Here is a 144,179-nt window from a genome sequence, read left to right as displayed (position 1 = left end):
GAGTCCAGGTGAGGAGCCACAGGCTGAGACCTGCCTTTTCCAGCCTGCTCTCCCTGCTATGAAAGTGATAGCAAATGTCTGGAAAATGTTTTGTGTGACTGAGCTCCTCTTTACTGCAGCTTTGAATCCACAGCTATCTGCCTGGAGATACAGAAGCTGAAAGAGTAAATTCTAGCTCCTTTGGAAAAAGGAGATAATTCTGTTCATGACTAAAGTTACTATTCTAACCACTTAACCTGTTCTGTCAGTTTGAAACTTGGGGTGAGGAGGAGTGTATCCTTGGTTGCTGCAAGAGACTGCTAAAAATAGTGATAAACCAAAGTTTTCAGAGGCTGGTGCCATTGATTAGTGTTCCTTACTCCCATACAAGGGGATAAATCAGGTGTTCACCTGAAATAATTTTTAATGCAGTTTGTATTTGAAAAATATAAATTTGCTTTTTCATGGTTTTGCTATTTGTTTAATGGTGACGGAAACTGGAAGGGAATGACTTGTGCATTCTTGCTCCTGATTGCAGAAAAGATTGTAAGACTGCCTCTGCCCCAGGGTCCAAGTTACCCATTGTAACTGGCCTGAATACCCTATTATTCAGAGAGGAAATTTCCAGGTGACTGTAAATACATTTCTTTTTTCTACCTCTTTTTCCCCCCACCCTTTCACCAGGCCTGCTCAATCCTCGCTGGTTGTAGCTTTCATGTTCATGTTAAACATCAACATTACCTAAATTATGTTAGGATGACTCTGGCTTCATAATAGAGCCTTGACCTGTAAAAACAAAAGCAAAACCATAAAAAAGTCTTTTGATTTAAGGTAGCATGTTTCAGGATCTGTTTTTCGTATCTCCAAATAGCTCAGAGTTTGAACTTTTCCATTCTAATGGAAGTGTCCTAAAAGAAGTTGGAACACTACTTGGCTAGATGCTTCGCTTGTCTTCTGGAAAGTTAATTTTTCAAAGTCAGTGTTGGAGCACTGAATCATTATTTGTCTGAAATCATAGCAGAAATATAGGCTTATAGTTTGGAGTGATCATATCGATACATAGTTATGTTAGCTGAGCAGAGTGATAGATACTAGATTAAAATGTCTAGCTAACACAGAAAATGTAGAAATGAATGTGAGTTCTGGATTTAATAATTACATGTATGAACTGTTCTTCAGAAAACAGGTAGCAGGGTTTCTCTTCCAGAACAGCAGATTGAAAAAAAACACTTCAAAAATAGAGAGAGACAACTGAGTGTGATACTGAGGGCAGGGAGAGAGGATAGGGAATGGAGAAGGAGCTTCTGTCACACAGAAAGTTAAGGAGGGCATCTTAACATTTTAATTTTTTTAAGCGCTGCTGATTAATTCATAAACCCCTTTGGAATGACTTTAGAGAATGGACATAGAGGAGGTTGGGACAAGTGGATTTTGAGAATTAAGAAAGTAAGGAAGTGTTGGTTTGTCCTCAGTTGAACAGAGGAGGAAGACAGTATTTGATTAGTGATTAGTGTTCAATTATTGAAGGCTTTGGGAGAAATAAATATTTCTTTCAGAATGTGGTGGGAAGTGAAGGGAAAAGTTTTTAAATTGGCTTAAATTGGCTAAACATGTTTAAATAATAGAGGGGGAAAAGGAAGGGATTACAGTCTCACCCACCTCCTGAGACTGTTTTTAATGAAGTTGGTGAATGTTTTGGGAAGGCATAAAGCACTTGAGGAAACTTTTTGTTAGGTGTTTTTCTTTCTTTCTTTCTTTCTTTAAATGAAAGGTTCTGCCAGTGTTTTTAACTTGGCTTAAATTTGCTCCATCCTCTACAGGGGAAAATATTTATTTTAAAGTTTCCTCTAAACTTAAATTGGCTTCCTAGTCAATTTAAAGACATGTCTGTCTATGTAATACCTTTTAAATCCAGGAAAGCTGAAAACTCCAAGGCTTAGTGAAGGAGGAGACCTTGTTGATCGCACAGGAGAGCAGTATTTCTAGAAGCAGAAAAATTGCTGTTCTGAAAATGTAGCTTGAATTAATCCCTTCCACCTTTGTTTTCCTTTTGCTGTTGTTAATGATTTCCTTTGCTCAGTGCTAAGAGCTGTTGTGCTTGCCTCACTCCACTGATTCTTCCACTGCTCTCTGGGACTAAAAATTACAGTATGTGTCAATTTAAAGACAGAAATAGAGCAGGGGCTCTAATAGAGCTTCTTCACTAAGCTCAAGCTTTGAGATTTATGATCTTTAACTTTAGCACTTAAAGTTATTTCTCTCCAAGGTGGTCATTGCAGCTCTTAGTGTGGGTTGTCCTGCCCACCGATGAGTTTGGGTGCCTGTTATCTCACAGGTTGTGTGGCTCAAGTCTCTGCCCTATGTGTAGCTTATCAGCACAGCTCCCTAGAGACCACACAAAATTGTCTCCATCACCGAAAAGATTCAAGGCTTTAAAGAAGGTTGCTTAGGCAAGAGTTGCAATAATGAACAAAATTACAAAAAGAAAACAATATATTTACTTAGGGAAAGTGTGTCAGTAAGGATCTGGCTTAGTTAGGCTCTGTTGTTAGGGTTGCCTGTTACAGCTACTTGAGTTCTGGATGCTTTGCCTTGTTTGTGAGCTGCACGTGAGGCTGTGGTCTCATCTGTAATCAGCATTTAGCTGGAAACTGCTGAAAAGTCCCAGTACTGCTGCTTCTTCTCCCACCTCACTCCTCAAAACTCAGCTGAGGTATTCCTGTTTAGATCACACTCTTGGCTTTAGGCTGAAACTGCTTTAGTCAGAGTCCTCTGTCATTTGCCGTTTGAAGTATATGCTGTGACAAATATTACTTCAAAGGAGTTTGTACAAAACTTGACCCTTGCAAAGCTCAGAGACTAAAGACTCTCAGAATTTATAAACACCCTGACCATGGGATTGCACCAAACCTCTTCTGGATGCTCCCCCTGGGCCCGTCCTCTTCCTTCCTGCTGAATGCCAATGGTTGACAGGCAAAGAATTTGTTTTTCCTGAAATACACTTGTTTGTCTTCTCTCCATAATATTTGTTGCATGCCTGACTGGACAACTTGCATGCAAATGCCTATTTTTGTACTGTTTCTGTGGGTTGGCAACAAAGTAATTGTGGCTTCCTACTGCAAGCAAAAGCCTGGTGTATGGAAGTGAGTTGTTTATATGGATTCCTGGATTGGAATGCAAGCTTAATTCTTTCAGCTTGAAAATAAATTGTGTTGAGTAAAATTAACTTTGATTTTAAGCGGCACTGAACCCCGTTAAACAATTTTCTAGGGCTTACATTAATAAAAGCAAACTATAGCATAGCTAACTACTGCTAGGGATGCATTTCAGGTTCTTAAAATTCGTGGTTCAAGAGGGGAATGCTCAGCTTATACTTCTGTAATAAACTTCATGTCTGAAGTGCACTGTGTGGTGTACCCTGCTGGGATAGCACAGCCACAGATAACTTGAAGGGATTTGTGTGGGCAGGGAGAAGGCAGATGAAACATTCCAGGTGAGATATAAATTTTTAGGTTTGGGAACCTAACCTACCTTACAGTTTGAGATAAAGAGCTGTGAAAAAGAAGTTATCAGTGATTTTGTTTCATCTAACCTACTGTTAGAGGACCTAGTGGCCTTTAAAAGAAATCCTTAAAGCAATATTTGGTTGAACATTCTTTTTCTGGACTCCCAGGAGGTGTTTGGCAGCAAGGAGCTGCTGACATCAAAAGCAAAACCCCAAAAGGCCCATCTATGTGTGTGAAGTAAGGAAATTGGGAATGAGAGTGGTTTTGTGCTGAACTTCAGCTGGAAGATCTTTCTAAATGCAGTAAAGAAATGGGGCACCTTTATTACTGCCTCCAAAAGTTGTGATGACTTGTGAGACTCCTAGAGTAACATCCAAATGAAGACAGTGCCCTTCCAATAAAACAAATATTACTTCATTAAATGTTTCTTGTGCAAGACCAATGTGAGAACTTATAATCATGCCAGTCACCTCTGAAACAAAGCAAGTAATCTTGGTGTTACAGAGGTTCGTTTCTTAAGGAAGCCCTGAAAAAACTTTTTCCATGAACATGTTGGTATGAATTGGCATTCTGCCTTGCACAGGAAACCACAAATTCTTACTGCGGAAAACTTGTAACTCTTGTAAAACAGTCATTAGTTTTGTGTCTTAAATGTGCAGAATGTTCTAGGTTTTTTTGGGTTTTTTTGTGTGGCCTCTGGAGACCTGCTCTAAGAAATGCTTCTCTTTTGATAAACAGAAGATGCCTTGCTCAGATGTTTCCAGTCACTTGCAGTCCCTGTGCATGCTGCTGGGGCTTGGATGATTCTCAAATGCCTACAAGCCCGAGACCATCTTTATTGCTCAATTATTTTTACCCCCTCAAGTCTGACAGTTGCAGCAAGTGAACATGATCCCTGTATTAAATACAGCAATGTGTCTGATGAGTTGCTTTGTTAGGGTTTCTGAAACTGGTGCACTTGAAATTGCCTTTGGTGGTGGGGCAGAGTCACTCAGTGCACACCCACAGACACACCCTGTGCTCGTGTGCACTCCTTGGCACACTTGTGTGCAATGTCAGCCTGACTTGTACACCTCTGGTATGTGGTGTGTGCTACAGGCTGGGAGCTTCAGTTTCAGGCGACTGGAAAAATTACTTCTGTGACTTCACTGAGCATCCCTCTTTTTCTTTATGCTAGTCTTTTTCAGTCTTGTCCTCTTTATATATTTTTTTTCAAGTCCCTATTCTGGATTTGGCATGCAAGCTGTAATCAAACTGCACAATAAAACCCTTTCTTGACTAAGTTTTACTTAGTTTTTGTTCCTTTCAAATACACTATCAAGAGTAGAACTCAAATTACACAGGCACATTATTTTTTTTATGACAGAAAAAAGGATAATGGGTGGGGATATAGCAAATCACCTAAGCTAGCAGTGATAAAAATGTTTGTTTGTTTTTATTTTTTTTTTACAGTGCAGACTACTTTTTTGAATCAGCTTTATCATATCTTCATCAATGTTTTATAGTTTCTACTATTTTGGAGTGTTAGCTGGGTTCTCAAGTACTGGAACGTTACTGCTGCTATTTAAGGCAGGACATCTGTCATGATGTGTCTAGAGTCTGATTTCCCCAAGCCTGAACAATTCTTGCCTTTATGCTCTACCTATGTATCCCTTGCTCTTTCTGCAACCTAAAAATAACACAGAAGTTAAACAACTCGTTGGAAGTCTGTAATTTCTGAGAGCAGCAACTTGCCAGTAGCTATGTCTTGTGTCATCTGCACAATGCTTTGGCAGAGTTTCAATAATTTGCTAAAATAGGCCAAATTAACTTTTCTTTCTGATCAGGTGTAACTTTCTGTACACAAGGATGTGCACAAAATAAATGCATGTTTCTCACAAACAGTGTTAACCCTGCCTCATACTCACACCAAGGTTTCTGGGACCCAGCCCGAGCAGCATCCTCCTGTCCTGCCCTCAGCTTCCTCCCTTGATTCTGGGAGTCGTGGCTTGCACATTGGCTTCCTTGGGGTTTGGGAATTTTCCCTTCAGTAGCTTCAGTGTTAGTTGCTCTCTCAACTCTGGTTTATGTCCCAACAGCTGTTCAGTTTGCAGGATTTTATTGTAAATAGTTTGTACAGTATTATTACAGTGTTATCAAGTATTCTGTGCACAGGATAATGAGGCAACTCACATTGTAGAACAGCAGACTCTTTTAGAAATGATTCCTCTTCTCCCACTGTAACCCTACTCTGAAAACTTTGTTCTAGGGACAGTTTTAATGAGCTTTGAAACCTGTGTCACAATTTTCAAAACAAACCCTTTATGTCTGTGGCCTTTCAATAATGCCATTTTTGGGGCTGGAATTTTATTACTCTTAACAGCTCTCCTCCCATTTCCCTCTTTCATTCCTGCTCCCAGCTGTATGCATGTGCTGATTATTCTGGGGTGGTTCTAGTCCACTCCTTCAGCTCTGTAAGCTGCTTTATCCCAGGTTTTGGTTGCTGGATCAGTACATCAGTGTCTGCTGTTAGTGAACTAAGGAAGGTCTCAGACCTCCAAGGTGTGTGGGAGCTGGTGCAGTGGGGACAGTGTCAGACTGGACAAAAATATGTTCTCTGCTCAGTTCAGTTTGCCTGGCATGGATCTGTAGATGAACATGAGTTTTCTGATGGCGCCTCTCAGTTCTGATTTGACAAACTAAAAGCTTTCAAATGGAACCCCAAAATAGTGTTTATTTGAAGCTTAAAATGTTGGAATTGTATTGTTTCCCTTTGTGTTTGTAGCTCCTATGCCACACTGTTTTTACATGTTGTTTGTTTAAGTGAAACTTTACACTTCCCAGGGAAAATTGCAGCTGGGAAAGGACTGAAATGATTGCAGTTGCTTGGCTCTGTTGAATTGTAACTGTGTATGACTCTTACTAACCTAAAATTGTAAATGCTTTACTGTTTGGCAGATTGTAAAAATGTTGTGAGACCATCCAGCATATTTTAAAATTACAGTGAGTTATGGCACTTTGGAGTTAGAATGGTCATGGTGACAGCATGTCTCTTTATACTGGTGGAGAACATTAAGGAGAGCGGGGAATAAATACTAAGGAGAATTGAAATAATTGTACATGGAAATGCAAACAATATAGGAAGTTTTGGGAAGCTTTGTTAAACTCAGGCTGAATACTTAAAGGTTTACTGGACAGTAATACATGGTATTGATGGTTTTGGCTTGTGATCACCAGTGAGGGCCTGCTTTTTCACCTAGTTTTGCAACTGGGAATTTACATTGGCACAAGGAAGATAAGTTTCCTATTTGAGTTAGCAGAATACAAGTGTCTGGTTGGAAACATTCCCAGCAATGAGCTGATTCCTAACCTTTTCTGTAAATGCTCAGTAGTGCCACCAATGAATATTTGTCCACAAAATCGTTATGACAACTTGCATAAACTCCAGGATTTTTTAATGTCTCAAAACCACTTTAATGTAGGGTACAAGCTGGTCATTTATAAACACTGGCTTGAAACAAAACAATCAGATTTAACAGAACAGCTTGGTGGATGGTCAGTTCCAGGTGCCCTGGCTTCCCAGGAAATGCCAACTGAGTTTATCAGAACTGTTGCTGCTGCCTGCATGGCAGCTTGGTGAACTCACTGCCAGCCACTGGCCCTGCACACCTTCCTCACAGTACAGGAGTCTTGTGGCTGAAGAGAGCATCTCCCAGACCAAGATCTCTAGATTATTGCTGGGCTTCCTTTGGAAAGGACACCTGAGCTGCCTCTGTGGCCTGCTGCAGGTGTTGAATTGCTCCAGTGTTTTACAGGAGCTGTGCTGCACTATCAGTATATCCTCCAGGATAATTCATATATACATTTTTGACCAAAATAGAAGAAAGCACTATCTTCTTTTACACCATAATAAACCTTTTTCTCATTATAGAGTGTTGAATTGAACTATTTGAGATAAAGGAAAAAACCCCAAACAACAAGCCACCAAACCAAAACAATTTGATTTCTCAAAATATTCATTCTGGCAGTAGATGCACATCCAGCATGTGAAGGAAAGACTCATGACTGTGTTAAGCTCCAGATGTGAGAGGGTGTTCTGCATTATAGGTAAATGAAATTAAAAAAAAAAAATCAGAGCCATCTGGCAGTGAGCAGAGTGCAACTGCTTGACTGCTTTGAACTTCACTTGTACAAACAAACCTCTTCACAGGTTGAGGACTGTCCTGAAAAGATTCTCGTTAGATTTTTTTATTTTTGTTTTTACATTGCTTTCTGGTGAGCTTATCATCTGAAATACTGCATAATTTGGATCTGGGATTTAGATTCAAAGTTACTATATCTCCATAGCAAAGTCCATGTTTTTCAGAGATGTTGCTGTGTTAATTGTTAACAAAGGTGCTCTCACTGCTCAGCTGAGCTGCAGGGTTTGTTAGCTGAGCACTGCTTGCTGCACTCTGTTGTTTAAGTGCTTTTTTTGATGTCTCACAGCACCAACATGTGTAACATGATTGATGTGAGATGGAGGAGCCTTATCCTGAAATGTGCTTCTGGAACTTAGTTGGGACTGTTCAGATTTTGCTCAAAAATACTACTTCATATTTTCTCCAGGGGCTAATTGCACCATCAATTTGATTCATTCTATTTAATTAATATACTTTTGATCTTTGAGCAAAACAGCTGATTTTATTTGGTTGATCACAGCAACCTGAGTATTGTCTTTTATGCTTGGTTTATGGGTTGGGTTTTGTTTTTTTTAATCCTCTTAATATCGTCTGTATTCAGTGCTGTTGTTTAGAACAAGGGTTTATTTGTGTGTGCACCTGCTGAACAAGATTCACTGTTATGTTTCAGGTGTCTTCAGAGTCTTGCTTCATCTTGTCTACTGCCTTTGCTTCGTTTCTGTTTCTTTCTTGTGTGGTACCACCCATTTGCAAGACCTTGGAAATTCAGCTCTCTCTCATGTATAGGCAAGTCTTCTGCCTTGTTCCATAATTGCTCAGTGAAGAGATCTCAGTTGTTGTCAAGGAAGCCTGAGATGCTTTGAGGTGTTGCAGATCAGAAGACCATTGTAGTTCTGTAAGAGTTCCTCTCTTTTCCAGTGTGGTCACTAACAGAACATTTTTGAAAATACACATAGGGGAACAGAAGTGCAGAGGGTGACATGAATCCAACACGTCCCTCATTTTGTTACTTTGCTTGAAAAATAGATTTTATTTTTACCTTTAGGAATTCTTATTAAATTTATTTTTAATGAAATTTGTTCCATTAATAAGGGAGTTGTTTTCAGCCATGCTTTCACAAGATGCTTAAGTCCAGGAGGTAAATCTAAACATGGGGCAATGTCCAGTCTTGAATACATTGTAAAGAGGTGATCTGAATGGACAAGTGCAGGACCTGCTGGTTAAAGATCATGCATTATTAGTCATGTCTTTCTGACTTGTCTGGGGAAACTAAATGTTTAATGTTCTTTCCATTTCTGAATCTTCCTAGAGACTGTGGCTAGCAGTGACTGTTGCCTTTGGTAGGAAATTCAGCTGTTTCTATTTTGGATTTTATGCTCTTCTTTCTATCATTAGTCGATCCTTGGGTATTTGGGAGGTTTCTTTGGTGGGTGTTCCTCCCTAACTTGCTCCAGAGACTTCAGTGCCAGACACCAGCCACATCCAATTGACCCAAGTTATCCCAATAGCTGAGGTAAATTGTTTCCTGTTGGAGTTGGATGTTGTGCTTGTGCATTTTAGGATGAGGCATAATAGCCTGAGTAGGAGAGATGCCTGTGGAAAAAAGAAGAGGAAAACAGGATTCCTAATTATGTGACCTCTCACTAGCTTCAGGGAAAGGGCTGCTGGAAGGCAGGTAAATTTTAAGGGACTACTTTTTTATTATGAGTCTGCACAGCTTACATTCTCATTTAGCACTTCAACCTTTGCCTGACCTCACCAGATCTTCTCCTTCAGCCATATTGGCAGTATCTTTCATTTCTGGCCAAAAAAAAAAGAGAGGCATGCACATTGTAATATGCCTTTTTTTTTTGCACCACTCAATCATTTTGCCAGAGTGGGGAAATAGTATAGTGTGTGTTTGGAAGGAGGGCATGAGTTATGTGAATTATATTATTTCAACAAATTTTGTTTGTAGGTAAAGACCCTAAGAGGGTTTAAAAAACTTCAGCATAACTCTCTTTGAGAGTTTTGAAAGCAGACTAATTTGTTTTTGAGAGCAGACTAATCTGAAGCACTTGATGTTCAAAACTCTATAATTATTATATGTGGAACTGTCCTTTAAAAATACTTCTTTCCCCTTAATTCTTGAACTGCAGAAATGGACACCTGTCTCTGGATTAATGCTGGCAGGTTCAAAACTGTCAGTGGTTTTTGTGATGAACTGGAGCTTCAGAGGTGACTCTGCTGTCAGCTCTTGTCTCTGTCCTTCAATGCAGCAGCTCTGTTCCTCTGTGGTCTCATAGAAAACAGTTGGGATCACTCCATTTCTTGGCATGTAAAAGTTCAGCATCTTTAAAGCAATGAATACTTCATGCTGCTAATGGCTTTGGAGTAACTCCTTTAAGGGGAAACTGAGCAGTTCCTTACTTAAAATGTGCTCCAGATTGTGTTTGTAAATATTCTGAAAATTAATTGATGCATCTGATCTTCAGTATTTCTCATGTATTTCAGGGAGACAGTAAAGTATCAAAATTGATTTGTTTTGGAAAAAGAGAACAGACTGGCTTGAAGGAATGAATCTCTAGACCTCAGTGCTTGGTATTAACACTGAAATTTATGTACTAGGAAGGCCATAGACTTAAATTACAATAAGGAGATAACATGGCAGAAAAATGAGTCAGAGAAAGGAGGTAATGTAAGAAAATCAAATAAAATTTATCTTGTAATAATGAATTATTGAATGTATGGGTTTTTTTGTTGGTTTTTTTTTTTTTTTTTTTTTTTTATTTAACAGGTGGTTAAGAACTTTAATCTGCATAATGGAATGTGTGTTCCAAAGGAAAAAACTGCTCTTGTTATGAAGTCAGAACATGCAAATGTCTCTGAGTCTGAAGAAATGTTTCAAAAATTCATTTTGAGGGCTTGGAAGACAATCTAATATGTGTGTGTGGAAATCTGCTCCACAGTACTATTAGGTTGGCAGGAGACATTGGTTTACATGATAATAAAATATTGCTTTCATGAGTATTGCTACTCAACAAGACTGAGAACGTTATAATTTGGTTTTGCAGCCCTTTCAGAAGATGTCCTACATAATTGATGCCCCTGCCAAAGGAGCTAAGAGAGGCATTGTAATGGAACCATCTCTGATGTCACATTTTAGTTGTTAAGGAGCTATTAAATAATGGAACCTTTAAACCTGAGATCATATTTCATTTTGGCTAAAATTGGCATTTATTTAATTACAGTTGTGCTCCATTTCTAGGAGGTTTATGGGAAAATTTTGGAAGTTACAATTGTTCTTGCTCAGACAAACAGCTGAGCAGGCAACTGACTGCAAGTCTCATTAGACATTCAGGATGTGTTAGCATGGATGACTGTGACTTGAATTAGTGGCAGCTGCTTTACAGGTATAAAAGGAATCTTCTCTTTGCCAGCTGTATCTTAGTCAACTTTGCTGAAGTTATTTCAATGTACAGTCAGGTGTGTGCAGGGATCTGGGTGAAACCTGCTCTGTTTATCACTGGGATACCACTCTCATACTGTCTAGACCATGTAGGAATTGCAGCACTTTTTATAAACTGGATTTGTGGGATGAGCCAGTTCATGCAGCTAGTGCTTGGCTTTAATTCTAGTATATCTAATTGATATGTAGAAGGAATTCAAGCTGCAGATTAAGGAGTGAGTGTGCCTGTGAGGGCTCCAGCAATGCAATTTGCCCTCTGAACCCACGGCTGAAGCTCTAACTCTAGTCTGTGTTTCTGGCCCCTGTTTCTGTCCCGGGGCACTGTCAGGGAGGTTCCCAAGCTGTTCCTTGCACACTGGCCCCTGTCAGAGGTTGCTCTCTCAGGGGGAGTGCAAATAGCACAGCCCCAGTTTGTGACCAAGGCCTGGCTGAGCAGAGCTGGGCAAGTGCAGCTTGGATAACATAAACACGGCCCACTGGGTCTGCCAGCTGGCTGACACATGCAGTGGGTGTTTTACAGCACATATCTCTAAAGTGAAAGGAAGATACTGAAGACAAGAGTTGATTCCTGGATGTGCTGTAAACCCTGAAATTTTAATCTGTTTGTTTGTATTGTGCTGTAAGGGTTGGTCTTTTTAGGGATTTTTGTTCCTGCTCTTTTTTCACCTCTAAGTAGGGAAATTAATTTGAATTTAGATGCATTTCAACAGTGATGCAAATAGTTAATTTTTGCATTTAGCATAGCAACTTACCTGTCTGGCAGCCTTTTAACACTGTGTTTAGCTTTTCAGTGGCTCATTACTAGCCTTAAAAAACACCTCTCTCTTCATTTAAAGTGAAACATGGTTGTCTAATACTCAATTAAAAAAAATAAATAAAATGTACCTGTTGTGTATGTTTCAGAGAAAGCACTTGCCTGCTGCTGGCAGACTGAACACCTGCCCCAGGTTAGGGATTTCCTTGGGGCTGGGGAAAAGTGAGAGGACAGCGCTGGGCAGGGCAGGATGTGCTGCTGTCCCTGCTCTGCTGTCCCTGCTCTGCAGTTTCTCAGGGTGTGGAGCAGGGAGGGCTGTGCCTGCTGGGATGCTTTCCCAGCTGTGTGGTGGAGGAGAGGAGTGCTGGCTGAGCTTGCCAGCAGTGATAAGGCTCCAGGTGGGGATCACAGCAAACATGCTGTGAGAATCAGCTCTCCCAGGAGTTACATGAGGCAAAGATGTTCTTCTGTCACTTGTTCTGCTGGAAGCTTCTTGCTGCTAACAACTAAGTATGCAAATCAAGCTGTGGCTCTTCCAGCCTTCCTGGTGTTCTGACTTATGGTTCTGTTTTCAAAACTGAATTTATCAGCACAGACTATTTCACTCTGAAATGTAAAACCTTACCATAAGTGCTTCTTGTGCTACAATAAACAGACATAACTTTCCTTTACAAGACCTGCACATCATGCTTGCTTTTTCTCCCCACTGTTTATTCACTTCCGTGCCAGCAGCACAGGTATCTCCTGAACAGGTTTATGCAGAACTGGCAAATTGAATGGTAATGTCATTGCTTCCAGTGAATTCCAGCTATTGTATTCTGCATACAGCATTCACAGCTCTATTACTGACTAACCAGTCTGCTCTTGGCTTCAATGAGGTGCCCACAGACCTGCTCTGATCTAAGGCTTTGGTTAGAATTTGAGACAGTTATCTTAAACCAAAAGAACCTAAGTCCATAAATAAACTGTTAAGCAATGTAAACTTTTTAACAGCAGAGACAGTTAGCAAGGAACTTTGCAAACCCCCAGGCCAAGATAATCTTTACCATAATTATGTAGACTACTAAGTGAGAAAAATTCCAGAGCTTTGCTCATGAATAAGACTGGATTATTTATGATGTGATTTCATAAAATAAACAAGGAGACTAAAGGCTCCAGAGGCTACTTAAGGTTTTGCAGAGGGGTAAATGTTAATGCTTAATTGTTTAAAGTATGTGTGAGGTGATACATGGCAAAGTTCTACAAAGTATGCCGTAAGAAATAAACTTACTGTTAGATTTGTGCTGAATTTCTTTACCCATATAGCTATGTTTCCATCAGGTCACTTTAGTAATCCATTCAAAATAGCCTTTAAATGTTCAGTGAGCTTTTTCCTACTTGTTCTGCTAGATAACATATATTGCTAAATACTTTCTCTCTGCTGTATTCTAATTGTGGTAATAAAATGAGCATTGCTGTGACCTTTTTTATTCTGCTTTGGTAGTATTAACACATTTCTGTTCTGATCCCATTTATCCCATCAAATTCTCCCCCTAAGCCAGCTGTGCCAACAGAAGCAGTAGGAAGAATACAACTAGAAAAAAATGTACCCCAGAACATGAGTGTTGGAGGAGAGAGATAGCTGAGGTGCTCAGCCATGGAGGTGATGGACTTCATCCTAATGGCTTGTCCTGCCTGCTCTTTGAGACAGCCAGCCCCAAAGAGCCACAGAGATACAGCCAGCACAGTGGTGATCACAGGAAACTGGAGCTTCCTTCTGGAGGGCCTTAAGAGTGGATTCTGTCTCCTCCATTTTCTGGGAGGGGAGAAACGAGTTCCATCTTTTGGGGATGCCTTATCTAGGGAACAGCCTCAAGACTCTCTTATCTTCTTTTTGTTTGTTTGTTTGTGCTAGGTGTTTGTCCAGCTGAGATAAAGCACTATGCATACTTCTGATACAGGAATTTATACTTCTGATACAGGGATTTGTACTTGTTCAGATAAATCTGTGTAATGCTCCACACCCAGATACAGAAGGAATCACACAAAGAAACAGCAGCAAATGGTGATCTTCTGTGGGAAGTCACCAAGACCAACCCTGGTGACTTTTCCCTTTTACATCCCTTGTACTGGAGCTTCCTGCGAAACAGACCTGTCCTGGAGTCTCTGCATCAGCATGGATCCCTGTGTAAGCTTTATTTTACTTCACCAAGTCTCTGACTCAAAGTCCCTACAGAGCTCAGAAATTTGAGTGATGGAAGCCAAAGGCTTACACCAAAATGGGTGTTCTGTAGAAAAAAAATTCCCTTCCTTAGACAAATAATCTAAAAAATTGCTCCAGTGAGTTAATATGAATCTCAGTGCTTTTTTACCCTTTCGTTATTTGTGCTCACCAGACCCCTGTGAAACTGAAGAGCTCTCTTTATCTTGAATGATGGACTGGGAGCTGGGTTCTGGGGCTGCCTGCCACGTTCTCCCCTCATGTGCCAGCTCCCCCTTGCCCTGCCCTGCCCTCCTGACCCTGCACTGACTCATCTGGGTTTGATACCTACGAGAGCAGTTGAATTATTTTTATGGTTGCTGGTCTGAAATGAGTCAGTGCAGGGTCAAATGTTGTGGGGCAGGGAAGGGAGAGGAGTGGGAATCTGGCAGGCAGCAGCTGGCTGGGATTGCCATGGAGCCACAGACCAGCCCTGGTGACTTTGCCAAGGTCACACAAGCTTCTGTCAGCAGGAAATTGAAACCTCTCTGTGTTATACAGGGTGCTGACCACAGGTCTGTCAAATGCAGTAACGGGCAAGAAGTGGCTTTAGATTTATTCTTCTTGAATTTATTGTTTGTTTGCAAATACTGATGTATGAATTAATAGTTGCTTCCTAGTGTATGGCAAAATCCAAACATACTGAGCTGGTCATAACTAGATTTTCAGGTGTGAGCTGGGTGCATTCCACGAGGAATTCATAATTAACTCGAGCTAGCTTTCCCTTAGAAATGTGATTTTTGTACAGGTAGTGATCTGCACATTTCTGTATAAGGACTAGTGCCCTTTAGTAAAGGTAGATGAGGAGTTAGTGCCTGAAACAAATCATTGCCAATTATTATATTGCCAATTTGGTAAAAAAATCAGTTGGTCACAGTTGCTTGATAACTCACACAATCTGCAGCTGATACTTTATCAGTGGCCTAATACTTTATTTAGAATTTAGAATGGAGCATCTCACCAATCCTGGGCACACAAATTGCTGGATGCACAGCATTTTGAGCTATGTACATTATGAAAGCAGTGCTGAAAGTAGGGGTATGAGGGCTTAGGTCATGTATTCTGGCATCCATTTCTATACTCTATTTTCCTGCTAGAAATCATTTGGGAGGAAAGAAACAAAGAAATTTTCTGAGTGAAGATTTTGGAGCTCTGTGCTCGTTATAAATCTGTCTGTGTCGCTTCTGTCTTTTTAAGGTTTCTTTAGAAAGAGGACTAGCCAAAAAGTATTCTGGATGTGTTTGCATGTAACATATGTGCATTTTCTTTGCACAATACAATACACTTAATTCAATTTGAAGGGCTTTCTTCTAGCTGTGACAAATCTTGTCAACCTACCACTTGACTTAATTTCTATGTCTGGTTATGGTTTATTTATTTGAGTTTTTTTTAACTTCTTGGAATCAAAGAGAACTTGTTGCAGGTGGGTTTCTTGGTTTGATTTTGTTAGGTTTCTCCCATATTATCTTTCTTAAAAAACAAATGTCCAGCAATCTAATATATTGTCTGGTGTTCTTCTAGGAACAAATATATCATATGGATTTTTATGTAGGAGGCTTTTTAGACTTTTAAAGGTTGGGTGTTAGCCACAAGGTTCATGTGACATGACAAATGTGGAACATCTGTGTACTGCTGCACATCGCTGTTCTGAAAGTCATTCCCCTCACCACATGCATTGAATTAAACACAAGAATTCAGAGAAAAAATAGTTGGAAGGACACATTCTGTCAAATACAATGGAAAGGATCTGTTGTGAAGCTGTTGGAGCTCACTCACACAGTTCTCCAGTCACTAATCCAGGGGTCTGGTGTGTTCTGTGCCTCAGCTCTCCCTTCCTTGGAGCTGGGAGAGTGGAATTGTGCTTTCCTAGCTGGTGGTGAACTGTTTTCTGCACAGAAATTAGAGTTGAGCATAAGGCTAAACTTTAAAGGGATTTCTAATAAACTAAAGGGATTTCTCAATGTAGTTTCTTGTCTGAGTGATGTTTGGGCTGCATGTGAGGGAAGTAGGTGGCTGAGTTGGCTTCCTTGTATTGCAAACAAAGTGTGGCCAAATAAAGTGTGCTCAAAGCAGGAGCTCTCATATTAAAACATGAATCTTATCTATAACTCTGCCTGAAGGATCTAATTTGGTGACCAATATCCCTGTGAATCCTGAGTGCTTCTGTTTGTCTCCATGTGAGAGCTGCAGTGAGAGTTCTTGCTCATAAAATAAATGTGATAAAGAAAACAAAAGCAATTCTTGTGGGCAGGGTTTGACCTGGAGCATTGTGGGCCAGAAGCTGGAAGTCCTGGTTCTCCTAGAGTGATTACCAAGCTGCAGGAAGGGTGCTGTGCTTCATTAAAGCCTGTGTACTTTGGGGATATCACCTTGCTCTGACAGAGGGGCTGCCAGTTTTAGAGTGCAGGATAGAGTATATCCAAAAATCCCAGTCAGGACCCAGGTCACAGCTGAAGTTGAGGTGGTACTCAAGTGTTGGTGGTGTAGAAAGCAGATATTAATAGTTGTCTTCTTAGTTACTTGCAGGTATTTCAGATGTGTATGTTGAAACTGTAGATTTGAACACATCATTAAGTAGTGGGGTTTTCAAGGCATTTAAAGCTATCTTTTAGATATTGTTATTACAGATAAGGGTCTATTGAGTTCTGATACTCACAGCTAGAAACCAATATTAACAATGTGATCCTCACTTCCTAGTTTGTCTTCATGGACTCAGGTCTGGGACTGCAAATATAAAGGGCCTCCTCTGGTTGATCTGAATTTAGTTTCAACCATTTGCCTCTGAGATTACTTCTGAATACTTCATTCATACATTATGATGGCTGCTTTCATGCTGGGCTTAACACTTTCTGAATTTAATATTTCTGAGGCTTTTAACATCATGTTCAAAAGATGGTTTACCAGAGCTCCTTCTCTGGAGTGCAGGTGAAAGCTCTTGTTCCAACAGAGCCACATATGCCAGGCATGGGAAAGCTTGCTCATGTTGAAAATATCACTTCACTATCACAAACAGCCTCTGGATGATTCCTTGCTTTTTGAGGAGGTTTGGGAAATGGTCTGAGGTAAAGGAAGCACCTCTGGGATTTGTTGTCCAGAGGCAGGTGCATAGGGAGGGTAGAAATGGCATACAAGTGGCATACATGCCTGAATAGTTTGGGTATCCATTTCAATTGTTCTGTTCTCTTCGAATTGGCTATGCTCTAATTAAGTAGTTCTTGTCATAAAACTAGTTGGGTCATAAAAAAATGCAGATTCTTTAATCTTAAAAATTGTGGGGAAACCATTTTTGTTTAAAACAGTTTTTGAAACTAACTTAAATTTTTTGTTAGTGCTTTTTGTTTGGTGTTGGTAGGTTGTGTTTTTACCTTCTTAAAAAAGCTTAACCCAAACCAAGCATCTTCTCTCTCACCCCAGTGTGCCTGGGCTCAGGGCCATGTCCACAGCCCTCTGTGAGCCCTGTGTCTTCAGGGAGGGAGGACTCATGCAGGTTTCTATGTTGCATTTCCAGCAGCCTCCATGAATTCAGTGCTGGCTGCAGGAAGCACATCTGAGTCAGCCACCCTGTCCAGAGGCACTTGGAGAGTTGTGCAGAATCTGGGGTGGTCTCATTGTGATCTGGCTGATACAGGACTTGCCCAAGCTGAGTGTTTCAACTTTAAATGTTTTTTAATTTAGCTTTGTAAAACTGTAGTTAGGAAACAATTCTGCACATTCAGAGTGCGTAGGTGTTAAATTCAGCTGGGTTCAAAGAAGTTAAATGCAGCTTTGATGTAAATTACTTTATGTAAACACAGCAGGAACTTCACATCCGTTGAACAATTTAAGTTCTGTAGCTTCTTTAACCCATGCTCCAGTTTTCTTAAACAATTGAGAGTATTCCAGGGAGGCCCTTCTGACTTCAGTCTGTTTTATTGCATGGAAATATTCTTCTCAGTGCTGGGGAAAAAAAGATAATTTTTCTAAGCCTTCAAAGAGACTTGTGATGTTTTGAGTCTTTATTACACTAGAGGTCAGTGTATGATGGGAGCTTCTGTGCTGTGGTATAGAGTTTCTTGCAGAATCCTATTTCATCAACTTTGAAACCAGATTCTAAGAGAAACTGTAGCCTGTTACTATGGAAAAAACTTCACATTGAAGTGTCTTGTGACTTTCTTGGCTAAAGGACTTTTTTGAGCTTCCTACTTTTAACTTTCCTTGCCTGGCAAATACAAGGCAAATATCAGTGAGAGTACTTTGATGTGGTATCAGCAGGAATATGCACAGCCAGTGGCTCCAGTGTGCACCTCAAACATTCATCTTTCACTGCAATGCCATGACTTTTTGGTGCATAATGCTGTGTGCCAGGGCATTTACAGGAGTCATCCTTAGCTTGTGCCCTGGGAGAATTGCACATGCATCTGTTATTGTTAGAGTGGGTGTCAGCTTCCTGAGCACTGAGCTGGTCACTTCCAGGTGGGTGGCTTCAACTTTTGGGGGTTGAGGGAAGCACAGTCAAGTGTGATTCTGTCGTGGTGCTTGCAGAGATTCTTTCCTCAGCAGCTCTTCTTCAGTTCTGCAGGTAAGTAATTTCTTTAAACACCTGGAATGTGCAAAAGCAGTTTGTTCCTGCAGACAGCATTGGGCAGGGGCACCAGAGCAGAACTCCAGCAGTGCTGTGTGATGTGAAATGGGAGGGAAATGCCCTGAAGGGAGCCCTGCTGCCTGGGGCAGGCTGCATCACAAATGACAATTGAGGTGAGATGGTGGAAATACCCCACTAGGGTGGATTTGAGCTCTTGGATGTTTTCTGTGAGAACTGACTACAAATAGAAGTGTCTGTATCCTGTTGCTCTTGTGTAGAGTTCTTCTGAAATGCCTCAGAAAAATAAAAGAACATGGGATGTTAAGAGTTTACAGGCTTGCACCAATGTAGGGTGTAAGTGCAGGCACAGAGCGGAATTTTGCTGGTTTTAAGTGATTTTCTGAGTGTTCAAGAGACTTGGACTGATAAACATCTTTGTAGCCTTTCTTTTTGGTGAGTGGGAGTGGAAGGAGACATAGTAAAAGGAAAACCAGCAGTCTGAAAATCTCCTTTGCACTGGCTGCTGCCCAGTATGTTGTGTTACGTGCCTCTGGAGCATAAAGGAGGATAACACCTGAGATAGTGTGGAGGAGCTGCTGGACTCTGGTTTAATTGAACTCTGTGAGGATTCCTGGCTTCAAAGGAAAGATGTTGCACTCTTCTACCTCTTTCCCAAGTTTTTCCAGGCTGCATTTCTTCTTCCTGTAAGAAATGAAAATGTACCAAGGTTTTGCAGAATGGGGCTTTATCAAAACATCTCTGTGGTGTTCGGCTTCATTTGGTTGGGCAAGAGCCTGAAAAGGTGGTGGCTTTGCAAATCTGATATAAGTCATCAAGCAACAAATAAAGCATCCTAAAAATTGCTTTCCTTTTTCCTATTCTTTTCTGCTTGGAGACATGCAGCCTTAATTTGTTTCAGTGGAACTGAAACTCACCGGAGTCTGTCCTGCATGTAGGAGCTCAGGATCTAGGAGGCTTATCTTGGAGAAAAGAAGGTGGTGTAGGTGTCCTGCAACCCACCTAGTGAAGAACCTGATGGATCATTGCAGATCCTTGCAGAGCAGCTATTTGTCTGTTTCACATGGTGTCATTCTTTCTTGGTTCAGCTTTAAGTGTTAAATCAGTCCAAGTGTTGATGCTCTCTGCCCCTAGAAGAATATTTGTCTAGAGAAATGTAAGTTTGATTATTCTCTTGGATCAAAAATGATGGATCTCTGTGGCTAAAGAGAGATGATTAGCCACTAGCCCCTCTTTCTAGTTGATAATAGGAAGTATCCTGATGTTATTTTCATGTCTCTTTCCTTCATGATGTACTGACTAACTCTAGAATCTGTCTGTTGTGTAATAAAGAGCCCATGAAAATGGCAAGAATTAGTATTTGGAGTGTCTTTTCCTGCCTTTGTTCCAAACTCTTAAACTGCAGGGGTTATCAGACGTGCAGTTCAAGTGGCTTGCCAGGAATTTCTCAGATGAACTGCAGAGAGAGCACAAAAAGCTGCAGCCAAGGTCAGTCTTGAAGAGATTAGAATTCAATTGCCAGCCCTCACATTTTGATTTCAATCTCAAATGTTTCCTGATAGGTGCTCTGTATTTGTTAGGTCTTCTGTTTGTGTTGTGTTCCTGCCAAAACTTCTCATGAGACTCCTGACACTATCAAAGATCTGTAGCACACAGTGACACAGGCAAATATATGTATATATAAAAAACCCCAAACCACTCTGTCAGGATATTTCCACTCCCACCAGTTATTCAAGGTTCCTTTAAAGGGTAGACTTCAAAGCTGCAGGCCTTCATAACTGCAGCACCCTAGTCTTGTCTCTTGTTCCAATATACAAATGTAACATTTGCCAAAAAAAGGAGGAATTTGCCAAAAAAAATGAAGGAATTAATACGATGTAGTAGTGGGACAGTGGCAGTGTGCACCAGGTTTAATGTATTCTGTGCATTATAAATGTCCCCTCTTCCCACCACACAATTGCTTCCAGAAAGTCTCTGAAGTACTTGACCAAAATGATAGCTGGATTTCAAATCCTTCCTTTTCTGTTTCTTTTTTTTTGTTTGTTTCTTTTTTTTTTTTTTTTTTAATACTGATACTTAAAGAGGAAGCAGCAGAAGGAACAGTAGAAGTAATCAGGCAACCCTATGGTTAAATAGCAAGAATGAATTTGGAACCAAGGGTTATGTGATGGTGGAAAAACTTTAGTTTATCTTTCTATCAGCTATCCATCGTTAACCATCATTTTCTTCACCTTTCCTACCCCACTGAAGTGCCCACTCATTTACCCTTCTAAAGTGCAGGAGTGCTCATTTGAAGGGATTGTAGGCTGGAAATGCAAAAACAATAGTGTGTGGTTTGCCATATTATTGCAATTTTAAGTGAGTTTCCTCCCTGAAATACAGAGATAAAAGTGGATAGATCTTAAAAACTGTCTTAGTTCACTTGTTGTGAGCAGTTATATAACACTGGGGACAGGTTAGCTGTCTGATTTGCTGCCTTACCTGTCCCTATGCATTCTAAGGTAGTCTGTGTTTGGGGGTCTGCTTGTCTTCCAAAATCAGAATTTTTCCCAACTCAGGCAAAATTTCTGTCTTATCTGTCTTTTCAATGAATTATTTTTGTTTTGACCTCTTCTCTAGATGCTGTTATTAGAGTCTGACATGTTCAGCAGCTGCAGGAAGCAGAGCAGTGACCTGACTGCTCTTGAAAGTTGTTGCTGTAGTCACACAGGATAGCATGACTTCATTTTGTACCTCCTAATAGATTATGGAAAAAAAAAAAGTTGAATAAAGCAGCTGTGAAAGTGAAAACAGTATATTTGGCACCTAAACATATGCAGGTGAGCTGAGCCTGAGCTGAGCAAGAGTAAAAATGTTATTTTACTTAGCTGCTGAAAGAGGTGGGAGACAATAATTTGTGCAACAGCAGAGGCTGCTTCAGGTCCGCACTGGAGAACTCTTCACTCTCTGTGGAAAGAAGCAACTGCATATGGTACAGAATAGAGCAAGAAGCCCAGAGCAGCTGGTTATTTTAAGTTTTCATATGTTCAGGGAATTGGCATCTTTAAGGACAGTGTGGTTCTGAGAAAATTCAGCTCGTTTGAAACAATCTAACTTGAACACTTGATTAACATGAGGATCCACATGGGCTGAATCACCCTGCAAATAGTGTTACAGGCACAGCCAGAGGTGTTTTGTGTTTGCCAAAGAATAAAATAAAACCAGCTGTGGTTCAAGGTGTGTGGATCAGAAATCAGACCTGTGGCAGAGTTGTTTGCAGAACTGCTTGATAGGTCAGGTGCTCTACACTGGGAGAAGTCTTGGATCTGTCTCCTGTTTGCTGTGGTTCTAGAAAGAGAATTGGCTCTTTCAGTTGCATCCAGTGATGTTTAAAATATAGGATTTTGAGGGTAATAGTATTTTGGTAGATGTTCCTGGTTTTGTTATTATCTCCAGTGCTGCTTGACCTTACAGAAAGACTGAATATATAATAATAAAGGCTTCCTGTGACTATATAATAATAAAGGCTTAATATATAATAATAAAGGCTAAGGGGAAGTTCAGTTCTTGCCTATATGAATGGACAAGGTAGCAGAATGCTCCAAGCTGCCTCAGCCCTTGCAGTCGATCAGTTCATCCCCTTTGTGCATCTGCCTACATCTGAAATGTTTGCCATAGCCTGGGGTGCACTGTGGCTCTCACCCATGCTTTGTTGTGTTTGTTTCTTGCAGGAGGGCTGCCTTTGGACTGTGAGATACCTAGACAAGGTGATGCAGTTGTACCTGCAGGGTCAGGCCTGGATGGCTGGGATTTAAGGTAAACCTTTGCTGAAAAATACATACAGATCTGAACCGAGAACTGTGAATTGTTGTTTGTTTGGGGTTTTTTTCCCTTTTTTTTTTCCTTTTGAGGTGTTAGTATCAAACATTTAAAGAAGGATCTGTGTGTGACTTCTAGTGCATATGTACCATAACAAAATGCAGTGATATTATAGTTAAGATTCCAGAGTAGCCCATAGGACCTTCAGAAAAGCTGATTGGTATTTAAAAACCTAGGAGATGCTAATGCTGCCTTGGGAAGAAATGTTATTCAATGAGGAAGTAGCAATAAGAGTTCCTGAGACTTCTGAGAATTCACTGGGAGGCAGCAGGTGGCTAAAGTGGACCTCCTGTTCCAGCCTTTCTATTATTCCTTCTTCCAAATATTGTATAACAGAGTAGCTTCAACTGTTCTAGATCATGTACAATTCCTTCAAATGTAATATTTTAATTAATTACAGATCTGCACTTTCATGTTTTCCTTTCTTCATGTTGCAGACTTTTGATTGAATATTTGCAGTTTATATTTGGTTCAGGATTTTTTCCAGCTCTTAGCTGTGGAAAAGCATTTCCCTATGTGAACACAAACCCAGAACAAAAGGGACCTTTTTGTGTGTGGAAGTAGATGGCAGGTTCTGTCGGTCCCACTAAGGCAGAGCTTGCAGAATTTCTGTAAAGTGTGGGATTAATCTTGCCCTTGGAGAATTGTGTAATTTTGGTTACTGGAGAGATGTGATTTCTTGGATGTGATCAGGAAGGTCTCAGTGGGTTTGAATCAGCAAAATTAGGATGTAGATGATCTCTCTTTTAACATTCCATATAGAGAATTGATGTCTAATTCTGGTCATACTGCCAGAGCTGTCATGCTGTTAGTTCTTTTGCCACAGGTAGCCCAAGTTTTCTCTCAGGGGTATGGAAGGCACCATTTCAGCTGTTGCTCCAGAATTATGCAAGAGCTGTTTTCCTTGCAGCTTGTCATAGCTTCTGAAGTCTGTGAGAACACTGTGGAAAGAGTGGAAGCTTGAATGAAATCATCTTCTGCTGGTTTTAACATCTGACTTAAAAAGCAGGAAAGTGAGGGACTGGGAACAGTGTTTACTCTTGCATGTGCTAGAAAGCCTGAAAAGTTGTAAAGGTCTTGCGGTAGAAAAGCAAAACCTGACCTTGAATGCTGAAGATTTGAGCTTGGAGCATGATCATGTAAAACATGAACTGAATCTTGACAATTCAGGATTAAGGCATATTAATAAAGTTTCCTCCAAAAATGTTAGAGCAAGCAGATCACAGTTATTAGCTGTGTAATTTCTATGCAGAGAATAATTTAATGAAGGTGAGCAGAAGTAGGGTGCTCTTACAAGACTAATGCAGGTACTTAAAATTATGTGAACAATCATGGGAATTTAGTTTTTTAAGGGTAATATGGACTTAATTTCTTTCAACCAAGACTCAAGTCAAGCCTTCAGAGAACTTGCTGAACTTGTTTCTAGGTATATACCATCATAAAATGGTTGTAAGCTTCAGAAGATGATGCTGTTAGACCATGTGAATGAGTATTCTGCTGTATTTTTTAAAAATCAGCAACAAAAAAGAGCTTTCTTTTAGCAGAGAATTTACAGAACTAGGGTTTGTTAACAGTATGCAATTGACACATTTGATGTGACATAGCTGGACCATGTCAGATAACTAAGCCATGAGCTATTTGGAAATGGTCTTCAGGTGAATATGTTCATGTTTTTCCACAGCATCTTGGAATTCTGTGCAGTGTTTACTGTACCTGTTACTGCCTTATAGCATATAATCATTAAGCAATTACATGGACTTCAGATTATCTGACTGAAAAATTATGGGAAAAAATTGGTGATTTCTGGAGGTCATGACCAGATTTCTACTTCATTGCTGGAGCTGCACCTAGGACTGGCCAGTTGACTTTAGAGTCTGGGAAGTGTGCACAGTCAGATGAGTCACTTATACCCTCTTTTCATAACATTATAATAGAAACAGTGTATGGACAGGTATTTGTTTTTTTCATTTATAGTGTGCTAACTTTGCTAGCAGCATACCATATATCATGTGCTAGCTGTATTTCATAGCTTCCACAATGTCAACAGAGCCAAGGCTTCATGTGCAAGTTCATGTGCTGTCTTGCTGGACACTTTAACAGCCCTGCTTATTTGTGAAGAAACACACAGTGTTCCTTCTAATACTGGTGTATTTTTAATTACATAAATTACAGCCAACTCTTGCTAGCTAATATAGCTTGAAAAACTACTCACTTGAAAAGTGAGTGGGTTTATTTCTGCCTTCTAGAATAGAACTGGAACATTGGAGATGCCCAGCTTTTGTAAATCCTGTGTTGTGCAGCAGTGCCCTTCAGGTTAATGTTCTTGCTGGCCTGACTGGAAACTTCATCCTCTCCCTTCTGAAAATAAAAGCAAATAGATGTATTTCTCTTTTTTCCAAGATATCAGTGAGATTGTTCCTCTCTACTGTGGTTTCAGTTTTCATGGTTTTCATTTTCCAAATGCTTTGTAAGCTGAATTATTAATGCTTGCACCATTTTTAAAATAGTGCATGCAGTACCTCACAATCCATTGCTGACCCAGCAGTTAGGGATTTTTTTTTTTTTTCTGTTTTGGAAACAGTTTACTTGAACTTCTGCATTTTACTGTCCAGGACAATGGTACTGGACTTCTTGCAAAAGCTGAGCTTACAGGAAATGTCATCCTGTCAAAAGTGGTTTGTTCTTACACAGCATATGATAATGCTTTTCTTAAAATGTATTTGTTTGGCATAAGTCCTGTAGTGCCTGGTATTCTCTGGCAATGTTAGTCAGTCTCAGTTTACCTGAAGATGGGAATGTAAATGTTGGATTTTCCTGGTGTCTTGTGCAGAGAGTCAAGGTCTTTAATTGTCCTTAAAGCTCTTCCCTCTACCCAACTCTTCCCCTTCTACCTTGTTGGCAAGAATAAGTGTTACACTATTTTCTCCATAAGTTCCTCCCAGTCTCTGGGATTGCATTTCTTGAAAGCATCCTCAAAACTGATTTTTATTGTCATGAATTTTATTTAGACCATTGGAAATTTTTAATGAAGATGTCAGGTGAAAAAGAGTGGAATAGGAAGAGTGCAAAAGTATCTTCCTTACTGTTGCATTTTTCTTCAGGCTAATAATTATTGGTAAGAAAGAAGCTATGCCTATGTCAGTCCCAAAAGTTAACATGTATCTCTCCCAATAGTTAACATGGCCTCTGCATGGCTCTTGCCACATGTCTTTAGCTATTTTTTATGGACAAAACAATGTCCTGACTATTTGAGAACTGTAAATTTTGGATGAAGACATTCAGTTCAGTTCTGTCACTGCACTTCTTTCTGTTGTGTGGCTTTTGAGGAGCAGCCTGTCCACGTGGGTCATTTGTCCCTGATTTCCATTCACTGAAAGATTTCATATTTGTTTCTGGGATCTGGATTTCACTGAAAGATTTCATATTTGTTTCTGGGATCTGGATTACTCACACCTCTTCCCAAAGCTTTTATTGCAGAGATTTTCAACCTTAGGAATGTGTTTGCCCCACAAAGTGTAATGACTCAGGTGTGTTGCTGTAAAGCCCCACTGCAAAGTGAGAGAGGATCAAGAAATCTGAGAAGGGATGATTCAATTGTGCTGCTTTTGCTGATTTCTTTGAATTGTGGATTCTGACTTCATCAGTAGCGTCTACAAACCTCAGTGTTTGTGACTTGCAACTGATACCTTTTCTAAAAACAGAAGGAGGCAGGAGAGACAGAGTACTCTGTTTATTTCAACAACCACAAGCAACACTTCCAAAATACACTTGTGGTTGTATCTCAGAGTTATGAATCTTAGGTTATCTGGTGGTGAGTAATGTGGTGAGACAGGAGCCCAATATGTCCATGCTTTATTTAGAAAAGGTGGCTCTTATCAGAGGCAAGGAGCACCGGTGTTCCCCTCTCTGTGCTTGCTGAGCCCCTAAGGACAGATATCAAATCTGCTGACAGTTTATGGTGCCAAGACACAGCACTTCCCTCTTGGGGTCTGACTGCAAATTCTTAAGGATTTTGCAATATAGAAAGAAACAAATTCCTTTCCCCTTCCAGCTGCTCACCCAAATGCACTTTTTAAGCTGTGCTGTGGTTTGATCAGAGTTAACAATAGAGTTAACAATAACAGAGTTAACAATATCTTGGGTTGTGGTATCTCTTGATCAGATAGATTTTTCTTATTTAAACACTATTATCTCACTAGAGAGGATGCTCCCAAACAGGTTGTAACAGCTTTCCAAATTCTTCAGGCAGAGTCTAGACTGTACCAATTACTACACCTAGAGAATCCTGGAGATGAAGAAAATATCACTTAATTTTCCTCACTGCAGAGTTAAACCTGTAGAGTCTGGGCGTGTGTCTTCAGTAAGACAATAATCTTTTACTGTTCTACCTACTTAAAAATAAAATGGAAGAGCAAATCCTCCCTGGCAAACCAGGAGATACTCAATTTTGGGATTATATACAGTTTGCATTGAAGATAAGCTGGGTTAGGGGGCACAGGCTTTGACACAAAATGTGTGGCTTTATTCCCATGGACAGACAATGCAGCAGAGCTGGGGATTACTGAAGACTGTGGGACTGTCCTCCCTAACTTGCCACCTTCTCCTCAATTCAGAGTGCAGGGAATTGTTCCTCCCCATGGCAATAACATCGCTGTAATTTGTGTCTGATAGTGAAAGAATGAAGGATTTATTCTCCCAGAAAAAAAGTGTTTGTGTTGGGTTTGGTTTTGTTTTTTTAATGTTGGTGGGTGTTTGGTGGACTTTTTAAAACATAAATAAAAAATCCTCTGTGAGTCATTTTAGGCTCTCACAGAAACTTGAATGTGCTAAATGGGTAGGTTCCCCTGGCTGAGCCAATGGGGATGGCCAGGCACAGGCAACACTTTTATCCCACGAAAGGGAGGAGGGGTGAATGAGCCAGAAGATATAAGCTGAAACAAAGCCATGCTGTCCTTCTGAGTCATTCTCATACACTGGATGGGTAAGGCTTCCTGCTTCCTGGGACACACAAGTGGGGTCATGATTCTAACAATGGATGCTGGTAAGTCGCTTTTTATTAAATTTGTCTGGGTTTTTTCCCTGGGAAGTCTCTCCTTCACCTCCCCTCCCCTCCTCCCCCTGCTGAAAAGAAGCTATCTGTAAACTGGGAAGCTGAGTTGTTAAATCAGGGAATGCTGAACCCAGACTTTGCACGCTGTGTGCACTTCAGTGTGTGTTAGTTACCCTGGTGTTATTTCTTGGCTCTTACTCGCTGAAGCACATATCCTCTCCTGCAAAGCCTGAGCTCAGAAACAAAATGTGTCTGTTAATTTGTACTTCACTGGGACAGAACCTGGGGCCTGAGAGGTGCTTGATGTCTCCTTCTCTTTGATGATAGAGGTGATAGTGTCTGGAAGATAGATTCTAGATGTTAGGCTTGTTGTAAAGGGACAGTGATTAACTAATGTATTGTCTGTGGCTTCCTCTGCTCTGTGTTTACAGAAATTCTGTATTGAGGAGGAACAGGCAGAAACTGCTGTGTTTCTGTGGTAGGCAGCTCTGTTTTATGTGCTTGTAGTCAAGGAAGCCTATGTTCTATGGAAAAGCACATGCAGGATTTTTATTTTTTATTTCTTAAATTAAGTACAAACATGAAATCTTCAACATAGTTTCTTGTGTGATATGGAGAATGAATGTAGAGTGGTTTCTATAAAAGAAACAAGCAATCCCTGTCTTGCTTCTAGAGAGGGGGGTGTGTTTCCATGTCATAACTTGCATCCTTCAAATTCCACAGTAATAAAAGACCTTGGATTTTAATGGTTATGGATAGGGCACAAAGCAGCAGTGGCTGTGCTGTGGCAGCATGCTCTCGGCTGCTCTTTCTCCATACCAGCTGCAAGCATGCCTGCTGCATTTTTAAGGGCTCTGTTGAACTTTTGTCAGCAGTTGGTTCAGCTACTTTTTTTTCAGCACAATGCAGAAGTATAATGTGACTACTGTAATATTCTACAAGCTCTACTCAAAATTATAAACTTAGGCAGATCTTGCTGGTCTGTTTTATCTACTTGTAACATGCTGAGTTTACTCCATGCTAATGAAATGCTCATGTATCTGAATTGATTCAGTTGGGCATTTTCTAGGTCCTAAAGAGAAAAATGTCTGTGCCTTTGTATAGCTCTTTGACTTTACTGAGACTTCCAGAAGGTGACCCAGCTGGGTTATTCATGCACAATTTAAAGGAGACAGCAAACCAATTCATTTCACCCACCCACACTTAATTGAAGTCGTTTTGTTATTGTCTTTGTCGGCAGCTAGTGACTCTTTTTGTGTTCAAGGTATGTTACATGCTCTGCAAATCAGTTAAAACCCAGGCCCTTTAACAGAGATGATAAAATTTAACACAAATGTGAAGATTATTAAGATGGTGTATGGCTGACAATTTTCCATTAAGTGGAAGCTGATGATTTTTATATTTTTGCCCCTCCATTAGAGTAGCTTCTAGAGGCCCTTAAAGCAGTTGGCAAAGCAGGAATTGACAATCCTTTTCTACCCTTGCTTGAATAAGAAGGGTGGATGCCTAGATGTAGATGTCCTGCCCAGTATTTTGGGAGGATGCCCTGGCAATGTTCAGAATTTACATGCTTGTGGGAGGTAGAGATACAGACTTTGCCCACAAGACACTTCTTCCCCTTTGAAGTGCCAGGGTTCCTGTACTGCAGTGGAGTAATTGATGTTTTGGGATGTGATGTTTTGGGATGTAATGTTTTGGAAAGACTGGCAGGATGTTAATAATAGATGTCTGAAAAAATACCTTTTATTTGCATATACCTACATGCTTGCATTGTGCACGGTGTTTCTTTGCACCATGAAGATAATACTGCTCACCTATGTTTTGTTGGATCCAAACCTGCTTTTTTTCTCAGAACAATGTCACTGCACTGGTTTCTCAGTAATTACTATGCTCTTGTAGTCCTGGTGGTAATTTTCAGTTATACCAACTTACATGGTTAGTAAACATGTATTTTGGAAGCTTTTAATGCTGCGAGAATTCTTAAATTATAGTTCTCAACTTCTTTGTGGGAAAATGGTTCTAACTACCTGAAAGGAAACATTGTAATTCAAGGATTTATAACAGGGTATCCTAGTACTTCTCAAGTATATTTAGGTTACAGAAAAAATATGCAAGCAATTCAGTGCCTTATGCCTTAATCTGGGATGTGGATAGTGCTCCATAAAGTTTATCTGCTTAGTTTCATCCACCTTTTAAAGCTGTGCTTGCTGCTCTTGGAACTGTTTGTTTATTTCAAATTATGTGTTTGCTTTATAAGCCAGGGCTAATAACTTCTTTTTTATGAGCATCAAATACTTAAGCTGTTTTTTAAGAGAACAGAACTTGTCTTCCTTAAGGTAGTTGTAAGAATGCTTGTGCATCTGTTTCAGAACTTGTTTAATTCAGGGTTTGATTCTGCTGTGTTTGCCTTAGCAGCTTCTGATTTCTGCCAGGAGGAGGACTGAAAATGTTTTGGGCAGGGGGAATAAAAGGGAGAGCTGCAAGACAGGGTTGACAGTATAATTGGATTTGAAGCAGCTACAGCCTGGGACTGTTGCAACAGCTGATTTGATCCTTCTGAGTTTCAAGAGCTATTTATGGTAGATTAGCTGTATCAAAGCTCTACTGTTCCAACCATAAAAGGCTGGTCCTATGTGAAGTTGCCACACTGCATTTGGCTTAGTCCTCAGAGGTTGGAGAGCCTATAGCTTTTTATGTGGATAAATCCAGTGATGGATGGAAATACTAAAGGCAGATCAAGGAATAACACTGTTGAGGACTTCAGATGGCAGCGAACTCTTAAAAGGAGATTTTCACTAATAAATTTTTTGCTCTGATGTTTGGAATCAGCACTTGGATATAGCTCCTGCATATTTACTGCATTTGGTGAACGCATGCTTTTAGGAAAGCGCTGTTCTAAATTTATCTGACTTATCTGAATCATCTTGACTGCACATGTACTTGCCAGCCATGCATGTTGATATTTGGTAACTTTTGTGAAGTCACTTTTCTGTTTTCTAAGTGGGTGAGTGTTAGGTTCTTGGGAAAAGAATCTTAGCTGACGCGAGAAACTTCTTTAAAACAAGAATAATGAAGTACTTGGCCAGAGAGACCTGCAGGCGTTATCAGTAACTATTTTGAGAAGACTTTGACCCCTTTTGCTGCATCTGTACCTTCTTTCTGTCCTCTTTGTGTAAAGACAGACAAGTGGATTTTTTACAGGACTCTGAAGTAAGTAGCACCTCACTCGGGCAGCTTGCACACCGTTGCTCCAGCCAGTTGTTTGTGAATATTCACTGCACTGTCAGGTTCTAGTGCAAGTGGGTTTATTCCAGCCTGTGCATGCCAGTCCTTCACCCTTCCTTAAGGCATTTTGTCTTTTTATTCTCGTGGTTTTGCTTAGAAGATGAGTTCATTCTGCTATGAATGGAAAGTCCTGCTGCTGGTTGGTTTGTGTGATGTGTTTCTCTTTTCTTCTTAGGTTTTATTATGTTAACCTTAGCCACAGTACTACAAATGGCTATAAGAACACTTCTATAATAACAAAACTTTCAGTGGTATTTTTCTCTTGTGTTTAAGAAGTTCTATAAATACATGGGAGTACTGTTGCATTGGATAACTGTGCTCTATTTTGAGACTTGGAGCATTCTGAGGAAGACTTGCTCCAACTTTCCATTCTCTTAATTTTAAACATTACCAGGACACTGCAGGTAGAAGAGGTAGAAGTTGCTGGCACTGCTTCAACTTCTTCTCCTGCAGGAATATGTTTGCTCACAGTTCATTTGTTTCAGAAAGTTTGCAGCATTGTCAGGTTGAAATGTGAGTGGGTTTATTCTAGCCTGTTTAAAGTGGGGGAGCATAAAGGACAGGGGGATTGGAAGGCAAGTTTCCTTGCTTCAGGGGTATTCCAGGTGTTGTATTTTAATCACCAGAAACACAAGAATAATGTCCTTGACAAAAAAAAAAAAAAAAAAAAAAAAAAAAAGAAATAAAATTTCTACTTCTCAATTTCCCTTTCAGGAACTAGCAATTTAAGGCCACCTTCCATTTTATTAGGATTATAAGTATGCATTTCTCTCAAATGGATCCAGAATTTTTATTCTGAATTATATAAGCCTTTGTTTTAGCCTGGAGAATACTAGAAGACAGAACATGTCTGGAGCATTACTATTTTAAAACCACTTTGAGTTTAGTGATAGGAATATTTTATTGGAATAAACTCCCCCATATAGGGAATCTTTCTCCCACTGACTTTGTTAGATATATATTTAAATAATCACCTGTATCTGCATATTTTATAGCAGATTGAATCCTTCTACCTGCAGAAGCAGTGAGGGTTAGGAAGAAACTGCCTGATAAAAATAATCCTTCAGACATCTTAATTTTTGTATTGTATAACAGTTGTGTGCTTCAGTCTGGTACTGAGTTTTAAATGTTTTTACATTGCTTCCATTAAAATGAGTATTTTAAATAAGCATCCTTTTTTATATGATCTGATTTTCTTTTCCTTTCCTAATTGTAATTTTAAAAGCAAGTTGCTGCAAATTGCTCCACCATTTTAAAATGCCTGTTATGTTCCTGCAAACCTGCTAGAAGGTGTCAGTGCCTTAAAGTCTTAAAACAGACCACAGAGACTTCAGATTTGGAAGTTAGACACCCCAGAGTGTGTAGTAGCTCTTAACTTGAATTTAAGACTTGAGTGCACCAAGGGTGGAATGAAGGAAAGAGTTTGATTGATGGAAAGTAACAATATCAGCTTCTCTTTGTGCAGCGAAGGTTTAAACTTGTTAGAGCAGGTAGATTTTCTTCCCTATCTCAATTTAAAAGTTAATTCTGCCTCTCCCATGTTGTTTTGATTGCATTGCTAAATGACATTTTTGGCAAAAAAAAATCCAGTAGGAAGGAGGATTTCAGATTTTCTCTGAGCTTTATTCAGCAGGACTGACATTTCTTCACTAAATTCTTTGTATTTGATACTTTTTACGGGATAAAGGTAGGGGGGACATGAAGCAGTTTTAATCTGTCTCTAACTATGCCATGTTTACTTTTTTGTGCAGAGAAGAAAGATTTCACTGTAACTGTACATGGAGCTCCCCAGAACTGTCTAGTAGAGGAAAATGAAAAAGGTAGTGCACATTGCTCCTTCACAGTGAGTCCAGGTAGGCTCAGAGATGCTGGAGGTGGGCCATTTGTGACCAGGACATTTAGGCAGGTCTCTGGAATCTTTTGCCAGTTTCCTGTTTGGAAAGTGTCTGTCTTACACCATACAACACAGTATGAGCTGAGGTTTCTCTTGTCTCTATGCTGATGAAGTGGTTTGAAAGCTGTATGTAGTTTAGTACATTTGTTTATGCAAAAGCTGACTAAGAATGTGTGGAATTTGTGGTTTGTGGTTATGGGGTTTTTAAATGTAATGTTGTAATTTTATTTTCTTAGAACATGTTTACAAGATCAGGTGTCTGTGAAACCTTTAACATAATGAAGAGAGGAGAAAATTGCACAAACTTATTTAGTTTAAATTGCCATTGTTTGAGTTCATGTTTGCTCCCCAATGTGTTGGCTGTTGTGGATGGAAATTTCACTGTAATTTTCAGGAGGCAAAAGCTGTGGAATAGCCTGCAGGAACAGAGTGGCTGAGATTATTCACTTTGCAGTGGCCTTGCAGTCTACAGAGTGTTTTTCTTGCTGAATGCAAAAGTTTCTGTCTTCTGTTTGTGCATGGAGAAGCCTCCATTTGGCTTCTGCAGGGGAACAGTGAGCTTGCAAAGGAATTAGTGTGCACCATGGTCTCACCTTGTTAATGCCCTGCTTTTGCTCTATTCCCAACTGGACACTTGAGAGTTAATGGACACATTGGAAGGTCGTGATTTTTAATGAGCAAAACACGTCCTACTTGGAGTCTGCCTTAAGCAGATAAGAATGCATTGGGTAACTGGTGGTAAAAACGCTTCTGATGTCACTGATTCACGTGGTGGTGTGTTGAAGGGAGTCTTTCAGTACACAGGGTACAGCAATCATGCACTAACTCTTTGATGATTTATTTGGATTTAGTTGATGGAATGGTCTCTCTTTGCTCTAATGATGCCAGGTTTCGGAGTTAAAAAAAAAAAAAAGTGAAGTCAGTTTTCAAAGACCCAGATTAAAATTATTTGGCTTTCCATGTCTCTCTTCATATGCACAAAAAAATCATCACAAGGAACTTGGACATCAAGCATCATATGTCATAATATTTAAGTCCGTATACATTCTAAAGCAACTTGAGCCTCCATCAGACCATTATGAAGAAAGTGTGCAATTTCCTGACAGAACTGAGCTCTTTGACACCCAAAAATGCCATGCTGTTACCAGTGTCTGTTACAAAGGGACTGCATTCAGGTGTTAGTCCAGAGATTGTGTGCCAAAGTACTGTGAGCAGTAAATGATATTTCTGTGGAGTTAATGACTGCCAAATGTGCTCCTGGTGGCTTATACCTGTAAAGCTCTTGGCAGGCAGCAAAGATGTGCAGGATTTCATTCTTGCTCTGTTCTATTAGCCTTAGATTTAGACAAAATTACTGTCTATTCCCTAAAATGAAACAAAGGTAGCACTGTCTCCCATCAGCTCTCTGAGGAAGGATGAAGGACTGTGGATCACTGTTTCAAAACAGTTGCACCAAATGATCTAGAGAATATGCAAGTCATATGTGCTTCACATGTGACTTTTTCAATCTTGCCCTTTCTAACAAGAAGCCCAGTTAAGCCTCAGAGACAGTTAGAATAACTCTTTAACTCTTAGAAAATAATTGCCTCAACTGTTTATATTAGAGTGAAAAATGGACAGTATGTCAATGTCATTTTCCATTAAGTGGCAACTGGCTCTGAAAATGAGGGGAAATCCTACTGAAAGCAGCATTTCAGGCAGCTGTTGGCATTCCAGCAGTGTCTAGGGTTGGGTAAGGCTCACCCTGCAGCCACAAGTTAGGTCTGGGAGCTGAGACCTGGGCTCACTTGGCTTTGGTGTCAGTCATTGTAACACCTGCCTGCCTTCAGTTCCAATGAAAAAACCTGCCAGATGTTTTAGCACAGGCAACTGGAGCTGAGCAACCAACACAGCTTTTGCTCCAGCAGCACTGTGTTTCACTTTTTTACCTCTTCATTGTGAAGAGAAGCAGTTATTTTTTGTGGTGAGTAAAGCTAACCTTGAATGATATGTTTCTTATTGTAGTCAAATATCCAGAGCATATAATTTATTTGAAAAGCAGGCTCAAGGTTTTAGTGTTGGTAATTCCAAGCAATGTGAAGCTGAGGCAAATAAAGCTTACTGCATGCCCTAGAGTTACTTTTTACTAACCTGTTTCAAACTAAAGAGATGTGCTAGCTCCCTGAGCTGCACTCAGCAAAAGCTGTGTGAGTTGTACACAGCTGTACACTGAAAACACAGCTCAGCCCCCATCCTTTCATTCTGACTGGATTGTAAGGGTTGGCTTGGCAAGTAAGGAAACTTCACATTTGTAGATGAAGGTTGAGTTTTAGAATGGGAAACTTCATTTCATACCTGTAAAATTAACTCAGGTCTTTAAAGGCTGCATTACAGATTTAAAAACCAAATTCTCAGCTTGAAGTTTCCCATATTTCTTTAAATTCCATTCCTTAAACTAAACTTTGAAAAATAGCACAGGATATGTTTTGGTTATAGAGCTCTGCATACTAAAATACTCTGTTTATCAGTGCACAGGTATGTAAAGGTACAATGCTGCAGATGTAATTGTGACAGTTTTGACATTGTCAAAATGCATTGTGAGTTTATATGTGGAATTATTGAAACTGTAGCTCTGCAAAAAAATCAACATTGCATTTTCAGTCAACCAACTGTTCTGAGAATGAACAAAATCATGAGAAGTTTTCTTGTGGTCAATTCTGCTTACGTAGCAATCACCTAGAATTGTGTTTCAACTGACCACAGTGGTTTTGTACCCAAACACTTGTGGAAGAAGCATCTGTTTGCAAAAATTGTTTGCATTTGATGTGTGGACAACTTTTATTTTTTCTTTCCCCTCTTGCTGACATTTCTAGAAAGGATAAGGGTCTTTTGGCTTATTTGGGGCTATAAGAACTAACTGAACTGACCACATATGCTGACAAAGGTGAATTTTATGAAATAACATTAAATCTACCCTTGACATCTGCCATGGATTTTGTAGGAGTGTGGATCAGGCAGGTAGACAGGTGTGTGCACACATCTGTAAAGGGCAAACAGACACAAACATGTTGCTGCCCTGAGCAGCTGAGTGGGGCAGTGGAGGCCAGGCAGGCTCAGAGTTGGTGCCAGCAGGGTTGGAGTGCAGGAATCTACACCAAGCCTTCATCAGGGCTCCTGACTGTTGTGTGCATCTCAAGAGTGACCTGTCCAGATGGAGATCTTGCAGTGGTGGGAATGGCATGTTTAAGATGTAGAAAACCTGGCTAGGTTAAGTTGTTTTCAAAAGTAGCCAAGAAATGGTTGTCTTGGAGTACATCACAGCTCGAAAGCGCAGGTTTGATGATTGCATGCTCATTTACAGCATAGTGTGCCAGATAAGAGATAAGTGTTCAGATCAGAGAACTCTGAGAGGAGCTGAAAGAGCTGTGAAGTTAAAAAAAAGCTCCTGTATATGCAAATGTTTGGCATTTCTTTTCCGATCAGAGGCTGGCAGCCTTTGCTGTTCAGTCATTAGATGAAGTCACAACACTTTATATGTAAGAGCTATGTTTAGGTGGGCAAAGAAAAATGATCCATCCTGGCACTTACTCAGACTGAGTCATAGAGGCCTAGATTTTCTGGTGTTAATCGTGTTTCTGGCTATTTGGACTGTGTATATTTGCTGGCTATAAGGATTTGTAAGTGTTAAGTCAAAGGAGAAAACACAGCATCAACAGTTCTGTCCAACATTTTGTTCTCTGAGTAAGTAATGTGTACCAGACATGTGAGTTAGGATTCATAGGAATTACTAATTGCGGGAAAGAAAACATAAAATCATCCATGAGACTTTGTGTTCTTTGTAGCTGCCCTGCTTTAAACCAGAGAGGCCAAGAGTGGCCTTGCTATTTATTTGCTTGTAGACTGGTGCTTAGGGCTGCCTTGAAGTGGATTGAGGCTTCAGGGGGCTAAGTTTCAAAATGAGATCTCCTCAATTTTTTTAAGGCCAGGGTTACCAATTTTGTTCTTCTGACCACTTTAGGCAGCTGATAGTTTGGATTGGTAGATAGGAACAGTGGAAGTGGCAATCTTGCTTTAAAATACCAATTTAGGAAACCTTCCCACTTGCCTTTCCATTCCCACTTTGCTCTAGAACCACTCTCTCTGATACCATGAGTTGAGTACGTGGCCACACAGATCAGGAATCTGCTCTGTCAGAGGTTTTTTCCACTTCTCTCAAGTCCTCTGGGTTGCTCAGACCTGCTCACCCTGGCTGTGTCAGTGTGGGTGCTCAATTAGCAGCAGAGGAAGATCAGCTTTGAAAAGAGCTGCTTTGTGTGGGAGTGAGCGTGTAGGACAGGTGAGGAGGGAGCTGTGTTGGCTCAGGTTAGATGGCCAGAGATGAGATAAAACCTGGAGTCCCTGTGAGCTCTGTGAGGTTCCTCAGTGCTTTGCTTTCTCCTCATCACGTGGGATGTCAACGTTTAAATGTCTGTGGTGTGAGGTCTGTCATACACTGCTCATGACAGCCTGTTTGCTTGATTTAGAGACTTAAGCAAATGTTGGTAAGACATGTAGGAGAATGTCTTGTGCCAGTGTTGGGCTAGTATTCTTATGCAAAAGAGAACTTCTGCTTTATTTTAAGGCACTGCATTGATTCTTGGACCAAGTCTACTCCTGTGTCTTCTAGGCAGTATTGAAACTGCCCACAATCTGCCTCTGTGTAATGCTTCTGGAACGGTGTCATGAGGACTTCAATTTGAACAGTCTTCTACTTGAAATTATTTAGTTCTGCACCTTTGAGTTGAGATATATGTAAACTCTTTTTTTGAATGACCAAAGCTTATATACTGCCTGTGCTGGCTTGTTTGGATTTAAATAAAAACAGGTATAAGTAAAATTGGGGCATAATCTTGAATTGCAAGTATTAAAGAATTATATTTGATATCACAAGTACTTTAAAGCTTAATTGAAGCCAGCACAGAAGTAGCACATTTGTAGTGAAGTATTAAATGTTTTTGATTGAAATCTAGGGCCCAGTAATTGAGTAGAATTTTATGAGTGACTTCAAGTGCCTGTGAGGGATTGAATGCAGACAATGAAATGTCATGACAGCACAACTCCATGGAAGTCAATTGTCAGGAAAGAAGTGACTCCACACATAATCCTCTCAGCAAATGCTTCAGATAAATCAGTAATTGCTTGGCTCACTCTCTTGTACTTCCTGGTGTCATGGTGGCCTTCCCCAGCAGGCCACTTGCTCCCTGGGCAAGACTTTGGCAAGGCAGAGAGGAGAGAGGCAGCAGTTGAGAGAGATCAAGGATTAGGGACCAGGCATTGAGATGGAAAGGTAGAGGTGTCTTCAAGGGAAGCACTTAAAGAATCAGAATAAGCTGAGTTAGAAGGGTCCTGCAAGGATCATCGAGTCCAACTCCTGGCCCTGCACAGCACCATTCCCAAGAGACACTAGAGGAGCTCTCCCATGGTTTTTTTCTCCTGTCTTGATTGGATAAATGAGCTGGTTTAAACAGGATCTTCAGGCACCTCTACTGGGAGCAGACAGGGTTGATATGCTAGGATAATGGCCTGAGATTTAATCTAAATATTGCATCATGAGATTACACCCCAGGAGGTGTAAATGGCTTCACTTACGTGACCTGTGCCCTGGCAATGCCTCAGCAGGTACCTGAGGGTGTTTTACTCCTTATTCATATCTTTACTCAGTCTGTAAAAAACAGCCTGCTGCTCAACTGCATGGTCTAAAGAATGGTTTGAGTTCAAACGAACTTCAGGCTGATTAACACTTCTGAATTGCTTCTCTCTTGTGACATGCAACAATTACCTGAATTACCATGACATTTTCTGGTGTTTATGTTGCTTCCACAAGCACAGATTTTTGTGTCAAGCACTCTCACTGTTACCTGGGGAGCAAAGCACAAGTGTGTCCCTTGCATGTTGCTAAACTGGGAGGCAAAACCTTCATAGCCATGAAAGCCTGTGGAGCTGAGATGTGCCCTTCTGCCTGCCAAAGGATGCCTCACTGCATCTCCTGCTGTGCAGACATGTGTGGATCTTCCTCCACAGAGGAGTAATTTAGTCAGCTCACTGGAGGTTAAGTGTATTCAGTAGAGTTCAGTAAAAAACAATGCAGTTGGTGGTACTGTTCCCATGGCCATCAAGCTGCACTCCCTGTGGGTGGTCCAGCTAGGCAGACAGGCTCAAAAAGTTTGGAAATATGTACACAATTCAAGACCCTGAAGCTGGCCAACATGGCTGTCTGTCCTACAAGAGTATTGGGTGCCAAAAAAAATTGGGCATTCAGCTTTATCCCGCCCATCATGTTTTTCTTTGTAGCTGAAAGTCTTTCTTAAAACCACCTGCAAAGTGTTGTGGCTGTTCAGCTTTAAGGGCTGACAGCTACCCAAACCTGATTTGATTGCAGGCTTGAGATTCAACTGGCAAGCTACTGAAAATAAATAAATAAAGGGGGTTGGTGGTGCTGTGAGAGTTTTTCAGGCCAGACTCAGTTTGGATTTTTTTCACCTACTTTTGGAGCTCTTAACAAAGCAACAATCAAGCTTTTGGGTCAGATTCTAGAAGTAAATGATTTTAAACTTCTGTTCCTGTTTAAAATAATCATAATATTTAAAAAAAGAACATTATTTTTCTAAGGGAGATCCCATAAAAGTGAAAGGTTCCCCTTCCCCCTGCACCACAAAGGATCTCTCCTGGTTAGGGCAAGCAGGCATCTTGTGACTTGGACAATGGATCTTTGTGTTCTGAAGACATAGCATAAATTATTCCCTCCCCAAAGAAGGCTAGGAAGCTGAAAAACAAGTCCAAATAAGCTGGTTTCTCTGCAGAAGCCAAGCAGAAATGGTGCAATTCAGCCACAGGGATGTGTGCTTGCTGTGCCTGCAGTGGCCAGGGCTGCCTGCAGTGCAGAGCTTTCCCCAGGCTCTGGTGGGAATTCTCAGTTGCCTTCCCAAACACCAAAGGCCAACGCTGTGACCTGGGAGCTACAGGAAGCATCAAGTGATGATGTTCTACAAAGCCATTTTATTTATGGGACTTCTGACTTTCTGGATTGGCCCCTAGGCCATTGTATCAGTCACAATTTTAGCCTTTCCCTTTTTAAAATAGGATCATGATTACATCCTTCAGGACTTCTGACCTTTTTTCTTCACTGTTTCAGTTGCTGATCTCTAATTTCTCCTCCCTTTCCCTTCAGGCATTATATCCTTTTTATTACTTGTTATTCTTTATTAACATTTCTCTTCTCTTTTTTTCCGCTGAATAGTCTAGAGATTCTCTTTGGAGATGCCTTTAAAAATTGCATTTGCCAAATGGTGCTGTTGGAAGTTACTCTTCCAAATTTAGAGCTTCTCATTGTTCTGTAAATAATTCAAGCAGAAACAGAAACCAGAAGCTTGGAATGTTCATTTGTGACAGATCAAACCTCTTACCTTGTTTGTTCTGAAGCAGTGGTGCTGAGGGGAAAATCACATAATTGCATAAATTGTTGTAAGGTAAGGCTTGAAAATAACTTCAGAAAATTCTAACTAAATTTGTTTTGTCAGGAAATGACAAAAGTAGTTCTGAGCTTTGCTGAGCTGCCTCTTTGCTGACAAAGAAGAAATGTAGCTAAAGAATGAGTAGGAGAAATGACACTATTTGGCTTTCTACGTATGCTTTGCAATTTGCATAACTGTTAGGAGGAAGCTTCTGGCTTAATATACACCTGGTTTAAAGCATTAAATGTAGCCTTGAATTTCACATTCCTTACAAGCTGTGCTCTAAATATTTGTTGTGATATTCAGATTCAAAAGAGTTTTTGATCTACCTGCATTGTGAACTTTATTGAGCTCTCCTTTTAGAACTGGAGATGCTTCACATCTGGGGATGGTTGGTTCACATGTCTGTGACATACAGAAATGTCCAGGCCAGTGGCCTAAAACTTCAGCACTGTCACAACTTGGAAAACACAAAAAATTGTCAAACAAATTACAGCCTGTGATACGGAAGAAATGTTTATGCCTCTTGGTAATGGACCAAAGTGTCACAAATTTTATTTAGCTGATGCAGTGTGCCAGTTCCATCTGTGCTGTAGCACTTGCTGAAAGAAGCTAACTATGGGGAATAATTGCTGTACACATCTGATAAACTCTGTGGTTTGGGCAACTGTTCTCTTGCATGGGAGCAGCCTTTGAAGGGCTGGCTGTTGTGTGCTTGGCTTGTAATTGCAGTGGCATGTAGGAGGAGAGAAACAGGAGGAGGTAAGGGAGAAACAATTTTTATAGCCTAGAACTGTGAAGAAGCATCATGTCCACTGGAGGGATAAATGGGCACCCTGAGCAGCAGCACGAGGTGTCTGCTGTGCCACTTAATCTCTATGAATTGACCCAGATGGTTGGATCAACTGCAGCCTTGGTGCACTTTCTGACTTGTAATAAATGTGCTAAGGAAGAAGCAGAAGGAATAGAACCTCTTTCAGCACTGACATGCCATTGGGTTTTCAGAAATCCCTGGAAGTGTAATGCTGGCAAATGAATATTCATAAACCAGGCTATTAAAATTTTAAGAGAACCTTGAGGGGATGATGATGTCAGATTCCAGAGTTAATTATAGAGGGGGTAAAGTTCTTGGCTAACTAGGCTGAACATACTCTCACAATAGTTTTGACACAATACAACAATCAGAGGGAGCCACAGGGTTGGATGTAGGTTCTCAATCTCTTAATATATTCCTTGAACTGAAAGTCTAGCAGTGCAGGGAAGAGGAAGTATTTACATCCAGCTACTGTGGAAATAAAACAGCTTCTAGTGGTTGAGTTGCTGTTTGTCTTTTGAACTTATTTTTGTCACTGAATTGATTTTAGTTTCTGGCTCATTCACTTGTCATAAATTGCCCTGCAGGTTTGGGCTGCTCTGCTGTGGTGGCTCTCTTGAAAATTGCCAATTGTTACATGCAATCTGTAGTGTTCATGAGCCTTATTACAGGGAATACTAATACTTCACTACCTTTAATTACTCAAGGCAGCAATCAGTTGCTACTGCATTTTTTGACAGCATTGATTAAAACTCTAGGAAAAATGCCAATGCCAATCCCTGATATTTATTATGTCACTTGGTTAGAGCATGATGCTAATAGCCATGGCTGTGGTTCATACCCCATGTGGGCCATTCAGAGTTTGGCTTGATGATCCTTGTGCATCATTTGCAACTCAGAATATTCTGTGATTCTTCCTATGGTATTGTAGTAATGCAATGGGCAAAACTACTGAACACAATTATAGCTACCCTGGAATCAGGAGGTTAAAGCTCTGAATTGTGGGATCTTAATGAAATTAATGTTACTGTTCCATTTGTAATAATATTTCCCTTCTTCAATAGAAAGGGTGAAAAGTAAGAACACATTACTGTGTTTCTCAACTCAAAATTTATACCACAGGATACTTTTAATAGCACAATCCACAGAAGGAAGAGGAAGAAAATAGTTCCTGGAATTTTTTTTAGATGTTGTATAAAATTAAAATCTAAAGCAAACTAGTTAATTTGGTTTGGTCAAGAAACACCTGAAATAAACACTGCAAACATTGGTGAAGCAGTTCTTAAATCCAAGCAAAAGGTCTGAAAGCAACTGTGAATCTCAAAACAGGTTAAATTGATTCTGAAAGTGTAGGATAATTTAGAAAATCATTCCAACTTGCTTTGACATAGAAATCTTTCTTCTTAAGAGGCAGCTCTTCAGCAGTCAGTAAGTCTAATAGAGATGCTTTGTGACCACGAATATGAAAAAAGTCTTACATTTTGAAATGCATTTTATCAGAAATTATAGTTCCAAGAACTCTCATCAGTTCTGGGAGTGCAACAGGAAATTGGTAATGTCTAGTGAGATGTGATGCAATCTTGGGAGAAGGTAAAATCATTTCTTAACCTCAGCTTTCAGCAGCCCTTGTTGTAGGGTGACTAAAGAGGCAGCGTCTGCTTTTGGGTGTAAAACACAGACTGCCTTTTGGACAGAGGCCTTCAGAGTGCTCTGAGAGGAAGGTATATTTATCACTTGCCTGGTCCTGCAGTTTGCATGACTAAGTCAGCATGAGATCTTCCACACTGCTCAGTCTTGAGTCCTTTTCCTTCAAGAGGGACTTGTGCCACAGAAACTGGGTCCTGCCCACCTTCTGCCTGCTTAATAAAGACGTTTACACGTTTAACATTTAACAACACGGCCTCTATACATGAGATCAGGTGGAAAAAAATACACATCTGCAAGATGTATTTCATGATGGAAAACAAAGTTCAAGACTGTTGTGGATGAAAGGCTTTTGGATGTCACATGCTGGCAGCCAAAGCTGTGCTGATTGCATCCATGCAGGAGACAGGAAAGTTTCTTGTCACAGAGGAAGAGCTGAACAGATGCCAAACCTTCATCACAAATCTGTTCACTTCAAAGAAAAAGCATGTTAGTTGGAAAGCTGGGGTTTTCCTTAGCAAAATAATATTTCAGTAAGTATTTCCCCTCTTTCTCAAGTCGACCATCCATCTGAGGATGGATATGAGTGGTTCCTATCATAGAAGCCAGATGTCTCTGTGAACACTGCTCTAGAGAGGCTGGAAGTGAGGCTGGCTGGCTGGGTGGTGGTGGTGGTGGTCCACCCAGCTCCAGTGCTGTGGGTAATTTTTCCTCAGTTCAACAGCACTGAGCCAATGCTTCAGGAGTGTAAGGAAAACCACAAGCTAAAGATTGTGCAGAGTGTGAACTTCAACTTCTGGGAAAAAAAGGTTTTTTTTCTGAAGAGGATGAAAGTGCCTTTAAATAGATACCTCCTCTTTCTGTTTTGCTTTCATGCCTTTTTGTATGGCTTCTGTATTTGACCTTGGCAATACTAGGGAGGAAGAAGGTAGGGAAGAAAACCTGAATGGAGCTTGATGGAGTCTCTTTTTTCAAAAGAAAAAAAGAAAAGTTTCTGAAGATGTGTCAGCTTTTCTAGCTGAGATTTTTTCTTGGTGTGAGAGAAAGCAGGGTGGAGAAAGAAAATGCAGATTGTGATCTTTCACTTGAGGTCAGGTTATTTCTTCAAATTCTTGGGGTCTGCTCTTCTCCCTTGGTCTCCTTTACCTCTAAAGCTCCTGAGATCCCTGGGAGACAGGAGTATCAGGAAGATGACTGGCCTCAAGTTATCCTTCCATTTATTTTTGTCTAAGTGGTCAGCGGCTGTGTAAAAATAGTCTCTTCTCTGTCTGTGGGAAGAAGGGGGATGTGATCTCCAGGAGCCATCTTGCAGGTATTGCTGGCAACAGCCAAGTGCCAGCACCAGTGTGGGAGCTGCCCTGAATCCCTGCACTTTGGTACATTGATGGTGTTTTACAGTTGGAGTTTTACACCGAGTCCTTTGTCAGCACTTCAGGCAGCTCCTGTCCATGGCCAGCTCTGCTCTGCCTGTGCCTTGCAGGGCTGTGGCCTCTGCTCCAGAGCTGGTATACACAGCACTGTGCTCCAGCGTCCCAGGAGTGCAGCTGGGTGAGCCTCATCCTTGTGGGATTTGTATGGAGCTCTGCTATGGCCTCTCTCCTTTAATGATTAATAAGCAACTACAAAGAGGTTTTTTGTTTGTTTGCTTTTTCAAACCGTAAACTTCTCCACACTTGTTTTTTTTTTTTTTTTTGTTCAAGGAGCACATGGCTGTATTGATTGTGCAGAGCTGCCTGTCATTTTGCCAAGTTGCTGTTAGCCTGCCTGTGGCCAGGCAGCATCTCTGAGAAAGCCCTGCCTCGCCTGCTCCTGCATTGTTTCCAAATAAAGGCATGTCTGAAACGGGAGTCTAGCCTCCAACTGCCCGACCTTAATAAAGGACTTTTTACCCATGGATTGAAAAGAGGTGATTTTTCTGCATCAAAATACTCCTTCCTCAGCCCCTTCCCTTTCTCAAATTAGGCAAAAAAGTTGCTTTAAAATTTAAATCATGCAAACTGCATGTTTTAAACTCACTCTCTCTGTCAGACAGTTAGGGAACCTAACCAGCAGGCCTGGAGTCACCTCAAACTTACTAAAATGTCCAGTCTATATATTTTGTTATACAAAATATAACATTTCCTTAAACAGAAAAATGCTCATGTTCCTGGCAACCATTTAAAAGTGATCCTTTCCTCATCTATGTGAGGAGTCAGCAAGGTGAATGACTACCTGTAATGCAAGCTATTAGTTTGAGTGACTTTGGTTTTTTCATTATTTCTTATGGCAGCAGTACTCTTTATCATGGTTTAACACAAGTTTGAAGTGGCATAATAGTGTTTAGCTGTGTATGATCTAAGGACATAGCCAACATGAGGTTGTTAGGAAGAGGTAATTTATTAGACCAGCTGGTATAGGGGGAAAAAATGAGCCAAGCTTGCAGGCACACGAGCACTTCATCGGGTCTGAAATAGAAGCAGCAGATTTCAAGGTTAAACAGAAGTTATGAAAAACTACCCTGTTTAATCAGACATGCATTGAACTGCCAAAGAGGAGCTGGCTGGTATGATATTCCTTCAGGGGAGGAGGGAGGGTGGGAAGATGGTTGTTGTACTGTAGAAAGAGATAAGGACTTCACAGCCTGTTAAACAGGGGGAGGCTATAGAACCAGTACCTGATGAGCTCATGACTGTTCTTAATACCTTGGGGATAAGAAATTTTAGTTCTTTGTCCTCTCTTTGTAAGGTTTTGGTTTTGTAGGATTTTTGAGAATCATGATTGCCACATAAGTCATTTGTAGACAAGTAGTTGGTTTTACCTAAAGGAACTTTTATCAGACAAATTTCATTTCATGCATTCTTTGTCAGTTGGTTGTCATCCTTAGCCTACACTGCTAACTTAAGAAGTTACTTAACACCAAGTTCATATTTGTAGAGAGAATGGCTGAAAGAAAAAAACCCCAACAACTAAACCTCTATTGTTTATTGGTTTTTTAAAGCACAAAGTATTTACTTCTAAAATCTGATCTAATCTATTCTAACAAGAAGTCCTGAATGCTAGTGGGCTTTTTAAAAATATATTATTTTACTCAAGCAGAATCCAAATTCAGAGTTGAAATGCTTAAAAAAATAAGTTTCAAGGCTTTATAGAACAACAGATGCTTTATTTGTGCTGCTATCACAGTTGGCAAGGTGCTGTGTCTAAGATTTGAACTAGGTTGTGTTGTCAATGTAGTTTCAGTACAGATCTGATGATGCACTCACTGTCTGTATGTATTGGACTGTACACTGTGGAGAGCAGAGGAGAACTACTTGGTACTCTTTAAAAAAAGCTTTTCAATATTTTTCTGTGCTGATGTATCCTAAATTGATAAATATTATAGGTAAAGCAGTGAGAGATTAAATATGTTCAGGTAGAAGTCACAATCTTCTCTCTTGCTCATCTGACTTCTTAGTTATGTTTAACGGGCTGTCTGTACAAATGGTCTCCAAATTAACCTCTGTGTGCATTTTGAAGTTACAGAATCTGCCTTTATCATGCAAGACTGACTTTTAGTATCAGGTATGATGGTCAAAGCGATTGATGGTGTTGTAGTGGTGTCAGGAGTCCCAGGAACCAGGCTGTTCATTTTTCTGGGTCCCACTGCTGTGTGTTGGGAGGGCAGAGCTGTTTACTCAGCTGGGTCCCATTTATACAGCAGGGCTGGATAGGTAACCCTGGAATTTAACCCAAGCCCTGGGTAGGTGGAGGAGGTCAGAAGAGCTTAATCTAATTCAGATAAATTACTTGCCAGGAAAGGGTATAGCTGTACTAGCATTTGTCTTTCTCTGCCAGAAGACAGCTTCCTCCAACCTGCTGAACCAACAATTTGGAAAATGTTGTCAGGTACTGGGAGCAGTTACACAGCAAGTGGGAGAGACTGCAGCATCTTCCAGGATCCTTGATGTTGCAGGATATGCCATAGCTGTGCCTTGGCTTACTTCAAAGTGGTTTATGGAAACTTTTAAATATTAAAGCATGTTAAGATATCCCTTCCATGGGGTACTAGAGTCACAGAACTCTTTGGTCACATGGCTAGTGTTGGAGCTAAGTTTTTTGTGGTTTGCTCTCAAATTTGTCAAGAATTTACCTGTAATGAGCTGTGAATGCCCTCCAGCACTAATACTGCTCATACTTTAGCAGCATTGCCAGTGCTTTAGTAACCTGTCTTATGAGTCTCGGGGAATGTCCTGGACACCTGCACTGGACACCAGATCACCCTTGGACTCCAGGGGTTGGTGGTACTGAGTGTGGCCTCTCTGCAGCAAGTGCATAGGGAAGGAAATATTAGAAGCTAATACCAATATATTGTTTTAATGCTTGACCAAAAAGTAGTAGCAGTATTAGACTGATATGTGGTGTGGAACAGGTTACAGAAAAGCTGTAATCTGACTGGAACTTAATGGAGTGTGATGGCTCAGTTCTAACAGGGCTTTGTATCTTGGCTGCATGTTGTGTAAGTAGCTTTTATTTGTGGCAGAGGTAATGCTCTATGCAGAGAATGCTCTATGAAGTTGAAATATGCGTATTTATAGGACTCCATCCTGATTAATTAATAATACTTGTGCTTGGAAAGAGAGAGATTTAGCTGGCATAACACTTGATGGGATTAAAAATGGGAAGGGGAAAAAAGTTAATTAAAGCAATTTCAGTCGATAGAAATGGGTTAACTGTAGATTCTTCCAACTCAACTGGAGCCCAAATCTGTTCTGAGATATTTTTTCCAACTCCTATCTCTTTATGAGGGTAACTGAAAGGAAGCAAAAGGCCTGCTGCACTCTCCAAATTTAAAAACTGAATAATTCTGTACAGAGCCCACGTTTGTTTGTTTTTCTCATGATAGAGGATGTTAAAGAGGAGAAAAGAGTCAGTGAGCAGAAGCACTTAAGGCCTGTAGATAAGAAAATAGAAATACGATGTTGGTTTTCTATTTGTGTAGTGAGGGATAAATTTGTTACAATATTTAACAATGTTTGCTATTGGATGTTCCCATTAAGGAATTTTCCACAAAGTAGTGATCCTGGAATACACTCAGTTGTTTGCTTCACTGATTTGAAAAAGAAACATAACTAACAGTATGACTTCCACAGAGAAACAACTTTTGAAACAAAACATGAGAGCAGTCCACACCAAGTGTAGATTTCTGGCATTCCTAGAGCTCATTCACCTTGGCATCCCTCAGTTTACTCCTTTTTGTCCTCCCTGTCTTTCTGGTTTTGGAAGTAATTTTCTGAGATTATTTACCAAGTTACCTGACTTCTGCTGTTTTTTGCATTCTGACTGCAAGACAAAATGACAAGATAGGTGAGTTGTGTGTTTATTCTCACATAAAATGTTCTAATAGTCAATAGATGAAAAAAAAGCTAAAAAAACCCAACCAACAAAACATTTCTTCCTATAAAACCCAGTTTCTATGCACATGTGTTTTATGCACCCACAGACCCTTGAAATACTAGAATCTGGATGCTCACACACTGTACTTCATAATGACTTGCAAGTAATAATGTTATTACTACTTAGCCAAAAAAAAGTTCCCAAAAAAGGAACCAGTTGAGGACTTACATATGCCAAATTGTTTAATAGGATACTTTCACACATATGCACACATACCCTTGAGGGCAGAAAGTGAGAATTTGACTATAAAAATGAAATTATGGTATCCCAATGAAATCCCTATATAGTGCCTTCACTAGAGCAGTGCTCTAGTTTTGTTCAGCCTTCATTAAACAGCATTCTAGTGCTCTGGGTCTCCTTGGATAGGATTTTGTTCTTTTCCTGTATATTGTGAACTAATGCAACTTCTGGACTTAGTCCAGCCTGTGCTGACTTTACATCTAGACTTTGGGTATAAACTGCTGATTGTGGCTTCTCAGGAAACAAAAATAAAGGGCTCAAGAAAATGTTGCAGCTTTTCACAGTGACCTCATGCATGGCCACATGCTGTCAAGGATTTAAAGTTTATTGTGCTGGGTTCTAATGCAGGCATACTTTCCATGGCAGTCTGAAATACTGCTGCAGTTTGACTTATAGCCATTGGCAAACAGTATCTTTACAAGATAGTCTGAATGTCCTAAAATGTAGCCTACACTGAGCCTTTTTTTTTTGTTTGTTTACTTGACTATTTATGCACATGATTTTTTTAAGTCAAAGCAATCTATGTGTATGCTTAGCTGCACTACTAATTGTTAAATCATTTAGAGAAGCTGCTGGATTACTTAACTCTTCTACTGCTGTATTTTTTTCAGGTTTTCCATTAGCACTTACAAGTCAGGCCAGGTAGAGAAAGGCAATGAGGAAAACGAGCATCTTGCTTGGACTTCAACATCCTTTGTGTGGAATGTAGATCTAGAACTTCATAGTAAATATGCCAGTCGTGCTGGTGGGCTGAAGTGAGTTCCCAAATGGCTCCCAGAGGCTCCCTGGTGTAGGAAGGACTGTCTTCATGCCATAAGAATGCCTTTCTGTAGACTCTGTGGGCAGGACTCTGTGCTGACAATGAACTCAGTGCAAGAATTTCATGCGTGTCTCTCCAGTACAAGCTCTGTCAAGGTACTGAGGCTCATGAACAGCTGCCTTTCCTTGCTTGAATCACAAACTGTGGGCCCAGCCTTTATGGAGTGTGTGAGGATGATGGGGCATTTAACAGTGGAGCTTCCTAGGGTCCCTGTACCCAAAATTCCCCAAAGCTTGCAATGTCTCATTTCCCCTGAGAGCTGCAAGGTCCTGGATTTGGAGACAGTGTGGTGTGGTGGCAGAGAGAAGCCTTACTGTAGAGCATAGCCCATTTCCCTGCTGAGGTCCTGGGGACTGAGCATTCTGTAGCATCCCCTGGCACAGGGCTGGGTCCCACCGTGCTAGGAGACATTGCACTGTGCTTGTCTGTGAGCTTGATGATTATACACTGTTCCTCAGCAGGGGTTTTGCCTCACTTTTAGACAAATACCTTGCAAGGCAAGGTATTTTTTCTTTGTCTTGCAAGGCTCTAGTCCAGCACCCTTTCTGTAAGTGGTTGTTGGTGTATTACTGTAACAACCAATGGCCATTCAGACATCAAGGGAGTCCTTTCTTTCCAGCTCTTAATTTGTTCAAGCTGCCTGTCTTTTCTCTTTTTTAAGGGATGTCTCTTTCCATTACACATGCTTAGTGCCTCTCTTGAAACAGTGCAGCATTCCTTTGATGCTATTCATGGGACAAACAAGTTGACTGATGAAGGGAATTTACCTGCAAGAAAAAAATGTCCAAGAGTATCAGCATGTTTACACTGTGACCTTCTGGCTGCTCCACAGTGTGCTGCAGAAGTTAAGCTTTGTACACTGCAGTTGGTTCAGCTCTCACTAAAACAGCTCCTTAGATTCCTGTGATCAGTTCTCTCCTAATAAAATGTGCTAGGTTGGACAGACCTTTACTGAAATCTCCTGGAGAAGCAAAACAAAACCCTTCTCAAAAAGATGGCTGGGTTTGTGCGGGAGGTGAAATGAAGTGAGTTAAGAGGGTTAGTGAGGAGATTGAGTTGAGCCAGGGGAGAAGTGGAAGTACATTTAGAAACACTGAAGAATGAAATGCAGGGGAATTACCCATAAAATGGGGTACAGGAAGAAGTTGGAAGTATACAGAAGGCAGCAGAAATAAAATCAGAAGTGAGGGATTGACAAAGATGAGAGTTGGGAGACTAAAAAGAGTAGAGCTGGGAATGGTGGCTCTAGTTTTGGGAGGAGGAAATTTGGAGCAAATACAGCTGAGTTCCTCCATGTGTCAGTAAAAGCTGGGGTGTGACAGAGCACTTCTCTTCAGCCATCACACAGGCATCAGTATTGCACCAGCCCTGGGGCTGTTCCCTGTCTGCTCTTGAGGTGGCTCTGGGAACCTGGACTGTAACGAACCTCTTGGCTCCCCAAGGAACTGCCCTTGTTCTTTCTTTTGTAGGCTATTTTCTCTACTCACTTAATTTCAACAAAGCCATGATGTTTTACTTTCGAGCTGGAACTGACCATCTGCAGAGCAGGGGAAGAACACTGCCCCATTACCTCACTGAAACCCCATCTGTCTTCTCAGTGAATGTGTGCCTGCAGCACATAGCTGGTGATTACATGGTGGATGTGTTTCCTCTCCTGTGACAGAGAGCTGGGGTGGCAGCTGATTCTTGTAAGGTCACTGGAGGAGGTGGCCTTTTGGGGGACTGAGTGTGGAAAGTATTCTTCAGCCTTGATTTAAGCAGAGGTCTTATGTGAGCTGCTCTTTCAGCATCACTTTTGCTATGCACATACAGATTTTGCTGAAATTGCTTTTCTGGCCTGTTCTTGAAAAGTTCAATGAGAATTTTACTCTCTAGCTCTGCATCAGTCAGGTTTAACTGACTACAGTTACTGTGCTTTGTCCTGAGCAGTGAAAAAGCCAGGTTTCTTCATGTGGGTGACTTCCCTACCACTTCTCTACCACCTTTTGCATTTAAAATATTCAGAATACAGATTTTAAAAAACATTAATTCTACCTTTCCCCCTTTCATTAGGACAGAGGAGGAGATACTGCTGTATTTCCAGAATTCCTTCCTGAAGCCTGCCTTGGAAATCATATTGTCTGTGAGCAAACATGAAAAATGGGAGTGTTAAAATGGAGAAAAGTCAGCTGTAATATTATTTCCCGTTTAAAATTAAAATGGTGAAAGCATAAAAGCATTGGAAAGCCTTTGCTCATGTGCAGTTACACAAACTAAATTAACTGATGACAAATAAGCAATCACCTGTGAGCGTGTCAGAGTGTTCCCTTCCAGATGTGCCCAAGTTTATTGAGATTCTCCTTTTTAACCAAGAGCAGAAGTAGTGTTCCCCTGGTACTTTGCATTTGTCAGTGTGTATTCAGAGAGACTTGAAAGGAATAGATGAACCCATTTCCTCTAGCAAAGCACTTTCCTCTAGCTTTTCTCTCATCCCAGCCTGAAAGTCTGTGAAATGTGACTGATTTTCATAGTTCTGAGCTATCTTGACTTCTTCCTAAAACTCTTAACAGGTCTAATGCTCACACAGCAGTTCTTCTCATTCCTTGTGTGTTGTTTAGTTTCCTCCAGCATTCATTATTGATATTCATAAGAGCATATTGTGCTGCTGATCTAAGCAAATTGGACACAAAGTGAGCTGGCTTATTTTAGGACTTACCTTTGTGTAATCATGTCTGACTGGCCCCTTTTTGAATGTGTGTGCCCCATTTCCTTGTATAAGTGAAACATATTTTGGGTGAGAACAGTCTGAGGTGAAAGTCAGCAATTCTGAGCCAAAATCTCTGTGTGCACCTGGGCACAGCTTCAACCCAAAATGATAATGGCTAAGCTTACAAACTATCAGCTGATTTTAAAAAAAAATTACTGTTTTAAGAGTGAATGGGCCATATATTTTATCTCTTTTAATTATAATAGTGTGAACCTCAGGTTCATAGGAGGAGCAGGACATAACTGTGATAGTTTTGTTACTTCAGTGGGGTGATAATCATAGTTTAGTTTTCCATAATTTAATTTCAGTAGGGTGATAATCATAGTTTAGTTTTTCATAGTTTAGTTTCAGTAGGGTGATAATCATAGCTTAGTTTTTAAAAACTAATAATAGTTTTTACTTTTTAGTTTAGCTTTACTCCCTGTACTCAAGACAATTTTCTAGCAGAATTGTATGATAAATACATCATTATATCTGATAGTACTAGGTAGATATTTGAACCTTAGAAAGTGGTTTTAATTAAGGATGGAAATGCATTGTCTGTACTGACCTGAGGGCAGAAGCCACTGTGTGTGTCCCCTCGCAGGGGTCTCGTGGCAGTGCTGTGGTACCTGTGCTGCTCTCCTCTGCCTGCCCGCTCTAACCACAGAGCTGTCTCCTGGCTTCCCTCACAGTCTGCTGGGAAGATGGGTAGGACAGTATCTAAATGTGGCATCTTGAAGTTGCCTTAGGAGTGGTGTAAAGGAGAAAATAGACTGAATCACAAGGGAAGCAGCAGAAGAAATTTTTAATTTGGCTGGATAGCTATTTTTGTGGAGGGTAAATCATTACTTTTGAAGCCATCTGTCTGAATTGCAGTGAATCTCACCATAACTGATCAAGAGTAATACATAATTAAATAGTAGTGCTCAAATGAGTATCTCTGCCTTGCTTTCATCTCGTTCCCTTGGTTCTGGTGTTTGACAAGTACCTGTCTGCTGCCTCCGAGCTGTGAAGGTGGCTGTTCATACCTACACCGCTGCCCTACTTTCGAGCAATTCATGCAGTGAGAAACCTGATTATTTTTTCAGTCTAGTGGTCCTGCAGTGTGCTGTGGTGGAAACTGTGCCTGCACTCCCTGCAGTTTGATGCTGTGTGGTGAATCCACGGCGTGTCCCCCTCAGCTGTAGCGGCAGCGCCGATGCGCCCCGGCTGCCGCGGCCCTGCCAGCGCGGGGATGGAGCAGAGGAGCGCTGGGAGGCTCCAGCTGCCGCTGGCTCGCAAGGTAAACACTGGGTGACCTCTAAGCCAGCCAGTCAACTCACGCCTGGCCTTATTAGGCAAGCTGCAGAGCCGTGTCTGGGGACGGAACGGGCTGCATGAGCCGCGCAGCCCAGAACGGATCCGGCGCAGACCCCGGGAGATGCGACCCAGAACCGCGGTGCTGACAGCGAGCTGCTGTGCTGGGCCTGCCACTGACACTGCACCCTGCCTGCAGACAGCAACTATTGTGCTAGAGCTGGCTTTAAAAGTGAAATCCTTTTGTGCAAATGTTAGTGGCGGCACTTCTGTTCCTAGCTGACAGCGAGCTGCTGTGCCTGGGCCTGCCACTGACACTGCGCCCTGCCTGCAAATAGCAGGAATTGTGCTAGAGGTGGCTCTAAAAAGTGAAATCCTTCTGTGCAAATGTTAGTGGTTGTAGTTGTGTTCCTAGCACAGTTTTATAACCTTAGGACGGCAGTTCACACTGTCAGTCCATATACTGAAACACTCTGTGGGCCTTTGCTGGAAGTATGTCTTCATTCCTTGCACTGCCTGCTTTCAGAGGAGTACTGGACTAAGAGGAACTATTTATTTTTCTTTTTTTTAATGACTCTGGGACTTGTTTCTCCTCTCTTATTATGCAGTTTTATGCCCTTTATTGGAAAACTTATTTTTACTGGCTAAAACAGTTATCTCCCTCCCAGAAGAAAGGGTACATTGGCACCCACTGTCTGTGTACAGACTGGGACTAAGCTAGGTTGCTTCACACCCACCTCATGAAATCTGACTTTCACATGGAAGAAGCCTTTAAAAAAGTATTTACGTTTTTTCTTTAGTGTAATCTCCATAGATTTAGACAAGCAGATGCTGTGCAAACTTTCCCAGGCAGCTCTGGGAAGGCTCTTTGGATCTAACTTGTGATTAACTTCCTGGCACCCCCCTGAGCACCAAGAATGTTGGTGATTTTTGCAGGAACCTTGGCAGTGAATGAGGGCAATAAAGAGAAAAACTCCATAGCTGCCATGAATTTAAACCTGCTCTCTAGAGAACAGACTCCAGATCTGCAGCATCACTGGGTTAGCTTTTTATCCTCTTAATTTTTGCTTAGCTGTGCTGGTTGCAAATTAAGCCTGGTACATGTGCCTTTTTCATAGTGCAGTGACAGTACTGGCAGTTGACCTGTCCTACCTTGACCATCAGCTCTTGAATAAAGCATACATTTTTCTTTATTTCTTTTAATAAATATTTAATTTTCTGAGAAAGCATTGCAACATGCCATAAACAGGATGGGAGCTGGGGTCAAGTATTTCTTGTCTGCAAGGGTGCTGTCTGCCTGAGGCTTGAAAAATTATATCTCAGGGTAAGTATGCAGGGATAGGATGTGGCCTGTGAAATGTCACATTGCAGTGGTAAACAAAATTGGTGTTTTCCTTAGATGACTACCACAAAGAGCCAAAGAACTTTGTTATAAATTCTTTCTTAGGGTATGCATGCCTCTCTCTGCTCCCTTATTGGGTTTTTACACATGTGCAGAGGTGTTCAAGATCAGGCAGGAGAAAACTCAGTAGTGTGGCAGGGCTTTTTGTGGCACGTACCTGCATGGGGCCACTTGCTGCTCCAGGCAAGGAGACAGCCTCGTACTGCTTGCAGACACTAGAAGTGTCAGAAGATGGGGAAACCCATCCTGGAAACCTTGGCTGCTTGTTTTTGAGGCACACAAGTTTAAGTCTCCCAACAAGAGTTTAAGCCTGGGCCATCTCAGCAGCAAAGCTCTTGTTCACTGCAACAGCAAAGAAGAAGCTGAGGCTTCACAACTCCACTGAAGGATGTCCACAAGCTGTGACTGACCCTGTGCCTTCACAGTCTGAGCTCCAGCTGCTCCACAGAGAGCTGTGCTGTGCAATGCTCTCCAGTGCTGTTTCATTGGGTAAAACACCATGTCTCCTCAAAGTCCTTGAGCTGTTCAATGATTGAGATTGTCTGTATTGCTGGGAGAGGAGTTCCTGCCCTATCCTCCTTTCCAGCCATTTGCTCAGTGCAGAAATGGATGTGTTCACACCTGACATCTTCTGTCTGGGCTTTGGGCCCAGAGACAGATAGGTGTGACTGAATACAGATAATATGCCCCACTGATATATCTGATTACACATGAGAAAAGGGCATCTGGCCTTTGAACTTCCTTGAAGGAGCTTCTCGAGTCTGATCCTACTCCTAAAGAGGAAAACCTTGGACAGCTTTTAATTATGCTGCAGTCTTGTCATGCAGTTTTGTGAACAGTGATATGAGAGGTAGGGATGTTCCCTGTTCTGAAATGTGTTCCAAAGATACCAAAATCCCCTTTTAGGGGTAATTAATTGCTGGTATTAATGAATGGAGTGAAGTGTGAAATAGTAATCTGGAGATGAGGATTTCTAGTGTGGGTACAAAAAATACCTGTTGTTCTTCCTTTTCCCAGAGCACATTTCTAAATAGCCAGTACAAAAAGACCATCCATGTTCTTTCAACACATTTTGTACTACAAACCTCAGTCCCCTTTATAAATCTTTCTAATCAGCTTTTTTCATCTCTTTGCATATGACCTGTTTTAAAGTACACTACACAAGCAATGCACTGCTGAAGTTAAACTGAAGACTTGTCCTAAACACAATCACTGGCCAAACATAAATCATTTCACCAGGATGATTTTTTGGAAAGGATTATATTTGCTTTCCACTGGAGTGATGACACCATGTCAGGAAACTTTATCCTATTTTTAAAGTTCATAAGAATGGCCTCAATTTAAGAAATGAGAAGATCCCACTTCCCCACATACATGGGGTTTGGATGGAGAAGACAAACCTGACTGGCATTGCCAACCCAAAATATGTACTGTGATTGCAAGGTGGGCTGCTGGGATGTGACTTGAGCTTTTATGTGATTGTACTACTGAAATTATCTTCTGGGAGATTCTTGACCTGTCCTTCAGCTTTGGGCTGGCTTCTTGAACAACTTGGCAGAGATTGCTGGAGGCTGGGAGGAAGGGGAAATAAGAAAAGGGAGTGTCTTGCCACATTCCTTTGGAAAGATACATCTACACACCAAAAACTGACAGGGTGGCGTGGGGTGGGCAAGCAGCCTGCAGCCTGGGAGGGGAGGTCAGATGGACTGATGGAAAAGAATGATCTGATTTAGCCCAGTGTTCTGACCTTCATTCCTGCAATCATCCACAGCATCTCAGATCCTGGCACAGCTCACTTTGACTAGCTAATCCAAGGATGCTCACCTTGGCCAGAAGAGCAGTTGAATAAAATTCATGAGCTCCTTTAGATCTCTACCCTTGAAGAGTGGATGAAAACATGACTTCATCATTACATTTATACGAGATCATCATTTATGCATCTCAGTTTTCTGTGTGGCTCAGATTCCTGTTTACCTAACTAGCATATTTGCAGAAAGTTTCATGCACTCACGGTGGGTTTTCTTTCCTCTGCCTTGTTGATTTCTTTAAAATTTTATTTTATTTTTAGCTTTTCTTCAAACAGCTGTCATGGGCTTCTTTGATTTTTTGCTTTTATGATAACTGCAAGTCACAACAAAGTATCTATCTCTCTTTATCACTTCTAAACACTTCTAAATATAAATTAATAAGTGTTCAAAATTCCAGAGGAAAAAAGGCCTGATCTTGGTGGGACCTGGTTCATAACTCCTCAGTGCTTTGGGGCTGGCAGGCCTGGAAGTTGGGAAGTGTTTTTCAAGTCCTTTAAACTCCAGCTTTGATTAGAGCTATTAGTTTTGCCAGACAAAAGGAAGATATTTTCCTTCTCTTCCTGTGGGAAGCTTCAGAACAATATTTAACTGCCAGCTGCTCTTTCATGAGCAGTCTCAGATTTGAAATGTATACATGCTTAACCTCCAGCTCTAAGCCCAGATGACTGCAAACTTAGCTTCCCACTGGGCTGCCCCCCTTTCTGAAGGCTGAACTGTTGTTCTCTCTGTGTTTGCTTATGTTGGAAGCTGCTAATGCTGAAGAATTAATGATGGCAGAGGGGGACAAGAACATTACTACTGATTTGTAACACAGCCTTGATAACATGGTTTGGCTGAGCACACTTGTAGGTCCTGGAGACTGGGTCATTTTTGAAGGGCAAACTGCTCTTCCCCCTTTCTTCATCGAGTATTTCAAGATTAACTTCTTTTCCTCTGGGAAAGATTTGCTCTTAAACCTGCTGTTTTTAAACAAGCAGCAAAATGCTAAATCCAAGACTTCTTTTCTTGATACCCTTGACTCTGCTGACTTACTGGTTTTGCACCCTGGTTTTTTCCACTTCCAAATCTGGTTAAGGGCCAGCACAGAGACTCCTCTTGTGACAGGTGATCCCTTTTTGGTGGAAAGGAGGGACAGAAGTGGTCACTTACCTACAGTTCAGTATTCCAAATGATCTGTGTGAAGTGCATAGCATTGCTGTAATACCCAAAGGCTCCAACAGCTCAGAGTTTTAATACTGGGACCAGTGTTGGCACATACCCCTCATCTTGACTCAACACTGAATGAACTCTGGGATTGCAGATTCTGCACAGCAGCACAATTTCAGTATCAACAGCAGTGCCAGGAATGCTAAATCATAGATCCTCTATCATGCACATAGATCCTGTGCATGGAGCAATGGCTGATGATCACCTTCCAGCCAAACATGAAGAGATGTTGAAGCCAAACTCCAGGTACTTTTGTGAAGAGCTTGATAGAGATTCTTTCTTTAATTGAATATTTTACTTTCCCTCTCTCTGGACCCATGAGGTAGCCCCTGGATTCTTGACCTGCCAGCTGTATAATAGGAAAAGGAGTCCCATTTGCACCAACGCCTATCACAGATATTTCTTCCCAGGTGGTAGCCAGACCAATTGTAGAGACTGGCTTCTTACTGTGTACTGTAGGCAGAATATGAACAGCACAAGCAAGAGCCTGTTTAAAAATTACACAATTGTGAAAGGCATTCCAGAGTTTTCCTGTCTTTCTGCAACTCTCTGTGCTTTCCCTTCTGCACCTCATTCACCAGGACAAAACGTTGAGGATGATGTATAGCAGAGCAATGGGGGAGCCTGACCCTGCCCTCCACAAAAACAACCATACCCCTCCTCCTGTTGTAGGGGGCATTGCCAGATGGGGGGTGACATTTGAGCTGAGCCCACCTCCTTTGTTAGCCAGAAGAGTTGATCCCTTTTACTGATCATAAGAGCTTGTGCCTTTTTCTTTGTTCTGGCACCTCCTGAAAAGCACGCCCAGCAAAAATGAAAGGAAATATTTACTCCCATTGTAGCTGTCAGGCTGGGTCGCTAGGGGAGCAGGAGCTAGCAGAGCTGCTGCAGCAGGAGGAACGATGGCTAGTACTGTCTTTATTGGCAGCCTTGAGCTATTGCATCAGCTCAGCTGTCAGGTCTAACTTCTCCTTCAACCTTGCTAAAGATTGCAGACACAATATTTATCAAATGAGTGATGTTTACCTGAGCTTTATCAGAAACTTCCCTTACTGTGGACCAGATGAGTTACAGGTGGTTAAAAATGCTCCAAGTAATAATACCTCTATTAATGAGATCAGGTAAACAATCTTCAGACAGGCAAGGTTGAGAAAGAAGGTTTTTTTCTGGGGGCAGGGTGTCTCTTGTTGCTATACCAACACATATCCTGGTCCAGAATTTCCCCATGAGCTATTACCAACAGCTCCTTAGTAAGTTCTGCCTCATCTTATTTTTGTGCTTTTAGCACACCTGCACTTATGCCTTGGCCATAAAGCACCAGATTTTCATGTTAATTGCAGGTTTGGACTAGTGCCAACAGCTTGCATTTTTTGTATATATTAGGCTCAAGTACATGGAGGCCTTCACAGCTGGTCAGGAGTGCACAGCAGTGTTGGTTTGTGTTCTGTTGGTAGTGCTGGGAGTGGTTACAATTAAACATGTAATTGGCAAGGTTACAGCAAAGGAAAGAAACATGGTATGTACCATCAAATATTTCTGAACAGAGAGGGTTACTTGATGAGTCAGAGGCTTCAATATTCCTTGTGTTGGGTGACTCTTGTTCCAGGGAGTTCTGGACTGTTGAAAGATCAGCTAAGAAAAGGTGCTTTGATTAGGTTGACTCCAACACGATTTATGTTTTTAAAAATAAATATATTAAAACAAATATCAGGTGCATTGGACAAGATGGAATGCATGTTCTTCTATCCATTGCAATAACTTGTTAGCATGAAGAACAGTGTTTTGATGACCTAGAGAAGCTAAATACAACTTCATGATGAGCCAACAGCCATTAATAGGTTTTTGATAGAGTAGGTTTTTCACTTGTGGTTTTGCAGTTTTTCACAGCATCATTGTTCATATCTTGTCCGTACATTTAAGTTCCCAGCATAGATCAGGGGTCTGTTCTACCAGGCATCACAAAAACAGGTAAGAATAGTCAAGAACTTCAGCCTTGTGTTTCTAGTCTGCCTTTTCATGGTCCTGACAACCCCAGTCCTGTGGAGAGTTTTCTACATATAGAATCATAGAATGGTTTGGAATGGAAGGGATCTTAAAGATCATCTCATTCCAGCCCCCCTGCCAGGGACACTTTTCACCAGCCCAGGTTGCTCAAAGGCCCATCCAGCATGGCCTTCAACACTTCCAGGGATGGGGCAATTCACAGCTTCTCTGGACAACCTGTTCCAGAGGCCTCACCACCCCCACAATAAAGAATTTCTTCCTAATATCCAAACCTACCCCTCTTCAGCTTAAAGCCATTGCACCTTGGCCTATCTACAGGTCCTTGTAAAGCTCCTTTCCTGCTCTCTTGTAGCCACCTGTAGGCACTGCAAGGTGCTCTAAGGTCTCCTTGGAACCTCTTCCATGCTGAACCACCTTATCTCTCTCAGCCTGATACTGATAGCAGCTAAAATCTTTTGGAAGGGAAGAGGTCTGTTGGAGGGAAGCTGATAGAGTTCCCTATTTGTTTGGATGGGGTTAAGTGCATGGACCTGTTTCAATCACATATTTAATGCTTCTTTGTGTCTGTGTTAGACCATCAGGTAGTTCAGTGTGAGCTCCTAAGCCAGGGTTATTGCACCATTGCAAACAAATATTTCCAGACTTTCAAAATTAGCTAAAAGGGTTCCAACTCTTCAATCCAAAATCCATCAAATCTGTTTAATAAAAAAAAAGGTAGCTAGACTGTACTTTAGTGCAATTTTTTACCTTCTGTCTCGAATTAAAATATTTGGAGCTGTGGTGTCTGTTCTTAAATCCCTACCCCCACCAGTAATTTTGCTCATATGTTATCCATAAATCTTGTCTGTTTTAAATGTTCCAACTAATAGTTAGGCAAAACATTTAAGCATAATGCTATGATTGTCAGAGTCCATTTTTTGGCAGCCTGGATACTGTTTTTCTTAAATAAGCACTGCAGTTTATCGTGATTAGAGATATGAAGGAATTATTCCTCTTCTCGACATTTTTTCTGTTGTTGTTGGGGGTTTTTTTGTTTGTTTGATTTCTGAATATGAAGATTCAGGGGTTCTGCATTCGTTTTGCAGGAATATAGTGTGCAATTTGGCTGGATCTTTGAAGTGGTAATATTATAAATCTCCCAATCACCACTGCCCAATCTGTTTTAGCATTCATGTGCCTAATTTCTGTTCGTAATCTGATTACTGGCTTGAGCTGCTCCGGCTTGCAGCCTATTGCTATGCATTTACTGTACTCCCTGGGACGCAGAGCCTGACAGCTCCAGTCCTGTGCTATGAAAAATCTCTACACGGTATTGCTAAGACAGGCCTAAGGGCTGTGCCTGCTTCAGAATTAGCTGCTATTGTAGTTCCTCTTTGCCGAATCCTTTGTTTGTGCAACCATGTTCAGAAATCCTTGGATCTCCAGCTATTTGGGAAATGTTAAATACTCTGAGGAGCAAGGTAAGAGTTCCAAGCAGATAAAAGAAAATGCAGTTTTTGTGTGTTAATCTCTCATATGTATGTCTGCATGTGTAAATGTTGTTTGACTGGCTCTCCTGCAGCTGCATTAGGTACTTTAGCAATCAGTATGCAGTTAGTCACCCAGGCTATTTTGTTATTTCCTAAAGGACACTTTTGAAAGATCCGATTAGATGGATCTTTTAATTAGCTTAGCATGCCACCGACTTAGGGCCTTTAAATATACTGAGTAATGCTGGAAGGTTATAGCTACTTTTTCTTTTTAGATTGTTCATTTTAAATTTCCTGCATATTAAATTATGGATAGTAGTTTTATCGGGTAGTTTGTGCCTAAGGGAGAGGGAACTCGACTGAACAAATGGTTAAACTTGTGAGCAAGTCTGATTTACACTTCAGTAAAGATTCTCTTAATTTTGAATAAAAATATTTTAAATTGCTATAATATGATTATGAACATGTTTAGAATTCTTCAGTGAAAAGCAGAACAAAATGCTGTTGTAAATATTTTTTTTTTCTGTCTATAGAGTACAGTGAGGGTGGGTTTTTTTATCTTTAAATTAACCATTGAATAAGACTCTGCTAAACTGATGTTTCTTTTGTGGGCATATTTATTGTCTTTTGAGGCAGAGTTGTTTACTTTTCCTCCTGTGTTTGTATTTAAGACTTCCATATTGTGGTAAGTAAGTTTTATTGGACTTTAATCCCCCCCACATGGTGTTTAATCTGAACAGGAGGAAATACATAAAATATCAAAACTCTGTAATGGAATTTTATTGTCTGCTAAGTTTTTCTGTGTTTGGGATGTGGGGGAAGATCGGGACTCACCCCTGTGAAACACAGTAGAGTTTTAAGATTATTTTGAGGCATTAAAGATGTGGTGTGTATGAAGGTTGCTGAATGTGTTTAAGGGGTGCAAGAGCCAAAGTGGCTGGTGTGCCCCTCCTAGCAGCCCTTCTCCCTCCCTGCTCCCTGGGAAGCAGTGCAGGCTCCTTTCTTCCCTTCTCATATTCCCTCCCCAGTTTTGGCTGGGCTAGGCAGAATTTCTCTGTGGTCTGCTTGTGGTTTTCATGGTGGACAGCTGTTCCAGTGCCAATAATTCTAGGATGGGTTGCATCCTGTTGGAACAGCTATAAATTTAAGATATGCCTGGTTCTGATTAGCTAAGCTGATACTGAGCTGGGCTTTGGAAGTTAGTGCACAGTCCTCTCAAAGTAATGTAAATCTCGCCTTTTTAGAGGATCCATATGGCTCAGAGTATTCTTTTTAATGCTGTAGTGTAAAATATAATGATTTATATACCATTCACAATGTTTTTCTTATAATATTCTATTTTGATCTAACAAGATGTTTTTGTGTAATCTATGTGCTTTATTCTCCACTTAATGGAAAGAGAAAATGAATGTTAACAAAAACAGGAAAAGTTGCCTATTAAAGTTGAAGACTGCTATTATCAAAGCTGCTTGAAATCTGCACTGACTTGTAGCAGATGCCTAGAAAATGCCTTTTTGCACATTTTTAGCTTCTTTATCAAGTTGTTAAAATCATCTTTTTCTGTTGCTTTTTAGAAGTTTTTTCAATCTTTATACCTGTAGGGGTGGCAGAAGGAAATGGAAGAGGATAAGAAGTTTTGAAATGCTTAGACAAAATGTACCTTCTCTAAATTAAGACCCATATTGTCAGCTATAATAAGTTTCATTAAACCCTTTCTGCAAAAATAAGAGACATTCTACCCAGACTTAAAATACTGTGCATAAGCAAAAAAATATTTTTTTGCAGTTAGGTTTTCCTTGAAATAGTTAAATCTCAGCTCTGAGGTAGGGTAATAGGAGTGTAGCTGCAACTGAATTGTTCTAAAGTCTGGACTGTGTTCTGAAGTCTGGGTCTGGTTTTGAAAAATAAAATGATTGCTGTGTCAGTTACCAACTGTTTATTAATGTAGGATCTCGGGTAGTAGATTTAATACAGATGGAGATGGAAGGCAATTTGTCATTGGGAGTGAGTTGTCAGTAGCTCCATGTGGTTTTGCACAGCAGTCCCAGACCAGGACCTGCTCCCTGGCTGGCAGAGCTCTGGGGTGTCTTGGTTGCATCCTCACTGAATGGAGGGAGAGGAGGTTCCCTCCTTCCACTGGTCATCATTTAGACCCTCTGGTGATGCACTTGATTGCAGAAATTAAAAAGTTTAATCTAGGAGAGGGTGGGGAGATTGCCCATTGCTTGTTATGGTTCACACAGTTTTGGGAACCCAGAGGCTTTGTAATACATGCTTTTTAACATAAGGCTGCAGTTTTGCTCTCAGTGTAAACATGAGTTTCTCTGTGAAATGCATGTTGTAAGGCTATTCAGAAAAAAAAGGGAGCTTCCAAACAGTAGGCAATCTTCAGAAATATTTCTGCCATGGATGGTGTAATACTATTGCAACAGATCCTCAGCTGGACATCTCTTGGCTTCTGCAGTGAATATGCAGCTTTAATAGTATTGCCAGGCTGCAGCCAAAAAGGCTCTTGCTGCTTGCAGCATTTCTCATTTGCAGAGTGCTTCATAAACATGCCCATTGCCCATGTTAGAAGCTGGGAAACAGTGATTTTAAATGACCACCTCAGGCTGTACTGCTAAACCACAAATATTAGGAATAGAACATGGCAGTTCCATAAAATGTTGATGCTTTTGATGTATCTACTGTCTGTACTCATTTTTACAAAGCTTTGGTTTTTCACCATCTTGGACATGCCAGCAGGTGCTCCTTTGCATAGAGAGAAGGCCTCTGCACAGTCTTTTGCAGGGGAAAAAAGGTTATGATTGGAAACTATAACCCAGAGTACCAGAAGTTCCCCATTTATTACAGGATCTTTAAATTGATGTGATTTTTTTTTCTATTTCACAGATTTTGCCAAAGGAAACTCAATCAGATTTAAGCCTTCACGACTGCTCCTAAGGAAGAGAGCGTTAAGGTAAGGTTGAGTTTTTCTAGCCCAGTGAAGATGGCTGGTTGCAGTAACTTTCATTGCTTGAATCTACATTTATCCTTTGTCAGGAAAAGTGATTATTGGTCCTCTCACAGGACCAAGCTTTTGTACAGAGCAGATGCTCTGATCAAGCATTGAAAACACCAACTGCCTCTACAGTAATGTTAAATTTTCTAGCTGACATTACTAAAGGGAAAGTCCCACTGTGCACTGAGCTTCCTGCCATTGCAATGCTCATTTTAATGCCCATTTTTCCTTGCATGGCATGGGCAGAGTACAGACATCCAGTGTGAACTAGCCTGGAACACTTACGTGTCTGTAAATCAGGTGGCTGAAGTGGGTAAATTAATTATACATCCTGCAGGGAGCAGTCTGGGGGGAGAGAAGAAGGGAACACTGCAGAGATGAGTGGGCTGGTGCTGTTGCTTCCATGCAGGGCTGTGGCTGTGGTCTGTGTCCTTAGGGCACACTTGCACAAGGCTGAGTAAGGGGAATACAATTTACAGTTAAGCAAGATGGCAGGTCACATTCCCTCTCTCTTCCCATCCAAGCTGCCTTGGGTGTCCACATTTGTGCTTGCTGGACTCATCCAAATGGCACAGAGAGGAGGTCAGGAGCTGGGGATGGACCCTTGCCCCAGGAACCAGCTGTTCCATTGGCTCAGCTGCACAGGAACCCACCTGCCACAAGTGCACAGGCTCATCTTTGTGAGCTTCTTTTCAGCCAGTGCACACACCTGGAGCACACCTGGTTCCCTGCCATGTTGTTTCTAAGGTCCTGCAGAGGGATGGAGGGAATGGTGTACAAGACACACTGTGCTATGAAAGCAGGAGAGAAGGACATGACCGTAAAATGGACATTTTACAGCAGAGTCCAGGGAAGGAAGTTCTCCTGGAGGCAGAGAAAGAGAAGTGAACAGCAGCACCTGGCTGGCATGGGTACAAGTGGGTTTTGTACTTCAATCATAAAATCTCAGTATATGCCATAGCTTTAATTGGGATGGCAGGTCAGTGTTACCAGTGGCATTTGGATCAAACTTCTGGTTGCTTTTAAGGATGTAACTAGGTTAGTGGGACAGCTATTTAGAAACCATATGCTGCTGCTGCAGCAGCAGATGAAGGTTTCAGCCTGGAATCCCTGATGTACAGCATGCAGCTCACACTTACTCTGGAAGGTGCCAGAACAGTATAACTACTGAGACTGTCAAGTACTCCACTAATCCTGCATTGCACATTGTTTTTAAAGACAAACTATTGAGATTGTGAAATGTTGTTGCCTGTGTTTTAACAGGAATCATCTGAATTCCTGAACAATGGAGAGTATAACGAGTTTGTTGGGGACCTGAGGCCAAGCCACACACAAATCCTGTGTGAAACAAACTGGTGGAACCTCATGCTGTTGATTGCATTTCCTGAATGCAATCATGATCAAAAGCTGTATTTCAAGCAAGAAACAGACAATAAGTTCCCCTTTCAATATCCAGATTTATCAGGGATTCAAGAAAGAATTCTTTCAAATGTCTGGTTAACTTTTTATTTTTTAGAGAAACCCATGTATTCCCTAATTATTTTAATAATAAATGTGCATAGCCTAGCTGTTAAGTGCAAAAATTCATAGTGCTGCTGCTCAGAATCTTACCCTAAATTTACAGCATGACTAGATGTAGTTGTGGCATTTCTAGAAGAGGGTTTTGGATGAGTTTGAAGGTTCAATAGATTTGGCAATCCAAGTCTGACTATCTGAATCTGCTTAAGCAACTGAATTGATGCTGTGACTGCTCCTCCAGCAGAGAAACTAATAAAGCAGGGATAGGTCTGGAAAGATCCCTTTGAGTAAAAAGGGATTTTTTTTTTTTAAGGAATTACTTATGAGTTTGTTTTTTAAAACACTTATAAATAGTGATGAGTAGCCTCCTCTAATTTTTTTAATTTGAAATTGCCTTAACATCATTCCAACTCAATTTAGATTCCTAATGAATGTTCTTATTGAACACTGTGACATGTCCTAAATATGCCTAGTTTCATTTTTAGAACTAATTTGATGTATGTGTCTATAAATACTCAATTGTTTGGCTTGACTCTGTCATCTTCAGAGCCGTGCTGTCTCTGAATCCTCTGTGCATGGGAAAGCAATGTAATAATGCATTGGATTAAAACATTTGGGTTTTCTCATGTGCAAACATTTAAAATAAGCAATTCCACCTGCAGCTTAGCAAGAGAGAGCAAAACAAAAGTGTCTGAAGAGGTAAAACTCCTACATTGTGAACAAAATAGTGTATGATTTTGTTAAAAATTTTGATAATTGTTAATCTTTAAAAAATAGACAGTAATGGTTGACAGTCTGTCCAGAGGGAAGTGGAAAATGGGGGCACAAGGGAAACTGTGAAGGGAACTTCAGAAAGCAGATAACCTGTGATGCTGTCTAGTGCAGTGAGGGTTAAGCTTAGGAAGTTTGTGGCTATTTAAGGAATTTTAATGAAATCTGCCAGAGTGAGCAAAGGCTGCAAGCCACCCTCTGTATAAAGGAGGAGGGAGCTCCCATACAGGAAGAACTGGATGACCTTGAGGAGTAATAGAAAAAGGATGTAATGTAATAATACTAAGTGCACAGTTGTGCATTGGGGGCTGATAAATTTTTCTGTCACTTGCAACTGATGAAAGAAAAGCCTTTGCATATTAGTTTCTCATGCAGGATTGAGCAACCAATACAGTGTATATGTAAAAAAGCAATGTTGTAGATCTCAGCCTTCAGCTAGGTATATAATAATGCTTTCACTATGAAAAAAATCATATTTTCATAAGATACTGCTGAGACCCAAGTCTGGAATCAAGACTACCCAATTCTGGTCACCATATAAAAAAAAGATTACTTAAGACTGGAATAAGTAGAGGACATTGTAACAGATAATCAATGAGACTGAGAGCCTGTCCTGAGAAATCTGAGTACATGGAGATAACCTCTTTTAAGAAAATAAGCAAGGTACCTGACAACACTGGCACAAGAACAAATGGATGGAAACCCAGTGACAGACATTTAAACAGGGTTTAAAGGAGCTCTGCCTTCAAAGTCACTAGAGCTCCCTAGAGGGGAGGAGCAGGGGGAATGTAACTAGTTTACAAGCAATCCAATAATATGGTTGTTTATGGAACCATCAGGCTAGTGCCAGTCCTGATTCCATGATTTTACCCTTGAAAATTCATGTGGGAATTAGGCCTAGTGGTGGGTGTTCACACACATTTCATTTAAACAAGGATTTTGCTGTTCAGTGAATGCTTTTCTGCACAAAGCCCCTTGTTGAGGGAAGCTTAAGGTGCTGCATTGTCATAGGCATTATGAAAGCAAGTGGAGATACTGCTAAATAAAGCCCAGGTATTCAAAATCTGAATGACTTTGAAGCTCATTCAAATGAGCTGGATCCTTCAGCACTTTTGTCCTAAGTAATTAAGTTGATTTGGCAAAATAAATTTCGGCTTGGTTTATAGCCTTAGGCCAATATTATTTGCATTTTTCAAACTCATCCTCAGCTAAAGTCTGCTTTTAAATGGGAACTGGCTATCTCTCCATCCAGTGTTCTCCAGGAGTGTGTCTGTAAGAAAAGAATATATTGTGAGGCTAGTAAGAATTGCAAGTGTTGGCAGTGTGGGGTCAGGCATAGAAAAACATCCAGTTAACTGTCTGAGTCTCTGCCCAGTCTCAGATGACACATGGATCCATCTGCTTGTGGCTGCTGTTTTTTCATTGTGTTTGGATTTTTGTTTAGTTCAATTACCATGTGTTTGCTGTGTAAGGACACACAGTTCTCTCTAATGGACAGCTTATTGCAGCTCTCCATCTTCTTTTTGTTATTTTCTGTAGTGGCTAACATTGCTTTTCTTGGCAGTACCTGAAATAATTTCTCTAAGTGCAGTTGTTGGAGACAATTTGCAGCAGGTGGCATGGTGCCTGGTTGTGACACAGCCCAGTTTCTTCATTGTCATTTCAAGGGTTTTATTCTCCCCTCAATATCTTTAAAAGAGATGTTATTTATAAACAATATATTTATAAATGGGAATACTTATGAAACATATTAGTCAATATATGTTAAAACTCTTTTCAAGGAGAATTATTCCTTAGAAATAGTGAGTACAAAATTCATACCCTTGAAAAAAAAAAGCAGCCATTTAAAATCTGTCCTCAGGAAGGATTTTCCAACAGTAAGACTGTGCAGTTTTTGTAATCAGAATGACATTAAATCATACAGCACACCACTGCTGTGACAAAATGAAGAACCTGGGATCATTGTGAGGATTTATATCTGTTACACCTGTCTACACAGTTTATTAAAGGCTTTAAGACCATTATGAGTTTTCTTATGCCCAGCTGGGATAGTCAGAATGGCTGAATACAATCATTTGTTCTCTATTTTTATTGATTGGAGAAAAAGAATCTTGCTTACAAGGAGGAGCACTTCCTCCAAAAAAGTCACTCTAAACAGTTGGGATCTACTTTAGACCATTATGATACCCACATTTTAAAGTTAAAATTTACGTATTTAATAAACATATTTAAAGAAATATTTTGTTTCATTTAAATTGGCAGTTTTCCTGTTTTGAAAAGACATGGTATAAAATTAAATTATCTGGTACTATTAGAATATTGTAAACTGTGTAAGATCCAGAGAACAGTGCAGTAACAGCAACAGAGTAGTCATGCAGAAGGTTTCTAGGTGGAGTGTACATGCAGTACTGCCTTTGATGACATGTTTTAATATTTATGAAGAACCATTCAATATAGATTATGTTAAATGTACTTGCTTAGCAGAGCATTTTGAAGGCAGTCAGTAGTCTAATGCAAAAATGTGTCACAGTCAGTTCCAAACAAGTTTCAAATTATGTTAGGTTTGGCTTTCTGAGTTTCTTTGGGTTATTTCTTAGCTCATTCTTAGGGAAAATATTTTCTTTGGTATCTCTGTTAGACTATCTTGCAGTAAATTGGTTATGTCTTGGGTTTATTTGATTTGCAGCAGAGGCATCCACAGTTCTGTAAACCAGATGTTGCTTTCAGTTTTCAGAAGGAGTTCTCCCTTGAAGATAAAGAAGAACTTGCGAACAGCACAAAGGATATTGATGCTAATCTCTTAGCAGTACTTCCCAAAGGTAGGTGAGGGAGACATGCTGTGAACACAAGTGGTAATTTAACAGCATGTGAAGTTTCATCTATGCAAGTACAAGGCACAGTTAAAATCACTGAAGCACAGATGTTTTGTAAATGAGTTTTCCCTGTGAAGTGTGCATGAAGGATGAAACAGGGGATGAACCACAATGCTCTGTTATGAGACCTTCCTGCATCCCTGCTGCATAAAGTTCAGCTTTGTTTACCTGTTTCAATAGGCTAGTAGTTGAAATCCAAAACTTCACAGAGTTTATTTTTACAGATAGATTAATCCTGAGTTCAAAAGTATTAACTTGACTTGTTAAGTCACAGCTCTTTCCAGGCCCTTTGGTGGTTGGTGGACTCACTGTGCTTGCATGACCAATTGACTGCACTTGAATTTTTGTCTTGCATGTTAAAAGGCCTGCAGTACATATGGAGTTTAGTTTGGGGGATATTTTATATTTTCCAAATTTCTTAGTGTGAGTAATTTCTAAAGAAAACAGCAGTTCCATCTTTATCATTTGACACAGTTGAGGTAGAGGCAAGAATTAATTCTCTTAAATTATTTAGAGAAAATTATAATGTGCTTGACCCCCAAAGGGTGACATTTAACTAAGGAACTATGTGCAACTGGCACAAAGGTGTTCCTTTCATTCAAGGATGTCATGGACATCAGAACTTGGATTAAAATTATGTGTGTATTTGTTCTGGTGGTATTTACTCTTTTCAAAGTAGCTACAAGGCTAAATGCACTAATTCCAACATGAGGGAACTGGCTTGCTCTTTTAATGTCATTTGTTGCAGAGTTCCTCTGGAAAGGAACACTTCTTCCAGCATAGCATTTAAATGCTATATAAGTGACATGCTTGCTTTTAAATATGATCATTACAGATGTTCAGAAAGGAACATTGTTGGCAGAATGATGGAATAGAGTGATGTGCATTTATGCAATACAGACTTCTGACAGCACCAGAAAGTAATAATCCATAGTCCTTCATTATTCCTTAGCCTTACAGTCATGTGGCCAGCAATTTAACTGAGCCTTCACTTGAGAAACCTTATATGTAAGTTTCTTCACAGTGAACTAATTTCTATTCCAGGATGTTTCTATTTTTCAAAAAAATAGTCTCATAATGAAGGCATCATATTTGGTGTGTACAGGTCTTGAGAATCAGCAGTGGGAGCTTTTGTTTGCATTCCAAGGGGACTACTTAAAGTCCAGGGCTTTTTGAAAATCCAGGTTATTTTCTAGAGCCTAATTGTGATCCAGGTTTGCATATGTTGAGAAATTGAAGGGATATGTTTACTTTTCAACTGATACAGACTGAACTGAGGCCTGCAGTTGGGCATTGAACATGTCAATACATGTTTGCTGGCATAAACAGAAGATACATGCTTTTCCAGTCTAGTTTTAAGACCATCACCTTTCCAGTTGTGGAGAGGAAGAAGTAGGAATGAGGCTGGTAGGCTTTGCTATTCTGTTAAATTTTCCTCAAAATGAAAATGTGTGGTACCTGTGTTGCAATGGTTATTTACCATCTCTGAGAAATTAATCCTCTGGCAGGTAACCTTTTGATCCATGTCTACCCAGACTTCACAAGTGTACATGCTCCCCCTCTATTATGAACTTTTGGAAGACTTAATTGAGTTTTTACAGCTTCTGTGTTGTAAAAAGAAGACTGCTGTCACATGGCTGCAACTTCTGTCAAAAAGGGCTTTCAGTATGTTCATATTCTGCAGCAGGTTTTGGAAAGATTTCTGTGAATATATATTTCTATAAGAAATATTCCACCTTAATTTAAGGAGGTTTTAAAACATAAGATGCCCTCCAAATATACTTTTTTTTTTCATTCTGGATCAACATACAGAACAATACTGTTTTTCCTAAATAAAGGTATTCCAAAGTAAATTTTGTTTGGAAGGACTACAGTTGCCATAATTAAGATGCCTCTTGACAGTTTACCTCAGAGGGTGTCCCACCACAGCATCCTGCTCAACATCCTAAAATAAAGCCTCAAGTTCAGAGCTGTTTCTGAGCTGTGACTGTTCTTCCTCTTGCCCTTAACTGACCAATGGTGCTTACAAATGTGTTGCCATGAAGTAATCTAGATAAGGAGCTTTTACTGTGAAATTAATTATTTTAAGCTTCTTAGTGTTTTCTTGTGTGCTGAATCAGATTTTTGTGCTACTTTTTAGGTAGAAGTGTTGCTGTTCTTTAGCGCTCCCATGGTGTTATTTGTGATGGTCACATGGGAAAACATCCCATGGACAGATGGGAGCTGGCACCAACATACTCAGATTGTAAACTAAATATGAGAAAGTGGTCACCTAAATTTGCAAGGGCCAATCAGTGTCCTTGGGAGTGAAATATCTCCAACTGATTTTTATGTTTTGAAGTAAAATATTTTATTCATCAAAAAGAAACCACTAGGCTAGAAGATTTTCTTCATTTTATCTTCTTTTGGTTTTGCTTTTTTTTTGTGCTTCTTTTTCCCTCCTTACCAAAACAAGAGTATTGCTGGAACTGCTTTCCCCCAAAAGGTTCTGCAGATGTTGTGTCCAACCTTGCTGAAATTACTTCTGTAATCTCAACCTTGGAAAAAGTGTAAGGCAGCATGGAGTAGTCCCATGCTATTTTTGTCCCACGTTGTTTGGGGAGGTGTTGGGAGACATTTTTCATGAGACCTGTGCTCTTTTTAGGTCTGCAAAGTGGTAGTAGAATCTCTGGAACTTCAGCTAGCATGTAGCAAGAGAGTGTTGAGTTAATGCTTTAGGAGTTCTTTGGATGTTCCACATTTCTTGTATATGGACAACCTAGGGTGGGGGGAGAGAAGACTTTCACTAATAAATGAAGCTGTGTTTAGAGATTTACTAAAGCTTGTAAAAGACCTGTTCTCTGATGATGGATTTGGTGACTGTATAAATTGATGACTAGGGGAAAAAAAAAGGATCAGGATGTGGATGGAATGTGATTTTAGTAACTCTGAGTTCCAGAGGCCTTTGACTTGTCTGAAGACAGACAATTACAGGTTTTGTTTTGACAATGTTGTGTGAATATAGCCAACGGATGGAACAGAAAAGACAGAACAGAAAAACTCTAATAGCTGGTGGAACATAATGAAACAGTAGATTTGGGGAGGTGAGAGCAAAGTCTTTATGAGAAATCATTTCCTTTGGTGTGGATCTGAAATGAAGGCTGGTTTCAAATGGCTGATTCCATTGCCAGCACAGCTTGAGTACACAGGGCAACAGTGGAAACTGCTCATGCATTGAGAGAAAAGTCTGTGAAAACACAACATAAAGGCTCATCTTTGCCTTGGGGTTGGTTCAGGATCAGAATGTGTTAATTCTTGATGATCCTGCACATTTTATCTGTAGTTCTACTTTCAGGCTTTTCAGCATGTAAGGTTGATGTGACAGTCAATGTATCTGTGAGGTGTGAGGACTGGTATTGAGTACAGCAAACTTCCTGCATGAGTCAGCTCAGCTGGAACCCTGACCAAGCCATGCGTGTCAAGTTCTTGCAGCAGAGGGAAGGCAGAAAAGGTGCATCTGACCTTAAAAGGGCGGTGTTTCAGTAATATTTATCTTCCAATTATCTAGAGCAATGAGATCTGGTAGCAAGAAAAATAAGCTGATAGGTTTACCTCTGCAGTGGAACAGTGTCAGCTAGACACTCCTGACTCATCAGGTGTTTCTGATGGCAATCTCTGCCAGTTTAGCAGGCATAGACTTTCACTTGCTTTAACTTTTGATCCCTGGGTCAACAGGGTTAGAGCCCCAGATGTGCATTGGCTCAAGAATAGGGGCGCACAGCTTTCAGCACCACGTTTGCCAAGGTCACAATGTGTGGATGTGCATGTCTGTGTGTTAGGCACACCCCACCCCAGTGCACTGCTTCCCTCGACAGCCTGGGCAGTTTCTCTTCCTGGTGGTAAGAAGCCACCCTGCACTTATTTGTGTAGCACTCACTGCTGCAGTGTGGTTTGCACGTGCACAGATGTGGGTATATATAGGGATTACTTCATCTATCGTGCCTCCCCTTGGTTCACTGCAGTTTTGTGGACTGTGGCAGCTGTCTGCTGGCACTTCACACCAGCAAAGGCTTCAGGGGAAGAGAAGGGAAGTATGTAAAATTAAAACTACTAGGGAAAGTTATAGCAAAGTAGCAAGTTATTAACCATGCAAGAGGTACCATGATGGTGCATGGTAATTTTCACTTCAGCAATGAGTCACTGGTGTTCTGGGGATTTGATCAATATAAGGGTGTGGAGGAAAGTAAGGAGGAGGGGACCTCTTCCTTACTGCTTCTATTTAAACATGGTCAGTCCCTGACCTTTGAGTAGGCAGGGCAAGCAGACTTTCCATAATACCTGGTTTTGAAATGGGTTACTAGGGCACTTAAGTTTGACTTTAGCTAATCAAAATACAACTTGTCCAGTATACACTACATCTTGAAAACTGCTAGGATGGACATAGCAGATTTGGGATTAGCCTGGAAGTATGTGGAGAGGAGTACTTGATGGTCACACCTATGTGCCTAATGCACTTCTGACAGCACAACCTTAATAAACTAGGAAAACAAGAGGAAAATGCTCATTTCCTCCCAAAAGCTATTTCAAACCATTGAACTTTATTTGACTGTTCCTTCTTATTCTAAAACATTTTAGCAAGTTTCTGAAACTTATTGTTTTATAAGCTACATAATGTTTTGTTGTCTCAGTTTCAGAATTAAGAAAACTCTTTGAACCAAACAACCGAGATTTATTGGAAATGAAAAGGTAAAGGAAAAAAGTGTTTGGCCCATAAAACAAAACACACAGCTTGTTTTGTTACCTCCTCGTAGAAACTCTGCCCTCCAATCTTCAAGATGCCTGTTTTCACATTTTTCCCATATTTTTCAGAAAGGAAAGAATAGCTAGGCGCTTAGAGGGAATTGAGAATGATACACAGCCTATTCTTCTGCAAAACTGCCCAGGATCAGTCACACACCGTTTGCTAGAGGAAGACACACCAAGATATATGCGAGCAACTGACCCATACAGCCCCCACCTAGGTGAGTGGCACACGGCAGGCCATATTGCAATGCTGAATTACTCCATGTTTGCTACACTATCAGCCTAGAAGCTCTTCTACAGAAGAGCTCTGTCAGGTTGTTTGGGGTTTTTAATTTGCCTTTTAAGTCTCCAATTGTCTTACTTGAAAAAATGTTTATTGCTTTAAAAAAACTATTTGAATTGAGAACTATTACTTATTAAAGAATTATTCCTAATACATATTTCTTAATTGTTTGTGTGTGCTTTTGGAGACAAAAGTGCAAAAATATAATGTGTCTGTGCGGTCACTTTGATTTGTAAGAAAATGGAAAGCTTTTAGTTCAATCAGTTTGAGGGGTGGATGGGGTACCTGGAGTTTTGGGAAGGACTTGTTCATATATGTTGTACTTTTGACAGGAAGATCAAATGAGGAGGAGGAAACTTCAGATTCTTCTGTAGAGAAACACCCCAGATCATCCAGATACCGATCGGAAACCACAGGAAGTAAGAAAGAGCCCTTGTACAGTACAGCAAATATGGATGTCCAGGAACTGGAGTCAAAAGCAGAGAGAATAGCCAGGTACAAGGCAGAGAGGCGACGCCAGCTGGCAGAGAAGTATGGATTAGCCCTTGAGTCTGATTTGGATTCTGACTACTCATCCAGATATATACGGGCAAGGAAAGATCCTGACAGCGTGGAAAGAAAGGGAGTGAAAAGTGAAAGGCAAGATGATGAAAACAAGGACTATGGCAGCCTCTATTTTTCCAGGACTGAGACAAAGTCATCAAAGAGTGCGATTTCTGATTCCAAAGAGTACTCCAGCCGTGAAGATAAAGATGACCTCTCAAATGAAAAGGGTGTTAGAAAAGCAGATGACAGTGCCATTAGACAGGCTTCTGAGCCTTCAGCAACCTTGGATAGCTCTGCCTCCCTTTCCCTTTCTGGACGAGACTCTTCCTGCTATAACGAAGTGCCAATGCCACCAAAGCAAACCCCCCGAGAGTCCCTCTCCTCACCCAAGCGGGCAGCCTCACCCACCCACTTGCAGAATGACCAGCCCTTGCACAGTAACAGCAGACAAAGGTAGGTATGATTTCTATTTTTTTTTTTTTTTTTTGCTGTAGATTCCTTTATCTTACTCAGCTTCTGCATCAGTGTCTACAGTATTAGTGAGAGTGTATTTATTACCCTTGAAGAATATATTTAGTTGCTTTGGATGTCTCAGGATGGATTAGTTTGGTTTATTTATCACAGTGTGTGTCTGATACAAGGAAGTGGCTATGTATTTCTCTAATTAGCTATGTCCTTGGTTTCACTTTATATTTATAGAATTTTTGCTGAAATTAGGCCCTTTGTGGGGAGGACACAAACTAGAAATTGAAGGAGTTATGGTTCTAAATCTCCTTGGGTTTTGTTTTTTGGTACCTATTAGAGCAAGTCTTTAACTTTCTTTCTTCTATACGTTGCAATTGTTGGCTGGGAGCTTCTAAGTAGAGGCAAGCTGCTTCTCAGTGAAGATTTGACTATCTTTATGATGGCTTCTGCCAAAACAAAACAGTTTGCAAACTTAAAAACTGAAGAGTGTCTTGGGTCAGTTGAAATAATAGTTGATTTGCTTTCCTGATGTGAAAGTGTAAAAGTCTTTTGTACTGTGGTAGACAATTTTTTAGATAATATCAGGCATATATATGTGTGAAGGGGCAGAGGGGAGAGTTAAAATTCTATGCTGAATTGCTGTAGACTTGACAAATATACTATGGTAATAGGGTAACCAGATTCTTCCAGAAGGAAAAAAAAAATAGTTTCCACTAATTTTACATTACAATTTCTCAGTGTAGTATAGAAATACTGTCAGATTCTTATGCTGACTGAAAATAATGTGTGACTAAGAATTTTTTTAAAGTATGATTTTCTCTAAGTGTGAGTCTTTAATTTCTTGCTGGGCGGATAGATAGAAAATAATAACTGTAAAACCTTAACTTAAAATGTTGCAACTAAAAATTATGTAAATGAGAACTTAATTTTATACATATGTGCACGCTGAACAGTGTTGACTACTTTTAAGAAACTGAGGTATCTGGTATAAACTCAACCATTTATGCTTTCCATACAGCACAAGAGCTTTTCAGTTCCCAGTTGTGAGAAATCAGGAAAAAAAAGGAAAGACACCAACATGGATTATTAAAGAAGTGAATGCACAGTAGTGAGCAGTGACAGGTGTTTTGGGAAGAGTATAGGGACATTGCCCAGTTGTGTAGAGATGAGGTTAGGAGGGGCAAGGTGAAGCTGGAACTGAATTTGGCAAAGAATGCAAAGCATAGCAAGGACTTCTACAGGTATGTTAGCTGGATATGGAAGGTCAAAGCAAAACTGGTAACAGAGGATGAGGAGAAGGCTCAGCTAGTTTTTTGCCTCAGCCTTCAATAGCAACCTCACTTTCCACACCTCATGAGTGGGTGGACAGCAGGGTGGTGACTGGGGAGGCAAAGTCCCTTCCATTTTAAGAATAAAATCATGTTCCTGACTGTCTGAGGAAACTGAACAAAAATAAGGCTACAGGACCCAATTAGATTTATCCTGGAGTCTTGAGGGAACTGGCTGATATATCTCCATGATATCTGAGCAGTCAGGTGAAGTCCCAAGTGACTGGAAAAAGGGAAACATTGCACCCATCTCTAAAAAGGGTAGAAAGGAGGATACTGGAAACTGCTGCCCTGTCAGCCTCACCTCTCTGCCTGAGAAGATCATGGAACAGATCCAGTCAGAGGCTATGCTAAGGGACATGGAGGACAGGGAGGTGATTTGAGACAGCCAGCACAGCTTCTTCGAGGCAAGTCCTGCCTGACCCATCTAGTGGCCTTCTGTGGCTGAGTGACTACATAAAGGGACAAGGGAAAGGCTACAGATGTCTCTGCCTGTGCTCCTGCAAGAGCACACAGTCCCCCACAGCATCCTTCGCTCTAAATTGAAGAGCTATGGACAGATTGTTCAGTAGATGAGGAATTGTTTGGACAGCTGCATCCAGAGTAGTGGTCAGCAGCTCAGAGTCCTGATGGACATCAGTGACAAGTGGTGTCCCTTAAGGGTCTCAGTGGGGACCAGGGATATTTAATGTCTCCCTCAATGACATAAGGGAGTTGACTGCACCTTCAGCAGTTTTGCAGATGACACCAAGACAAGTGGTGTGGTTGACACTCCTGAAATATGGGATAATCACCCAGAGGGATATGGACAAGCTTGAGAAGTGGGCTCATCAGAGTCCCATGAGGGCTTTGCTAAGGCCAAGTGCAAAGTCCTGCACCTGGGCTGGGGCAAGCCCCAGTAGTACCAGAACAGTCTGGGGTTGAACAGATTGAGAGCAGCTCTGCCAAGAACTTTGGGGAACTGGTGGATGAGGGGCTGGACATGAGCTGGCAATGTGCACCTGCAGCCCAGAAAGATAAATGGGTCCTGGGCCACATCAAAAGGATCGTGGTCAGCAGGTTGAGAGAGGTGATTCTGCCCCTTTACTCCACTCTCATGAGATTCCCCCTGGAATACTGTATCTGTAATCCTCAGCACAGGAAAGACATGGGAGTGTTGGAGCAAGTCCAGAAGAGAGCCACAACAATAATCAGAGCAATGGGGTACCTTTCCTGTGAGGAAAGGCTGAGACAGTTGGGGTTGTTCAGCTTGGAAAAGAAAAGGCTCCAGGGAGATCTGATTTCAGCCCTTCAGTGCTGCAGGAGGTGATTGTAAGATTGGGACAGACTTTTTGACAGGGGCATTCCTCTTTTCTGATAGGACAAGGAGGAATGGTTTTGCACTAAAAGAGGGGTAGATTGATGCTAGATATAAGGAAAACATTTTCTTACAAAAAGGCTGGTAAAACACTGGCACAGGTTGTTCAGAGAGAAGGTAGATGCCTCATCCCTGGAAGCATTCAGAGTGATGTTGAATGGGACTCTGAGCAACCTCATCTAGTTGAAGTGTCCCTGCTCATTGCAGAGAGATTGGACTAAATAACCTTTAAAGGTCCCATCCAACTCAAACTATTCTGTGAGTAATAATATAATACAAATTGCTGACTGCATTATCTCTAATTTCAGATTTTTTTCTGGATGAGGCTTGAGTAGTATTTGCATAAAACAAATTTCCCCTAATTGCTGTCTAACTTGTGAAGGAAACTATCTACACCCGCCAAGATGTGGTGTAGTACTTAAAGCAGCCAAGAGCTTAAATATGGGATTTGGTCTCTTGTTTGGATATACATGTAGGCAGTAGCTGGTATTTTAAAGCCATATTGCCAAGAGCCCATTATTTAATACCCCTGACACTTTCAGTGCCAGTGTGTACTCCCTGGTATAATATTCAGAGATGTGAGAATAACCTCTCTGAAACTCTTGTCCCTGATTCTGAGTGGTAAAAAAATCATTGTGTCCATGCAGTCCATTTAAAGTTGCTCTGCGGTGGTCCCTATAAAGCTATTTGCACAAGAGAAAAAAAAGGCTAATTCCAGTTTTTCAGGTGACTGCTGTTCTGAAGTCAGTTCCACATTATATACAGGCCATAAAATCGGTTTTGTTAAATTTAAATTTCCCGAGTTTAAATTGGAAAATAAATGCAGCTCACTTTGGAATATATATGAAAAGCTTTTGTGACTTCAGTACTAAGATTTAATAATTAATCCAGTTACCCATCACTGAGGAGGTATCATTTGACATTGCCTGCATTTGGCTCCTGAAATGGCTGATTAAATTCAAAACGTTCTTCTGATTGCAGTCTTCAAAGGATGAATGATCAAGTACAAATAATTACTGCTTGGGCCGTGCCCACTATAAAATTGTGCCAAAGTACACATTAAAAGAGAAGGAAGTTCCTGTGCTTCAAAACAATTCCAGGTAGTTGCTTCTAGTCAGCTTCTGTGGAAAGGTTTTGCCTCCTCTTTGGTCAGTTCTGTTAAGGATTCAAAAACATTTGGAACAAACAGAAGGTGTTTCAACAGTTGGTGTTTGCTGTTCTAAGATAGATTTGGATTTAATGACAACAGTAGGTGAGTTCTCAAATTTAAACTTACTTGCATCAAATACACTGTTATCTCCAGAACAGTTGTTTTAACCTTTTGATTTAACCTTTTTCAACTATTTTTCATAAACGAGTAACTAAGAAAAATTGAAGTATATGACCTGGATCTTAATTTGGGGGTGTTATCCCAAATGGCTCTTCTCCAATGGAAAAGTTCTTTCATAAGCAATGGAAAGCATCCTGGATGCTTGTCACCTCTGGGAAGTGAGTTTGTAAACATTAATGTGCAGGACAGGCTGTGCCTGCAAGGTTAAAAGTACTTGATGTGTTCTACTGTTGCTGGGGGATTGTAGGTGAAGGTGAGCTTTAGGAAAGGTTTTGAGAAACTTTATGTAGGAAGCAAACAGCCTTTCTTACACTGCTGCAGGGCTTTTAAAAGCTCTTCTTTCTTTTTATGCTTTCAACTCCAAAATGTGAACAGAATAAAGTCAAGGCAAGATTAAATTAGGAGTCACTTTTTTCCTTAAGTTTTTCCTGTGCCAAGTCACCCAGTGACACAGTGTCTTTGGTTTGTGCTAACCAGGTGGGCATTTCTGAAGCTCTGTGATACAGGGTTACAAGAGGACAGAGGGGTTCCAGATGCTCCTGAGAATTTCTTTGGAAATATGATGCAGCATTATGAATTTTCCACTTCACTAAATTCATACTGCTCCTTTGTTTTGGTTGCAGCAATCTCTACCACTTTAAATCACAAATTAAAGGAATTATTTTTCTAGCTTTTACAGATGTCCTTACACAAACTGACCCACAGTGGAAAATGCAAAAATAAGGTTGTGTAGTTGCTTTCACTTCTCAATTTTTGGACAATGTGCACAAAGTTACCTCTGCAGAATCTTTACCACTTAGCATACTTTGTATATGTTTGTGGGATTATATAATAATTTCTTTCCCAGTTTATTACCTTTGAATTGGATTAGTGTACATTGCTTTTGTTTTCTAGAACTGTCCTCTGCAACTGAGTAATCAAAAAAAAAAAAAAAAAGCAGTGGGGAAGGGAGACTGGGAGAAATAATGGGAGCATGTATTGAGGTCTCAGAAATTACCTGAAGTTCTGTTTTCTGTAGTAGTGCAGGGAAAGCAAAACCTGAATGGTTTCTTCAGAAAGATTCGGAAGGGGACACACCTTCACTTATCAGCTGGCCCTCCAGGTATCATATCTGTGTGGCTAACAATCAGACTGCAAACTCCCCGTCTTTCCTTTTACTATCTACATTTAACACTTGCCCTTAATTTTCCTTTAACAGCAGCAAGTAAGAAAGTGGAGGTTTTTGTGAATAAAAAGCTTGTGAAACTTTTCTGAAGCATCTGCTTTTATTCTAACTTAGAACCAATTGGTATTTTGATGAAGAAGTACAAATTCCCCAAGCTTCTTCCACAGCTACAACCATTCTGGCTTCCACTAGATTTTATAACTTCTTATTTTATGTCATTTTGTGCTCTGCAAACCAGCATATTTTTATACTGTACACCCTTCCATCTTAGCATTCCCTACAAGTAACTCCTTGAATTCCAAAGGAGATGGTACAAGAGAAGTAAAAAAAAAAAATTACATGGAAAAGTAAAACAAAATCTTGATCAAAGCTACAGGCAGCTGCTTTCTCCTGGTTTGGTAACATTTACAGTAAGCCCACCATGAAAATCATTGCAGGAAGACTGTTTTTCATGTTCCTGGTTAAAGTAATACCTATAACCTAGTACTAACATTGGTGTGGATGTTCTGGAGAATGCTTGGTACATGTAGTTCAAAGCATACTTCTTCAGATTTAACACACTTTATGTGCTTAAGTAACTCTGCCTGACAAGTGCATCAATCTTCAGAGGTAAGAAGCACCAAAATATTAGAAAGAGTGGTGTTTCAAATAACTTTGGATATCCTGAATTATTCTCTTAAATAACTTGCTTTTTTTCCCCCCTAAACCTTACTTTTTTTCTTTTTTCTTAATTATGTAAACTCCAAAAAGTCTGTTGGTAGCAAACCTGGAATTGCACATACTTTGAGCTGGATTACTTACATTCAAACTGTAGTTTCCTAGTTTGACTCTCTCTTTTTCCTTGAAACTAAAATTATTTTTTCATACCCATTTGGGAGGGGAGGGAGTACCGGGCTTTCATTTTTAATACTGTGTGTGTTATCTGCAGACACTCACCCTGTGAGGTGTCTGAGCCTTGGTGAGGTTGTGAAAGTGCTGCAGAGCTTTACCTGCAGCAGCAGCCCCAGAGCAAAGGCAGCCCCTGGCTGTACATGCTTGTCTCCCACTGTGCTGCTATATTCCATTTAGAAATGTTAAATAAAACTCTGGTTTGCATGGATGTTGCACAAGTCCAGAGGTGTTTCTAGAAAACACACTGAAGTAAGGTAACTTTTGGGAACAAGTGTTTTTGTTGCAAGTTTTGCATGTTAGAATGTAATGAAACATTTTAAAACAGAATACCTGTTTCAGTTTTTAAATGTTTTTTTTCCCTGCAAGCTCTCTGAAAAACAACAGCCATGCCATAGTTCTGCATTTGGGTTTAGGACTTGCCCTTTCAATGTTTTTATTCACTTACTGAAACAGGTTACACTACATATGATTTTTCAGATATCTTAAATGATATACAAAAACACAAGTAAACCAGTCTCTGGCAAAATATCTGAAGGGCTAGGTGGAGATAACATTTTTTTTCACCTCTTTCCCCAATGCAACAATGTCTTGGTGTGATGTAAGCTTCCCAGTGTTTAGACATCTTCAAACATCTGACTGCATACACAGCTGCCAGTAGAATTTGCAATTTCAGGCTGAACCCAACACTCTGAAAATATAAAAAGCAGTTTTGATCATCTTGTTTGTTTGAGACTATGGGTATGTGCTGTTTGGCAAACACACTTGTGATCTCATGAGAACATGCTGTATGTTCCCAGAGCTTGCACAGTTACCTTCTCAGGAGTCATGCATGTCCATGGCCCCTGAATCACTTGACTGTTTTTGAGCAGTGTTACTGCTAAGACCTGGGGGAAGGAAGGGGTTGCATCATAAGATTGCTTAATTTTAATACATTGGTTTTTATTTTACTACAATGTTGCTGTCTGTACCCACCGTAGGTGTCTGTGTTCCTTTCCAGATTGGGTATTGCTGTTCACAGCTTTAATCCTTTTTCTTTCTTAAAGAGTAAAAGTTAGAGAGAAATTGGTGAAAGAGGAAAGTGCTCGTGGAAGCCCTGAACTTGCCACAGACACAGTATCTCAGAGAAAATCCCATCCAGTGCCAGCCCACTACATGCCTCTCCAGACAGAAACGTCTGCCTTTGATAGGGCTCTAAATCAGCCCGTCAGTTCCGTCCGCCAGCCGATCCATGGCTATATCCAGCCTGCTGGCATTGCTCACACAGCTCAGCTGATGGCAGCAGAAGAACCAGCAAACAGCCCTGCTGGCAGCCTCCTCCCCACAGACACAAAGCCCTCAGCAGCCCCTGCCTCGGAGAGTGAAAAGAAGGAAGCACCTGGTTACAGAGCAAAACCTGCTGGAGAAGATTCCTTGGAAGGGGAACAGGCCTCCAACGGCAGAAGGCCCATTCTGCCATCTGAGATTCGCAAGCAAGGGAAGAACCACGAAGGCCTCTTTGGCGGAGGAGAATTGGAGACCCCTGTGGGGAGCTCCTCCTTTGCAAGCAAGCCGAAAGTTAACTCAGAAGTTCAGAGGGAGTTGGAATGCAATAAGAGGCAGGCCCCAGAGCAGCAGTTTAAGACCCCTGAGAACGTAGAAAGGAGTGAAGCTGTCATGTACATACAGAGCGGATCTGTACTGCAGCCTGACAAGGCACAGGCTCCTGTTTGGAAAGTGTCAACAAAGCATAAGGTCCTGACTCGCTCCATGTCTGACTATACTGTGACTACTAAGCTAGAACCTTTTAAAAGCAAGGAGAGCATGGAAGCAAATCCACCAAATGGTGAGATTGGCATGGTTGACACAAAAGTCTCTGTTGCCCAGCTCCGTAATGTCTTTCTGGAGTCTGCTAATGCCAACAAGAAAACGGAACTGTAGGTGACATTTCACTCGTATTTTCGTGTGAAACTTGCACGTCCTTGGCAAAATTACACCCACTCAACAGCAGTTGTTGTTCGGCACTTAAAGCACACAGCTTAGCTCTCACCAGAGTGTACTGGAGGCTGAGATGATTTGATCCTTGCTTTTGTGCTTCTGCTTGCTAGTGCGAGTTGTGATGTGGGGTAGCTGGAATGTGTTCGTCTGCATGGACCCGGAGGAGCATGCAGAGTGGTCTCTGGGGACTTGTTGAGATGCTTACATCTATGTTTTACTTCTCTCTCCTATTTTCTTTCCTATGCGCTCTCTGTGGTGCGATTTGAAAGTGAGTCTCGGTTTGAGATGTCGGCAGCAGGTAGTACTGTGTCTGCCAATGGGGACCGTGGGCCACGGAAGGCAAGGCGCTATTTTACACCTGGTGAAAATAGAAAGACTTCTGAGAGGTTTAAAACTCAACCTATAACATCAGCAGAACGAAAGGAGACAGATAGGTAGGCATGTACGTAGCTCTGTGTAGCATTCTGGCGCAGGTGGATATTAGCAAGGTTGGGACAAGATTTGTCCATATATTAAAATAAATGTTTTCAGGGTTATTGTTTGTCATTAAAAACAATTTATTGTAGCTTCTTACAGAATGAAATCCAAACCCCTCCCCCAATAAAACCAATTTGTTGCAAATTCCTCCCATTTGAAATAGTGAACAGTGAATCATCATTAAGTACTGTAGCTGTTTGGTTCGAATGTTAAATGCTTTTGGTTTCATATAAAGGGTTTCCTTTCCATCTAGTCTGCTCTATCATTTACTCTCTTTGTAAACCACCTAAGGTACCTTTTTATGTTAAAAAGCTGGTCGCAAATCATAGACTTTTATTTTCTGCAAGGTGAACTAGAAATAATTTTCCTTGACTGTATTTAAGTTTGGCTGCAATTGCTAGCATTTATGCTTTATTAAAGGATGTTCCCAAGTGAACACTGATGAAACTTGAAAAACAGATAAATTCTCTTGCTACTTCAGATTGAATTTGAAATTCATTTTTGGTGTCTTGTTTCCAGCTAACTTTTTTCTGTTTGACAATTTTTCACTAGGTCAATCTTGTATGCAGAAATACCAACTGCTGACGGTATGTTGCTGTACTGTTTTCCAAGGAAGAAATGGGCTTTGATGTGTTTTATTTTGTTTTAACTAAAGAACTGTTTGATAATGGAAACAAAATCCACTTGAAAATATCTTTACCTATGATATATAGTTGAAATACCCCTTTTCCTAGGGCCATATATACTACAGACTCGATTTCAATCTCATTTTCAGTCCAAAAGTCTGTCTGTGGATACCAAACTTCAAATGGGAGTCAAGCAGAGAATGGCTTGAAACTTTTCTATATAATTGAGGTTGGATTTTATCCTAATTTAGACAATAAATAAGCTAGTTGTTGGGAAAAAAAATTAGTCATTGGTCAGTTTTAATCACTGGTCTAGGACTTACAATTTAAAGAAAGCCTGTAGTATATTGTGAAACTGATGTTGCTAATTTGTTTTTTGGCCAAGGAAGTTGCAAAATGCAGGTTATTAAATTACAGAATTCAGTCTGCCATCTTGCTCTCTTTCCCTCTTGTCACCCTTGGCAAGTCTGGCACAATTTAAGTAGGTAATCTCATGAGTAGCTATATTTAGATTTAATGCCTTATGCTATTTGAAAGCTGATATTCCTTGCAGCTCTGAGATGCTGGCTGTTGGATCTGGAGGATGCTGATTTCAGCTCCTGAGGATACCAATTTAGCCTCTGAGAAATGTGGACACAAGGTGGTAATCAGAATGGCCAGCTAGTAAAAGATAGATGTTCAGTTCTCTTTGCTCACCCTTAAGGCAGTCTTTATTTTCTTAGTCCATGTGTTCTCATAGACTGATGCAATAAGTTTGGTTATTCATCAAATGTTGTTTATATAGTTTGAAAGGACATGAACTATCCTAAAGACAAGTCTTTTGTTTGCAAATCGTATCAGACTTCATGTCAGACTGTACTGCTCATTTGATGCAATACATGTAAAAACAGGTGAAGTTTACACAGCTGTATTCACAATAAGTTTTTTGTTAAATGTGAGAAACAGCCAGCTTATTTGCTGGTTTGTAATTGTTCATATTAAGAAAATATTACTCTTAATATGAGATTGATTCATTATGTTCAGCCTCCTTTTTTTCCTCTTTGTTTAGATGAAGAAAAATTGGATGACCGAGCTAAACTAAGTGTAGCTGCAAAGAGACTCCTTTTTAGAGTGAGTATTGCATTAAATTAAACACTTCAAATAGAACGTGCTGAAGGTGCCCAAAGTGCATTAGAATGAAGTATAATGCAGTTAACTAAGTTCAAGCTACATAACTTTTGTTTTTTACTTCATTCCCTACCTACACAGATCTCTTGCCTGCTTTAAAAGTGTTATTTAGAGAGAAGCGTGGAGTTAGTTTTAACTCCATGGTGCATACTGTGCAGTTACATCTTGCTTCTAATTCAGAGGTGGGCATTTGGGAACTTCACTGCTGTGCATGCAAGAAAGCTAAGAATAAAGTACTGTTTCAGAACTTTTCTTCCATGGTTTTAATTATGACATATGTCCTGCTAGGAAATGGAAAAATCATTTGAAATGAAGAATATTCCCAAGCCACCTGTCAGAAGCTCGGCGGTGGAGAGGAGGCTGCGGCGCTTGCAGGACAGGTCCCACACCCAGCCCATCACCAGCGAGGAGGTGGTCATTGCAGCCACGTAAGTCTGCTCTGGGCTCTGCCCCTGGCTCCTGCTTTCAAACCTGGCAATAAGCTCCGTATCTGTGGTGCTTATAACTTTGTAGCAAGGAAAATATTTATTGCTAAGGGCCTCGAGAGCCACAGGGGAAACTATATTGAAATTCCTTTTGAAATGTAGAGGGACTAGTAAAGCATATCTTGTATGAACTGTAATTTGGCAGGAAGTTTAGGAACCTGTGGATTAGGCAAACGAGATTAATCATAGCATTGTTTCATAACCCAAATGAATAAGATAGTTTGTGCTGAGGGAAGTCTGCACAGTTTCTTATGGAATGTATATGTATTGGGGAAAACTTTTTACACCCCGAAATCTCAAAGGTACTTTTTGGAAATGCTTTTCTTGCACTGTACTAGTATATCATGACATTTTCCTGAAAAAGGGAAAATCTTTTTGGGGGGGAAGTTAAACAATGGTGAATTGAATGGATGTTCACCTAATGGTCAGATGTTAACTTACTTTATGGGTTAAGAGTAACTTCAAGGGACAGTCTGCTCCTCTAGGTCTTTAGTTCTTTCAAGGTACTTGGAATTACTTTGCAAATGTCACAGCAGATAACTCAGTTAATTAAAAATGATTGCTGTGTGGTTTTTTTCTGTTTTGTTTTGGTTTGGTCTTTTCTGTAGTTAACACTTAATGTATTGCTTTTCTTAATGCTTTTTTCTTCTCTCTCCCTGTGAATTTTCCCTCCTTGGCAATTCTTTAAAGTGAAACTAGCCCTGCTTCACGTTCTGTGAATACCCACACAGTAGTGACAAGAGTACCTAGTCCCACTGTAGTTAAGAGCACTGTACAACCTACCAGGTACTGGGGGGGTAAACATGCATGTTACATGGAGCACAAGATTCCTCAATAGCAGATGCATCTTTAAAGTCTTGAATGCCTTTTCAATGTGTCAAGTGAATACTTGTCTCAAGAATATTTAAAACATTCGTCAACCTCATTTATGTTTGCATGATAAAGCAATGCAGCTTTTTTTTGTCAAGAGTCTGTTTTCAGGACCCTTCTAACCACACTTAACCTGCTGTAGAAGCTTATTCTTCTGAAAGAAAGAAATTAATTTGCATGTGAGCAAACATAGCAGAACCCTCTTCGCTCTTGTAATTTTTTGTATGGTAATATCATCCTAAGATGAAAATAGCACAGCTGAGTGCTTGATTTCACAAGCAGTACATGTCCTTTGTCTGTCTCTACATGTATTTTTTTAGCTTGCAAAATTAAAGGAAATATAAGAAATTGCACCACCTATAGGTAAAGTTGCAGAATACTGTTCTGAATGAGAGAATTTTAGCAGAGACCATGACAGAAAAAAAAATAATTAGAGAATACTACTAATTCCATAAATGTGAAAGAAGTTGAACAATAAAATCTTTTATAGTAAAGGTGAATAAAATACATTATTGTAGAGACAAATGCAGTTACAGCTTTTATGAATCGATATGTCTGCCTTCAGCATTGGTCAATTTTCAAAATCAATGGACTGTGTTTCAAAACCAATTTTTCTTGTTGATTTATCCCACATAATTCAAAATGAAAGACAGTCTGAAATCTGTTGCATTTCAGATTAGAAGAGTCATTGCAAATTTTTCTAACTTAAAAGCAGCATAAACTTGGAGTTTAAGTCTGTCTTTTAAATGTTTTTATCATATATGGTCCACAAATTGCTTTCAATAAAATTGAACTTTATATAAATTGCACTGTAGGACCTTAAAGGCATCTTAAATGTCTTTCCATAGCTCTGTGCTCTGTATAAAGAGATTGTCTGGAAAATCTCTCTTCGATCTTGAGTTCCCTTGTAAAAAATGTTGTGTCCTAATCAAATAAATTCATGAATGAAAATGTAACTTTTTTTTAAATCTTCAGCTTTTGAATTAGAATTCATCATGCCAATGTTGAACCACTGCATACCCACTTAGGCTGCTACATTACATTGGCTATTGTGCTTCACGTGCAGATCTTCTGCTTCTATCAGGTTGAGATTTTAAAACTGCCCAATGGCTTCTTCAAAACTAATTTCCTGTTCTGCTTCTTCAGCTTGCAGGCATCAGCACACCAAAAAATTTTAGCTAAAGAGGAGATAAGAGCAGCCAAAGAGGCGATGGGGCAAGATCAGTCTGAGGAACCAGATTCTTCCACCTTAAGCTTGGCAGAAAAGATGGCTTTGTTTAACAAACTGTCTCAGCCAGTGTCCAGGGCCATCTCCACGAGGAATCGGGGAGATCTGAGGCACAGGAGGATGAATGCTCGTTACCAGACTCAGCCAGTCACCCTTGGAGAGGTTGAGCAGGTAAGTGCCATCACAGCTCCTTTGCATTTCTTTTTATTGGAGAAAACAGCTTCAGTGTAAGATCCCACAAAGGCTGGCCTTTCCTTTGCTATGAATACACACAGAGGAAAAAGTTTGTCAGGAAGCTGCCTTCTGACACTGAACATTCCCTGAAGTGTTCAAATTTTTTTGTATGATTTTCTTCTTTTTCTAAGTAATTTGAGAGTATATCGACTTCCTGCCTAGTGCAAGCTGTACCTTTCACAGTGTGTGTCACTTCCACTAGAGTATTACATGTTGTCTAAAAGTAAATTCTTGATCAAAGGTGTAAAAAACTGAGACACACATCATTTTGCTTTGGTTGTATTTTCAGGGCATTTTGGAGCTTTGTCATGTGCATTTTTCAGGCTCTTTCCTGAAAGCACAATATATTTCTGTTATTAGTAAGGACGTAGTAATTTTCTTCTGGGAGGAGGCACTGATTTTTATCTGTATTTTTTTCCCTAAAAGCAGAATACTTTTGAAATTCAGGAAGTCAAAGAGAAATTATTTAATGTGCAGTGAAATTTGGCTTCCTGTTCTGGAATACTTCATCTAATTGGAACTGCAAAGGAATGCCTTTTTAGTAAAGCCTCAGCATAAGGTGGCCCAGAAATGGTCTTTTAGATCTCTTCACAATAGCAGAAACAGCAGTCCCTTTGCACTACAGCTTTGAAAGAAATCACTTTAACAGTCAAGCACAACTCCTGTGCATGTCATATTTCTATGTATTTGGATAAATCTGTGTTAGAAAGTTCCTGCCCTTTTCTTTCTATATGCTTCATTCATGATTATACATTTTCCATATTTTATAATAACAGGATAGTGAGAAAGCAGGATTTCTCTAAACATATTGGTGCAAGGCTTTACAGATTATAATTGTACTTTATGCCTACTTTACTTGCATATGAAGTAATAATAAATGCTTGACAGATTTATTTAAGCAAGGTTTCCAGACCTTACATAGTCCTTTTTCCATTCACTCTCCACGTGCCAATCACTGTCACAGCATGGCCTCTTTTATGGTTGTGTCACCAACTTGTTTGGGGGCAGCATGGTGGTGAATGGAGCAGGGCTGAAGCAGATGGGGAAGAAGTGACAGCCACACCACTTTGTCAGCCTTACAGAGCAAACAGGCTTTTCAAGAGAGGAAAATCAGAGGAAGCATGTTGTGTCATCTTTCTGAACCTAGCAAATGAAATGAGAGTTGACTCTGAAGCAAGCTCAATGGGAGTGTGTTTGCAAAATGACTTTCTACGGTGAACTGTTCATTGGAGTGTTGGGGGGTTTTGAGATGCAGATATGGTTTTTCTAGAAAGAAGCAAAAGAGAGCTCTCAAAATAGATAACTAGAGGTTATATTCCCAAAATGCATATTTGAAAATTAAAATATCTTGTAATTAAAACTGAATTCACTTTTCTGATCTCCTCTAAATTTCTAATTCTGATAGATGCAATGGAAAAAAAATAAACTGGTAACTATTTTCTTAATCTTGTTTGAAATCTTTGAGCTAACATAGTCTTTGCTCTGCTTCCCAGTTTTCTTAGTGAAGACTGTTTTGTGTGTTTTATGGAATCTGCATGCACTTTTAAGGTTCTGAGCTGATCTCTTCCTACTGGTGTGATCTTGTCTGTCCTTTTGCACACTGTTCACTAACTCTGCAGTTTAAGAAAACAACAAAAAAAACCCCTCTCCAGATGTGTATGAGGCATGTTTGTCACTCTCTTTCATAGCTTTCACAGCTTCTCCTTTGGAGAAGATAAAGCTCTGCATGTCAGAAAAAAAAATGCATCTTAACGGCATCTAGGAAAATTTTACAAAATTATTATGTTAGAAGAGTAGAAAAGATAGTTGTTCCACTGTGGGGGCTGGCAGAATAAGTTTGGAAGTGTTTTTAATGTGCTTCTTAGGCTCAAATATTTTGCCAATGACAGCCAATGTTTACATTTGCAAAAGTCCTGCATGAAGGTGATTTATGTGGAGGGAGCATCAGGAATGTCTGCCCTGGGTTAGGACAGCACGGAACAGTCTCTCCCTGGCACTCAGTGGTCACCAGAGCTGGGAGCTGCAGGGCTGTGCCAAAGCTAATGAGTCCTGCTGAGATGCAGAGGTGATTAGCCTGGGCACATGGCATGTCAGCTGGCATCTGGAGCCTGAGCTAATTCCTTCCTGCACTGCTGCAGGTCCTGAGCCCTGACACAATGTCAGGTTGCATGTTCCACACACACCCCTTGTTGCTAAAGATGTTGCTGCTCACATGCAGTTGTTTTTACCTTGAGTGGAATAACCCATCTGCAGACAAATTACAGGGGCATTGTTGCTTTCCTTACCTGTTCTAGTCTGTACTGATAGAGTACAATCTTTACATGAGAACATACCTTGGATGAACTGATGTGATAAGGCTGCTTTTCGGAACTGATAATTTCAGAGCTTGTAAGTCCTATTTGGCTTTTTTGGATTTTTTTTTTGTTTGTTTTTTTTCCCTTCATAGGTCCAGAGTGAAAGTGGAAAGCTCGCTCCCCTGTCACCTGCAGTTGCAACATCGATTTCAGCCATGGCCTCTGCCCTGGCTCCCTTGCTTGGGGACCTGCACGGGAAGCTGAGCCCTGATGGCAGAGGGAGCGCTGGCACCAGGTTCCACCCTGCAGCAGAAAACTTGGACTCTTCAGGAAAACACACACACAAGTCAGAGCAGTGGCAGCCCTCCATGGAAGCCCTAGAAAGCAAAAAAGCATCAAAGAAACATGAAGAAGAAAGAAAGAGGTTTCTAGCCCATGAAGCTAATGAAATTAAAAAGTACAGCTCCTTTGAGGATGAAACCACACATCCTGTTCCTGAAAAAGCAGGAGACCACCATAAAGACACAGCATACAGCTTCCTGAGGAAGGGCAGCTTGGAACTGTTTGGTTCACAAGCACTTTTTCAGCCCCTGGAACAGAAGGAAATCGATACTGGCATGCAAGGTAAATGGGAAGACAAAAAAGGCCAGTCCTTTGAAGAAAAGGTGGATTTGGAAAGTGTTCTGAAAAGCAAGACTTGGCAAAGAGGTGTGGTAATTGCTTGCTGTTGGTATGGTCTCATTCAGCAAATGGTGTTTCAAGCTTTATCAAGACTGGTTATGTTTCCTTTTTTAACACTGATTAGAAGTACAGAAGTATCTGTGAAAAGTTTTATAAATAGACGGCTTTTTTTATTATTCTTTCTATTTTCCAGTCTTAAAAGATGGCTCAGTTTTATTCAGATTTATTTACTTTGAAAGAAGTGGTACTATATGCTGAAGCTAAGATTTATTCTTTCTGGTTTTGCCCTTTCTCCTGCCCTCCAAAATTCAGAACAAACTAAACTTGCTGTTTTGAGTCAAATATCTGCCCTTAATTTTTGCCTTACTGTGCATATAGAGTTATGAATTACCTACATAACTGCATACATAAGTAGGAGTGGATAATTTTCAGATAATTAATTTTGCAAAACTAGTATTATTTTCTCTTTGATGTGGTGATGAAATACAAACCAGGAAATTCTCAGAGCAATTACATTTCTATAAGCACAGCATAATTTAAACTTAAAAAATAAACTTGCCTATCTTTAAATAAAGTACTTAGGAAATAAACTGTGGATTTGGTCATTTCATAAGTCCTTCTATTCTGCTGAATTTAGAAGGATGTTCTGTTCCATTTCTGTTTTATTTTGATGAGTGACAACATCACACCACCCTGTAGCACTAAAAGCATTTTTGTGTTCATCCTGTGAAGTTAATATATTTTGAATTTAATGGTCTTCACACAGGCATAGAGAGGAAGGTACAGTTCTGCCTGTATTCCTCTAAAGCAGTATCCACCCCGTCCAATTAGCCTTTGGTGACTGCAGGGGACATGGAGACTGGGATATAATAGGAGCAGCCATATATCAGAGGGGTGTTGTGCTTATAACATTTCAAAAAGAAAAATGAAGATCAATTATATTTCTTTAAGGATAACTGTAATAGTGCATTTATCTTTTTTCATGGCAGTTTTTTCCTGTGGTTTAATTGCTGCTTGAAAAAACAAACCCAAAAGATCCCCCAACACCCTCCTAGAAAATAATACCTCTATTAAGCTATTAAATGTCCTAGTATGCTACTCAAGCATTAAACTGCTTTACCAAATAGTTAATTTTCTTGTTTAACTTTTGTCTGCTTCTCTTCCCCTGCTCTTTGTTCCCTGTCACTTTCATCTGTTCCTTTTCCTGTTGGTGTGATGAGGGGAGCAGCAGTTTGTGCCTCACCCATGTGAAGTTCAGAATTGTGTAATGAACATGATGTTCTGTGGCTTACTTGTGAGCATCAGTCACAAATGGCAGCAAGTAATGCACAATTAATCTCTATGCTCTAGCTCAGCCAGAAGTTTCTCCCTGTTAGAATACTATGTGATGTGAATGTTTAAAATACAGATTTGCTTCTTCAGTGTTAGCAATGTAAAGTGTCTTTGAGAATAAAACTAATTCAGCACTTCTCTTTTGAATGGGCAGACCACGCTGAGCCTTCTTCTGAACTCACCAGCACATCAGCCATGAGGACAGTTTCACAAACAGCAGCTGCAGCATCCTGTAGACTGCAGGAGCTCTCTGAACAATTGGAAGGCAAATTTTATAAGAATTCCTGTGAGATGTTTTCCATGGGAGAGAGCAAAGCACAAACAGCTGAGGATGTCCTCGATAATGCCAGCAAAACTATGTCAATTAAGGAAAGGTACTTTAATTTCTCTATCTTTTTTTAATGATCCCTATAAATACAGTTATTATATTGATGATGGTATAAAAAGAAGAAAGCTAAGTAGTGATTACTAGGCTTTATTATTACTAACAGCAGAAACATGCAGCTAATCTGCCTGACATGCTTATAAAGCAGATGATGGTGAATGAGAATTACCATTCAAGAGAACATAATAACCTGAAAGAGCTACCTGAATAATCAATGAATATTTCAGAAAATTAAAGTTGGAAAATATACATGTTCTGATTACACTTATATACTCAATATACTTCTCCAGGTTCTGCTTTCAGTTATACAACAGGTATAATGTGATTCTGGTTTATTTTAATAACCATTTCTTCTTGGTCTACAGGATAAGGTGACTAGAGGGAGTCACAGATAGACTCTGATATTGCCCCACTAGTTCAGAAGTACCTGGTTGCCATTTTGACTTCTTTGTATTTACTGTAGGTATTTTAAAAGGATAGTAAGTTGGACAGGTTTATAGGAGTACTAGAAATACTTTTTCCAACACAAGATCATTCTGATCTGAAGCAAAATGTTAAGTTCTGCACTTGTGCAGAGAGTGGGAGTCCAGGATTGAAGTGCCAATAGCTGCTGTAGTACTTGTAAAAGTTTTCCTAACTTAGTTAAAACTTTGAGAGTATAAACTCAGTCCCAAACTGGTAGCAGTCCAGTGAGTGAATTATGATTATGATTATTTGGCCTGTTTTTGCTTCAGTTTTTCTGCATGAAAGCAGAACCAATAAGTTAAAATAACTGCCTGATTAAACTTTCACTGTGTAAATGTATTTCCTCACTCAATGAGGGGAGTGTGATATTAGGCATTCTGAACCTTTTTTTTTTCTTTTAAACATAATTCCAAAGTTTGCTTCTAAAATTCATGTGTTTCTAGGAGGTATGAGTCATTCTCACTTACAAGCATCCCCACTCCCTGTCAACCCCTTTACACAAGGGGATGCAGGGACAGCTACAGCAACTGTGCACTCTTCGTGCCCTTTCTGAAGGCTGTATTACCTTTTTCAGTTTATTCTTGTTTTGTTTAAAGCAACTTTCATCCCCCTTCCCCATCCCCTCCTGTAAATATGTCAGTTGTCTTGGCAGATGAGGTTTAAGACAAATAACTTCTGGTTCATAGGTGGTAAATGATCTACCATCCCTGATCCTGGTGGAGAGAAAGAGGTTGGAGGGAAGATCCAAGTTTTAGTAGTTGTTTCAGTCCTAACTTCAATGCCTCAGCTGAGTTGGTATCTTGAGGAACTGAAGCCTATCAGTCACACAATCAGGAACCACTTTTGTTAGGACTCCAAGACTGTGTACTCAGTCCCAGAGCTGGCAAAAGGAAATACCTGCTGTCTTGTCAGGAATTTGTATACCCTGATTCCACAAATATCTGTAAATGACTGAGCTCATATCCAAATGTTTCAGCCTTCCAAAATACCACAGTAGTCTACTTCTTGTCCCAGAATTAAAAGACTACAACCACTAAGTTTCTTTTGCCTGGCTGCAGTTCATGCCAAGTATTCATAAACATCAAAGAACATTTCTGCTAAAGATTGACTATTACACTTAGATTTCTTTTTCCTTTTACATTTACTAACTTCATCTTCCCATCCAGTGGATTTTTCTGGCTGTGTCAGACATTCTTTCACCTTATGGAAGAACAACTTTTCCACACATGAAATAGTATTTGGGCAAGATGCATGAATGCTGGTCTGGATAAAAGTGATTTTCCACAAAGATTTGCTTCACTGAACTAATACTATCCTTGGAGAGTGAATGTATGGCTGGCATTTTTAGAATTGCCTATATTACATAGAAGAATGAAAATCACAACTTTTTAAGGAGGAAAGACACCTATACTCTCTTCTCCTGTCTCTGTGCATTTATTGAGACCAAAGGCCATCCTGTCAGCTCCACTGTAGAAGTCAGCTGCATGCCATGATCACCATTTTAAAAAGCTACATCTGAGTCATTTCTGGTGAACCTCTTACCATCATTCTCACTTGCTCAGGAAAAATCTAGCCTAAACTTAGTTTTCAATCTTTTTTGATCTATGGATACCTCAGCAATACTTTCTTACATAGTCTGGTTCCCACTATACTGAATTTATGCACTCTTTTTACAGTCAACTTCCTTTCTGTAGTTATATATCTCATATTGCTCTCCAGGATTTATGATTTATCCAAAAAGAACTGGTCAAGTGCAGCCAAGGGAGAACATGTAAAAACCAAGCCTGTGTCCAGTTTATTCTAGCTCAAGGAGACAACTAGCAACTAAGATACTAAAATATTGCCACAGAAGAAAGATGTGTCATTTTGGACATTTTTTGCCAGGATTTTTGCCAAGGCCTTTAATGCCACTCTCTTTGTTTAGGCAAAAACATTGTTCAGATCTCATTTCTGTTTTCCTTCAGTATTCACTATCCAGCATTCTGCCTTCAGCTCTGAAAGCTTTTGCTTTGAGGCCACCCTGACACCTCTGGGATGAGGATCATTCTGTCTTGATGTCACATAGTCTGTCTCAGTAGCAGGTGAAAGAAGGATGCAGAGCAAGCTGTCAAAGATAGGCAGACACACTAAAAGCTTTTTCTTTCAAGAAAAGAGTAGAACTTACTTTCGTCATATTGGAAAAGGAACTTTTGGAGGCAAAAGTAGTGTGTCTACACTGTGAAAGTGACTAATGAATGTTTATTCATTATTTATAAAAAGTGGAAAACTAGAGCTATTCAATTTAACTAGTAAGCAGCAGGCCTTAAACAAATCTAAGGGTTAGACCTAATAGTTGCCTTATTCTCTAAGACTTTCCAAAGAATCAGCTGCTCTGTACTGATGAGCTTGTGGGCTTACTTTTAGGAACCAGTTCAGTAGTTCTTGCATCTTTATTCATCCAAAAGGGTGTCCTCCATTCAGCTGTTGCTGAGTCAGGGCACTCTGACTTTACTGCCACTTCCATTGTTCAAAAGAAATGCATGGCTTTGGGTTTTACACAGCAGTGAAGGTTTTATTGGCATACAGAGCATACACTTGTTTCTTTTAAGTGGTGATTTCATTGCTCAAAACAGGCAAATGTGTGTTCTCACTTGTAGGAGTCAGTTGTTTCATTACATATACCAGTGAAGCATGGAGGGCTGCTATGAAACCATCCTTATGACAGAGAAGAAAACAAAATCTCCAAAGACACAGAAGTATTCTTAGAATTACAGATTTTTCTCTCCCTGATCAACCAGGCTGCTTGGGTCAAAGGTCTAGAGCAAATACCCTGCAGTAATGTTAGCTTAAAAAAACCCAAAACCCAAGAAATAAAAAAACCCACTTTTTTTTCCCCCTGCCTGCTATGCTGAGTAGCTGTAAACATTTTTAGAAACAAACCCAGCTTAGACCAAAGCTGACCAATATGCCTTCTAGCTTCAGTTATCACAGATCATTTCTAAGCAAAACTGACTTGAGAGAACATAGCTACTGAAGATAACTCATTGCATGGTGGCAATTCAGTCCCATCTTGGTCTCCTCCACAGTTTTACACATGCATGGATGCACTCCAGAAGATTAGTTCTGGGCAGTGAAATCTTGTGTCCTTTCTGCAAACAATGACCATGACCTCAGCTCCTTATTGTGAGTCCTTCTCACCCCTACTCATCCCGTGCTGTGAGGTATGAAGCAACCAGGCACTGTGAAGCCTGCCAGCACTGCCTGCCTGGGCAAGAAGAGAGGAAATAACTGCTTTCTTGAATACTAACATTCTTACTGCCATTGTATTCTGTTAGATTTACTGTTTTCTGCATTCTTAGTTTTTCTCAAGTGACTGCCTTAGGCCCAATTGATCATCCCCAAATGGGTCAGTAGCATGGCTGCACCCCCTGGATTTTTGCAGGCGGCAGCTGCCTGAAACTTGGCCTCTGGCTTCTAGACCTCCTTGGTTCTACCCTTTCCTTCTCCTCAGAGTTTCCAGACAAGATCTGCTGTGAGGATAACAGTAATCACATCTCTGAAAAAGAATTTCCATATCTTGTGGTCGGAATAGGTTTAAATACTCAACCTGTTCAAACATTGATAGGGTTAAGGGTTTTGTATAATTCCTACTGAAATGCTATAGATTTGAGAAAGGTATGTCATAAGACTTAATTAAACTAAAAAATTATTTAGTAGATCAATGTAACTGTTTGCAAAAGTGCTGCAGATACACATTTTATGGATTACTGATTACTAAGAATGATTTCTGAAGGGTAGAAAACTCATATAAATGTCAATTTCTGAGGAAGGTAAACTGAAGATCATCATGCCTGTATAGACCTCGTGTTCCTGACTGACTTGCCCTGTCCCCAAAAGTAGTCACCTCAGGGTTTGTAGGGACAAATATAATTCTAGCTAACTAATCTACATGTTGTCCCCACTGCAGCCAGTCGGCACTTTGTACTACATTCAGAATTTTGCTCAAGATTAGGAACTGTGAAAAGATCCCATTTACTGAGATTAATGGTAATCCACATTTTAAATGTTAGACCTCCTTTAAACAAGTTGAATGTTGCTGGTAGATTTCACAGCTGCAGGGTAGTTAGCACCAGGTTATTAGTGCATTGGTGCTGCTGATTAGTGCATTGGTCACAGCAATGTTGGGCTAAGCAAGGGAATACAAAGTGATCCCAGGGAGTCTGATAAGTAACCTCAGCCCCTGGAGCTGGAGTGAAAGCAGGAACTGCAGAGTTATCTTTTGATGTGCCTGATGAGACCTAATTGGTGTGTGCCTGCTGAACAGACCTCTTTCTTCTTGGGCTTTAAAGAAAATAATTTTAAGAGTATTTTTTAATGAGTACAATTAAGACCAAAGGTAAGATACATATTCTTAACTTTGGACATCTACAGGATAAGTATCCATAGTCAAACTACTCACTTGCTGTGCCTTAGTGACAGAGTGGAGGGGAAAAAGCAGTTATTAATCTGACCTTTTTATACACCTACTTTAGGAGGATCTGTGTGGTACCTTGGTCTCCCTTGACTGTATTGGCAATTTCCACTGATGATACAAATTAACTGGAGTGTCTGTCTCAGGTCTGGATGTCTGTGTTTTGACAGATGATTGCCACTCAACATGTACAGTATAAGGCTTGGTGTTTGTTTGTGAGCTTTGTATATGTGTATGAAATGTGAATAACTTAGCTAATGCTACAAAACCTAATTTCAGATTATCTTGAATGCAGCATTAGTGAAACAATGAGGTTACCTTTTGAGGATAATGAGAAGGACTGTTTAAAGCTGCCTCTTGGCATGCTTTTCCTTGTAGGTTGGCACTGCTGAAGAAGAGTGGTGAAGAAGATTGGAAGAGCAGGCTCAGCAAAAAGCAGGAGTATGCAAAGGTGGCCGTCGCTGATCGCAGTGCGCAGATGCAAGAAGTTGAGCAGCTGTTGAAGAAGGTAACTCTGTCCCTATTTGGGAAAAACATCTTGCTTGAAATGCTTTTGCTTTTTGAAGATGCATCCAAGTAGACAGGCATGCCTAATATTAGCTGCTAGCTCCTGCTGCTCCTCTTGTTGTCAGGCTTGTTTAAAAACCAATTCTCCCAACATGAGGGATTATTTAATGAGGAGGTCTCCACTGTCCTGGGATGTGTAATAGTGCTCACAGTGTCTTCACATCAGAAGATAATGAACTAGGAAGTGGGTCTGTAAGGCTTCTGCAGCACGTACAGGTATAATGATTTAAGCCCTTTCTCGTGCCCCTCTTCCCTCTCCCTCTTCCACGCCCCCACACTGAAATTGCCTTTATACTTAGTTCTGATGTTTTCTTATGTATGGGTGAGTTTGTAAAAATGTCACATTCCTAACACTGTGTTATCTCTGTGCATAAACTGGGTTTTTAATCAGTTATTTTGGATCCTAGGGCTACTGAGGTAATGCAGGAACAAGAGCATTCATGAGCCATTTGGCTTTTGGTTATCTTGCATGATCTTTGCAGTTTGTGAAGAGCCAGAAGTGGCAGGACCAAGATTTTATCTGTCTTACAACAGGTAGTGAATAAAGAGGGAGATGGGTAGAAAGGTGTGGAGGAAAGGGAGATCCACATTGTTAGTACACTCTGATTATGTCTATACATGAGTAAATTAGGTTGCCCAGCAAGAGCAGATCTTTTATATATATGTATGTATATATTATTACCTCAATACAGTAATGGTCGCTGGATGTGCTACCTGTGCCATATTTTTTTTTTTGGTCCAGTGAAATTTTTGTTTCAGACTAAATTTAGCTTGGTCCTGTGTCCTGACTGCCTTTAGCAACAGTAGTGCTACATGGGGATCTTGGAGTGCACTTCAGGGCTTGGGTTCATGCAAAAGTCTGTGCAGTCTGCAGTGTGAACCAAAGTGCAGAAAGTGAGGGTGACTGAGAGATTTGCTTCAAAATGGACTGTCCCCTGGCTCAAAGTACAGGACCAATGGAGACTTGTTTCCCTTCTCAGTCAGATGAAATAGGCCATCTCAAAAGCCTTTAATTTCTATAGGAGTACTTCACAGAGGACAGGTGAAAATAAAATTTATGTTGCAAAATTTGCTAGTGGGGATGGTAATATTTGGATCCAATTATTTAGTTGTTTACTTCTACTAAATATATAGGTAAACAGTAACAAAAAGTCTCCTGCTCCATCAGTGCATTACAAGTAAGGACACAATTTATCATTATTGAGGATTAATCTGTGCCTGAACATGTGAGTCATCAGTCATGTTAACTGGACAGAAAAGAATAAAGCTGATTTTTGCAGTTTGGTTTATGGGGTTTGTTTTGGTTTTGCCCTGTGGACTTGTTCAAAAATCCAGCTGCTACTTTGAAAGGCGTCCTAAAGCAAAAATAGTTCCAGGGAGGAAAGCAAAATTGTGGTCACATTTTTAACAGGCTAGTCTCCAAAATGACAACTGTTGAGATCAGATAACAAATGTACTCTAGCTAAAGACAGTGGGGTTGAGAAAAAGCTTTAAACAGCTGCCAAGATTTAGGCAGAGACAAACCCTTTGTTCTCTCTCCTCACCCCTCAGCACCCATACCCTCCCTGCTGCGTTACCATGTGCAGCAAGCACAGTCGGGCTTTTAAAGCGAGTAAGGGAGCATGAAGTGCTGGAGGGATACAAGCTTTGAAGTGACAGTGCCAACAGGGGATGTTTCTGTGACACTGGGTCACCCACTCTGATAGTTCATGTTAGCTCTTGGCTATTTAGAGCCTGAGTCAAAGGATTTTCATGTCTGCCTATGGATGAAAACTTGGGTGTGTAAGATCCACAATCCCATGAACTATAGTGATGTTTGGGATGCTGATTCTCATGTGATACATGGGAAATATGTAAACTCTTACTGAGGGTACTCTACTTACAAGACACCATGTTAGCTCCCTTTAAAATCTAGAAGTATTGATTTTGATAAGCAGTCAGTGTGATGGCTGTGATCCTTTGAGGACCATGAAGCACTGTGCTATTGAAGAACTTCTGTAGAACTTTGAGACTCTGCTGTACTTGAGAATCTTAAGTGTTTTCTGTTGCTGGATTACAGTAAAAATGCAGGAATTGTAGTGATTACTGAATTTTGAGCTAATTAGATAATTTCCACACATGGCAGTCATCAACATCATGGCAGTCACCAACACCATGGCATCAACAGCAAGGGTGTGTAAACTTCTGTCATGCCCTGCTGCTTCAAAACAATGCCTGATATTTTTAGTTGCAGTATGGTGCTCCTATTAATGTAGGGTTTTTTTTGGTGTGTCTGTGTGTGTCTCTCTTTTAAAAGGTTACCTAAATTATTCTGGAGATTTGATTATTGAAGCATAGCTGCAGAAATTAGAAGTAAATAGAGTACATTTAGATTTCATATAAACAAAAAAAGTGAAAAGATTCATACTCTTAACAAAATAACTACATTAAATAATGCTGTTTGATCACTTCTAGTCAAAATGCTTCTTCGTGGTGTCTACATGGTGAAATATTTATCCAAATGTGTTACAGTCATTTGTGTGTAGACTAAACTGTAGAAAAACACCATAAAATTCATGGAAAAGCTGACAGAGCAACCTCAAACAGGAAAGAAAAAAAGAGAGACTAAGGAATTAACACAAGCAGATACAGATGAGGGGGGAAGCTGAGATTTACTTGGAGGTCCAGCATCTGTTTTGATGATTGCTGCACACAGGAGGAAAAATTTTTGGAAGCTGTGAGACTTCTTAGATTATTTATATATATGGTAAAACATATTTGGACAATTCAAAGAATAGCTCTAACATCAGGGGAACTGTCTTGCTGGATGAATGTCTTACTGGAAAAAAAATCTCTTTTATTTAGGAAAAATATTTTGGATTTAGTACTTTGTTTTCATCATCTTAGGCTCGATGGAACACTTGCAGTTTGTTGGATTTCTTCATGAGCAGAAAAATTAATTAATTTCAAAATCTTTCCATAAAATCAAAATAGGAAGATTTACTGGAATAAAAATTTCTGGTTTATAGTGAACCATTTTTAACAGAGTCCCTGATTAATGTGATTACCAGCTGCATTGCAGTTGCATTAAAGCAGTGACTGACATTTGAAACACTTAATTCTTACATTATGTTTAAATTGCAGCTCAGCACTGGTGTTAAAGGCTAGGGCTGAGCAGTCATTTCAAAATTACTCAGAGATGAAGTGTGTAAAAATCTTAGAGAGGGTAAGCCCTTGAAAAGTGACTTTTAGACACTAAAATATTAGTTTTTTGCTGTGGTAAGAGTTTTATCCAGTTCATATATGTCATCCACCAAGCGCTTGTATCACATTCTCATCAAAGCTGAAACTCATTATTAGGCTGCATTTTGAGCCACTCTAATAAGCTGCATTTATCCATCCACTGTGCCATGTCCCCCATTTGCTTTAACCTACAGAAAGGGAGAAGAATTAAAGCTGATAAAGCCATGTCTAATCAGCTTTGGGTAAGCCCAGCTCTGGGGCAGGGTTTATTTGTAGGCTGTGTATGGAATGGTGAACTCACCTTCACTGAGTACCCTGGGCTTAGCAAATCCTTCCAGATGGCTTTTGAGTCTCCCAGTTTCAGCAAGCATTCTTTCCTTTCATCCAGAGAATAGATGATTTGCTGTTTAGCAGGGTCTGATTAAACTTGCAGCAGAGTTATTCACATTGTGGTTGACATGGTTCATCAATTTAATGGTGCATGAAAACAGAGACATATTAAAATTATCAGCATACAAAAAGTGTGTCTTCCAGCTGTGCTGTTTTGTTCTGTGTTGGGTTGTAGTGATATTGTTACTAACTTGGATAATTCCTGCATGAAATGGCTTTGGTAAACATGCTGTTGTATTATGACAGCATTTTTGATCTCTGCTTTCCAACAGTGAAAACATTTCTAGAAGATCAAAAGATTTAGTAAGAAATAAGGGAAAGAGGAGTTACTTCTCCCCCATTTCCATTTCTGGTAGTCCAGTTCTTTTCTAATTCTTTTGCTCTGCTTCTGTCCTTGTCATAGGAACCTGTATATGCTTCTACTTACTCTCCTGTTATACCTGCTCTCCATAAATTTCATCCTTTTCTACCTATTAATCAGGTGAGCAAAAGTCTGCACAATTTAAATGCTCAACAGTTTCAAGTAAGGACATTTTACCTGTGTTTTTTAACATACAAAATTAATAATCCTCTTAAATGATTAACCAGCTCAGTAAATGTAGCTTTAAAGGAACATAATGTTATGCCACTATCCTGTGTACTCTTCCTCAATATACAGTGTGCTGCTATTTCTCTTATGGTTGCTTTTCTGAAAGTTCTGTATCTGTTTTAGACTGTATTGGTGAGAAAGTAAAGGAAGAAAACATTATTGAATTCATTATAATACTGAAAACTTGTAAGTTGCTAAAAAAGGTGTATGAAAGGAGTAGTATGGAACTAGACAGCATTATTGTAGAATTTTGCTGTGTACCCTGATCTCCCTGTAAGTAATGTGCATGTCCAGTGTGAGACATAACATCATCTAACTTACTGACTGTAAAAGAACTGCTTTTGTTGAGACGTGACTTTCCCATAGTGCTTTTCCTCAGTCCCTGTGTAAAGGATTTTTGCCTTGCATGTCCTGCTTCTATTCTCTGACTATCCCATCTTCCTGCTTCTCTCTTTCTTCCTTTAAGGTCTGTAGTACTAGTTTGAAAGAATCAAGCTCTCTGATTTCTGATGACCGTCATCCTTGGAGATGGAAGGTGAAATGCTGTATAAAATTTCTATTTCATTTTTGGAGGGAGGAGTGAGACAGAAAATTACACTCAGATTGATGATGCACATTCCTAATTTGTGTTTGCCTGGGAACAGAGTTCTGCTGCTGCTCCAGTAAATATTAGAGAAGCTTCATGGGAAATGTTCCTCAACGTCATGTCTGCACCTCTGCAATTCCATCACAGACAATTTGAAGAATTAATAGATAATGAGAAATATAAACTTCCTGCACTCAGAGCAATATAACAAAGTTCTCTGAGCAGTAGAGTACTAGACCTTGATCTGTGCAAACCATTCCTGGTTCACATGATCAGAGGTAAAAAATGCAAAGGCAGAAGTGGGCAAAGAAACAAGCTGCAAAAAAACACAAGAAAACATTTTGGAATGTTTTCTTGAAAGAAAACAAAGAGGGCTCACTGGAAGCTCTCAATAGATTTACATAAATCAAATTCTGCTATATTATACTTCCTTCTCCCTTGCCTCCCAGCTCACACCTGTGGTTCCTGTGTTACAGGGAATCCATTGGGTTCTTCATTCCCACAGTTTGTGCTGCAGCAGGGAGCTTTCTGACCAGCCTGGGTAATGGCAGTGAGTTCAAGGAGCAGATACTGCTGGGCTGGGATGAGGAATACAGAAGGCTGGATGAATACAGAGGCTACTGGATATATTACAAACATTTAGGCGACTGATATTTACCATTTCCACATTCACTTTTATAGCTGGTTTTGAATATGATCTTTTACTGTGAGTTTTTTTAATTAAAATTAAATTTTAGACTATTCTGAAATTTGTTCGTGCTACCTCTTTCCTATAAGCTGTGGATTTAATATAGCTTATTTACTTCGGTTGTGACAGAGTTCACCAGCTTTATGTATCTAGAAGAGAACAATATATTCTAACTTAATAATAACCCTCCAGTAATGACAGGAGGCCTTTTAATGAGCTGTTCATTCCATCTGTCTTAAAAGGATAACAGCAAAAATAGTCAAAAAGAGTCTTCTTTCCATTGATTTTGGTGAGCTACATCCTTCTCTCTTAGCAAGCTGCTTCCTTCTAGCACTGTGTCAAGGTACATGCAGATTTGTTTGGGGTTTTTTTCTGACACAATCACTTTGTTATTTGCACCAAACATGAGTTGAGTGTGTTCTGTTTTCCTCAAAGCATTTCTGAACAGAAAGGCATATTTTTGCATGGAGTTTTCCCTCCATGTTGTCTTACATGAAGGCCCTTATAAAGTTGCAGAGCAAAAGAACACAGAGACTTTTTACCATACTTGTACAAGTGTTGGATTCTCCTTATGCTTTTTGTTTTAGGAGCTTACACTAGAGAAGTTACTTGTATTAAAAAAAAAAAAAAAAAAAAAAAGATACTTTTTGAATTCTTCTTTTATGTAATTTATAGTATTTGTTTTAATAGAACCCCCTTTTGAAAAACAGATTTTTTTTGTGTTCATTCTTCGCTTGGATTCCCCCAGGTAGTGGCGGTCTTGATCTTCTACATAGAAAAACATGAATTATCTTATTTCTTGTATTAAAAAACAACCAACAAAAACAACAAAACCAAACAGCAGCATGCTAACAGACCACTCTTTCTCAGTTCTTGTCACCTAAAGGGGACCTTGCTTGGACTGCAAAATTGTAGGAGCATTGCCTAGAAGTGGCCCTTTCCTTAGCATAAACAGGGGAGTGCTTGCCATACCCTCAAGAAATGTGCTAGAAAAGACCAATATCATCATCCAACCTAGCCAAGCTGTGGGAGAAAGTAATCCCTGTTTCTAACTGTTCTTGCATTGAGTTTGTAAATCCCTCCCAGCCTAAAAACAGGATCTTTTAGAAAAACACACAGTCTTAATTCTAAACTGTCAGCCTACAGAAAATTCTTGGCAATATTAAGTAATTCTTCATATGTTATTATTCTTGCTGTGTTAAATGTAACTCTTAACCCTTTCTTCAGTGAAAATACATACTTACCTGATATAATCTAATGTTAATTAAAAAAAATATTTTAAACCTTTCAAAATTGTCAGCACCCTGGGTAGAAGCATGGAGTCTGGAAATGGATGAGATATTCCAGTACAGATTATCTGTTCCAAACAACTTTCCATGAGAGTTTTTGTTTCTCTTCTTTTTCTGTCTTCCTAATTGGCTGGGTTGGGCTTTTTTTTAAATAACATTTCTCTTAAAAGCCTGGTTTACCAGACTTTTCTGATATCCTTTTTTTTTCAACCATCTACTTGATTATCTCTTATTTATCTTCATCATTCTCCTCTATGTTGGTGTCATCATGAGGGTCTTCTCAGGGGATGAGACTGCATCCTTTGTTTTCCATGTTCATGAAAACATTTTTATCAAATTTGGGATGAATCAGATCACTGCATGGCTCTTTCTTCTTTGGTCAGTTAACCAGTTTACAGCCTGTAAGCTGCTCTGGTATTTTTATATTGCTCAGAAAAACCTACCCCAGAATGTCATCTGTGATTAACTCAAATATATTAAAGAAATCACAGATAACAGCGTTAATACATTTAATCACACTTGAGCTCATCAAACTTACCCTTTTGATTAAACCTGTTTTCCATAATGCCATGTGGAATGGCATTAATTACATGCTGGTGATTTGATTCTTCATTGATTGTCTTTGCAGCAGCCTTGCCATGGGTGTCTGGAACAGCCAACAGCTTGTGTGACCTGTTCCTACATGCTTTAGTTTTACTTCTAAATATGGTCCACATCTGAGCTTTTATCCTAATTATTTTCCCATTTTCAAAGGCTTTTGTTTGAAATTAGCTCTTGTATTTTGGGGTATCTCCTTTTCCAGTTTTTTTGTCTAAGGTATCACATGAACACATCCATCTGTTTTACACAATAAATTAGAATGTTTCATTGAAAGTAACTACTTTAAGTGAAAAAATTGCATTGGATCTGTTTTATTCCTAAGTTTTTATATGTTATTTTTATTTATTCTTGATATATTAATTTTTGATTTGACTTTTTTACAGTTGCAAATTTGAGGTTCTTCTTTCATATCATAATTTGAGTTTTTAAACTTAGAAATAAAATTTGGACTTAGAATCTTCTTGAGTTTTAGCTTTCTTAACATATGTTCTCCCAATTAGAATGGGCTTTGACCAGTTAATTCCTCTACAAATGCTCCATGTGGCAGTTCTGAAAGCTTTCCAAACTTTTCCCAACTAGCAGGTGGATTTTTTCTGACATTTCTTTTGACAGTTGCATTGGCTCATATTAGCCTTCTAGCTATATAAAATTATTATTTATTTAATCATGGCATATACTTCTGGTTTTCAGCAGAACTGTTAAGGGAAGTTAAGTTGATGGGAAATTTCTTGGTGTCTATTTAGTTTATAATTTTTTTGTTTATTTGTTCATTAATAGATTAATGTAGGAGTCCTCATGCATTAGGAAGAGATCTAGTGTGGAATTTCTCCAAATTGTGTAACATATGTAGACAGTCTGATTTTTTCTTTTGATTAGGAGCTCCAAAGATGTTTTGCCCAATGGAACAGCTTGAATTCTTCCATTCAAAAAAAAGAAAAAAAAAGTCTGCTTCTCCTGTCTGACAGCTGTTTTCTTTTATCCTTTGACACAGCTCCAGGATGACTGACAATCTTTCTGGCAATTCATGTGTGTAGTGATTAACACACATACTTTCTAGGTCTGCATCTTCAGAATTTTCAGTAGCTCTGTAGACTCTGAAGCTCCTGGTATTTGCTGGAGATAAAATCCAAAATTAAGACTCCTGTAAGGTTAAAAACCCAAATCCACATTATTTTACTCCTTTCTGCCTCTCCCTAACTTCCCTCATATCATCATGGAAGTCAGCATCCTTTTCAAGTTTAAAATATTTGGTTTGTGTATTAAATTTTACTTGTGGCTTCATTAGGTGTTTATTAATTTCCTGCCCAGGTCTCCTTTAATATGTTGTTGTGGTATTTTCTACCAACTCTTCATCCCAGAGGTGGCTGTGCTGACAATGGGTGGAGACTGGAAGAAATGAAAGAAACTTCAGTGTTTTTCTTTAAAGCATTCAAAGGCTTTGACAGATGAGGAAATGATACTGAATAGATTGCATGTTGTTATTTCTATTGAACATTTTGGAGTTCTAGGGAAAAATCAGAGTATTTAATCTTGATTATCATGGCTTGCAGTCCTGTTGTCTGGCTGTCCAGCTCTTTTTCCTGATAAATGGAGAGGAAGTGTTACTGCAGAAGGCTGCAGAAATATAGTGGCCCTAGTCTTGTACAAACCTTTTCTTGGTTTGTCTTCATTCTTCTGGCTAATGTCTGCTGATCCTGGTAAATGTTGAAAGCTACAAACTCTCTATATTAGAGTGTCCCCTGCAGTCACAATAGTTTTTATATAAAATGACTTATTTATTTAGTCTGATTGATTTTTAAGAAAATAAAAAATAACAATATCTTCTTGAAAGGAGAAGAATTTTTATGTTCACAAGCTGGTGCATACTTTTGCATTTTCCTTCTGTGGTACTCTGACCTAGAGTGGTATTAAAGCTTGAGATTTTAATTTGTTTTTTTCAATTCTAGCAGCTAGGTTGTGAAGAAAAATGATGAATAGAATCAACTTGAAAGTAATTCTAGAGTTGACAGTCCCATGCACTAAAAATACTTCTTTGTTTGACTTCTATGCAGTGTAATCCCTGAAATGTTGATAGTTTTAAAAGATGACTATATTAAAGTAACAGTCGTTTGGCCTGACCTAGCTACAGCAGAGTATGTAAATTCAGTTTCTTCCCTACCTAAAGTACCATCATCAATCTGTCTGTGTGAGAAGGGCACTGAGACAGTGCTCCTTCTGCTTCTAATCACTCCAGCTGTTGGCTGCCAACCTCCAAAGCAAGAAAGGAAAGCTAAGGGTGACCTAGGGGGAGAAAAAAAAGAGGGAGTGGTAAAGATGATCAGTCCTTGGAAAAATATTTAGTAGAGCAAGCTGACTTAAGATCTAAAACGAGCAGCCTCTGGAGACACTGCTAATCCTGCCTGGGGAGCTGAGTTACTGTAAGAGACTGATCAGGAATCACCCACTGAAGTTACACCACTTCTCTGTCCCTGTGCCACCTGCAGATTTGCACACCTGGAAACATCTGCTCATAGTCAGTAGTGATGTCACCTGTGTAGTAAGTCATGGCCCAAAAGAACAAGGCCTGAAAAATGATTTCTTACACAGAGTGAATTGTTTGCTTTGAGTAGAGGAGTGCCATCTGCCCTGGCTGGTAGTCTCAATAAAAGGTCAGAGAGCACAGACCAAAACCGTGTGCTCCCAGTGTAATGGGGCAGCAAGACAATGAAGCCCTGCAGGGTGTGTGACTTCACTGCAGCAGCTTGTTCCCTGCTCCCTTCCTCTGCATCTGGCAGCTGAAATGTTCCACCAGTCTTTAGCTATGTCTCTAGCAGGTTTTTGAAACATCTCTTTTTTTCTTTCTTTCTTTCCCCCAAAAAGCAAAGAATGGCAGATAACCAGGAGAGTCAGATGACCATTGAGGAGAGGAAACACCTGATTTCAGCTCGAGAAGAAGCCTGGAAGTCCAAGGGAAAAGGAGCAGCCAATGACTCCACACAGTTCACTGTGGCTGGCCGAATGGTAAAAAAAGGTCAGTGACGAAATGATCCCAATATAAATAAGACACCTCTTATCTGTCTAGTCAAAATAAAGTCAAACTAAAGCAATGCAGAAACTGCATCTGTATTTAGCAAGAGGAAGACTGTTTATCTTCAGCTGAATAATTGTGTCATGAGGCTGTTCACTTTAGTTTCTTGTGGGCGTGGTATTGATCCATTTTATTCTGCACTGTTGCACTGCCATCCACTTATCACTGGGCCCCTTCTGGCTGGTGGAAATCTACCACTGCAACAGGGATATATGTTTTGGTTTTCCTTCTAATACAACCCACAGGACATAGTTAGATTATTCTTTTTTACTTCCTTTGAAAACCCAGCTGCACTGTCTAGAGAATAGTTGTGAAATCGAGCTGTTTCTGTTGCTGGCATTTCCCCCACTCCTAGGATCACTGGGAATATTTAGCAAACAAGTATTGTTTTTATGGATGCTGTCTTGGACAACAGCTTGAAGTGTTATGTTTGGCTGAAGATTCCCTGGTTCTGCATAAAACCACAGAGTAGAAATGACAAGGGAGCAATGTTGACTTTTTTGGGATCTCTTGAATTCAGTCACTGTTTCCAGATCTAATCATTCTTCTGAAGTGGACAGGAGTCTCTGAAGGCTGCACATGGTAGGAGTGCAGCTGTTCACACAGCATGCCTGGGAAGATTATAGCTTTGGGAAGAAGGCACCTAAACTGATCTTTTGTGCTTAATGACTACTAGGTTTTGGGTTGTTACAAGGACTTGGTTATTAAACACAACAACAATGAACCTTGAATTAAACTGCAACCATGAAAAAAAATTCACTGTAGGGCAAGGGCAATACTGCAACAGGAGTAAATGCTTACAATCCAAGCCACAATCTGTTGGCAGACAAACAGACAAATGGTATTAGGAATTACCTCTGTTAGTAACATATTTTAGCTGCTGCTTACATTTTGCTGCTAGAAATGACAGTTGGTCACTATTTAAAGAGTAGCCCTTTTTGGAGGGTCACTAAAAAAAACTGTTTAGAGTTCAGAGCAGACCTGCTCTTTGAGTTTTGGGTTTGTTGGTTTGTTTTGTTTTGTTTTTTGCAAATAGTTTGGTCTTTGAAAAGGAAAAGAACAAATAGAAGAGCATTTGCCCTTCTTAATAAAAAAATTATCTTGCAAGGATCTCTTTAGGTGCTGTGATGATTCTTTTGAAGAAGTAAGGTAATGCAATGACAGTGAAATCAATAAAAGTAGCCCAAGTTAGATGTGTACTGATTTATATCCTGAAAGAATAAATTATCATTATGAGTTTTTAATTTAAGAGATTATGAAAAAGCAATGCAAAATAACATCTTTGTTATATGCATGTGCACAGATGCTGTATTTTAATTGCTTCTTATGGCTGAAAATTATCCAGTCCTAATTGGAAGGTGATCCTCTCCTAAGCAGTTCTCAGTGTGGTCTTGTGGATTATGTACTGGTAGAGCTGCTTAAGAGCTGTGTCCTCTTGAGTGTGTCTTGAGGAAGGCTTAACCCACTGACTTAAAATCTGCTGGAATTTTGAGTCTCTTAGGTAACAGAGGAAAAAAATTGCTTTTGGAAAAGCTACCTAATAATATTCCAAATTTAACTTGGAATTTAACAATTATGACAATTATATTGCTACAACGTGTAGTAAAGATAATGGAAACATGTTTAGTATATGTTCTCCCAGCACAGTATTGGTTTAATCTGATCAAAATAACTAAAGGCTTAAGCTTACATGGCTCAGTAATTAGTAAGCTATGGCTAAGTGGAAAATAGATAATAGAGAATAGTATAAATGTCTGTTTCTCCATTTACTGAAAGTCTAGGCAGCAAAAGTTAATAGGTGCAATTGTTTGCCTCAGTATCCTTTTCTACCTAATAAAACCCACGCCTGCTATAGAGTGCAGTTCTTTTACTAGACCAGTGTAGATTCACATGACAACTAAAACTAAAAAATCTATCCTTATTTTACCCACTGGGTTCAGAATTAATTGCTTTATGATAGTTACTGAGAAGGATGGAGGAGAGTACAACAAAAGGAGAGCATAGTGCTTGATGTGGTGGAGATTCTAACTTCCATTTCTACCTCAATTTCCATGTATACTTAAAAACTGAACAGGGACCAAGAATTACTGTGAAATCCAGGGACAGCATTCACAAGTCAGATGCATTCTGTTATGTGTATTCATAGAGTGCTTAAATTTTAAAAAGGGAGTAAGAGAGTGGTAGAGGTGAAGGTGCCTAGCAAGATCATGGTGACTTCCCTGCTAAACTTATCTTTTTTTTTTCAGAACACTTCAATGTTTATGAAGCTTGTGGCACAGCTGGAGCCCAAAATGTAGGACAAATGATCTGCTGCTACCTTGAAAAGGAGCAAAATTAATATATTCCAAAGACAGCCTATATCTTGTGTTAGCTTGTTAAGAGACACTGGGAAATGAAGCTTTGTTCTTGTGAATGGGGTGGTTTCTGAGGCTACTGTTGAATAAAGGATCAGGCAGGGCCCTCTGCCATCTCCAGTACAATGGCTGGGGAAGTGTGCTGGCCTGTAGGAAGTATCCAGGCTCATCTGCTTTCCCCAAATAGCTTCTCTGTCGTCCCTGTTGGAAGCACAGGCTGACTCATGGCTGCATTTCCTGTGCTCTGTGTCCCTGTGCAGGCCTGGCTTCCCCAAGTGCACTGACACCAACAGCATCCCCTTTCCGGCAGAAGTCTACCACCCCAGTTACAAAGCCCTTGGAAGGTAAGGAAGAAAAATGGCTGAATATGTGCAGGCTTATTTACTTCCTGCCAATTAACAGGTTTTACTTTCTGGTTTGCTTAGAAATTGAAGCCAGGCCTGACATGCAGTTGGAATCAGATATGAAGCTTGACAAGTTGGAGTCATTCTTGGGAAGGCTGAATAACAAAGGTTGGTAGAGTTACAAAGGGTGGCAGTATACCCACCCTCTAACTTTAGTAAATTGATTAAAGTGCCCTTTAGTTAAAATATCTGGTAGCAGAAACTGAATATTTCTTTGCTCAGACTGCAGTTACTGAAAATTTTATTTTTGTGATTCAGTCTTTGCTAAATTTTAAAAAAAGCCTTTTGCAATTGTATTACAAGTGTACAGTAAAATAAATCACAGATGCCTAAATAACTTTCTTAACTCTCTGGAAACAGGGATGTACACATCCTTTTGTAGGGCAGAATTTCCTAACAGCACACAGCCAGTCTGAACCATATTGCCATATACAGTGAAACATCTTTAAATGTAGTTGAGTCCTGTTAAAATCAAAATAGGATACTAAGCTGCTCCCAAGCACAATTCATTCACTTTCCTGCTTTTTTGAAAATTGACTGTCTGTAGCAGCTCATCAGCTTCCCTCACAGCCTGCTGGCTGTTTATGAAGCTCTCTAGAGTTGTCTGGTGTTTCCATCTCATATGTCTGTCCTCCATTTGTAAGACAAAAATCTTTATTACATCTCTATGTAATTTGTAGTGTAACAGATACCATAAACAAATGTATTCACATTTCAGTACAGGAGGCACTAGCATAGAATAATGACTGTGCCACACTCACTTGTCTGAAGTAGTGACTTTTCCCCTTGTGATTCTAGATCTTTTCAAAGGCAGGAATTACACAGTTGGAGGCAAGATGGAATATACAAAAACTAAAAAGCTTACATCATCATAATGTAGCAACTCATTTATAATGTCCAAGTTTTCATTTAGCCTTATTTCCCTACAATTTTGTATAATGGTTATTTCATATGAGTTACAGTTCACTGTTTTAATATTCTTTATCAACACACTTTTCTACCATCAATTAAAAAAAAAACTAACACACAAAAACCCCAACAAAAACCAAAATACCACCACCACACTGAAAAAAAAATTACCCAGGCAACTACCAAATAAGCCATGTTTACCTTTTCTAGACTTAGAAACTCTAGTATGGTTATTTACTGGGTGAGGTGTTTTTTTCTTGCAGTTGCTGGGATGCAAGAGACAGTGCTGACAGTTACAGGAAGGTCTGTGAAAGAGGTGATGAAGCTGGATGATGATGAAACATTTTCCAAATTTTATCGCCATGTGGATTTCCCTTCCTCCTCAGTGCCTTTGGACTTTAATGAGGACTTCGATGCCATCTTTGATCCTTATGCACCAAAGTAAGAATTACTTTTCCCCCATTGTTTTGAATGCTGAGACAAGGGCAGTGTTCAAAATGTTCAGCTCTAAGTCATCGTTATTGGGCACGCTCATTTCTTCTGAAATCATGCTCCTGCCTGAATTGAGGAATTGATCCTCATTTATTGCCGTTAGATGATTCTGACTAGAAAAATTATCTGATGATTATAAACACTACTTGTTTTTCAGGTTGACATCTTCTGTAGCAGAGCACAAACGTGCAGTTAGGCCCACACGCAGAGTCCAGTCCTCCAGAAACCCCCTGAAAATGCTTGCAGCAAGACAAGATATTCTGCATGAGTATACTGAACAAAGACTGAATGTTGCCTTCATGGAGTCAAAGAGAATGAAAGTAGAAAAAAGTAAGCCAGCAGGATGATTTGTACAAGACACCATCTTGCCTTTGTAATTAAAAAAGAAAAAAAATCCCAATGCAAAAAATGGAACTGAAGGAATGGAACATATTCTCTGAGTGGCAATAAATTGATTGAGGTATAAGGTGAAATACAGACTGCATAGGAGACCTGGAGAGAAAGGCATCTGTGATTTCCTCATGGAAAGCTACCTATAGCCACCTCCTGTGCACAGATTTAATTATTTATTTTTAGCACAATCACCTTGTGCAGAGGGGGAAGAGAGAGAGCCACGATGCCTGCAGGGTGAGGAGGTCAAGGAAAGCAGATCCAACCTCATCATGCTGGGGTGAGAGCTGGCAAGAGGAGATGAATTTTTGTTCAGATACACTGGCCTCGATTTTGGGTCCTAATTTTCTCTCAGAAAGTGGAATTAGCCTTCTTGACTCCTTCTGATTAATTTCCATACAGGATCAGTGCTTTGTGGCAGGGCTTACAAGGTGTTTTACTTGTGAATTTGCTTTTTCCTGACAACCAGACGGACAACAAAGACATCACTGTAAAATTTATTCAAAGATTTGTCCAGCCACTCTTACCTTTTGGGGTACCAGTTTTCCTTACTACACTTGAGTAAAGAAAGATCATCTTTAACTATTGATTGTATTGATGAAAACACTAAGTATATATGTAATACTTTGTTGCCATCTCATGAGAAGGATTTCCCTGAGTTATAAATTCAAAAACTGTCTTGTCTTTGGTTGAGCAATAAACAAAAGTAGACAAGAATCTGACTGTAAGTTTACAGTAAAACATGGCTAAGACTTTGAAATGTAAATGAGTGTTGCATCACACTGTCTCAGCCAAATTTTAAGGGAATTACAGTTAATTAGCCTTGTCTCTGTGCTGTCTTTTATTATTAATCACTTAAAAGGCATTGAAGATCTGCACAGTACTTCACAAGACATTGGGTAGGACGGTTCCTAGTAAAGCTGGTATTCATGCCAATTCTGACACTGACAGTGTACTCTTGGATATCTAGAAATTAAGATAGTCCTAAACCCACAAATCTTTGGGGTAGTGGTTAATGTGCCTTTACTGTTGCTATGGAGAAGAAGAAAAACTGGAAATAATGGGCAGAAATTATTTTCTTAATGCAGCAACTAATTTTTTATTTTATTTTATTTTAATTTTTACATCTGTCTGTCTTTCCTCCAATTTCTTTTCATGTACAAGTGTCTACAAATTCAAATTTCTCAGAAGTAGCGCTTGCTGGCCTGGCAAGCAAAGAGAATTTCAGCAACATTAGCCTGCGGAGTGTTAATCTAACAGAGCAGAACTCTAACAACAGTGCTGTGCCATACAAGAAGCTAATGCTCCTGCAAATTAAAGGTATGCTGGAACTGCTTTTACTTTCCATAAATAATAGGCTGAATGTAACATGTGGGAGTTGCTACCACATTTAGATGCTTAGCTTGTTCTAAATCTTCAAGATCCCAAAGCCTGAAAAAAATAAGTGGTAATTGTGTAAAAAAAGTTAAACCTTACAAATAGGTTTGCATTGGTCCACTGGCGTGTATTTCCCAAAGAGAAAACAATATTTCAGAATATTTCAATATAAATTCTGGCTATCCCCTGTGGAAAATTTTTAACTGTCCCATTCTTCCAGTGCTCAATATAATTTGGAAATGATGTGACAGTATTCTTGCTCCACTTCCCCTTATAGTTCATAGTAGCATATCTGATTCTGCAAATAGCAAGGTTTTAGAAAGCAAAATTCTTAAAATCCTAAATTCTTAAAACTTTTTACTGCCTACAGAAATTGTGCTATGACTTCACTTAAGCAAATGTAAAAGGTTCTGGAATTTTGCTGCTGTCTGCCATTTACTTAATTCATTTCTTTCCAGAAGGACACAGAGTTGTTAAAGCAAGAACAGGAAATAATAGAAATATTAGTTGATAGGAGACAACATTTATTTTGTTTCCTGTGAGTAAACTTTTTTTCCACAGTAGTAGTCTTTTAATTATTCTTAAACAGTCTGTTTCCACATATTTTGCTAAATGTGCTGGGATTGTTTGTGTTTCATTCAAAACAAATTAGATCGTGGCATTTGATAGTAGTAGTTGAAGGAATACAATTAGCTTTGTTTTCTCTTTAGGAAGAAGACATGTTCAAACAAGATTAGTTGAACCAAGAGCCTCATCACTGAACAGTGGAGACTGTTTCCTGTTGTTAACTCCACATTTATGTTTCTTGTGGGTAGGAGAGTTTGCAAATGTCATAGAAAAAGCAAAGGTCAGTACTGTTGTGAGGTTTTATTTATTATTTATTTTTAGAACCTTTGCAATATGTGTCTCTGATAAAATTGAGCCTTAGTGCCACTTCTCTCAAAAAGTGGCATGTAACTGATAGTCTGTGACAGGGAGATATGCAGGATTCCTGAAAATATATTTTAGGTCATGCACTGAATGAAAGCTGGCATTTGTGAAGGAGTGTGTAGTTTGTGGAGCTGCAAGAGAAAAAAGGATATCCTCAGGATACAGACTAAACTAAAAAAAAAAAAAATAGTCTGAATTGCAGGATGTCCTTTTCATTCCCATGTCCACTGAGATCAGTCTTGCTTTAAGGCAAATGAAAGAATGAATGCATTTATGTAAAATTTTTTTCTAGTGTCTGTTTATTTAGTGCAATAAATAATAACAATTTCTTCTGCTATTTGCTGTATTATATCTCATTTGCCTTCTCACCGAGCAAGAATATTGTACAAGTATTCCAAAGACTTAAGCAATCCTGTTCAGATAACTGTTAATCTCTTAGGCTTCAGAACTTGCAACTTTAATTCAGACAAAGAGGGAACTTGGCTGTAGAGCTTCTTATATACAGACTATAGAAGAAGGAATAAATACCCATACCCACGCAGCCAAAGACTTCTGGAAACTCCTTGGTGGACAGACAAATTACCAGTGTAAGCATTGTTATAGTTACAGTATCTGATACTCTACCACAATAAAATAGTAGAGTTGGTTCTCTTTAGTAAAGATATTTGGAGGTTAATTTTTTGTTTTGTTGTTTTTGACAATCTTTCCCTTAAGCCGCTGGAAGTCCTGAAGAAGACGAAATGTACGAAGCCGCAATAATAGAAACAAATTGCATTTACCGCCTTGTAGAGGATAAACTCATTCCTGAGGATGACTACTGGGGCAAGGTGCCAAAATGTACCCTGCTACAACCAAAAGAGGTATTGTGCCACTAACTGCTCCTGTGGTAAGTGCAGGAACATGTGTGTAGTGCATGTTGTACAAGTGCAGCTGGTAATGACTTGCAGTAACTGCAAATGCTTGTGGAGAGGATCGCTGAAGCTGGGTCCTCTGTGTTTCTGAAAGGCTTCTGCATACTTTGCTGTCCAGAGTGTGCTGCAAGGTCTCAAGAAATTATCTTCATAGTAAAATACCATTTTAGGAAGTGTAAATCTTTTTTGTCAACAGTGGCTTACCCCAGAGTCATGAAGTGCAAAATAAGTTGCACTTTGGAAAAACAAAACAAAATAAAACCTGCTTCTATTTCTATCCCTAGCTGACTTTTCCTCTTCCAACAAACATTTCACCCATCTAAGTCAGAATGAGAGCAGGTTTATAAAATGAGGATATGATGCATTTTCTTGAAAGTATTGAAGTCACTGCCTTTTTGCCTATATTGTGTGTTCTGTCAGCCCTCCCTGGCTGTAGGACGAGGCATAGGTCTGAAATGTCAGAGAAAGCTGCTGAAACTGGACAGCTATCAGGCATGCAAAAGAACCAGACTTTTAGCTGTAAGAGCTCTCTAAGCTGCTAGTGACTTCAGCTACATAATGATACACATCACAGCATTCCCCCTACTTGCTTCCAGTCATCCTCAAAAACTGGACATCACAATGCAGACCACTGGCCTGTCCTTACTTGCATTGCAGTGCTCTTTGTTACCATCTATATAGAAACTTGTATTTGGAGGATTTTCTGTTCAGCACAAGAAAACTGGAGGATCAGGGTATCACCTAACCTAATAGTAGGTTGATTTTTTTGTTGTTGTTTGGTTTTGATTTTAGGTGCTGGTGTTTGATTTTGGCAGTGAAGTATATGTATGGCATGGAAAAGAAGTTACTTTAGCACAAAGAAAAGTGGCATTCCAGCTGGCAAAACACTTGTGGAATGGCACCTTTGACTACTCCAATTGTGATATAAATCCTCTGGACCCCGGAGAATGCAATCCCCTCATACCCAGGTATTGTAACTCAAATTAGTCTCATTGCAGATACATAGTTTTCCTGCCCTCTTTTCACAGTGTTTATTTTGATTCTATATCTTTTCTTCCCTTGCACAGAAAGGGGCAAGGACGCCCAGACTGGGCTGTATTTGGCAGACTCACAGAACATAACGAGACAATACTGTTCAAAGAAAAATTTCTTGATTGGACAGAACTGAAGAAACTCAATGAGAAGAATTCTAGTGAATCCCTTCACCAGAAGGTGCATATAATAAGCATGCTAGGTATTTCAAACTAGATGACTTAGTTGGGATGGCAGTCAGGGAAGTTTGTGCTCAAAGATCAAGAGCGCATTTTTTATCTTGTGGGCTTTGATCTAGAGGTCAGAACATCACCTCCCAGAGTGAACCCATGGAGTTGTTTTATATTATTATTATTTATAGATTATAATATAATTATATCTTATGCTTTGATTATATCTTATATATAAATAATGATATATTTATTGTTATTATTATTAATATATGAGCCAGGCAGCTCAATGAATACTGCTGAGGTGGCTATGACAGGGCTTCAAATGATGACAAGATACTAAAGTACTGAAATATGCAGGAGTCAAAATGTTTGACTGGAACTGTGTGGCAAGGAGAAAAAAATGCTGTGCTCAAAGAAATCCCTTCTCTGTGTTTTCTGACAGGAAGAATCCAGATCTGACTCTAAACCATATGATGTCATGCTAATGGTAGCTGTGCCTCAAACAACTGTGGGCACGGTCTTGGATGGAATGAATATTGGCCGGGGTTATGGACTGGTAGAAGGAGAAGATGGGAGGCAGTTTGAAATTATCACTGCCTCTGTGGATGTCTGGCATATCCTGGAATTCGATTATAGTAGACTGCCTAAGCAAAGCATAGGGCAGTTCCATGAGGGGGACACATACGTGGTGAAGTGGAAGTACATGGTGAGCACTACAGGTTAGTGAACAATTCCATTTCATCCTGCTGGAACATGCAGAAGTGCAGCTAAAATTCCTGCTGTTAGTGGTGACATCCAGACCTAGATTTCCATGGATGTGAGGCAGTTTGAAAGGTTAAGGATGCTAATTTCGCCTTTCTAGGTCATTAAAATGTAAAGTTTCGTATTTTGTTTAAAAGAGAGCAGTAGAAAATAAAAAAGTTGTAGTTATTTTTGATATACCAGATGTAATGCTTCCATCTCTGCTTTTACCCACCATTGGTGGTGTACATGTTCACAGGACAGTTCATTAAGCCCACAGCTTAACACCAAAATAGTTAGGCAACTGGACTAATGGCAGTGGTCTGAATGTCTCGCAAAAGAGATAGACTTAGCAACAAGAAAAACTTTTGCTGGTTATGGAGATCAATATAACAATGCCAGGAAAAGCCCTTGCCAGCTCGCTGCCCTTGCTATCCCTTCTGCTGTTGCTGGAAACCCTTTGATCTGGATTTGAGGCTCAGCAGTGTTCTGACAAAGAGCCTGAGAGCAGCAGGCAAAGCCTGAGAACCAGTCAGCTCAATAAGCCCACTGGAACTCTCCCTTGTGGCACTAAACTAAGAATAGGTGGTTTTTGTGTAAGTTAAAAACAAATAGTCTAAAACTGATTGTTCCAAATAGAGTTTATTAAAGTCAGTTGAAAGCACATAACAGTTATACAGCTTCAGGCTTTTAGCCAAAAAAATGTAGGTAGGTCTTAGTCAGGATCATTGAGATCAGATACTGGCAAATCCAAGAAAAATATGAAAGCTTGTAAGTCTTGGGAGAAGTGGGTAACACTAGTACTGAACTGTAAACAGACTTCTAATCCAAATGGATGAAAACATATTCCATCACTCCAAAACAGAATAAATTTTTATGCAGGAGGCAGTACTTTTATGGGCTGAATGTACAGATAAGAATGAAACCCATAAATTTTAAAGTAAGTAGTGTTTTGAGTATTCTCAACTTGAAAAAAAACAGGATGCTTTCTCCTAAGTGTTTCACTTGGATGCTGCTCAGCACTGCTGGAATCAAGGCAGATGTTTTAGCGTTTTTTTTTCAAATCTGTTTTAAAACTCTTGGGGTTTTTTTTAATCTTTGATTTCATTCTAACTGTTTATTCTCTATTCACTGTAAAGACTGCAATGTTCTGTAAGTAGTTGTGTTGTGAATCTCACTTGCTGTAAACATTATTTGCTTATCATAACAAGTAAATGCCGACTCTTAAGGAGAAAAAAAAAAAGCAGCTCCTCTCCTGCTGCCAAAGAACAGTGTGTAATGTGGAAAATCAGCCATAATACACTCTTCTGCTAACATTACTGGACAGGCCATTTCACATGCAAATTGGCTCAAATGCTGTCAGTTATTTTTCTCCAGATAGTAACAGGTCTTTCTACATCTCTTTCTGCAGCCAAGACAGGCATCTCTGCCTGTGGGCTTACATCCACCTGAGGAGACAATGCCAGCTCTGCATGGGGACACTCTGGCTTGGAGACTTAATGTTCCTCCAATTGCACATTTTTTTCTTTCCTGTTCTGGATGGGATAGTGCTGAGCTGGCAAATGAGATGAAACCATGTGCTGTTTAAACCTATAGCCAGAATATTTTCTTCAGCATGTGCTCTCTGTTTCACAGTTGGAAGCAGACAAAAAGGAGAGCAACAAGTACGGGCTGTTGGAAAAGAGAAATGTGTGTATTTCTTTTGGCAAGGAAGGCACTCCACAGTGAGTGAGAAAGGAACATCAGCTCTCATGACAGTGGAGCTTGATGAAGAGAGAGGAGCACAGGTGAGCTTCCTAGATGGCAGACCTGGTAAGATCTGCCTGTCTGGATAGCCATGAACAGTAAACAGGAATTATCTTCTTTGCCTTTCTGTAAACGTGTTCTTGCCATTACAAACACAGACCTCAAAATTACTTTTGACATTATTCCAATTGCCAGAGACACATAAGCTTCTTTATGGACTGTCATTCCCAAATGCTGCTTCTAAGGATATTTCTGAAAAGGCTGAAGGAGAAGGTCTTTTCTCCCTTCTCTGCAGGAATAGATGAAGCACAGTTGCACAGATTCATGCCATCCTTTCAAGTGCATGTTCAGAGAGCAGGACTGTCTTCCTAGTGCCAAGGAGAAGCACTTTTTGCAGGCCAAGGCAAAAAAATACATTGGAAATTTTGAATTTGCTTACTCTGTAATTACATATTAATTGCATTGTTTGCAGGGATTCTAGGAAATGAAGGTGAAGCTGAGAGGACAGGCTAATTTGCTTTGTCTTTAGGCAGACTTGGGCTTTCCTGTGGCTTCACTGTTACCAGCATACAAGATGGATGGATTAAAGTTAGTTTCAGTGCCTTGGTCCTGCTTTAATTAGTTTTTTAACAGCAGCATAGAAATGACCAGCAAGACAGGAGTTCATAGAGGAGAAATATAAGGGCCCTTGATCAAGAGTGTGAGAGTCTCTGCAACATAGCTGATTTAGGAATTGGCTATATCAGTTTCATACTCTTCATGCAATGTTTAGTGAACAAAGAACATGCATGTTATCAAAGAAACCAGTTTTATAGCAAATTTTGAACCTACTTCAGTTCCTATGTTATCTCCATAATGGTTTCAGTGAACATCGGTCAAGGTGGACAGGTTCTGTAAATATTCATAAAATTCAAAAAAGGTTAGTTTAAACCAATCTAAATTAAAGTTCATTTGGTATTCCATTATCCTCTGAAACTCAATTGTTGGATTCCAGCTAGAGTTTCTTTTAATATGCAGGCCACATATGGAACCCATTGCATGCTGATACATAGTAATTTAAACAATAGTCAGCAGTTGTAAAGTAGAAGGAAAGCTATCTTTGTGGGTGGCCATAACTATATAATTTTTAATAATCTATAGAGACCAGTTTTCCTGAGTCTGTATACTTTTATTTTTTTAATGAAGAGTGGTGCGTTCAATTTCCAGGTACAAGTCCTTCAAGGGAAAGAACCACCGTGCTTCTTGCAGTGTTTCCAAGGAGGGATGATTGTGCATGCTGGAAGAAGGGAAGAGGAAGAAGAAAATGCACAAAGTAAATTATTGTTAGTTAAGAGTTTCTGCCCCAAAATCCTTTTTTAGCTGTTGTGGAGAGCTTTGTATTCAGCCTCAACTACCCTACTCTGTAGAAAAGAAAAATTAATGCATGAAACTCTTGAGACAGCTTTGCAATGCTTTGTTTCAAGGTAGCCTTTTTCTTCTTTGAGCAGAGAATGGATTTTGTCACTCTAGAGCATGCTGACTTGATTGTATTGATGCACATATAATTTTTTTTAGTTTGATTTTGCTTAAGTCAAGTTCCCATTTGCTTTAAAGTATGCCCCTTTCTACACAGTCTGGGAAGGAAGAGTGTTTTTATGAGCAGTTCTTCTGCTCCAAAGAAAGCTCTAAGCTTTTATTCCCCAATCATTGCTTTTTGTAACATATTCCTTGAATGCAGAAGGAGAATTTCAGTGGAAGTGTAGCTTGGAGATGCTTCAGTTTTCACTTGACTGTGACCTTATGTTCCTAAGGTGCAGAGGGAAAAGAGAGCTGAATAGGAGGAATACTGTGTTTGTTTCCCTTCTTCACCATATGAAACAGCAGAAGTTGACTCTTCTGCTCTGTTAAGCTCTTCAGCTCTCAGTACTTGTGCTCTTGTAGCAAGGTTTTAGAAGGCATCTCTTCTGCACGGGGTTTCTGAAGTAATGTTAGCCAAACCCAGTGCTTAGCTAATTCATTGTGTCACAACATAGGCACGCAGGAGGTGAAATTCATCCAGTATGAGAACAACTGTTCCAGAGTAGGGGTTTTAAATTTTCAGTCCCATGTGATTTTATAATAGTGCTCTCTGTTCCTGTCTGCTCCAGGTGATTGGAGGCTTTATTGTGTGCGAGGAGAAGTTCCCAATGAAGGAAACTTACTTGAAGTAGCGTGTCACTGCAGCAGCCTGCGGTCCAGGACATCCATGATTGTCCTCAATATCAACAAAGCTCTCATCTACCTGTGGCATGGCTGCAAAGCACAGGCTCACACCAAGGATGTAGGAAGAACAGCAGCCAATAAAATAAAAGAACAGTGAGTGTCTGATCTATATTTTGGAGATGATTATATAGACTACCAATTTACTTGAAGTAGTCTTACTCAAAGAAAATTTGAAATAAATAAAGCTGTCCTCTAAGTACAAATGCAGCATGTATTGCTTTGTCAGGAGGAGGAGTGAAGGTTGGATGGTTTGGTAGAGTGGAGAAAACTCATATCCTGTAATTGCTTTCACAGGAGGTCAAATGCATTTATTAATAAACTCATAGAATGGTTGGAAGGGACCTTAAAGATCATCTAACTCCAGTCTCCCTGCCATGGGCAGAGATACCTTCCACTAGACCAGATTGCTCAAAGCCCCATGCAACCTGGCCTTGAACCCTTCCAGGGATTGTGCTGACCCCCCATCACTCTTACAGGCACCTACATTCTTCCTACTGTACTAATTACAGTTAAAACAAAGTCGTTTTCCATTTGGAGTGAGATGCTAAACAACTGAATAGCAAATCAAAGCACATTCAATAGGAGGATTAGAATCTAGCCTTGTGGGTAAGAAAGGGAAAATTAACTTGGGAAAGCATGTAAGGAGAACAGCAGCCATTACAAAAGCAGGCAGTGACAATCCCTACTGAGAACTCCTGTGATCATCTCCTTCACTCTGGGAATGGGATCCACATGCTACAAGAATAGTTGTTGAAATTCCCTGTCTTGTTTTTGGATAATTTTTCAAAGTGCTTGTGTTGGCCTGAAGTGTGCAACAAGCCTGTAAGGTACTTTTGGGGTCCACTAATGCAAGTGGCCAGCAGGTTTGTGTGTTAGGTGTGTTTGGGGCAGGAGCAACATGAGTCCACTCTCTCTTTGTGTTTTATAGGTGTCCACTGGAGGCAGGGCTGCACAGCAGCAGCAAGGTGACGATTCATGAATGTGATGAAGGGTCAGAGCCCTTGGGATTCTGGGACGCCTTGGGGAGGAGAGATCGGAAGGCCTATGACTGCATGTTGCAAGGTAGATCTGCCTTCCTGGATTTGGCACTCACATTTTACTCTACTGGTCTACAGTGTTGTCAGATATAATGTAAAGTTTTTGAAGAATTTTTTAGTAGTTGAGTTCTTAGAGAAATGCTTTCAAAAATCTTACTGAGTTAGGTAATACTGTTCTAGAAGGAAAGTACTGGAAAAACCAAGTGTTTCATTTAGTTCTCCCCCGCTTCTGCTGCCCCTCTGTATTCAGGCAGCACATAGCAATAGTTAACACTATTACAAATATATTTTGCTTCTCTTCTGAAGGAATTTAAGAGGCAGTTCTCCTCACATTCCTGTCCAGCCTTTGCTTTGAAACTGCCAACAAAGGTAGCAGGGGAATTGATTTGCCAAGTGGAAAATTTGTCAGCTAACTCTGCAAAGGGCTTGCTTCACTTAAGCTGCAGAACAGTGGGTTATGAAATGGCTGATAGTAACTAACCAGGATCAGATTCAGACTGATGGCAGCCAGCCCCTCAGCTCAACTTTTTACAGCTGTTGCTAGTCCCTCAAGACATCTGGTTGTCTTTCCTGATTTTTCAAAACCCAGAAAATTAACAGTAATTTTTAAGTGTATTGTTAGCTTTTACAGTTAAGTCTAACATTTTTTGTTGTGGCTCTTCTTAATTTTTGTTCTTCAAAGATCCTGGAAAGTTTAATTTCACGCCCCGCCTGTTCAGCCTCAGTAGTTCATCAGGAGAATTCTCAGCCACTGAGTATGTTTACCCTTCAAGAGACCCCGCTGTCATCAATTCCATGCCATTCTTGCAAGAGGATCTTTACACTGCCCCACAGCCAGGTATGTGCTTTAAAATACTTAAGTAACAAGAAAACAGATGACTGTGTCCTGCGTTGGGCAGTATCTTAGTAATTGTAAGCACTTCTAACTTGATATATCACAGGAAAATGTGTGCATGTGATGTTTATACAGTACTAAGCAGTAACAGTAATTTTTCCATGATGAAGATGCTGAGAAATAATCAAGTGTATTTATGTATGCCAGAAGCTCGCTGTAAAAATATGTTGTTTATATCAGAGAATCAGAGTCCAGTTGAAGTTTAGCTGGATAATTAACAAAGAAATTGATAAGATGTGAAGTGATCCTGTTGTGATGCTGACAAGCGTAAAAGACTGGGGTTGTTCAGGGGATTACAAAAACTAGTAAGTGGCTAATGATGGATTTTTTATTTTCTGACTGTGTAGCCCTCTTCCTTGTTGACAATCACCATGAAGTGTACCTGTGGCAAGGCTGGTGGCCTGTGGAGAACAAAATCACTGGATCAGCTCGAATCAGGTGGGCTACGGACAGGAAATGCGCCATGGAGACGGTGCTGCGGTACTGCAAAGGTAACAGACTGCTGTGCCTGCTCTGAGTGTGTCACACCTGTCCATGCCTCCTGTCCTCAGCTGAAAGGTGCTCCCTCAGTGTTATCAATAAACATTTGAAGATACATTGCCCACTCTTTCTTAGCAAACCATTTGTTTAGTAACAGCGTTGTTCCCAAATTGCCAAGATGCTCTACTGACTCTGCCCACAGTGGAAAGGCTTTATTTATTGTGTTACACCTCAGAATCACAGTTTAAGTTAACAGTTTAAACATTCTCACTAAGCCTCCAAGCTTAAGCTTAGTTGGTTCTTGGCAGGACACTTCTGCTGAGCATACCAGAAGGTTTCGTTTACCTGAATTTGGCTAATTTCGGACCATCACACTCTGCTTACTCTATTCTAAGTCTGCTTTTGTAAGATAAGAAAGGCTCTGGGTTAGAAGGAGCTGTTGGGGATTTTCAGCATATGTGTTTTAATCTTTGCAGTCAGATACAGTAAAAATACTGAAAAACATGTTAAAAGGTCCCATATCAATTAAAAAGAAATCCTGGAAAATTTATTCTTTCTGCCTTAAGCTACTTCAGCTTTTCAGGAAAAATTAAATACCCTTAGGAGGTAGCTTTAAATAGTGGGTGAGATTGCAAAATACTGTACCTTTTGTAATTTCTCCCTCCTTTTCTTTGTATTTTGACTGTTTTTAGGAAAAAATGTAAAGAAGCCACCCAAATCCTATCTAATTCATGCTGGCCTAGAACCTCTGACATTCACTAATATGTTCCCAAGTTGGGAGCACAGGGAAGACATCGCAGAGATTACAGAAATGGTAAATTTTTTCATTGCATAATCTGTTTCCTATTGCTAGTAATTGTGCCTTGTGTTGTCAGTTACACTGGTTGTTTCCACTGGCAAGCCCCAAGATCCAGAGGATAAACTTAGAAAGCACAGTTCAGAAGTCTGCATAGGGGAAAAAAAAAACCAGCAATACAGCTAAATTCTGACTGGGAATGTGTATATCAGAGGCATTGCTTTTTGATTTTTCATGTAACTTCTCATATTCTTTTTTTGTTAAAAACAGAAGGAAAGTGTTACCTGAATCATCTCTTAAAAAGAGATGTGCTGGAGTTTGAGCTTAACAGATTAGCTGTTTCAGTCATGCAGCAATGTGCAGTTCTGGTCTGTTCCCCAGATTCAAAGTGCAGGGGAACAAAACACCTTTCAAAGGATCAGCTGGCTCCAAGGGCTTTGTTACTGACTTCCTCATCTGGGATTCAGAGTCACAGCCAAATTACATGTGGCTGCTTTAAATCTTTCAGTCAAAGGGCGTCTCAAACAAATGACATTTTCTGTTTTTTAAGTCTTCTGCAGACATCCTTAGTAGAAAATGCTGGCTTCATGACTAAAAACAGATTTCAGCCTTAAACTGAGATTCTGGGAAAACAGGATGTCCTTCTGCTAAGTGCAGACCTGTTTTTAGCTGTGAAATTTTTGTAGGGCAGCTCTGTTGGCCTCTGTGCACACCTGGACATACAGCTTTGTGCTCAGGCAGGGCAGGTTATCCCATGCCATCTGCAGATGGCCATGGGCACAGCTGATGCTTTCAGCATTGTGATCCTGTTCTGTGTTTTCTCCTTTCAGGACGCTGAGGTTTCTAATCAAATAATACTTGTAGAGGATGTGCTGGCCAAGCTGTGTAAAACAGTGTATCCATTAGCAGATCTCTTAGCTAGGCCTCTGCCTGAGGGAGTTGATCCACTGAAGCTTGAAATTTACCTTTCAGATGAGGACTTTGAGGTAAGGAGAGAATAGGTGCACTGTTAATCTGTGCATCTATGCCTAACCATGCAAGAGGGTAATTTGCTGGTTGTGCTACTCATCAGTTGTTTTTGCTAATAGTACATCCTTTCACTTTAAATGCAGGTTGCATTAGAGATGACAAGAGAGGAGTACAATGCACTGCCATCTTGGAAGCAAGTTAACCTGAAGAAGGCAAAAGGACTTTTCTAAGCTGTGTTTATGGAAGTGAGCACTAAAGGGATGTCCACTCTCACTTTCTATGTCCTTTAGAAGAATTGTACCCTACATTTACAGAACAAATAAAAATAATTCGAAGTTATTAGTGACTACCTATCTGGAGGTGTGTAATATTATAATAAAAGGCCAAGAGAACTCTTTGAAAATGGAATTCAATTTTGACTCTTAAAGGTAATGTTTTTAAGCTCCGTTCTCCTATGCACTTAAACAGTAGTTTCTTGAGCTACTGCTGCAGGTGTCCTTTGGCTATATCCAATACTTGCCATTTTTGTTTTTAAAGAAGTTCTCTTTGTAAAGTGTTATTTTGTTAGTTTGTGGATTACAAAGAATTTATATTTATATAAACACATAGAACAAGTATTTAACAATGCAATATGTATTCACTTTCAAGACTTCCATGTCAAAACTACAGAAAAGTAGCTGATGGCAGTTGCTTGTACTGAATTAGCTATACCACCAATATGTATCTCCTTTGCATTCTGAAAAGTTTCTCTTTGCAATAGTTAATGAATTGTTCTCAGTGCTGCTTCAGGTGCTAAACTGAAAAAAGCATTTGTATTTATAGCATGGATTTCTTGAGAAACTATGCGAATCAACCTTTATACTTTATTATCCAAAAATGTATAGTGCCTTGTTTTTTGTGTACAGTTTATATACAAAAAAAAAAGATTGGTCTGCATTTTGAAGATGGCTTAGAATGGTCTCCTATGTTACTTTTATAATAGTAGAAATAAAAACATCTCAGTTTCTAATCCTTGTTGTAAACATTAAACATGTCTTTTGTGATATAAGAACCGAAAGGAAAAGCTTCTGAATAAACTCTTAGCGATGCTCTGACTTGTCATTAATTTGTACTGTAATCTGTACTAGCATTGGAACCTCCCATAACATAGTATTTTCTCAAAATATTTTAACCTTTGATATCTGTGGGTATTGTACAGAGTTATAATTTGAGAAGCAGATAATGTAGAAAATAAACAATGTATGAGATAAAGTTGGGCAGAACTTTAATGCTGAATATTGGAACCTGTCAGTCACACAACTCTGTATTCTTTGGGTTTCTCTGTTTTATATATGAAACCAAAATTATTATGCTGGTTTTCAAAATTTGAAAAAATCTTTTCAACCTTTGTGCAATTGGGAGTAAAATTTGAATTGAAAATGAGCGTTGTGTCTATTCTTTCAATAAGCACTGAAGATAAAATTTTTTTCACTCAGTTAATTAGGACATTGAATAGAATCTTCAAGTAAATATTTGCTTATGGTTTGAAATGTTTTTCAGGCATTTGGCATTTCTATAAAAAGCTGTGTGGTTCTCCTCTGTATCCTAGTGGGTTTCACATTTTCATTCCTGTCTGCATACCTTTCCTTCTGCCCTGCAACCATTTAGAGCTGCTCGTGGTGATATCTCAGGTTTTAGCTTTTCTTGGGGTGGTGCCTATTGCTGCTCTTGTCATTCTCCTAGGCCAAGGGACTTGAAGTGGGACTGTTGAATGTGTGAGGTGTGGATTTCTGCAAGATCTGCAATAAGTATTGCTTCATAGTTAAAGTGAATCTTGTTTTGACAGATGGACTGGTAAGTTGTAACCAAGCCTTTAAGTAAATGAATTAAAAACTCAGAAATACATAAGTACTGTTCACCTGACATGAGATATTACAGGTGAATTTTTAGCAGTGGAGCATTTCCTTTCATGTGTGGGTTTCTGTCAAGAACTGAAATGAAATAACCCAAGAAAATGTTAGGAGCAGTATTCAGAGCCAGAATGCTTCTTACATACATGCCAGCAAAAAGCTGTTTAGATGCCAGTTCCTCAGAGGTCCTCAGCTGCATCTATACACTGTTAGTTTGAAAATGCAGAGCTTTATAGTGACAAGTTTATTTTTCAAGCACTGAGAGGTTTCCTAAGCCACTGCTGTATTCATCTAAGCATTTTTGCACCCATATATTTTCCTCTTTCACCCTCCCTGGTGATAAAATCAAGCAGGAATTAGGTTTTGATTATTCATGTTCAGTCTGTACCATGAGGGCAGCAGGTTCCTCTGTTTTGATTTTTCTCTCCAACCGAGAGCTGATTTGCATAGCATGATTGACCTTGGTTTTCCCTCTGGCAGGGTAGTATCATTTGCTTTTGTTTCTTGAAAACATTGTCAGCCCTTCAAGTGCTGCTGAAGGGCAACATTCACCCACCTTAAAGCCTTTAGAATCTCAGCTGAAAGACAAGAAGAAGCCAGCAAGGGGGCTGCAGGCACTGAAACAACTCACTGTTGTCAGATCTCAGAGTCCCTGTAAATTTTCCACTATTTTGTATCTAATGGCCCAGTTCCATGAACCAGGACACAGAACCCAACTTTATACCTGCTTTTCTCATAACATTGCCCAGGAAAACTTTAAGGTTTTGCAGAAAATACTTTATTATCCATTATATACTTGTTACTTATCAAAATGCTTTCCATTATATATTGTTACTATCAAAATGTGAAGCTGACAACAGAAAGCAAATCAGTGTCAGGCCTTAGACAGAACTGTAGATTATGCTTTAGCTTTCTGCTACCTTCCCTCTCCACTATAGGGATGCCATTTGTGGTTGGAAATTACAAAGGGCCATTAAAATATTCTTGAACTGGTTTTAGAGCCCTGAATGGGAAATAGAGTTGAAACATGTCCTGTATGGCCAGGGGGACAGGGTTAGTTTGGTTGCTTGCCTGGGTTACCTGGTGTTCTCTGCTTGTTTCAAATAGACACCCAAGAACTCCATGTTTAGGCAAAGTTTCTAGTGTAAGAAGTCTGCACAAGAAAAAGGTAGTACATTAAACATGGCATTCTGTGTTTTCTGTCAATACCATAGCTTTCAGGCCTTGAGTCATGATTTTATTTTCTATGGTTTTAAACTGTCCCATCCTGACTCTTAAAAGTATTGTTCTCTGATTACACAGTTATTCCTGCCCACATAAGGTTTTGTTAGCAGTGAAATGGGCTGGAAATGTGAATACATTAGTATGCCAAAACAACAAATAAAACATTATGTCTGAAAAATCTGCTACCTGTATGCAGCAGCCAGAAGAGGAGAGAAAATAGGAGACAGGTAAAAGGAGAAAAAACCAAAACTAATCTTTAATCATTTGGGAGAACTTTCTTCTGCCTACCACTGTCCCACCAGTCTCCCAAATAGGTTCTTAGCTCAGGAGGAGCTGTGGATCCATGTACAGAACTGGTGAAAGCTGAATTCTGAGCTTCTCTGAAAGCCTGTGGTGCTTTTGTGGAAAGGGGCAGTGGCAGGTTGCTGTGGTGAGTCCCACTGTGTGCACAGCCCTGCTGGGATAGAGGTTTCAGCTGGTGGGACAGGCTCCCCACAACCCTGCTTGGCTGCACAAAGGGGAAGAACAGTTTGACCAGTCTGCTTCTAACTCCCAGACAAAGTTTCGCTTTTGGATCAAGTAGTAGATGAGGAGAAATTGCTCAATAATATTCTCCAAAGTGCCTCCTTTCCACTGAGGCTCCAGTTCCTTCCCAGTATGATGCTGGCTGCCAACAGCTGATGCTGCAGGGAATTCCCTTTTGGGCACAGGGTAAGTAAGGACTGTGCTCAGCCAGGCAGTGCTGGCTCTGAGGACATTTTCCTTCTCACAGGCAGCAGCATGGGGTTGACCACACAAGCCTGAGATGCTGCCCTAGGTAGATGAACATTTTAGCTTTCCTCCTGAGATTGGACTGGTGAATTGATGGGGGTGAAGGGATTTGTGGTGCAGTGCTTGAAATGCCAGGTTTGTTTTCTCTCCTCTGCTCTCATATGTATATACCCTGTAAGATTAATGCTGATTTGTGTTGTTTTCATGCAAGTCGATTGGTGGAGTAAGAGAACCTGGAAAAAAAGCTAATCTGAGAGCAACAGCTAATTGTAACTCCTGCTCCTATCAAAGTGAGGTAGTAGCTAAAACTGCCCAAAGAACAGCTTAGAGAGTCAGTGCAGTTTCCTCATTCATACTGTCTCTGTGGGCAAGTTTTGTTGAAACCTGTGACTGTGGGATGGTGCTGTCACAGTGTTAGTTTTCCTCTATCTTAAATCAACAATCCTGATCCTATAATAATAATAAAATATTTTAATAATATTTCTTCTTTCACATTAAGATCTGTGTGTGTTGTACTGGCCCCTTGCTAGCAATTTTTTTTACAGGCACTGATTTCTGACCTTGGAGATGAACAAGCACAAAACCTGTCCCTGGGCAAAGGCACAGCCCAAATAACTGAGTGGTAAGTACAACCAATCCCAGCAGAAAAGGGATGCAGCCACTTGTTTTGTGACTCACAGGTTGCCTTAAACTCTGCTCTGTATTAAGGATGTTTCATGTGGGATTTTCCAGTTTGTGAGACTCGGGGGTAGATGTGGGAAATGCACACTATATGGCAGGGTTTCACCAGCCATTCACCTGGCAGCCCTTTCCCATGGGTAGGACAGTCCTCTTCCACGTGTCTCTGTGCTCTGGGGTCACTGAGAGCAGTGTGGGCTGGCAGCCAGTCATGTGGGGACTATTCCAAGAGCTGGAAAGCCACTGAAGAAGCAAACCCAACCAGCCCATAATGCTGCATGCTCTAGAGCTGAAGCTAAGTAAATCATCATCTCTGTTTGTGTTCTGCCTAAAGTGCAGCATGTTTCAGAGGAATGGTGAAAAAGAGGGAGTACCATACACTCCACACACCACCATGTTTTCTGCAGCTGGTACTTTGCCTCTGGGTGCTCCCTGTCCTTTATTCCTTGAAGAATTGGTGCAGTGTGCCCAACTGCCCAGGCAGCAGGCACAGGAGATCAGCAGCAGGGACTTCATCTCCACATTTTCATGTCAAATCCTGTGCTCTTCACAAGGATGTACAACCCAAGAGGCAAAGATGTCCCCATTCTGATTCTACAGCCACTGTCGTAAGGGCAGCCCTATGACATGTTCACATGAAGTCCTGTTCCACTGACAGTTCCCTCTTGGCAACAGAGTGCCACTTTTATAAACCTTTGTGAATCACTCCTGCTCAGTGTAGCCTCTAGGACTAGCACAGAATATATTTTCACAGCAAGAACCAGACTCTGGGCAAATTTCTTACATTCTGTTGCTAAAATATACGATATTTATGTAAAAGAAACATTCATTTTCTGCTCTCTCATTGCAGCAAGGAACTAGGGTATGTGAATAAAACTCTCCTTTATCTATTCAAACAGAAGACAGTCGGTTGTAGAGATTCATGGTAAAAAGTACTGATTGTGCACCTGAGGTCCTTGGCTCTGCTCCATATGCTGCACACACAGTCCAGGCCCTGTGCTGGCAAACTTGCAGCTGAGTATTTCTCCACTTCTGGCTCTACCAAGCCAGCCAAGCTGGATGGGGCCTTGAGGGGCTGCCTGCACCACAGCTGCAAATGTTACCTAAACCACCCCAAAGTTCTGCTCTCTCCTCTGCAGGTACCTGCCCATGGAATTGCCAAGTTACTGAACCAGAGAAAAGTCTTAGAGTGCATGCACTGTGAAAGCACAAGGGAAGTCAGGAGAAAGCAATCTGTAGCGACCCCATTTGCTATTTCACTAAATGATACCTGCTCAGCCTCAATTTTACACTCCCCTATCTCCCTCTGCAGCCCGTGTGTTCCAGGCTGTGCTAACCTGCACACTCATTTTACAGTAGCAATTGCTGAGCCACTTGTGCTTCGTAGCAGAACACTGATGTTTAATTCCTTTAATTTAGAAATGTGCTGTATAAACCGTTAACTGTTTGCTCATGTGGCTATTAATTGTCTTTTAGCAGCCAGTAAACATATAACCTCAATACAATCACTACCCTTGGTGATGGCAACTGCCTGTGAGGAAAGGCACCTGCTTCCTACTCCCCAAATCAGATGCTGTATATAATAATGTTGTTGAAGTGGTAACACTTTATTATTAGTGCCTCTGTTTGCTCACTCTATACTTTATAAAGTGGTCATGACTTATAGACAGAAAAGTAATTGATTTGGCTTGGTTTATCTACAGGGGCCCAGGCAATATTTTATCGTTTCACTTTGAAAGCTGTTTTTGAACTCAAGTCATTTATGTAAGTAATTTCCAAGTAAAATCTCTGTTGGTTCTCCCGCTTTTTCTTTTTCCAACTCTGACTGCTACCCTCATTTCACTGAAGTTTTACATTTTAAATATGTGGGTGTTTTTTTTAACAATTCTAACTTTCATATTTGAGGAATATGATTGCTGGTACCTTTCTGTATTGTTGTAGGGGGTGTATTTCCCCCTACACCCCACCCCACCACCACCACAATTCTTTCCAAATGGTTTATTAATGATCTTGGAAATATTATTCTCTATTTCAGAAAAGATTTTCAAAATTTGCCTGCAAACCAGAAGCAGAACCACATATTGCACCACACCAGTGCAATAAATACTAAGGAAGGTTGAACATTCCACAAAAGGAAAACTACCAGAAAGAGTGTGAGGTTTTGACTTCATCCAGAAGCCTCTGGTTTACTACTAAAATTTCCACCAAAACAGACTTAATTTTTGCAATGCTTTTTGTTTTCAATAGAGCTATGCATTCTGCCAAGCCATGGTTGCTGGATGAACAAAGTCTTCCAAGACAGTCTCTGCAGCAATGATGCAGGATGCAGGACTGAAAGCTGGAAGCGACATGAAGCATAGAAGCATAGAATTAAAATTACACGGGGCAGCAAAATGAATGAACTTTGAAAATCCTGAGTCTGAGCAATAGAGGGACAACCTGGAGTCCTTTAGGAATGACCTGTGAAGATGAGATCCTCTGGAACCACTGCCAGTCTTGGTACCAGTCTGAACAGATGCCAATAGAGAATATCTACAGTTTGTCTTTAAAATATATGCAAAGACTTCATAAGGTGAGGCTTATAAACAGCCCATACTGGCTGGACAAACAAGATACCACCTGTCTCAACACACATCACTTGTGGATGTTCATATACTATACACCAAGGGCTAGAATATGTGGTTTTCTATTTTGAGGATCTTACCACATCTATCTCATTTCTGATGACACAGAAGAGAGAGTGGTCTGTGAAAGCCAGGTAGCAGCAGATTTGTTTCCATGTTCTGTTTCCAGAACAAGATGGTCCTTATCAAACACCACCAAGTGTGGAAGTGAAGCTTCTAGAAGCACATGCACAAGTGGCCTCCCCACTCTGTCATGGAGGGATCTCTTATGGGTTGGTTCCTTCTGAAGCCCTCCCCCTTTTTAGCCATACTCTTCCAGAAGAGTTAGAAAACCTCTAAAGCAGTGTTTTCCAAAGAACCATGTTTGGGAAAGCAGGCAGAGCTCAGGAAACGCTGGTAGGAGGATGTATGCTAATGAGGAAACTGTCCTGGTAGATGGGATAATGATTGAGCCTTAGGAGGGAAGAGACGAAGGAAAACCATTGGAAAAGTGCCAGAACAGAGTGATTAAAAGTCCTTTCATTTTATATTACGGAGTGGCTGAAGGCTGCCAACCTTGTTTGAATTTAATGGGAGCTTGTCCTTGACCCGTGTTCATGCTGCATCACATGAGTCACGGCCGTGGCATCCTGCGGGAGCAGGTGTCTGACTGGGCGGAGGAGCGGCTGCTGCACGGCAGCCAGCGGGCACACGGCGCCTCCCTCCAGTGCCGCACAGGTACCGCGGGAGGCCGGCAGGGCGCTGTGCTCTGCCCCGCTCCCCCCTCTGCCCGTCGGGACTGCCTGACCGCCGTGAGAGCACCATCCCCGGCGGGGCTCACCCCTCCTCCGGCCGAGCCCGAGCCGGACGCAGGTTGTTGTTGTGTTGCCGCGGGCACTGCACCGGGTGCCTCCCACCTGGCCAAGGCTTTGCAAGCGCCGCTGCAGGGCTGGGACGGGAGCACGCAGCCGCCGGCCCCTCGGGCGGACCGAGTGCCTCTCGCCGCAGCGCGGGGTCCGTGTGGCACGGCTGAGCAGCCGATCGCTCGGGCTGGGCGCTGCCGGCGACCCTTTCCCCTCCTGCCGCCCTGTGGGCCCTGCAAGCAATTTCTGCGCCGGCGTTAAGCCCCGCGGGCCGCCCCGCCCGGCCGCGGCTCTCCCCTTCTCCCGCTTCCCTCCTTCCCTCCCGGGCGCCGCCGCCATGTGGCCCCGCGGGCGGCAGGGGGCGCCGCGCCGCCACCCGCGGGCCCGGGCTGCCCTCGCTGTGCGCGGCGGGGCCCGGCGGGCCCGGTAGCCCCGGCCATCGCCACACGGCCCCGGCAGAGCTTGGTGTGACAGCTCCGGCCATCGCCACACGGCCCCGGCAGAGCTTGGTGTGACAGCCCCGCCATCGCCACACGGCTCCGGGAGAGCTGGGTATGACCAGCCCCGGTCACAGCTCTGTCCTGCGGAGGGGCTCGCGGCAGCGGCACAAACAGGAGCTGCCGGCTGCCCCTGCCTTCCCAAGGGCCCTTCTCCCGCACCAGGTGACGGCTCCGTGCCTGGCTTGCCCCCAGGCCGGCGGGGTGGCAGAGCAGTGCCACTGCCCGGCTTTGGCCGCGGTGTGACCCTGGCACTGGGCTGCGAAATGGCTGCACGAGCCCCTCACCAAAAGCCTTTAGCGGCCTCATTTGCCCCTCTGACATTCTACTGCGGTGTCAGATCTACCCTGACCAAACCTTCTCCCCATGCAGGCGTATCCCAGCCTGGGGAGGAGAGCTGTGGTTGGCATCAACCACATTGCTCCAGCCAGAAGCATATGAAAAGGCAAAACTGTATTTTGGCCGTGAGAACTGTAGTGGCCCTTTGGGGACCATGGCACAGGGCACAAAGGAGAGGGAACAGGCCTGAATCCAGGCTGTCACCAGCACTTCAGCAGGGACAGTTTTAGAGACAAGCATTTTTCCTGACAGCTGATTATCTGGTAGCTGGTCTAAGCAAGCCAGTGCTAAGGTCCTGTTTCATGTGGGAGCTCCAGGGATGACTTCCTGGCGCACCCAGGGTTTTGTGGCATTCCTTGCTCTGGAGCAATTGTGAAAAGCATAGCTACTCTTTCCTTCTCCCTGAGGACCCAGTTGTTTGGGCCAACCAGGCTGTGGCTGTGCACCGAGGCACATCCCAAATGCCAGGTGCTAGTGAATTTGTGATTGCTATGTATCAGTAAGGAAGATCCACATCACTCCTCCTCCAACTCCACCAACCACAAACCCACACACTCCTAGTGGTTCTTCCCTACTCCAGCAAACAGTTGGCACAGACTAGAGAAGCAGCAGCTTGCAGCTGGCACAGATCAGCCATGACTCGCTGGCCTCAGTGGCTTCACTTTGAACTTGCTCCCTTGCTGTCGCCTCTTCCTTCCCCCCTTTTCTCACAGAGCTGCACAAAGAGAGCTGGCAGAACTGCCCACCACCCCAGCAGGCATCACTCACCTTGCCAAGCAGGGCCCCCTCCATGCCCCCTTCCTGCCACCCCCCAGCTGCTTCACACCCTTCCCCTTTGTATTCACTTGCCTTTGAAATTGGCAGGAGACATCAGCTGTGCTCAGCTGATTAAAAGAGAGGCAGAAGCACCTGCTCATGTTTGGGGCTGAGGTTTAGAGCTGTGCTTGTGCTGAATACATACACCCTTATTTGGGTGCCCAGATGCAAAAGAGTTGGGGGGGGGCTTTTCTTCAGCTGCTGAAATATTCAGCCAGACACAGTGCAGCAGTTTGCAGAGAGACCCTCTCCCATCCTCACACCACCACTGTCCCAAAAAACCCCTGTTCTTTTTAAGCACTTTATGTGCTGAATGCTCAAGTGTTTTTACCTTACAATGGGAACACTGTTAGGATGGGCTAAACAGAATAACCAACAGCAGACTTCTTGCCCCACTGCACAGTGACAGCACGTGTTAGTTACCTGCATGCATCATGTCTCTTGAAAGTATTTTGGACCACAAATTTTCAACCTGTAAGACACATTTGGATACCTAGGAGGAGTCAGGCAGTCTTTACATCAAGTGGGAAGGAAAGGAAGGCATAGGAATAATGGAGTAAGGGTGAACTACTTGTGACAGATGATTGTTGACAATTTCCTTGCTCATTTCCAAAGCACAGATCCAAATGAATGACCAAAACAAGCTTGAACTTTCCTCCCTTTCACTTCTATGACTTTTTCATGGAGAGGGAGGTGGGTCCAGCACATTTGGCCTGAAGCAAGGTAGTGGTTTTGAGCCCTGCACACCCCAAGCCAGGCAGCAGCCCAGGGCTGCCCATGTGCAGAGAGCTGGTAATAGCACAAGGTGCAGCCTGGTGTCACACAGGCTTAGCAGTGGGTCTGATGGCAGTACTGACACATTTGCCTGGCATTGCACCTGAGCTAATAAGCCTTGGGTTTGTTAGCTTGGGCACAGCACTGCACTGACATCAGGGACCTGCACTGGTTCCCAGCCCACCAGCTGGGATGCCTCTGGGCTGTTTTTCCTGATTCTGGTGCTGGGTAAGCACAGACAATTTAAGGGCCAAGAAAGTTATGTCATTCAAAGTCCCCCTTCCTTACTTTTTGCAATACGTACTAAGGCTGAAGCCCCAGTATTTCCTCAGCTTTTGCTCCTGCCTCCATGTGAAGAGGAGATGGACAGGAATGAGCAAGCTAAGGAGGGGCATGGGAGCAGCTATAAATGGCTTTGTCACTGTGCCCAATGCAGTGCTCTGCCTGCCCTCTCTTCCTTTTCTCCATTTTCAGCCATGAGACTTGCAGAGCATCTTACACCTGAATAAATCTCATGGCTCCACACAGTGGCTAAGGGAAAGTCTGGGAAATCAATCACCTCTGCTCAGATCACACATGAAATGTCAGCAGAACTAACTCTGTTTCAGCTGCTGGAGTCACCTCATCCAAAAGAATATTATCGGGTGAATTATATCCAAAAGGTTTTTCCCTTGCACCCCTAAATAAAGGAGCCCATGGCTCCACTTCAGAGTGAGGAGAGAGGAATGCCAAAATTGGAATCCACAGGTGTTTAAGTTTTCTCAATAACCCAGGGCTCCACACTGGATGTCTACCCTAAGCCTTTGCCATTGCAGCAGGACTCCTCGGATTCCTGCCTAGAGCTGTGCAGGATGTCCTCCTACTCTCCCTGAGGGACCCCAAGGCACAGGGGTCCACACTAATGTCCTCTGCACAAGTAGCATCAGACCTGGCTGTGATTAGGCTGGTGGAGGCAGCACTGTCTTGCCTTTGCCCTTTAACACTGTTATTGCAGCTAAGGAGAGATTTGGGGGTGATGTCTGAACTGACAGACTACTGACTGTTACCTTCCAGCCATCTTCCTGACCATCTGATGTCAGTCTGCTGGTGCAGGGGGACACTGGAGGGAACCAGGCTCATGCAGGGGGAGTTGGGCAGGTGACTCCTGTGTCACTTACCAGGCACTTCAGTGCTGGGTCTGTGAGCCACATCCCATCAGCCACTCCATGGAGCTGACCCTGCCTGCCCAGTATCAGGCAGCTGGGTACCAGCAATGCTGCATGGATGGAGTCTGACTTAGTAAATATTAGTTTTCAGAGTCATGTGTGATCTAGTGAAATGTAAGCAGTTTTCTGCTAAAGAGCCCCTTTTCTGAAAGCTTGGGTGGTGAAGTTAGGAACACTCACTTTGCCCCAGCAGACACAATGCCTCAGTCATTAAGTGGGGAAAAGTCCCAAGGAATTTGAGCAGTGCAATGATAAAAGGCCATGAACAGCTGCTGAAAGTGTTCATTAACCAGGGGTAACTTTACATAAAGAACTAAAACAGAAATAAAGCCTGGTTTGATTAAATGGTTGGATTCAGGAAAGCAGGTCACCTCCTGGAAAGCAGCTTATGTAGGTGTGAGATGATTCAGGCTATTTCTGAAGAGGGAAAATATGCAACAGCTTCCTGGCTGAAGCACAGGCCACCCCACTCCCAAGTAAGGCCACAGACTTTCAGTGACTTGTCATCGCTCCTTCAGGCCCTGTGCTCTCTGGGAATAATAATGCTCCTCTGCCTGATCTCTGCTTCCAAAGCTAAAACACACACACACACACATGCACTCACACACGCAAACAATTCCCAAATTGCTAAGATTCATTCACCAACACAAAAGCAATTTCAAAGGTGGTGAACCTTTCCACTCTTGGTGACATGATGCGCAGAACTTCATTCCTTAGGTAGCACAGTGGCCAAAAGCCCTAATTGAAACTATAAACACTCGGCATGTGAAAATCAGGACACGTCCATTTTTGTGTCTAACCACAAATAATTTCTTGGAAATAATACCTGATGATTTCCCCTGAGGACCTAAGTGCACCTTGCAAGTCACTGTAGGAGATGGAAACCTTCAAGCCCCTGTGAGTGCATGGGTCAGCTGGTGACTGCTGCTGGTGCTGCCCATGTAAGCAGGTGAGCTGGAAAAAAAAGAAGCTATTTGCTAACTCACAGTTTGTCACTGTGACTTGTGAGGGGTGAGATCTTGTGGTCTGGGTGATTTCTTTGCAAAATAGCTGGCAGAGAACCTGGATACACATCCTGGCTCGTATCTGCTTTCACTGTAATTTGGCCCAAGCAGTGAAAAGCAAATGAGGGAGGATGTAGCAATAATATGGGGGAAGCTGGAGATGTTGGAAATATGTGCAGGAAATAATCGAATTAGACTGTGCCTGGGAAAACCAAAGTTGATATATTTGGGAAAATAGTCTGAAACTCTACTGCTCAATAGGACAGAGAAATCTGGAAAGCAGGAAGATCAATAAGCAGACACTGCTGCACTATGGCCCAGGACAGGTCCATGTGATTTGGGGCTGCCCACTGAGGTATCTTAGTGCAGAGTGGGGTGTGCTGGGGCTGCAGCAAGGCTGCTGCCATTGTTACTGTACACCCCACACCAGGGGTGATGCAGACAGGCTGAAGGCTTTCAGAGAGCATCACATCAGATGAAAGGTGGGAGGGAACAGCTGGATGAGGAAAGCCTGAAAGAATTTGGCATAAACAACTTTTCTAAATAGTGACTAAAGGAGGAGGATCTAATAACCCTCTGTGAGTATTTGAAGGCTATAAACACCAAGTGAGGCTCATGTGGGATAAGATTAGATGTAATGGGATAAATACATGAGCAGGGTAAAATGTGTTTTATGCAAGGACAGAGGCACAAATTAATAGAAGGTGGTTTCCCAAAGGAGAAGTCTAATTGGTGTACGCAAAACTGCTCTAGGTAGAAAAAGGAAACAAGGCCATGTGCTGCTGGGATAGTTCAGCAAAGAAGAAGAGGATAAGGTAACCTTTACTTTCAGGTTCTTTTGTTGTGACGCTTGTTGTTCTGTAGAAAAGAAAACCTTATATTCATCACATTGCTTAAAATCCCTACCAGAACCAAGCTGAATACAAAAATAGGTATCAGGACTCTTTTTCTGCAGTGGTGAAGAACATTGCTCATCATAGTCTGGAACTTTCCTTGCTTGCACAACGAAGGAGGTGTGACATCCTGCTTTGTGTGGGTTTTGTGGAGGATGGCCCAGAGGACATAAAAAGGGATAGTTAACTGCACTCAGCTATCACCTATGTCCTTGCTTGCACAACGAAGGAGGTGTGACATCCTGCTTTGTGTGGGTTTTGTGGAGGATGGCCCAGAGGACATAAAAAGGGATAGTTAACTGCACTCAGCTATCACCTATGTCACTGGCAGCACACTGGCAGTGCTGAGGTGACTTCATCCCACACCACATTCTTTGTGGAAATTAACCTACAACATACTGGGAGTGTTTGTTGGCCAGGTACCTGGTGGCCAAGCTGTAATTACTTCCTGGGATTGCAGTGAAAATCAAACCAGGGAAGGGTCACTCCTGTTCTACAGTTAATTTTTCTTCACAGTAGAAGTGAGGCATAATTTTTTACCTCATGTTTATTCAGAACCTTTGGAAGCTCTCTCTTGTACAGGCATTTTAAAGGAAAAAAATCAGGACTTGGATGCAATCCTATCACCTGCCAATTGCTCTCTCCATTCCAGTCAGTAGAAAGCTAGGCAGAAAAGGGCCTTTTTTTCCCACTCTGTCTCTCTCTTCCTCTAAAACTGTGTAATCTATAGAGGCCAGGGCATTCAGTGCTGTTCAGCTCCTATATTTTGGCTCATTAAAATGTCAGACTTGCCACTGCACACCCAGGATGCTCATTCCTGTTGACATCAATGGACAATGAAATCAGTGGGAGTTGGGGAAGTAGGAAAAGCCCACAACTTTCTTTATGGTGAGATTAGTGATCAAAGTAGCATTACATTATGTTAAACTCCTCTAGTGTCATTAAGCAGAGTTGTCAGTCTGTCCAGTCTAACACAAGCACACAACATTTCAGGAAGTTTTCTTATGTGACTTAGGAAGAAAACGTGTCTGACACTCACCTGTGCTCTGCTGATGAGCTGTGCCAAAGCTTTTGTGTTGTTGATGATGGTAGAAACATGAGGAAAATGGATTTTGCTGCTGTGTTTCCAGGTTTTATAATGCATCACACAAACCATTTAATAAATACACAGTAAAGTGGAAAATAAATTGTTCTGAGAGAAGCCTGAGGTGATTTGAAAAGCAAGCACAACAAAGCTGTCACTCAGTTTCTCTGGCATAAAACCCTTCCTTCCCTTATTTTCAGACTGCAGAATTAAGTAAGCAGCTACCACAAACTGTTGTCTTTTACCTAGTTGCTTCCAAACCTTACCTAAGGTATTTCTACATGTAAGACTGCTCACAGAAATAATGCACAGTCTGAAAATAAGATTTGATAAGACCTAAATCACAGTTTGGAAAACTGTACTATTGTGCTCTGTCACCTTCCTCACATTTAAAAGGATTTTTGTACTTTCACATTTGGAACAATGCATGCCTTGCCCCTAGATGAAACTTTTATGGCCCCAAATATGTTTAATAATATTTCTAGTTTAATTCTGGAAATTATTTTAATGAGAACTGTCTCTCTTCTAATAAACCAATATAATAGAAGCTCATGAAATACAGTCAAAAGGTTTCTGTTATAATAAATCATTATAATATTTTACTGTGTGTGAAAGAGCTGCTCAGCATTTCTGTGTATCCCAAACATGAACTACTTTTCCAGGATACTGCAGAGGAGCTGTGTTTTCCCAGAAGAAAAGCAAAGTGGTAATGTTTCTGCTTCATTTCTCGTTTTCTGCTGCACCAGACATATCTGAATTTGGGGCTGGCATGGGCAGCAGTGCTGCTCCAGTGCAGGCATGAACACAGGGTCCTTACAGAGCTGTCAAATAAGTGGTAAAAGAAGTTGTGCATGTGTGACACAAAACATTTAATTGGCATGTTAAATAATCACATGTCCATTTCAAAGCAGTGCCAGCTGAGCAGGAAAGCAGCCTAACACAGTTTGAAGGAAACACTCATATTTGCAAACTTTTTTTTCCCCCTAAGTTGACTGTTGTTTCTTGGACAGTAAAGGGAAATCTGGTTTTTTGGAAGCAGAACATAGATTGAAGTCCTTTATTAAATCAGCTGGCTGAACTGCAACTGCTGAAGGCTGTGGTAAGAACTTGCCAGCTTCTTTTGAAAAGCACTGTCTTGTTCTGGGCATGGTTTAGGCCATACAAGTTTATTGCAGATACTGCACTCTGCCCATAGGGTAGAGGCACACACTTCAGCATACATCATTGCAGATTTCTGGGACACTGAATTCTGCCAGAACAAGTTCCCTTGCTCCACCTGGACCCAAGTGAAAAGGAGATTTTACTCTTTCATTCGTCAGCATCTCAGCCTGATGAACTTGGAAACTCAACTTGCCAAATTTGCACAGTTTGAGAAGGTTCACATTAAAGCTATGGGACCTGACTGTGCTTTCCAGAGCTTCTCCTGGCATTATTCCTGTAACAATCCCTTCCAGTTCCATTGCCCAAAAGCCTAACAAAATAAATTCTAAGGAAAGTGCCTCCCTTGTCAGATTAAGTTCCAACCCCTTGGCTGTCTCCTGGTGTGAAGCTGGCCCAGCACACACCCACTCATTTCTCTCTTTTGGGCCACCTTCACTTGCAGGCCAAGCAGCAGGGTCCTGTGCAGGCAGCAGAGGGCAAGCAGGCATCTACCTCACCTGATACCAGCTAGACACAGGCATGGTGCCACTGCAGCTTCTGCTGCCCTGCAGACGTTTGTACCTGGGACATAAAGGACTCACACTTAAAAAAAAAAAAAAAAAACAAAAAAAAACAAACACAAGGAAACCAAAAAAAAACAAAACAAACCCATCATCCCACCAAGTTTGGTTTTAGAGACACTAGGAATTAAGTGTAACCATGGGTGTAGGAATTGTAAAGACCTTCTCCTCCAGCACTCTCTCAGAGCATCCCTGGTTGGGGGAGCAGGAGTGCATCCTCATGGGTAGGTGCTCCAGAGGCCCAAGGGAAAGGAATGAATGCTCCTTTGGACATTATGTTCCATCATTCTCCCTTTCCCAGTATTGTGGAGTGGCAGCTAAAAACAAAGAAGAGGGACCTACAGTGACAGCCCAAGGGGCAACAATTTTGAACAGTGAGAGGGAGGGTTTAGGCTGGACATCAGGATGAAAATTTTTATGATAGGGTGGAACAGGTTGTCCAGAGAAGTTGTAGATGCCCTGTGTCTGGGAGTGTACAAGGTCAGGTTGGATGAGGCTTTGAGCAACCTGATCTAGAGAAAGATGTCCCTGCCCATGGCAGGAGGGTTGGACTAGTTGATCTCCAAAGGTCCTTCCAACCCAAACTGTGCTGTGATTCTTACAGCCACTGCAGCAGAGTGCCAGTGAGAGGGGAACTGAGGGTGCTGGACACATTGCAGGATTGGACCAGGCATAGAGACAAGACCCTGCAAGGCAGTCTTGATCAGGCATGTTTTGGTCATTGAGCGCTGGTCACTTGGATGCAATGCACTCTAAAAACATATTAGATGTCAAGGTCCTGGCGGCTGGAAGCTGATGAAAATGAGAAGACACCTGGGGAAATCTGAGAGCAGCAGGAAAGCAGGAGGCTGGAGACAAAACTGCAATTTTTAAATCCCTTTCTTCTCTAGAGTTTCACAGT

General features: G+C 40.6%; 1 protein-coding gene across 1 annotated transcript; it reads left to right on the top strand.

Moving 5' to 3' along the window:
* Nucleotides 1-27,486: 27,486 nt before the first annotated feature.
* Nucleotides 27,487-128,018, top strand: SVIL (supervillin). The gene is made up of 36 exons (XM_058039183.1): nucleotides 27,487-27,564; nucleotides 63,957-64,023; nucleotides 69,082-69,173; nucleotides 73,895-73,952; nucleotides 74,076-74,227; nucleotides 74,625-75,291; nucleotides 84,378-84,412; nucleotides 85,500-85,561; nucleotides 85,907-86,046; nucleotides 86,794-86,889; nucleotides 88,120-88,372; nucleotides 89,841-89,864; nucleotides 90,882-91,353; nucleotides 92,897-93,116; nucleotides 98,421-98,550; nucleotides 108,833-108,983; nucleotides 111,655-111,738; nucleotides 111,820-111,906; nucleotides 112,971-113,148; nucleotides 113,357-113,529; nucleotides 114,754-114,909; nucleotides 115,677-115,813; nucleotides 116,336-116,483; nucleotides 116,611-116,756; nucleotides 117,600-117,775; nucleotides 117,875-118,019; nucleotides 118,455-118,731; nucleotides 120,389-120,540; nucleotides 121,706-121,811; nucleotides 122,626-122,833; nucleotides 123,669-123,802; nucleotides 124,460-124,615; nucleotides 125,020-125,163; nucleotides 125,845-125,966; nucleotides 126,779-126,934; nucleotides 127,061-128,018. Exons 1-36 carry the CDS (start codon nucleotides 27,501-27,503, stop codon nucleotides 127,145-127,147), a joined length of 5,655 nt encoding a protein of 1,884 aa, XP_057895166.1. The 5' UTR covers nucleotides 27,487-27,500; the 3' UTR covers nucleotides 127,148-128,018.
* The last annotated feature ends 16,161 nt before the right edge of the window (nucleotides 128,019-144,179 follow it).

This window comes from Melospiza georgiana, chromosome 1, assembly GCF_028018845.1.
Source record: "Melospiza georgiana isolate bMelGeo1 chromosome 1, bMelGeo1.pri, whole genome shotgun sequence".
NCBI classification, from domain to species: Eukaryota; Metazoa; Chordata; class Aves; order Passeriformes; family Passerellidae; genus Melospiza; species Melospiza georgiana.
This window is presented reverse-complemented; position numbering and strand designations above follow the sequence as displayed.

Coding starts and splice junctions, on each gene's coding strand:
- SVIL (XM_058039183.1), top strand. CDS start 27,501: ATGGGTAAGGCTTCCTGCTTCCTGGGACACACAAGTGGGGTCATGATT. Junction 116,484..116,610: donor TGGACAGACAAATTACCAGT/GTAAGCATTGTT, acceptor CTTTCCCTTAAG/CCGCTGGAAGTCCTGAAGAA. Junction 116,757..117,599: donor CCCTGCTACAACCAAAAGAG/GTATTGTGCCAC, acceptor TTTTGATTTTAG/GTGCTGGTGTTTGATTTTGG.